The sequence below is a fragment of the Odocoileus virginianus genome, chromosome 6 (genome assembly GCF_023699985.2).
Source record: "Odocoileus virginianus isolate 20LAN1187 ecotype Illinois chromosome 6, Ovbor_1.2, whole genome shotgun sequence".
Lineage (NCBI taxonomy): Eukaryota > Metazoa > Chordata > Mammalia > Artiodactyla > Cervidae > Odocoileus > Odocoileus virginianus.
Genome location: NC_069679.1, coordinates 10533039 through 10677217, shown reverse-complemented (window position 1 = coordinate 10677217; position 144179 = coordinate 10533039). Strand labels below are relative to the sequence as shown.

Sequence of the window (144179 nt, the reverse complement as noted above, 5' to 3'; positions counted from 1 at the left end):
AGCTACCTAACAATGGGTTTTGGCCACTTCCCTGTGCAGGGCTTTGCTCAGAGCCAGCCAGGTGGCTGGACCCTGGGGTCTGCGGAAGGGCACTGCTGATGCTACCGGGAGACCTTGCCCCCACCCACCTCCTCCAGCCGTGGGAACAAAGCAGCTTTCAGGGGGAGGTGTGCGGTTTCACTTTCACAGTTTTCAAACAAGAAGACAAAAAGAGGAAAAACAAAACCACCCGGGAAAGTGGCAGGGGCCCACTTTGTCTGCAGCCTGACGGGTTTTGCGCGGCGGGCACAGCTGGCCTCAAGTATTTATTTATTTCTTAAGTCACTGACTCATGAGTCAGTCGGTTGGCTTGGTGGTAAGACGCAACCCGCTATCAAGGAAATAGCTGATGAACGACATGGCGTGGACACCGTGCCAACACACCGCTCCCAACTTCTGCAAATCCCTTGTTTTCGGGCCAGCACGGGCCAACTGGAGCTGCGGTTCCTCGCGCTGCGCTCCAGGAGCCGCCGCCAAGCGCATCTGAAATCCTCAACAGTTGTCTCATGATTGCTGCTCACCGCCAATGCATGTTTGCTGTAATTACACCGTGTCTAAAGGAGAAGCACAAAAGACTTGTTGATTTTGGATGGGGGCTGACCTGGGCTCCTGGCAGAGTGCGGGCCGCCCCGGTGAGGACGTGACCAGCTGGGGCAAGTGCTGAACCAGGGCCATCGCAGCCCGGCCGCCTCGGCCTCGCCCTGCCACTGCCAGCTGACTCGAGTCGGCTTTCTTTGGAGAATCACCCGAGGGGAACAAAACGAGGAACTGGAGTTCCTATAAAAAGCAGCTCGCTCCTTCCTCCAGCCAAGTCCCCACATGATAATCATCTCTGAAGTGGGCCGCCCCTCCCTCCCAAGCTGCTAACCACGCTCATTGTCTGTCTCTTGTCTCTGCGAGGAAACAGCTTGGCTTCCGAGAGAGGCCTGTCCACCCTGCCCGGGGAGCGGCGGCCATCCCATCTGAGCCCGGCGGCTTCCTGCTTCCCCCACCCAGGCTGTGCTGGGCCGTCGAGAGGTCGGCCAGAATGTGCTGGAAAGGAGCGCGAGCTGGCTTGGAGCTGGGGACCCTGGCAGCAGTTCAGAGGCCGCCGCTCATGTACGTGGTGACATGGACAAACTGCTTACCCTTGTGGGGCCTCACTTTCTCCATCTGTTATTTCGGGAGGTGGGGGATGGGCTCCAAGGTGGCTTCCAAACTCCGTTTAAATGTCTTCCCAGGAAAATGTTAGATGGAACCTTGCTGCAGAAAGCAGAACTGCTGGATGGAGGTGGAGATTGCATCCCACAGCTCCATCCTCCCAGCATCTCTAGCCCAACCCCTCCCAGGCATCCCTTGGGGACCCTGGAGGAACCCCTGGGTACCGTGGAACACAGTTTGAAAACCATGGGCTCTGATCTCAAAGGTCTGTGCCAGCCTTTGGGTTAGAAGAATCTATGCCTGTTGAGGTAAAATCCTAGGGGTTGCCTTTGGCTTTGTCAGTGAACCTGATTCCATCCTGGGATGGGGAGGGGGGATCATTTCAGCAGGAAGACAACAACCCATGGTAACCACAACCACAACAACAACAAGAACAATTTTGCTCCCGCTGAAGTTTCTTGAGCAACTGGCAGGCCGCCACGAATGTACTTAGGCGGAAAATCACCAGAAAAAAATGATATAATCTGACAGATTTTTCACAGGCTTAAATATTCATGAATTAAAGGAATTGGCAGAATTTTCTACATTATTAGCTTTCATCATGGCTGCAGGAGCAGTTGGTATACTGGCTGCTCTTCAAGATCCATTAATCTCGTCCATCATAAGAGCAGCCATTTTAAAATTAGCTATTTTTACTGAGTGATGGTGTGCAGGGGAGACGGGAACGTGGAAATGCTATTCCACTTTAAAGGTCCTCCTGCTCCTCACTTTGAAATCAGCAGGGGAAGCCAAACAGCAGCTCTACAGGAAGGGGGTCAGTGTGACCCCAGGGCTGTGAAAATGGAAGCACAGAGTGGGATGCAGGGCCCCTCTAGTTCCTTGACTAAGCGCAGCAAGCCTTCTGTCTGCTGAACCCAAACTCCAGGCCAGGGACTGGGCAGGGAGTTTAAGACACCTCTCTGGGATGCCGAAACCGAGAGACTCAAATAGGAATTTCTGGGTGAAGATGACATTTTGATAACAGTCTTGCCACCAGATAGCACTCGGGGTGCAGGACTGTAGAATGGCCAAGTAATAATAGTCATCATTTGTAGAATGTGTACTTTAAGCTGGATACTGGGTCCTGGAAGGTATCTATCTACTGGAAGGTACCGGAAGGTACCTACCTTCCAAGTTTTTTGATGCTAGAGTGAGACAGTGCATGGTTATTTTATATATATGTATATAATATATATATAATATATATATATAACAATTGGGGAAATGAATCGAGAGGTCAAGTCAGTTACCTGAGGTCTCAAAGCCAGTGGGAGGCAGTGTCACCATTCAAAGCCAAGCCCGAATGTCCCCAAAGGTAGAGTGTTGTCACTGCTGGCCTATGGCACTGTGGAGGATCATTCCTTCAAACACATCCAGAATCTGCTAGGAGGAAGCTGCTTCTTTCAAAGCATAGAGCAAAGTTTTGGATCAGATCATTCCTACAGAAACTTGAAATTAACAGGTTAATTTCTTCCTCCCTCCCTCCCTTCCTCCTTCCATCCTTCCTTCTCTCCTCCCTTCCTTCCCTCTATCCTTCCCCCTCTTGTTTTAAAATGTAGGTTTTATTATTATTCAGGTATGGTAAAGCCAGCAGATCAGAAGATGACTGCTGTTGAAAAGGTAGTTTATTACTCACAGTTCCCCAGAGGAGGGCAGGCCATGTCACAAGGGGCTATGTGGGGAAGTACCAGGGTAGATCAGGAGGCAGGAGGCAGGGGAAAATGTGGGCGAGAGTCTTTACTGCGGTTTCCAAGGGAAGGAAGAGATGAGGCAAGCTAAGCAGGTTTAGGATTTGCTAGTTAGAATGATTTCAGCAGTGCTCTGGGGTGCAGGGACTGACCCTAATAATCCGGTACCTGGCCCCTGGGGTGAGGAGGGAAAGTAGGTAGTGACCTAAAGACTGAAAGCCTGATAAAGGAGGTAGTTGGGGGGCAGGGTAAGGGGATGGGTGGAATGAGGGACTAGTTGGTTTGCATATGAAGGGTGTGTTTACCATCTCAGAGTTTACTAGCCTTGGGAGCTGCAGACTCTTCAGGGTCAGCAAAGCCCCAGATGTCAAAGCATCAGAAAGTCAGGGGGAGAAAAAGACATGATTAATATACTCACTCTCACTTATCCATCCATCCATCCATCCATCCATCCATCCATCCATCCATCCGACTATCCAGTCATCCATGTGTTTATTGAGTTTCTGCTATGCGGGGTGCTGACTTAGGCACCTCTGTAGGCCTTGCTCCGATTCTTCAGTACGCAGCTGAGATCTGCATGCTCAGGAGAGTCTGTTCCTTGCCTACTAGCCTCATCTCAGAGGCAGAGACTCCGGGAACTGGACCAAGATTTCCTCTGTTCACTTTCTGTATGCAGGTCTGCCTTGTTGCACATGAGCCAGGGCTCAAGGAATTGCAAAGGGGTACTCTGTTTAGGTGCTACCCAAAATATTTAACAATGCAGAGGCAGAGGAGCTAAGTGGATGCACAACCAGATGGATGCCTTTGGTTGAACATCACCTGCCTGGGTGAGACCAGACCCTGCTGTGCTCCTGGGGGTAGGGGTGGGGGTGGGGGAAGGGAGGGGGAGTGCGGGGGTGGGACTGAGGCAGAGTCTGTGCTCCCTGTCTGCCTACATGGGACCGGCAATTGCTCTGGGTCTCAGAATATTTCTTTGTTGCTGAGGAGTGAAAACTGCAGACAGATTGAGTGGGGGAGCTGGTATTTGGGTAGCAGTTCTCACGTTTATCATCAACAATAATGATGATTAGTCATCATAATAATTAATAATTATTTACACTTGTATGGTGCTTATTTGTGGAGTATTTACTCCACGCCAAGTGCTTTTAAAACAGCTTATAATTGTAGCCAAAATTTTCCAAGCTCTGCTGGAGGCCACTCACTTCTGTGCTTAGAACTGTCTGGACATCACCATGGTTAATCCACACATCATCCCTGTAAGGCAAGGATGTAATCTCCCTTTTACAGGTGAGGAAAGAGGTTAAGTCTCAGAGAGGTTAAGTAACCTATCCAGGGCCACACAGTGAGTTAAGTGGAAGAGGTGGGTCTCAATATTCAGTCTATCTGACTTCCTCTCAGGTCTCTCCTGTGCCCAGCCTAACCCTTGGCCCTGTGCATTCTTGTTCCTCGGGGATCAAAGAGAAGGGTCAGGGCCTGGGGTGGTAGGCACAGGTGTTCGGGCTCTGGGGGGCTCCATGACCTGCTCCTGGGTCCTGGCTAAGGAGTCTTTCCCTCCTTTTTTAACCTTTCTATTCTCAATTGCCCATCTTAGATTTATTCTCCCACTTACTTATCCATTCCTCATTCATGACTAAATCTGTTCTCCAGTCCCTCTTCCACGGTTCTTCCCAACTGTGTTCTGTACCTCTGAAGCCACCCACTCCAGATTTCTGGGGACACAGGAAAAATCGTTAACAATCATATATGAGTTCTGGGGCTTTCAACTCATCATCAGAGGTTCAGTGACTGCTGCTGCCAGAGAGGGACCCTTTCCAGGAGGAAAGCAAAGGCAGGTCCAGGGGTGACTTTCTTCTGTAAGCACATTGTTTCTGCTCCCCAATACTGCTGGTCCTCACAACAGTCCTGTGACATGAACAGGAAGGAGGGTGGTACTGCTGGCCCTAGGGGGGAGTTACAGATCTCTGCTCAGTTTCCTCATCTGCAAAATGGGGATAACAACACCAACCAAAATTTTGAACTTGAGCTCAGTTGCTTCAGTTATGTCTGATGCTGTACAACCCTATGAACCCTATGAATGCCATGCCCTCCTCCAGGGGATGTTCCTGTCCCAGGGATCAAACCCGCATCTCCTACACCTCCTGCATTGCAGGAGAGCCACTGGAGAAGCCCCAGTGGTTTTCAGTGAGGCTTAAACATGTCAATGTATTTCCCAGACCACAGCAATCACCGTATAAACAGTGTTGTCATTGTTTTCCATCCTAGCTACGTGACTTTGGATTTACCTTTCTGAGTCCATTTCCTCCTTTTTAAAACAGGGATATAAAAATTGTCTTGGGGTCTTGGGAGGCATTTCACATAAATCACCTTGCACAGTGGGGTTCCCAGGTAACACTAGTGGTAAAGAACCTGCCTGCCAATGCAGGAGACATAAGAGAGACCTGGGTTTGATCCTTGGGTTGGGAAGATCCCCTGGAGGAGGGCATGGCAACCCACTCCAGTGTTCCTGCCTGGAGGACCCCATGGACAGAGAAGTCTGGTGGGCTTCATAGCGTTGCACAGAGTTAGACACAACTGAAGCGACTTTGCACACATGCACGCGTTGCACTGTGCCAGCCTCTCAGTAGGTGCAAAGTTGATCACCATTCTCTTTCCCCCTCTCCTCTTCCCCCATTCACATGTATCACCAGCCCCGAGGCCCAGGGAGGTGCTTTCTGTGGCTGTCACAGCAAGCCAGTGATCAGGCTAGAAATAAAGCCTCAGACTAGACTGGGTTGGCAGAAAATGCCTATCTCTGTTGCTCGGTCTACATTTTGATTGCATTTCGGCTAAATCTGTTTGTCCCCAGTGGTCTTGGCTCTCTCAATCCCTCCTCAATCCGAGTATACCTACCAATTACTTGGCGGAGAAGAGTCCAGCATAGTTCTGAAACACAGGGACATTCGGAGCTTCATGGGTTTCTTACGGCTGGATTATGGTGCAGGCATTAAAATCTTTAGCAAGTGACAAAAGAAAGGCAGTACGGAAATGATAACTATTCTTTCTGAGCTCCGTTAATTCCTGTCTTCAGGCGGGATTGCACCAGGAGGCTGACTCATCCCAGGTGGTGAGGCTTCTGTGGGGGCTCATCTCCCACCGTGTCTGCCTCCCTGTAGAGCCCACCACCCTTTTTCTCCTTCGTGGGGTCCAGATTGTCATTGCAGAAGGGGCCAGATGCAGAACTCTCCAGAGCTAAAGCTCCCCACCCTCTGCCATTGCTTAGCCATATGGCAGAGCACAGCAGCACCGTGGGTGGTGGGTCCCCAGGCCACCCTTCTGCCCAGGGAACCTCGAAGAGCTCAAGCGTCTTTGCACATGAGGCCTGTAGGTGGCAGCAACTCCCGGACCCAAGAAGATAATCTGTGTTGGGGAGAGGGGTTGAGCCTGGAAGCAGGCTTGACTTGGAAGCACCTGGGGATTACAGGTGGAGCCTGGAATCAGTCTGGAAGGCTAATCAAGACAGCATATCAACACTAGGAAGGGCAAGATTAGGAGGAAAGTTGTGAAAGGGTGGCTGTAAACCCGGACTGCCTAGTTTAAATATTTGCTCTGTTGCTTTCTAGCTATGTGACCAAGAGCAAGTTGCTTCCCCTGCTCCCCTGTGCCTCAGTTGCTCCATCTGTAAAATGGGAATCATGGAGTAAGCAACTCAAAGGATTGTTTGAAGGCTAGATTAGAAATTGCTTGTCAAGGTAACTATTCAATAAAGACTAAATCTATGCTGAAAGTCCCCCTCATCAAACAATAAGTAGTGCTGTAGAAAACTACTGTGGCTGCATTGTCTTCTCCGAGCCTGGGTCACCATGCAGTCTGATCAGTGGGAACCATGGGTCCAGAACCCAGGTCACAGGCTGGGTAAGGGAACAGGACCTGAGCGAGCAGCCTGACAGCTCCTTCCTTCCCAGCCCTGCCAGGCTTAATCCTCAGGCACTGAAGTCCTGGGCCTGCAGTGCTGGCTTCTGACGAGGTGGGGGAGGTTGGGGACAGGGAGAAAGGAAGCCGAGGACAGGCTGCTTTCCACACAGTTAGCTCCTGACAGCACCTTTTCATTAAACCATCTCTTTTGAAAGGCTTCTGTCCCCAGCGTAATTGAGGCTTTGGTTCCCTTCACTGCTGTCTGCTTGTTTTCCAAAGAACTGCCTTGGTGCCCCTTGGAGCTTCTGACAGATTTTCAGAGCAACAATTAGGGAATCCAAAGAGTGCGTGTGATGTAGCCTCTGCTCGAATGCCTGGTGTGCCTCAGGCCTTGGGACAGGTCGGACTGGATGGGATCACAGACCTGCCTGCTTAGACCGTAGGGCTCGGTCTCAGGGATCCCAGGAAGTGAGGAGGCTCTTTTCTGAGGGGTCCCCAGCTCCCATCCTGTTTTTACCATTCTTTCGTCTTTCCTTCCTGCCAGTATTCTACCGGCTTTGAACTTAAAGGCCCTAGAAATACATTCATTAGGTAGATAGCACTTCTTATCAAGAAGGCTTTGGGCTCTGTCTGTAAAACAGCCCCGATGCCCAACAACAGAGGAACAGAGGCTCTGGCTGGCCCGTGAGGGTTTCAAAGGCTGCAGATCTGACTCCTAGTCAGTGATTGAATCCCCTTTGCAACCTCCTCTCCAAGTGGTGCTGCCCTCTCTAACCGCGAGTGATGCAGAACTCAGGACCTTCAGAGGCAGCCAGTGATTATCTGTCGAGGTAGCTCGGATTGGTCGGTTGGCGCCAGGGACATGGGGACGAGGCCAGAAGCTGCACCTGTCCAGGGATATTTTTTAAAAATATTTATTTATTTACTGGCTACATCAGGTCTTAATTGTGGCAAGCAGGATCTTCGTTCCGGCGCGCAGACTCTAGTTGAGGTGCACATGCTCAGAAGTTGCGGCGCTCAGGCTTAGTTGCCTTGCAGCATGTGGGATCTTAGTTTCCTGACCAGGGATCGAACCCTCATCCCCTGCATTGCACGGCAGATTCTTAACCACTGGACAGCCAAGGAAGTCCCCAGGGATATTGAAGTAGCACTATTATTCTCCACCAGGTGTGGGCCAGCAGGCAGTGCTGGGGAGAGGGGTGGTGTTGCTGTAAATATGAAAAGCTCAGTTCTGCCCTCCAGGAACCCGAGCAGCTCAGTAGAAACCTGTCTTGGGTCCAGCTCTTTGAGGGAACGGGAGACAGTTTGGGCATAGCATTCGGGCTGCAGGGGGTCATGAACTCTGTATGAGAAAGGGCACTCACACAGCATCCCAGCCCATAATCTAACCTCAGTCCTTACAACCGCCCTGGGAGTTGGGTCTCATCACCTGCATTTCATGGCCGAGAAAAGGGGTGCCCAGGGAGGCTGTGTGCCTTCCCCGGTTTTCAGAGGCCTGGCCCACTTTGTGGCTGTGTGTGGGCTGGCTGAGGCAGGCTGCTCCACCCCGGGGGCTTTTGGCGCTTTCCTCTTGGGCTGCTGCGCCCGGCTTCGGCACCACCATTCGTGTGTGGGGACTGCTTGCGTGTCTGTCTGCTATTAGGCAACAGGACTTCCTGTTTATCTGTCGCCAGGGGCTCTTTCACCACCATTAAGCCTGCCCTCCTGGAGGCCGAGCGTTCTTCTCAATTCTTTCTGCATAATCATTCTCTGGTTTCTTCAGGGATGGGCAGACTCCTGTCACCCAGAGCCATTTCCCCACCTGGGTTCCCTTCAGGGCCCGAGGGGGCCAAGAAGCCCTGAGCCCCTCCCGGGGGACCTCACCCCATGACCTTGTGAGGTTGACTCACTCCCTTCCTGAGGCCAGCCACAGCCCCAGCTGCCGCCTTTGCAGCAGTTATCTTGCCCAAGGGTGCTCAAGTTTCTCTTTCTATCTCAATCCCCTTGTGGACTCAGAATCTTCAAATAGGGGGTAGTGGCATCAGATAGACCCAGAGGTGAACGCCAGCATCTGTTCTTTAGTTGTGTGATCTCGGGCAGGTCACTGCTCCTCTCTGAGCCTCAATTTCTTCAACAGTAAAACAAGAATAAAGACTAAAAAATCAGAAGATAGTTAACACTATGATTTTACTGTCTCTGTATCAGGTATTATATATTTTTTTTCTGAAAAAACAATCTTTGTTTGTCCTTAGGTTTTGGAGAATATGCTGGCTATATTTTCTAGGTCTATATTTTTTCCTTTAGCACTTTTAAAAAATTGGACTATAATTGCTTTACAATGTTGTGTGAGTTTCTGCTGTGGAACAACATGAATCAACCGTTTATATATATATATCCCCACCCTCTTGAGCCTTCCTCCTACACCCCCCCACCCCCTCTTCCACCCATCTAGGTCATCACAGAGCACTTAGAGTCTGTCACAGAGAGTGAAGTAAGTCAGAAAGAGAAAAACAAACATTGTATATTAATGCATATATATGGAATCTAGAAAAATGGTACTGATGAACCTATTTGCAGGGCAGGAATAGAGATGCAGAGATAGAGAATGGACACAGAGGGGAATAGAGAGGTTGAAACGAATTGACAAAGTAGAATTGACATGTATACACTGCCATGTGTAAAACAGGTAGTTAGAGGGAAGCTGCTATATAACGCAGGGAGCTCAGATCAGGCATTGTTCTAAGTACTTTATATACATTCTCTCATTTAGTCACTGTAACAACTGTTTGAAATCATTCATATTTTTTAGCCCCTATATTTTAGACGAGTTAGGTGAGATCACGCAAGCAGTTATGGCAGAGGTGGGGTACAGGAGGAGTCAGACCTACAGTCCTTATAGCTGTGTTATGTCTCAGGGATGCACATGTTTTGTCTAACACATTATGTCTCTTTTCCCACATAAGGAATAAAGGTAATGATGTTTGTCCGTGCCCTGTGCTGAGCTGGGCACGTAATAGATGCTCTTTAAACCTTCCTTGTCCTCCTTGTTTTCTTTGTCCGCTTCTGGCTCCCCCACCCCTTTCTTTCTTGCCCCCCATGTGGACACATTGAGGCTACAGCAACGGGGCCAGCAGGCTGTGTCTGAGGCAGGCTGGTGGGATGAGCCTGCGCCGGGGGCTCTCGCTTCCCGCTGTCCCTCTGCATCGGGGACGGCCAGCAAGCAGTTCAGCCCAGCAGCAGGCACGGGCCCAGTGTCCCTGGAGCTGACACACATCTCTGCTGCCAGGAGAGTAGGAGGCTGTAGCAATTGTCCATGGGAGGCTGTCAGTAGGCCTGGGGTCACAGGGTTCCTCCCACGTGCTCTGGGAAGGTTGTCTGCCTCTGTTTATATCCATTTCCTCACGGACGTGCTGGAGGTTAGAGGTCATGTGGCGTGGCATCTGACTGTAAAGGGGAGAGCTGACATGGTACAGACCCAGCCTCTGGGATCCGCTGGGGAGACTTCCATTACCTCCCACAACCATATAGATAACCAAGGCCTTATGTAGAATTCATATTTTCCTAATCTCTTTCTTTTGGTTTCTCAAACCCTCAACCAGCTCAACCCCAAGGGGCAGCCAGTTACAGTTCCCCACAGACAGACCCAACCCTGCTGGAACTCTGGGGAAGTTTCAAGAACCAGTTTGACCACAAAACCGAGAAGCAGGTCTGTTAGGCCCTATCTGGACAGAGCGGTCATGGTAGCTGTCGGATGGGGATCCAAATTAGTCATGGGAGGAACAGGAGCCAGGCTGGGGGTGGAAGTAAGCCCCGATGGGCTCTGCTCCAGGGCCTGGGATCCAGCTGGGGCAGGAGCAGAGGCGGTGTTGCAATTTCACTGCAAATCAACTGGGCCATCTCTTGTGGGCAGCACTGTGCTTTGCTGCCAACCCTTGTGTTTTTTTTTCATACATATGGAGATGCTATCAGACGGCCCAACCGCCTTTAGCATCAGTGCTGTGAGATGAGGCTGCAGGGAAGTTGTATGATAGGCATTCTTGGCCAAGCCAATGGCTCTGGCAGGGCGGGGTGGAGGGGGCCAAGATGCAGCCAGTGTTTAGACAAGTTGGAAGCAATGGTTGGAGGAGCCCTGAGCCAGAGGTCCCCCTCACCTCGGGTCAGAGTAGGCCTCTGGATCTGCTTTCAAGAGAAGAGGTAAACACTGACCACCACCACCACCATCCCCATTTAAACTGTTGCTGGCTGTGACGCACAGTAGCCAGCTCATCAGCCTGAGGCTGTGACCTCCCATCTGGGGTACACAGTGCCTGGAAAGGCAGTGAGGTGTGGTAGGAAGAACATCAGCTTTGGAATCTGACCAACCTGAAATTAGGTCTCAGCTCTTCCTGAAACACTGGCTGACCTTGGGTGAATCACTTAACTTCTCTGGATCCCATTTTACTCACCTCTGAAAAAAACAAAATAGTAAGAGTTTCTAGTCAGGGTGTTGTGAAAAATAATGATAGTGTGGGAGAAGGGATGGCATACAGTAGGAGCTCAATAAAGGTTAAGCACTCTTCTTCCTCCTCTTAAAAAACCGACTCCTCCCTGCTATTGCAGTGCAAAAACAGCCATAGGTGGTTTGTAAATGAACTGGTGTGCCTGTGCTCCAATAAAACTTTATTTGCAAAAACAGGCTGTGGGCCAGACTTGCCCATCGGCTGCCGCTGACCAACCCTTGGCCTACAGTTTCAAGTCTAAACACACCTGCTTATCTCCCGAGGAACTCCCCCAGGCTTGTTTCACTTTGTCCATTCAATAAGTTTTGTAATTTCTCTCTCAAATCTTCCGCAATCCACTGAACAGGACTCCTTTTGGTCTTTTGCTCATGAAGGGTTAGGCTTCACTCCAAAACTTTGCTTATGCTCTTTCCCCTGTTTTCCCATTTCCTCTCTACCCTTCTACATTCCACCTCCAATCAATCTTACAGGTTGTCCTATAAAATCAAGGGCTCAAATCAAGGTCTCTTAAGTCACATTGGGTGAACATCCCTCAACGACCTTCAAGGCCAAACTCAGGTCACCGTCCACAGTATCACTTCCTTGGCAGGGCTCCCACATCCGTGCCATTGATGCCAGCATGGCCCTCATGTGGACCCCTGGATTGGATTGGTGCCCCAGTTTCAATGATAAGCCCTTGAGGCTTAGTCTTCAGCTTTCCTCCATCCACCGCATGAGAACTTGCACTTTCACTCAGCTTGATATTTTCAGAAGTTCCTGTGTATATGGATCCAGAAAAGCCTCAGGCATTATCTCTGCAAATATTGCCTGTCTCTCTTCTCCTTATTCTTTCCTTCTGGGGCTCCAGTTTGGTTGTAGCTTAACCTCTGCATCATATTTTCCTTGTTTTTTATTTTTTGTCCTCTCTGTTCCATTTTCTGTTTTGTTTTGTTTTGCTCTTCCTGTATAGCTGGGCAATTTCTTTAAATCTCACCTCTAATTCACTGATTCTTTATCTTGTCTTGTATATCCATTGAATTTTTAGTTTCATAGCTTGTATTTTTCTCATTTCCAGAAGTTCTATTTGAGCCTTCGTAAACACCTGCCTGTAAATTTTGGTAGTTTCTTATTCCTTTACCATTTGTCTTTGTTCTGTCCTTTAAGCCTTTAAGTATTTTATACACAGGTATTTTATGATCTATCTTATTATTCTAGTATTTTAAGTCTGTGAAGATCTAAATCTATGTTTTTCAAGCGAGGGCAATTTTTCTCCTTCAAGACATTTGGGAATGTCTGGAGACATTTTGGTTGTCAAAGCTGGTGATATCTGTGTGTGGGGGTGTGTGTGTGTGTGAGTGTGCACACACACTTCTGGCCTTTAGTGGGTGGAGGCCAGGTATTCTACTAAACATGCACAGGATGGCCCTCATAGGAAAGAATGAACTGGTCCCAAATGTCAATAGCTCTGAGGCTGAGAAATCCTGGTTGAAATCTGTGGCTTGTTGTCTCTGCTGACTCTGGTTCATGGTGACTCATTGCTTTGAGTGCGGGTTTTTTTTTTGTTGTTTTTTGTAGTTTGGCAAATCAAAGTGAGAACACTTTACTCTAGAGGATGTGTATTTGCTTCTTCTAACCACCAGGGGGCACTGCCAACCTGGGACTGATTCATTATTCTGGTTTGGGGGTTCTGCATCACATAGGTAGCGTAGATTCAAACCCCAGACTTCCATGAGAACTGGCAATATGAAACTTTGTGTGTTAGACTTGAATGAGCTGGAGCTGACATTCATTTGCTGACTTTGGATTTCTCCACATCAGCTAATGAGTGACAATCTGAGCCTGGACTTAACAAATGTGGCTTGAGTAATACTTCCGTTCAGTCCACCCTCCATCATGTGTGCGTGAATGTGACTATGCCGTAGTATTTTGTCCTACATCATATCCTAGAAGTAAGTAGAAAATTAAAAAAAATTCAAAACCTAGCGTAGGAACAGTAGGTTCCCTAATCTTAATGGAGATTATTTGGCATGACTAAGGCCAGCCTCAGGGACACCAACACATCCCTTAACTTGATGGGATCCACTGTGTGCTCGATGATGAGAGGAGGAATGATATGAAATCCAGGCACATCACGCTGGCATTGTGTTGTCAGAAATCTCTTTTCAAAGTGAAGCTTAGTAAATCATCTATGTGTGTGCTATGTCGCTTCAATTGTAGTGAAGCATCTTATGTCTCCTGCATTGGCAGGCGGATTTTTTTTACCACTAGAGCCACCTGGGGAACCCCAAGTCATCTATGCTTCAATAAAAAAAAAATAAGGTAATGTTTAGAGATCATATTGCAATACAGTCCCTTACCCATAGTTCTACAATCCAGAGAGATCTCAAACATCAAAAGCTGATTTTTCAGATTAGCACAAGCTCATTTGACTGCAGAATCTGACTTGAACTGACCTGTGGTTAACTAGTCTTCATATTCAATATGAATATTCATGCATCTTGCTACAGAAATATTGGGTATGTGCCTGAACATAAGGTACTGCCCCAGATTCTGCTAGATCTCCTATATTCCCCGGTGGCTTAGTGGTAAAGAATCTGCCTGGAATACAGGAGCCACAGAAGATGCGGGTTCGATCCCTGGGTTGGGAAGATCCCCTGGAGGAGGGCCTGCAACCCAGTCTAGTATTCTTGCCTGCACAATCCCATGGACAGAGGAGCCTGGTGAACTATACAGTCCATGGGCTTGCAAAGAGTCAGATATGACTGAAGCGACTTAGCATACGTGCATGCACTATATGAGATACAGATTCTGTCCATTAGCACCAACTAAAATCATAAAATTTCTGATTTCCAAAACACACATGGCTTCCAGGGTCCTATAAGGGTTGGTATCCTATGTGATTAAGTTTCAAGGAAAGGATTTCCTCAACCCCTACTCTCGCAACCACCACACCTGTGAGGATACATTTGAACACACAATTGTTGAATGTTTTCCAGTGCCCATTGGATGACAGTAGGGACTGTATTTCCATGATTAGCATTGCGTGATCATCACAAGGTGAGTGTACAGGGATTTGAGTGGGATATGTTTCTTTGGGGTTCTTTTACCCCTTGGACAATGCTGGACATGTAAAGAGGACAAAATATAAATATTCAATGACTCCTTCATAAATCCTTAGTTAGTGTCAAAGAGTTTGTCAAGAAACCTTTTATGTTTGTTTTTACAATGGCAGCAAGAGTGCAGAAATATACTTTTATTATAAAAATAGTACTCAAAACATACAGTGTAATATAGGAAACATCTCCTTTACCAAACACCCCTGATACTCTTCCCAGGAAATAACCCTGTCAGCACTTAAAGCAAATATTTCCTGTTCCCTCTCTGGATTGTGCTTAGTCACTCATTCATGTCCGACTCTTTGAGACCCCATGGACTGTAGCCTGCCAGGCTCCTTTGTACATGGGATTCTCCAGGCAACAATACTGGAGTGGGTTGCCATGCCCTCCTCCTCCAGGGGATCTCCCCAAGCCAGGAATCGAACCCAGGTCTCTCGCATTACAGGCAGATTCTTTATCAGCTGAGCTACCAGGGATGCCTAAATATATATGTGTAATTATATGCACTGGCTTCCCCAGTGGCTCAGCAATAAAGAATCCACCTGCAATGCGGGAGACCTGTGTTCGATCCCTGGGTTGGGAAGATCCCCTGGAGGAGGAAATGTCCGCTTCAATATTCTTGCCAGGAAAATTCCATGGACAGAGGAGCCTGGCGGGGTGCAGTTCATGGGGTATCAAAGAGTCGGATATGACTAACCATGCATGCATGCATATAATTATTCACTGAGGTGTTTTTTGTATAAGTGGGATTGTGCTATACTGTATATTGTTCTGAATCATGCTTTTGTTCATTTAGTTATACGTCCTTTCATATTGGTACTCATAGAACTTTACTCCCTGGTATAGAAATATTGTGATTTAAAGTAATTCCTTTTTTGGATAGATTTCCAGAAGTTGTAAGGCTAGGTCAAAGGATATGTACATTTCAAATTTTGATAGGCACTAACCAGTTGTCTTTTCATAACCTTCACCAATTTATAGTTCATAAGAGTGATTGTTTCTCTGATTTCTTTTCTTACCAACATTTGATGTTATTAATCTTTTTAACTTCTGCCAACCTGATGGGCAAAAATACAATCCTGTATTTCCCAGCTTCCTCGTGAATCTGAGCATCTCTTCTTCATTTGTTGGCTGAACTTGAATATATCTTTAAAAATAAGTTGTTTGTCTACAGTCTTTGCCCATTAAAAAAAAATAGCACTTACCCCTTTCTTGACTTCCCTGGTGGCTCAGTGGTAAAGAAGCCACCTGCAATGCAGGAGCCGCAGGAACTGAGGGTTCGATCCTTGGGTCAGGAAGATGCCCTGGAGCAGGGCATGGCAACCCACTCCAGAATTCTTGCCTGGAGAATTACACCAACAGAGGAACCTGGCAGGCCATAGACCAAAGAGTCACAAAGAGTCAGACACGAATGAAGTGACTTAGCCCACGCAACCTTTTCTTAGTGACTTCTAAGAACTCTCTATATATCCTTTGTTTAATCCACTGTCGTTTTTAAAAAAGAATCTATTTACTTATTTGTCTACTTTTGGTTGCTCTGGATCTTTGCTGCCTTGCACGGACTTCTCTGGTTTCAGAGAGCAGAGGCTTCGCTTGTTGCGGAGCACAGACTCCAGGCACGTGGGCTTCAGTAGTTGCAGCGTGTGGGCCCAGTAGTTGTGGAGCATAGACTTAGTTGTCCTGAAGCATGTGGGATCTTCCCAGACCAGGGATCGAACTCGTGACCACTGTGTCGGCAGGCCAGTTCTTATCCACTGCACCACCAGGGAAGTCCCCACTGTCTCTTAAATTGAGGTGTATTTTACATACAGTGAAACATGCAGATCTTAAGGGGAGGGTTTGAAGATTGTTGACAAATGTACACACACATAATCATCACTCAAATCATGGCACAAACATCTCCCTGTTTCCGTGAGGTCCCTTTCTGGTCAGGACCCCTCAAGAGCAACTGTCTTACTGATTCCTACCACGAGTCATTAGATTTAACTCTACCTGAGTTTCCTGTAAATAGATCATATTAGCCGGTCAAAAAGTTTGTTTGTATTTTTCTGTAAGATGTTACAGAAAACCTGGACAAACTTTTTGGCCAATCCAATACAAGCAGACACTTTTATGCCTGTCTTCCTTTGCTTAATAAACTATTTTTGAGGTTCACCCATGTTATCTGTAGTTGGTTCCTGTTAATTGCTGAGTGGTAGCCCATTGTCCCATGGGTCGCCCATTGTCCTGGGTAATAAACATACAGGTCATTTCTGGTTTAGGACTACAAAGAATAAAGCTACTATGAACATTTATACACAGGTCTTTGTGTGGACATGTGCTCTCATTTCTCTTGGGTAAATACCCTGGAGTGGAATAACTGGGTCACAGGGTGAGTGTATATTTAAGCTCTATTAGAAACTGCCAAACAGTTTTTCAAAGTGATTGTACCTGATGTGTTTTAAATATATTGCAAACACTTTCGCCATGTCTGCTGCTTGTGTTTTAACATTGATTAGGGTGTCCTTTGTCATAGAGTTATTTTGCGTCTCTATAAAACAACCTCAGTCTTTTATGTATTCTGGGGCTTGTGTCTTATACAGGAAGGCATAATATTAAAAAAATATATATATATTAAAGTTCTTTAGTTTGTTCTTTACCTTTTGCTCTGTATTCTATCTAGAATTTAATATTTTAATATGATATGAGAAATATCTCTATCCTAGCCCAAACCATACAAGGCAGGGATTGTTATCCCATTTTACAGATGAGGAGACAGAGACTCAGAGGCATTATGTGACTAGCTCAAGCCACACAGCTAGCAGGGAGTAGGTCTGAGATTTAGAAGCAACTGTGTCTCCTTTAAATTTGTTTCGTCTCACAGAACTCTTGACTTTCATCTGCACCCTAACATAAATTCTGTAGAAAAGAAGGGGAAGTAATAATGCATATACATGAACACATATGCACACACATATATAAAAAGACACAGGAAGAATAAAACAGTAACTAATAGAGGGGCATGGAAACAGGGTGGAGAAGATTGATGTGGGAGTAAAATTGCTCCAAATATGGTTTTTAATCTAATTTTGTGTTTTTAACCAGGTACATGATTTATTTGTTCATAAAGTTAAATCAAAAATAGGAAAAAAAGAGAAAAAACTCCAAAATTGTTCACAAATGCAAACAAATAAACCTGACTGTAAATTAATTTAAGAGCCTAACTGTACAAAAAAAGAATAATTTCAAGAAACTTGAAAAAAATACCTTGACCATACAGCTGAGGTGAGATATAGTCCACTAAAGAAGTCTTCAGTTTACTTAGTACATTTATTATTAGTAGTGATGATGATACAGTAATTTGGGAAATATTTTATGCATATCATAAAATCAAGTAAATAAATATGTATATTAATGCTGTTAGAAACTAAGTCTGTGTGAGAGAAAAGAGATTCGAATATTAAATTAGCAACAGCAAAAGAGTTAAGAGAAGAAATGGATGGTTAAATTTGAACTGATAATATTATAAACTGATTTCAGTTTCCGCACCTTTGTCCACTGAAAGAGCTTAGAAGCAAGAACTCCAGGAGCAATGAGACCACCCAGTGTCCAGTCTTGATTTCTAAGACCACTAACCACCAAAAGGAACTAAATCTTTCTGGAGAAGCAGTTGATTCCAGATTCGAGGAAAGGAAAGTACAAGGTAAGTTTAGGACATCTTATTGTTCCAAGAAGCAAGTTCAGTTCAGTTGCTCAGTTGTGTCCAGCTCTTACCACCTCATGCACAGCATCACGCCAGGCTTCCCTGTCCATCACCAACTCCCAGAGCTTGTTCAAACTCATGTCCACTGAGTCAGTGATGCTATCCAACTGTCTTATCTTCTGTCGTCCCCTTTTCCTCCTGCCTTCAATCTTTCCCAAGAAGTGAGGACGTGCTTGAAAGTGAAGTCATGTCAGAAAGGTGCAGAAGTAGACTTGAAGGGCTCCCTGTGGCAAAATTTGAGGCTTCTGAGCATCAGGAAGAAAAATCACTATCATCAATGAAACAACTAGAAAATTTGCTTGAAACGTCACATGAAACAGACAGAAAAATCCATGAATTCCGTGTGTGTGTATGTATAAGAGAAAGAGAGAGGGTGAGGGGGAAGAGGGGAACTCTTCTTTTCAAAAGAATGCCAGCTGAGAACTGTAGAAAGAAGGATAAAACTAGAAAGTCACCATTTCACAACCTCAAGTGTAATTCTTGATTTGGGCAGGGATCATTTATGGGTGCTAAAGGCCAGTGAGTGAAGGGTTGTTGGGGAACAGGATATCTGTGCAGCTGCAAAGAGTCTCCCCAGCTTACTTACTGATTAAAAAAAGGAAAAATGACCATTACAACAGGCAACGATGGTGGCCATGCATTTATCCAACTCAAATTTAGCATCATCTATTCATAGTAGGACCACCTGGCATCACAGGCTTCCCGATGTGAGGTGATGTGCATAGGTAACACACCTTACCTATGGAGTATTCTTGCCAACATGTTTAATCTCCAGTCCCAAATCCCAGATCACGGGATCAATAGGGGATAGAAGAATAAGTTAAATGACATCAAGAGAAAACCATCAGGCATATCCATGGTGTGGGCTGTTCTGAAAGACTATAAGATTAGGACTGTTTTTTAAAAAAAGTTAATTAATTTTAACTGGAGGCTAATTACTTTACAATATTGTGGTGGTTTTTGCCAAACATTGATATGAATCAGCCACGGGTGTACATGTGTCCCCCATCCTGAACCCCCTCCCGCCTCCTTCCCCATCCCATCCCTCTGAATAGTCCCAGTTCACCAGCTTTGAGTGCCCTGTTTCATGCATCGAACTTAGACTGGTCATCTATTTCACACATGGTAATATGCATGTTTTAATGCTATTCTCTCAAATCATCCCATCCTTGCCTTCTCCCACAGAGTCCAAAAGTCTGTTCTTTATATCTGTGTCTCTTTTGTTGTCTTGCATATAGGGTTGCCATTACCATTTTTCTAAATTCCATATATATGCATTAATATATACTCTATTGGTGTTTTTCTTTCTGACTTCACTCTGTATAATAAGGTTTGGACTCTTTAAAAAGCCTATGCCATGGAAAAAAGGGGGAAACCCAGGCCATTGTAATGTGAAAGAGACACAATATCCACATGTGATGTGGGAAGCTCCATTCAGTTCAGTTCAGTTCAGTTGCTCAGTCATGTCCGACTCTCTGTGACCCCATGAATCACAGCACACCAGGCCTCCCTGTCCATCACCAACTCCTGGAGTTTATTCAAACTCCTGTCCATCGAGTCAGTGATGCCATCCAGCCATCTCATCCTCTGTCGTCCCCTTCTCCTCCTGCCCCCAATCCCTCCCAGCATCAGGGTCTTTTCCAACGAGTCAACTCTTTGCATGAGGTGGCCAAAGTATTGGAGTTTCAGCTTCAGTGTCAGTCCTTCCAATGAACACCCAGGACTGATCTCCTTTAGGATGGATTAGGTCCTGCTAAAAACAAACCAAAAGAAAAAGTGAAAGTGAAAGTCATTCAGTCATACCTGACTCTTTGCGACCCCATGGCAAGAATACTGGAATGGGAAGCCATTCCCTTCTCCAGGGGATCTTCCTGATCCACAGATTGAACCTGTGTCTTGTGCATTGCAGGCAGATTCTTTACTGTCTGAGCCAATACGGAAGCCCCCCAAACAAACCAAACATCATCTTTCACAGATCATTTGCTTGGTTGGTTGTGAAAACAAACCAACGAATCAAACAAAAGATCTATGAGAGAAGGACTTGGGGCAGTTGGGAAATGTGACTATGGTTGGAAGGTGGAGGTGACATGAAATCACGGTGGGGAGTGGATTTTTTACTATGCACATTGTCCTTGGGAGCTGAGCAACTGAGGAGTAAAGTGTCATGTGGTCCATAATCCATCTTCAAGTATGTACCAGGTCATTTGACAGCCAATGCAAGCATGGCAACAGATTAAAATGGTCCAACAGGGCCAGGACCAGGATGAGGCTGGCAAGATGCCTCAGGGGCAGCCTTGAGGGAGTCATGCCTCTCAAGTTCCACCTGCCCCTGCAGACGCTAGAAGCAAGCCCTTCCTTCAATGCCCCAACAAAACACCTCACTGGCCTCGCTGTAGTCCAGACTCTGTTGCTGAGTCAGGGGTATGGGAAAAGGAGTGCTCATTACATTATTCTTTCAGTCTTCCTGTTTGTTTAGAAATGACAAACCAGTCCAAATGTCCATCCAGGATGAATAGCATATCTATATGGTAGAAGAGGATTTAGCCATAAAAGGAGTGAAGCACTGATGCATGTTATAAGTGGATTAACCTGCAAAACATTATACTAAAAGCAAGAAGTCAGACACCAAAGGCCACACATTGTATGATTCCTTTTATATGATGCCTCCAGAAGACCCATAGAGACAGAAAGCAGACCAGAGGTTCCCAAGGGAGGATGAGGGATTATCTCACAGGTGTGGGACTTTTTATTGGTTGATAAAAAGTTTTGAAAGTAGAGAGAGCTGGTGGTTGCCCAGCATTGTGAATGCACTTAATACCACTGAATTGTACACTCTGGAGTGGTTAATGGTATGTTATGTGAATTTCACCTCAGAAGAATTGATCACAACAAGAAGTTGAGGAGCAGAATGGTCAGAAGTCAGGTATAGGGACTTTTCTGGTGGTTTGGTGGTTAGGACTTGCAGGGAAAGTGGGTTTGATCCCTGGCCCAGTGGCTAAGATCCCACATGCCCTGTGGCCAAAAAACCAAAACATAAAACAGAAACAATATTGTGACAAATTCAATAAAGACTTTTAAAAAAGCAGTTGGGTATAGAAATAATGCCTTTTCAAGAGTGATTACAACTGTACATGTCTGTATACAAAGGATGATCTCTCAAAGTCTTGGCCCATGGTCAGGAGGCGAAAGCAGTGATGAGAATCACTAGGTGATGCGACCTGGCATTGGCAGTCAGGTGACCTGGTGCATTCACTTCCCCTCTTGAACCTGGGTTTTTCGCTGTGAAATAGTCTCTGGGTTTTCCCCAGGTCCCACCACTGCAGCTCCAAGTCTTTGCTTCCCACAGGGTACGTTGGCCACAGGTTGGCCACATGGAGCGGGCCAGCCTCTCCGCACACCTCCCAGGGCACCGGGGCCGGGGGGGTGAGCTTGTAGGGACTTGTTCTCTTGCCTTGGGAACTCATAGGCACCTTTCCTGACCTGACCCCATCCCCCCAGAGCAGGGTTTGTGGGTATCACTGTGGTGCCAAAAGTCCCACAGGTGATGTTGATTCAGCGGGGAGATGTGGTTGATGAAGCAGCTTCTGAGGGTTTGGGCTGAGGCTGTACCCCCACCTTGCTCTCCCTGGGGCCACGGTGTCTCTGGCTCTAGCATTAAGGAGGAGAGCTGTGTGCTGGTGTGCGGGTGTATGGGATAAAAATTAACCACTGAGCCACCAGCATTTTCTGAGCACCAACTCTATGCCGGTCACTGCGCTAAACGCTTTGCTCCCGTCCCGTCATACAGCCCCTAACGGCCCTCTCATATAACAACTGTGGCCAAGCCCATGTCACTAAAAGGAGAGGGTGGGTCACACAGGCTAGGTTAGTTCCCTAGGCATAACCAGCCGGGATTCAGATCTACCAGGTGGGCTCCCAATGCCTGAGCACTCCAGGTGGAGACCCTAAACCCACACGGGCAGTGAACGAGCAGGAAGGGGATTGTTGTCTGTTGAACACCTACTATGTGCCATGCTTCCTGACTTCAGAATCCAAATCTCACCAAATGCGCCCATATGCAGTCTATGCTCAGGACCGTCTTATTGAGGAGGGAACTGAGCTCAGAGAAGGGGCTTGCCTAGACACAGCACAGCCCGGAAGCAGGGCATCAGGACTCCAGAGAGCTCTGCTGGGGGTCCCACTGCTGAGTGCCTTCTTCTCAGCGCTGAGAGTCCCCGTTGGTGTCTTTGGTTTGGGTTTCCCCTTCCACTGGCTTCTCTGAAGAGCATTTCAGCTTCATGGGTAAGAGGAGCAGAAAAGGCTTGTTTCTGTCCAGGAAAAGAGGCAGGGCTGGTTGGTGGCCTATGTGGGCAGCCCAGCAGAGACCTGGCTGGATCTCTGCAAGCTTGAGTCTCCCAGGGCAAACCGGGCAAGGAGTTGGGGACCCCAGCTGCTGTGGGCACTGCCTGCTTGGAGGTACAGCAACCTGGCTTTGGTGCTCCACGGAGGATGGTGGAGATGGAAGTTTCCAGAAGGGAGGACACCCACCACAAGCCAGAAGCATAAATAGTTCTCTGAAGGACTCTAGAGAAAGGACACAGAGATGGACAGAGTTCTCTGGAAACCCTTGTGAGTTCAGGGCAAGAGAGTTAATAGAACTCCCCCACTTCTGCGAAGGACTTCCCAGGTGGCGCTAATGGTAAAGAATCTGCCTGCCGGTGAAGGAGATGTAAGAAACGTGGATTGGATCCCTGGGTGGGGAAGTCCCCCTGGAGGAGGGCATGGCAACCCACTCCAGTATTCTTGCCTGGAGAATCCCATGGACAGAGGAGCCTGGTGGGCTGCAGTCCATGGGGTTGCAAAGAATCAGACATAACTAAAGCGACTTAGCACGCGCGCACACTCTTCTCCGAAGGGTCTCCACCAAACAGGGTTGGGCCAGGTCTGGGCTGAGGAGACAGGGTCATAGCCTTGTTTCGCACTGTCCCTTGTGGGCTGGTGTTGGGCCCTGTCCCGTGAGGAGTCACAAGGTGGGGCCGTGTCTCCTGTGTGTTCTGCAGGGGATCTGGCTGTAGAAAATGCTTCCAGATAACCCTGGCTGCTCCATCTCACTAGGTGTGAACCACTCACTTCCTCTACCGCTCAGAGCAAAACTGGCTAAGTCTGGTTTAAACCAGTTTCAGTCAGCCTTTGCCCACCTCCTGGCCCCCGGGCAAGGCTGGTGTCTGTTCTGAGAGGCTCATGTCTATGCCTCTGGGGGTGAAGCCTCCTCCTGGGGCTGGGCACTGATGTCACCCCAAGGCATGGGAGGGGCCCTGGGGATTCCAGTCCTGGCCCAGAGGACACCATGGGGTGTGGGAGCAAGAACCCAGCAGTGTGTAGCCAGGCCTGAGTGAGGGGTGAGTAATGGCACTGACCTACGGCTGATCAATCCTCCTGCCCTCCTTCTCTGCACAGAGCAGGCTAGGACTTGCCCTGGGGAATTCCTAAGGGGAGAGCTGGCTTCCCATGACCCCCTCTAAGGCTTTGGGGTTCAAACCACTTTGCAGGGCTCAAGCACTTACTTGGGATCCAAGGTATGAGAGTGTGAGGGCCCAAGGAAGTGGGGGCTTTCAGGTAGGAAGAGGACCCCAGGCCTCTAGCCTGGGAGGAAGTTCAGGTTCTAGGATAGCCCTCGGCCGAGGTGGTGGGTTCTGAAGTATTTGCCCCATCAGGGTGCGCCTGCCTGGATCCTTCCCTCCTCCTTCCCATCCATGCATCTAACCCCCTGACCCTCCACCCATCAGCATCAGGTGAGTGCTAAATGCCAGACTCTGACCTAGAGTTTGGGAGTGAAATTAAATTAAGACACAGTGCCTCTCCTCACAGTCTGGAAGAGAGACCAACGGGAAAACAAATGGTCTAGGTGGAGGGGCGTGAAAAGCAGATGGCTGTGTAGGCAAGCCTGGTGGAGGGGCTGGGTCTACCAGGGTTGAATTCTCCCCTGAGGGGCAAAGGAGGTCTTCCCAGGAGAGAAAATATTCCAGCAGTTTCCTGAAGGATCAACCAGGCAGGGAGGAGAGGGGAGAGCATTAAAGGCCAAGGAGCTGGCAGGGGCACAGGCGCTCGGGCCTCCGAGAGCTGAGTGCCTGATGTGCCTGGCAAATGGTCTGGGAGATGACTCCGTCAGTGGGGCAAGGAGTAGCAGGTGGTGCTGGAAAAGTAGGCTGGCCCAGAGTGAGGCCGCCTTGAATGCCGCCGTGAGGAAGGAGGACATGGTCCTGTGACCACAGAGCGTCCGTGGGTTCCTTCTGCAGTGGCTCCGTCTGCACTCAAGAGTGTCTGAGGCAGTGGGCTGTGCTTTCTCTCCGGCTCTCCCTCCCAGGCGTCAGTTCCCTGTGAGTTTATCAGTCTGGCTGCCGCTCAGGCCAGGGTCACGTCTACACTGAGATGGCAAGCTCGTGAGGAGACCCCCATGGCAGGGGGCCTGTGGTCCGAGACATGCGTGGGCTCCCAGCTCGGCCGGAAGGGATGGCCTGAGCTCATCGCTCTTCTTGTCACAGCCCCGCCCCAGCCACGAACAAGTGAGTTCTTCCAAGGAGCTCCATGGTCTCAGCTCGGAGGTGGCCCGCTCGCCCTCCCTGGCCAGAGAGGAGCGGCTTTCGTGCCAGCCCTCCCACTGCCCAGCTTCTTGGCCCAGGGCCATGGCACCCTGTTATCTCCGGCTTTGTGCTGTCACCTTTTGTTACAAAACCTTCGAAGTTCTGCGAATCGGCTCGCCGGTTATCACGCTTCCCACAACCGACTGCCTGAGCCCCGGGGCCTGAACCGCAAGGCGACCGCAGTGCATCAGTGACTTCTGCTCTGGGCCCAGCCTGGGCGCGCGAGGGGGGCGGGTGGTGGCGGGGTGCGGCATGGCCCTTCCCCTCTGCTCCCCCTCGGCCTCCAGCTGGGCTCTCCCCACGCTTCCCTTTCTGTCTTGTCTTCTGAATCTAAGAAACTGAAGTGAAGCCAGACAAGTCCTGGTGAGCCACTGAGGCTGATCCGACATGGGGAGGAGCGCTGAGCAGGCCCCTGGGTGGGAGAGGGGAGCAGGGGGCTGGGGGAGGGGACAGGACCGGCTGCCCACTGAATCAACCTGTTCTTCCCACGGAGCTCCCTCTGGCTTCCAGAAAACAGCTTTAACCAAGGGGCCTCTCAGGAGGGCAGAGGCTGAGGTGTGTGTGTGATGCTTGTGTGTAGAGAGAGAAAGTATATGTGTGCTGAGGAGAGAACCCCGTATGACACAGGAGAATTTATAGAGAGAGAAGATGTGACCATTAGCCTAGGTTTTTCTCCTTCTCTGATCTCCTTCTTCCCAGTGACTGTCATAGAAACTGCTTGATAGTAACCGCTTGCGTGTGCTCTCAGTCGCTTCAGTTGTGTCTGATTCTTTGTGACCCTATGGGCCATAGCCCACCAGGCTCCTCTGTCCATGGGATTCTCCAGGCAAGAACATTGGAATGGGTTGTCGTGTCCTCCTCTGGGGGATTTTTCTGACACAGGGACTGAACCTGCGTCTCATGTCTCCTGCCTTGGTAGGCAGGTTCTTTACCACTAGCACCACCTGGGAAGCCCAGTAACTGCTTAGGACATGTTAATTGAGCAAATAGGGCTTCTCAGGTGATGCTAGTGGTAAAGAACATGCCTGCCAGTGCTGGAGACATAAGAGATGCGAGTTTGATCCCTGTGTGGGGAAGATCTCCTGGAGGAAGCCACAGCGATCACTCCAGTATTCTTGCCTGGAGAACCCCATGGACAGAGGAGACTGGTGGGCTGCAGTTCACGGGGCTGCAAAGAGTCAGACATGACTAAAGGGACTGAGCATGCATGCATGCATTGAACAAAGAAATCAGTCAGGGTCTGACATTTTACTACTTGAAGATACAGTGGGCCCAGCAAGAAGCATGTTAAGGATTCAGGAACCCTTTACCCCTTCTTCCTCTAGGTCCAACCTGTGAGGCTTACCTACCCGAGCCACGGTTCCAAGAAGGCCCAGTCTCAGTACATCGCAGGCCAGCTGAGCACCCAGCATCCTTGGGGAAGGGAGTGTGGTGTCCCTCATGCCTGAACGCAGGAAGCAAAGGGCAGGGGATGGCTCATGGCTGCTCTGCCCCTGCCCAGCTGAGATCCAGCCCAGGATGGGTGGGCTCACCACTCAGAGCAGTAGCCCCTTGGGAAGTCCCCTCCCCAGCTCACTTCTAAGTGGAGGAGGAGGAGCATCCCATTTTCTGTGAGCGGGTGGGGCTGGGGAGGAGGGGGGAAGGTCCTTCTCCTGCAATTTCATCTGTTGAAACCCAAGTGCTCCTCCTTCCATTTGGACCACTGCTATTTTAGGAGAAATGAATCCGATCCAATGAGTGTCTGCTGATCGCCTAGCTGAGACAGAGTAATGGTAATGACCAATGGCTCTTTACAGTTGATGAATATTGTCATCTCCAAGATCATGTATGGGTGTCCCATCAAACCCGTGGAGCAGATAACTATTTCATTCCTGTCTTACAGATGAGGAAAAAAGAAGACTTGCTTAGGGCCACATGGTATGAGGATCAGGTCTGGCCAGATTCCCAACCCAGCCACGCTCTGAGCTCTTGGGCGGAGGAAGAGGAGGAAGTGGGCCAGGAGGTTGAGGGTGGGATCATGACATAGGAATTTGGGGTTGAGGACAGCCACAGCCAGCAGGGGCAGGGATCTGGTTCTTGCCATTTATATGTTCCCAGAAAATGGCACATGTAGGCTAATATACAATTTCAGGAAGCTCAGAGGTGCTCGCATGGGACAGAGATGGGAACCAGAAAGGAAGAAAGGATGGTACTGAAGCCAGTGGGTAACTCAGCTATTCTTGTTCTCCAAGTGTAATTCTTCACTCAGGGTGAAAGCAATTTCTGAATATAAAATAGATAACTAATGAGAATCTACTGTACGGTGTAGGGAATTCTACTCAATGCTTTGTGGTGACCTAAATGGGAAGGAAATCCAAAAAAGAGAGAATATGTGTATTCACATAGCTGATTCACTTTACTGTACAGCAAAAACGAACACAATATTGTAAAGCAATTATGCTCCAATAAAAATTTTTAAAAAAAGAAAGTAGGGCGAAACAATTCTGAATAAATGGGAATTTTCCTCTCAAGCCTAACACAAAACACGTGGGATTCAGGAATACCCTGCTCTTGTTCTTAGCAGCTATGCTATGGCATGTAGTCATAGACAATGATATCCCCAGCAAATGTCCCAGTGACAACTAAATCAAACTAAATCCACTAACGCCGTGACCAACAGCATGGGGTAGAGAGGTGACACCTGTAAACTTCTATTGTGATGTAACACAGAAAGCTACTGTCCAGGTCCCGTAGAGTGCACACACTTGTTGACTTCATACTGTGATTGCAAGAAGAGCCCCCGTTTGCTCTAAAATCTGAAGATACTATAATGTCCACCTGTGTTGTAAATTCAACCTAAAACTAACATACTCTCTTTCATAAGCATTATTTAAGAAGTATCTTTTTATTGTATTGCAATTCAGAAGCATTTTCAAAGGCAATTAGGAAGGTTAATACCTGAGAAACAAAAATGACTAAAAGAAGCTGGAGCAGGTATCCCCTTTTTTTAAAGACAGATTCTCATGGCAAACAGGACCTTTCTGTTGCATGGTGCTGCCTTTGAGGCTGCATCCAGTGCAGTCACTGGAGATGTAGTGACGCCCTCTTGGGGACAGCACAGCTCTGACCTGCACCTGGCCGTGACCTTGGGTAGGGACCCCTTCATTGTAAGCTGGGAACCTGACATGCCCAGAAGCATGGTGACCTGCTCAAGGTCCCCCAGGATTCAAATGCAGGCCCAGGTCACGCTAGAGCCACCATTCTTTCAACTAAGCTGTGTCCTTTGCTGGTAGAAACAGTGAAGTGAACAGCACAGGGCTGCTCGGGCATTAATTAATTGTAACAAAAGTGGGAATTGTTGAACAGAGGACCAGCTGTGCTTTTTTCCCCCCTGCTAGGCTGAGAGATCCAGGGCAGGGCTGAGGCAGATGCCCAGGTCCCTGGTGGGTGTCAGACTGTGAGGCCAGCACCTGTCTCACCGGGCAGCCAGAGAGAGGCTTCCTTGCCCAGTCACCCGTCTCAGGTCTGTCTTTTCACTCCTGCCCTCTGGGCCCAGCTTGGGTCTGGGGAGCCGTGTGGCCTGGGGAAGGGAACACGTGTCCTTTGAGAGCTCACTCTGTGCTGGGGGGGTGCCGTGGCCCGCTTCCATCTGCATAGTAGCTCTGCCCATTCCGAGTCATCAGGTCTGTTGGATGGGTAGGAAGCAGAATTTGTTAGGTGAGAGGCAGTAGGGCTCATAGTTAGAGGCACGGCCTCTGGCCTGAGCTGCTGGAATCCTGACTTTCTACTCAATAGACTAGAGCAAATGAAACTTGGCTTCTCAAAAAAACAGTGTACTCTCTACACGCGGGGATAACAGGGGTAGATAATAGGAGTGTCTCAGTGATTGGGCTTTGGTGAAGATGTACGGGTGATGCTTGAAGCTCTTGGCGCAGTGCACAGCACCCAGGAAGGGCTGATGCTATGCTAGCGAGAATTGCTGTGAGGAGGATGGGCCGGCTTTAGTCCCAGCCCGGCCTCTCTCCATACTGCCCGGGCACCATGTGCTAAATCCCTGCTCTGTGGTTTGTTTACAAGTTGCATGACCTTAGACAGGTCACTTTCCTTAGGACTCAGTTGCTTTTACTGTAGAGTGGGAATACTACTTTATAAGGTGGTTGTTGTAGCTCAAGGGAATTTGAAGTAAAAACATTGACTCAACTGCTAAAAGTAAAATGCAGATGTTTAGCTGATGTTTTATCAAGTGTTGGTCAGTGTGTTGGATTTGTCCTGGTTCTCTTTGGGGTTTAAAGTTGTTGTTCAGTTGCTAAGTCATGCCTGACTCTTAGCGACCTCATGGAGTGTAGCACGCCAGGCTCCTCCACCCTTCACTAATTCTTGGAGTTTGCTCGGATTCATGTCCATTGAATCAGTGATTCTATCTGACCATCTCATCTTCTATTGCTCCCTTCTCCTTTTGCCTTCAATCTTTCCCAGCATCAGAGTCTTGGGATTTAAAGTACAGAATCCTAACCCGTGACTCTCCTGGAGACCAGATAAGGGAAAAGATCAATACCTGATAAATGCACAAGATAGGAACGAAGGGGAGTGGGAAGGGAGCTAACTTTGTATTGACGCCTACTGTATGCCTGCCTAATGATGGGCATTTCAGAGGTGTACTCCAGGTGTCCCAGCCCCCAAGCCTGTAACTAGAAAATCTTGGCTCATTTGCTTTCACTGTCCCCTAGTGCCAGATCTGAGTGTTCTCTGGATATTTCAGGGCCTCGTTATTCACGAAATCCACCACACCCTTCCTCTCCTGCTTGAATCCCCATGTCTGTGCCCACTCCCCCATCCAAGCATGACCCTTGCTCTGTGAGGGGGACACCCACCTTCTTCCACCAGGGCATGGAACACTGGCACACAGACCCTTCCAGGCAGACAGAGGATGGTGCCCATCTCCACCTCCATGGGCTACAGGGCAGCTCTGCTTCCGGTAACCTTACAAAACCTTTTGACTTTTTAAAAGTAATTTTATTTTATTAAAAAACATTTTGGGGGGGGTGTGTGTGCTAGGTCTTTGTTGCTGCAGGCAGGCTTTCCCTAGTTGCGTGGCTATCTAGCTGTGGTGCACAAGCTTCTCGTGGCTGTAGCCTCTTGCTGCAGAGCCCCGGCTCTAGAGTCTGTGGGCTTCAGTAGTTGAGGTTTGTGAGCTCTTGAGCTTGGGCTCAGTAGTTGTGGCACATGGGTTTAGTTGCCCCACAGTAGGTGGGATCTTCCTGGACCAGGGATCAAGCCAGTGTCCCTTATATTGCAAGGCAGATTCTTAACCACTGGACCACCAGGGAAGCCTCACTTTGACTTCTGACTCTCCATCGTCCAGATCTTAGAGCTCAACCCTGTCCCAGTGGCTGGATGAGAAGAGGTCCCATATCACCTCGCTTTTTCTGCTGTCTCCCTAGACCAAGTCCCCAATCCAACATCTCCTTTACTCTCTCTCCTAAAAAATAAAAGTATATGGGCATTATCAGTGGATATAAAAAATAGTAGAGAGCACAGTAGCACTATCGCTTGTCCAAATAGTGTCTGGATTCAGGCATTTCCCAATGCCATGCAGCATCTTTACCAAAATGCTGTGAGATAGATACTATTAACCCACTTTGCAGATGAAGATGCTGAAGCTCAGAGGAAAGAGGTTGGGTCAAGGATGTTCAACTAGTAATTGGCTGAGCTAGGGTTCTGATCCAGGATGTTTGGTACCACCTTGCTTCTGGAAGCTGAAGGGATGACCCTCTGACAGTGTTAGGTTGGGCTGTGGTTGGGTGGCAGGGGTTTCTGGCTTCTTTCTCCCCAGTCACACAAGCATTAGCTGATGCTTCCTAGCCTACTTTCCAAGCTCATCTAATACATCCTTCCCAACCTTGGCTCTAATTATGTCTGCCCTTGAGAAAGCCAAGCAATTCAGCCTCCCTGGAAACTCAGACTCCCTGAGTTTTCCAGTGCATTTCAATATGCAAGAGCCCTGAAGAAAGGTAGCCTGTCTGCTTTCCTTCTCATGATGAGGTGGTTTTCATCTGGGTCTGCAGGAGAATTTCCTCCCACCTTTTCTTTCTACTCCTTCCTTCTTTTTTATTTATCCCCCAGGATTGTAAATGCAAAATGCCCAAGATAACCGCTCCCTTTTTTTTCTTCCCTGCTCTTTGTGTCTTTGAATCTTCAAATCACATGCCACGCCAGCCAGTTTAGCATAAGAAATTAAATTAATTTTCAGGCTTCAGATGTAAGTGCCTTTATTAATAATTTAAAGCACATTTATTTATGCAGTTTGATATGTTTCAGGTTTGGGGAAGCAATTAAGTTTTGCCCAAGTTGCTGATCAGCAGACAGTGTCTTCCACGTCTCCAGCTCCTCTGGAGCAGCTGCAGGGGAGAGTCATGTGAGCAGAGCCTCACCTCTCTGGCCTGCCTACCGCCTCCGTGACCCTCGGACTTTTGAAATGAGAGCACGTTTATTTGCGAGGGCTCATTTTGAGACAGGCCAATTTCTTTCTCAGAATTGCCCTGGGTTGTTAAACTTGACCTTCAGAGGTCCTGGCCACTAAAAGTTTCTCCTCTCAACTAGTTCCTGGGGAGGCTGTCATCCTCTAAAAGTCACTTTTAACTTTTAACCTGGAAAGGGATTTTTTTCATCTATTAAGGGCCAGGCTGCTTGGGAGTTAGATGAGCTGGCTTGGCCACTTAGGACAACTTGTCCCACTGTGTTTCCTTATCTGAAAAATGCCGACATGATATTTACCTTAATAAGAATGCTGTGATGACTGCATAGCGAGATAACATGTATGACAGTACTTAGCTCGTCTCCCCACCTTCCCCTTTTGATGGCCTTGCCCTCTCCATCCCCAGGCCTGTTGCTTGGGTTGTGCCAGCCCCCACCTGTGACCCTCTTCCTTCTCATCTTCATATCTTAACCCCACTCCAAACTTTGTCAAAATACTTTGCTTTCACTTATGCTTGGTACTATCCAAAGAGCTTTTGCATACCTGATTGCATTTTATCATCAGCAAGACTACTTTAAACGGAGATAGAATCTGAGTTTCCAGGAGATGTAATGTTCTCAGTACCCCTGGCTAATCCTCTGAGCCCCATGCATCACAGGCTGTGTGAGATGCTGTGGAATGGGTGTGGGGGCACACTACGATGCCCCAGGTCTGCCTCTAGGATCTCACTAGAGAACCAAGAGAAAGCAGCACCCCAGCTCCCCACTTCTCACCTGGACCCTGCTTTGCTCAGCACGAGCTGCATGTTCAGAAACTGACTAGGAGTCCCAGATGGAGGGTGGCTGGAAGGTCTTGGGCGTGTCTTTCAGTCTTATCAAACAGATCTCAAGCTCAGGTTTTCTTCACCCAGGTCTCCATAGAGTGGGAACTGGACCATCCTCGACTTCCGTGTCTCATCCCCACCTGCAGTGCCTCGCTCAGCCTTGCTGTTGATGTATCATGGAGTGTACCTGCTTCTCTTTTTCTTGCTGTTACCACCTGCCTCTAAAGCATCAGTGTCGCTCATGTGGACCCTGCTACAGTCTCCAGTGGGTCTCCCACCACCACCTCTGCCAAGGTGTACCCTGACTTGCTGGCCCCTTCCTCACTATGCGGACATGTTTGAAAGCGCTAAAGCCTCCCCACTGCCTCAGATCAAGGGCAACTGCCTTATTGTATCCCATGACTCACCACCTGGTATGGGCCTGCCAACAGCCCTGGTAAGCCTGCTCTTTCTGCTTCAGAGTTGCACTAGCCACGCTGGCTTCCTCCATGAAAGAGGGGGAAGCTCACCAGGGTTCTAGAGCTCACCATGAAACCATTCACCTCAGATGAGGACTTGAACCCACATGGCCGGCTCTTGAACCCGGCCAAAACCCACGGTCTCCCAACCCAGTTCACAGACTTGGTTTCAGGACTCAGTGAAACTCAGGTTCTTGATGTCTCATTGCAGAAAGAATTCAGTGAGAGACAAAGTGATAGGAAAGAAGTGGGCCATCTCAGAGGGTGAGTGCGGCCTCGGGAGAAACACACTCCACAGAGTGTGGGCTATTGCAGAAGATGAGAGCGGCCTTGAAATGTGGTGTGGTTGGCTTTTTTAAAAAAATCATTTATTTTTAATTGAAAGAATATTGGTTTGATTTCTGCCGGATATCAATATGAATTAGCCATAGGTGTACGTCTGTCCCCTCCCTCTTGAGTCTCCCTCCTACCTCCCACCATTCCTATCCCTCTAGATTGTTACAGAGCCCCAGTTTGAGATCCCTGAGTCATACGGCAAATTTCCATCCGCTATCGATTTTACATGTGGTAGTGTAGATTCTTCCATACTACTCCTCCGTTCATCTCACCCTCTCCTTCCTCCCCCTATACCCTTGTCCCTAAATCTGTTCTCTATGTCTGTGTCTCTGTTGCATACTCAGTCGCTAAGTTGTATCCAACTCTTTGCAACACCATGGTCTATAGCCTGCCAGGCTCCTCTGTTCATGGAATTTTCCAGGAAAGAATACTGGAGAGCATTGCCATTTCCTACTCCAGGGGATCTTCCCTACCCAGGGTTCAAACCTGAATCTTCTGTGTCTCCTGCATTGACAGGCAGATTCCTTATGACTAAGCCACCTAGTAAGCCCAAAAAGCTCTCATCTGAAATCAATTTAGCAACCAGTCTGTCACGAATGTCAACTCCTGAATGCCTTCTAGTGGGATTGTCTCTGGAACTCCTTGGTTTATGCTCTTGGCAGGAGCTGAGGTGAGTGGGGTGGAGGGGAGGCTGAGGCAGGTTAGGGGAGCATATGGGGAGAACAATGAGGGGAAGCTGCATCTCATATCTGACCTGGGAGGCAGTGTAATTTGGAAATAGTGCTGGGCCAGAGGTCAAGAGAGTTACGTTCCAACACGGGTCTATACTGGCTTCTGGGTCTCTGAGCCACCTCTCAAAGCCTCAGTTTTGTCATCTGTACCCGGGGACAATCCTGAGGGTAATCTCGACCTTCCAGGGTGAGTGAGAAAATCTACCATGCCACACTCAAAAGGGCTTGGCTGGTCTTTTCCTGTAGGTCTTCCTGCCCCCCATCTGCTCCCCAAGGTCAAGTGAGGGGACCAGTTAGGCCAAATGCAATGGAGGACCACCGAGGGACAGGCTGGGTGAGCTTACCTTCCCAGTAAGCCTGTTTAGCACATGTCTCTTATCTGAGGCTCATCTACTTGCCTCTGTTAAGAGGAACGTCTACTCCAAGAGCAGGGAGCCCTCCCGTTGTCCTGCTCACTCACTTCTGTCTCTGCAGTGCCCAGCAGAGTCCCTGGCTTGTCCTAGGCTTGAGATAAATATGTTCTGAAAATGGAAGTGGAGGGAGAGGCAGCCAGGAGCCCTGACAAGTGGAGGGTGGGGTTTACAAGAAGGAGAGAGATGTGACGGGAGGCTGCACCTGGGCTGAGAAGGTTCCGGGCTTGTGCCCCAGGCTGATGCTGACTGTGGAGAAGGATGAGGTTGTGAGAGGCTGGGAGAGGAGACGATGCACAGAGTGCAAGGGCTGTCGAACGTAGACAGGAGCCCCAGACGGGCAGGGTCTGGCGCACACACAGGCTTGGTGCTGACCTGGGTCAGGTGGCGACACCTGCAGCTTCTCCCGGTGCCTTCGGGTAAGTTAGCCAGCCTCTCTGAGTTTCCCGGGAGTAGCGATAGGAAAACTGAAACTGTGTTAGTTCACTTGTGTCTCCTGTCCCCGTCCCTTCTAGAAAAGTCTTCGGAGGGGGTGGCGTGGGCTGTGTGTAGGGTGTGCGGGTAGAGTATCTAGCCTCTGGTTTTCAGGGAAGCAGAGTTTGTGTTTACTGACCCTGGAGTTACCGTCTAATGTACTTTCTAGCAATTCCATATGAACTCTTGGAACCTGATGGGAGAAAGAAAGAGACTGGGGCCTTCTTCTGTGGGAGGGTCAAAGTGGGTAGGAGTGAGGGCCTGGAGAAAGACCAGCAGAGGGACTGAGGAAGGGGCAGAGAGTGGGAGAATCAAAGACAGGCTGGGTCTCTGGTGGGGCTGTGCCCCCGGAAAGGCTGGCCAGAGTCTGGGTCCCAGGCTGGTTCCCCCCCGACCCAGGAGTGGTCATATTATCCTGCCTACCCTGACCTGCCCCCAGCTTCCTATGAATGGAAACCCCACTCACACCCCTCCGAGGCTTCCTGGACTAAAGAGCTCGGCTGTCAACAAGTGAACACCTCCCTGCAAGATGCTTTAGATGCCAGTCAGCCAGGGAACACCTGGCCCCAATGCACCCCTAGTTGGAGTAGAAGGGGTGGACTCACATGTAAAAATCCGTGTGGTGAACACTTGTATGGCTGGTTCTTACTTCTAGGTTTGTTCAAAATGTGGTGCTCAGTCCCTTTTAGCTGTCATCCATAACGATCTTGGCCCTGGGGGCCAGAGTGACCTTGGGCAAGACATGCCACCTTAACTGAGCTTTGGCTGAAGAATGGGGCAAGAGCATCTCTCCATGGAGTCATGTTAGAGAGGAAAGGACATAAATTGTAAAGCATCTAGTTAGACAGAAAATGCAGGAAGAAGTATTTCTCTGTTCCCTTTCTCCCCAGACTCCTGAAGCCTGTTGGGGTGGGGTGCAGGCCCGCTTGCTCCCCTCCTGTGGTTCAGCTCTCACCCACCACAGGCTGGCTCTGCAGGGTCCAGGCGTCCCCAAGTCCTCCCCCTGTCTCGTCTGCCTGGAACAGCAGCCGCCAGGGTGTTGACGTGCCTCTGATGACCTTCCCCTCGAGGAAGCCGAGTGATGGTGTTGCCGACATGTGCTGAGCCGCCCTCTCATCTCAAGCTCATCATCGGCTCCCAAAGGCAGGCACGGGAGGGCCTCCCAGCCAGCTGGGCGGGCTCCAGGCAGCCCACACTGGTTTGCACGGGGGCTGAGCAGGTCGGCCACGGGGACAACTCACTGAGCACTCAGTCTTTCCTGGGCCCTGGGCTGGCTCAAACCGAGAAACAGAAAGTGGCAAAGTTGATGTGGGAGCCCACGAAGCCCAGACACCTCATTGTCGGTGTGGGGAAACTCAGTGCAGAGGACCAGAACTCAGACTGATCTCTTCAACAAAGATGATTCAGATTGACTTGCAGACTGGGCACCACGATGAGGACAGGAACCCAGGCCCTGCCTCTTGTACAGGCTTCCAGGGCAGACGCGGGCATGAGTTTGGATGGCCGTACAGTCTCGTGGTGTGAGTGACTTGGTCTCAGGGTTGAGCCTCTCAGTTCTTTGAGGACCCCCGCAGCCCCCAGTGCCCCACATAGACTTGGGTGTGTGACGGGCCACGGCTGCACACCTAGGGGTTTAGGGTCCCCATGAGACTGTCACCCAGGCCCGCTTCTTGCTCACCTGTCACTCACAATCTCCCTCGGAAAGCACAGACAGTGCTTTGGGTAACTGGATAGACCCCTTGGACACCCCCCAGTAAGCACACGATCAATGCTATTTGGACTGGATTAACCATTGGGCTTCCCTGGTAGCTCAGATGGTGAAGCATCTGCCTGCAATGCAGAAGACCTGGGTTCGATCCCTGGGTCGGGAAGATCCCCTGGGGAAGGAAATGACAACCCACTCCAGTACTCTTGCCTGGAAAATCCTCTGGATGGAGGAACCTGGTAGGCTACACTCCATGGGGCTGCAAAGAGTTGGACACGACTGAGTGACTTCACTTTCTTCTTGCATTTTCCAAGACCTGTGAGCCGTCTGGCTCATTCCCACATTTCCAGTCACTGAAGTCTCTCTGTTGTGTAAGATTTAGGGATCTGGGGAGGCCTGGGGCAATTTGACATCACCTGCTCCCTGAAGCCCTGCCTGTTCCTTCTCAGCAGGTGGAGACGGGTTTCTCCAGGAAGAATACGGGAATCTGCATTGCACAGCCCGCAGCGAGGCTGAGGGTGGGCTACGCCCACAGCTGGGGGATGAGTATATTTCTGGATGGCCCTTCTGCTTACACCATATTTCCAGAAACTAGATCATTTAGATGTTAACTTCCTGCCCTGAACAAAGCACCGTGCTGGAGGAAGTAAGGCTGACCTCAGTGAGTTGTATTTGGGATGGAAGATAAAAGGAGGCCTACCCAAACTGGGGTGTGCTGGTGAATGTCTAATAACTAGCTTTCCATAGGAAAACATGATACCCTATCACAGCATTTGCCAGTTCCCACGGTATGAATGTTTTCACCATAACCACTTTCAAGGTGCCAGTGTGGCATCTTTGGCAGAGATGCAGAGAATCAGGTCTTGAGACTGAGTGGAAGCCAACTCCAGCATACCACTGTCCCAAACTAACCATGGGCATACTTAGATATTTCTCAATATCTCAATACATATACAATATACATATACATATGTATATACATATACAATATGCAAAATACATATGCAACATCTCAGTACAATATATCTCAATACAATTCTATGACCCTCGGACTGGGGAGAAATACCCTCTGACGGAGCTTTCTGGGGAGGCTCCAAGGAGCAATCACTTGGCTTGGGTTTTGAGGAAAGAACGGCTCTCACTAAGAGCAGGGAGCAGAGGTCCTCCAGCCAGAGGGAGCAGCCAGAGCCAGAGAAGTGTCCGACATGTCTGAGGACCTGTGTCCCATGGCACGACCATGGGGACCATAGATCACAGCAGGACTTGTGTCCTCTGCTGAGTAGTTGGGCCTTTATCTTGTCAGCAGTGGGGGAGACAATGGTATATCTTAAGCAGGTGACTGACATCATAAGTTCTGTTTGTTTGTGTTTTTTTAAACCTTGACTTCACCATTTTATTTCTAAAAAAAAAAAAATGTCTGTTTATTATAAAAACAATTCAATAATGCATCAAAGTACAAAAAGACTTTTTGGAACATTAGGTGAATGTCTTCCCAAGATATCTCCATACATATGCACAGAAGAAAGATTAGAATAGTGGACACAGCATAATAAAATGAAAATAAAGGTATAAAAGAGAGAGCATAGGGATTACCTGGTCCCTTTCCTTCTCCTGCTTGTTGTCAGGACGGTGTTGTCAGTGCCAAGTGTGGCACGGTGGCAGCCATCCTGTGACCATGAGGAGAGCTGGCCCATGGCAGCCAATATACTGAGGGTGGTAACAAAGTGGGAAGATGAGGAGAATATGGGTTTTGATGATGTAGGGTAGCTGCTGTCTTTTACATGCAGATCATCATGAGATAACTCTGGTTTTGATATGTGTATGATTTTCCTATCTACCTATATTCTGAATTTTCAAGGCTTAAAACTTGGCTGTAAAGAAGCAAGTCAGTGTGATTGAGTGTCAAGGGCTCAGGCTTTGGAGTCAAACAAAACTGTTTTCCTTATGGAGGAATTGACTGGAGAAGGAAATGGAAACCACTCCAATATTCTTGCCTGGAGAATCCCATGGACAGAGGAGCCTGACAGGCTACAGTTCATGGGGTCGCAAGAGTCAGACATGACATAGTGACTAAACCACCACCAACCATGGAGGAATTGGGCTTCTGGGGCGGCACAGTGGTAAAGAATCTGCATGCCAACGTAGGAGACGCAAGAGATGCGAATCTGATCCTGGGTCAGAAAGATCCCCTGGAGAAGGAAATGGCAACCCACTCCAGTATTCTTGCCTGGGAAATCCCATGGACAGAGGAGCTGGATGGGCTACAGTCCTTGGGGTGCAAAAGAGTGAGACACAATTTGGGGACAAACAATAGCAACACGTAGAGGAATCAATCTCTCAGTGCTTCAATTTTTCTCATCTCTGAAATTGGAATAGTAAACTTGTTTGCAGAAATGTGAGCATGGCATTAGACAACATATGTAAAGTTTCTACCTCTATGCTTAGGAAGCAGGCACTCATGAAATGCTTAAAGAGTATACAAATAGATCTGAGAAAGTGTGGAGATGCCACTGAGTGGAAAAAAACATTTTACCTTGATTCCCTCAGTACTTTCAGCAAAGATAGGTTTGACTATAATTGAGGGATAATAGCTCTGACATGGGCAGATGAGCAAGTTTCTTTATTGCCCTTGGTATCACTTTCCTTAACTGTAAAATGGGTACATTACAAGAGGGTTAAATAAAGTTAATGCCCAAAACACACATGGTAGACTGCTAATTAATACTAGTTTCCTTCTTTCTTTTTCCTCCAACACACAGACGAGTACTCACATATACGTGAGTACAGATACACCCAGACTCACATACATCCAAATACACCCAGACAAATACACACACACACACACACACACACACACACACACACCTTTCTTAGCTCCAGAATCTTTCAGGAGATTTTTATGAGGGTGTGGCTTTAAGGAATCTGTCCCCCTGTCTGTCTGCAAAGCCAGCCTGTTCATCTGATTACTGTCGTGAGTTCTTTATCTTTCACTTGATTTGTTTTCCAAGTGTAGGATCTTTAAACAATGGGCATTGATGCTTAAAGGAAAACTATTTTCTGGGGGAAAAGACACTAAGATGAAATTTTGTATTAGATGCACAGCTAGTAAATAATCTAGCACACAATTAGACATTTAATGCTTTGAGTATAAAACACCACATTTTTGCAGATGAGACAATGATTTGGGCAATCAGAGGGAGTCAGGAGAGAGAAATGAAGGAAGTAACCATTAACTTCCTTTCTATTTCTGGTGGAACTCAGCTTGGCCCTGGAATGTGGGTCTGGGAGGGACCTACCAGACAGGCTGTACCTGGATGCAAGGAGCAGGAACATGAGAGGTGGGCTGCTGGTTGGTCTTCCATCATGCCCAAGCATCGCCATACCAATGCGGACCTTCGTGGACGATTCCTTTAGCTTTCTCTCTCAGTTCCCAATTCCATTCTTTCCTCCTCTGTTCTGTGTAACATCATGACAAGTTTATCCCTTGAAATGTCACTTTCCTGCTGGAAGACGTCCCTCCTTCCCCCTTCCTGCTTGACTTCCCAGAAAAACGAGGCAATCTTTGGACGTGTGTCTCCCGGAATGCAGCTGCCAGTGACATTTCCATCCTTTTCAGAGCTGCCTGATTCTAGAAACCGTCTGGTCCCGGCCTAAACCACAGAGCTGGAGTCTTAACATTCTAAAGGCCAAGTGTGTGCCTGACTTCAAGCCCTAGCCACTCTCTCTGAACACCGTTCTCTCTTCTTCCCCACCAGTCTCTTGTCTTCCTGATTTTTCTTTCTGTTTCACCTTCCTAGGATCCTTGAGCTGAATCCTCAACCCCATGGACTTGTCTTTGACCTGGATGTCCCTCCTAGCAGGTGATTTGGATTTTCCATCTGATCGGGCATTCCTTCCTTCCTTCATCAAACTCTATGGAGCAATCATGGTGGCGTATGCTGGGCTGTGCTCACGAGGCAAAAACAGTGCTGTGATCTGCAAGGGGAGGTCATCAGACAACTCACTTACTGTGTGTGCTGGCGGGGAGTGTTGAGTGGGTGGGGAGAGTGAAGTTGAAGAGGAATAAAATGCTGTCCTTGAACTCTGGCAACTCGCCAGAGGCTGGTCAATAGAATTTTATTCTTAATTGATTTATCAGATTAGCTTTAATGGAACCCAGAGGAAGCTGGAGCAAGTCAGGAAGTGATTACAGCAGAAGAGATTGGACTCAAGGATTCCCTTTGATCTTCAAACAACCCTGAGAAGGAGGGGGTTGTTCCCGTTTCCCAGCCTGGGAAGCAGACTCAGAGAGGCTGGGTGACTCTCCTGAGGTCAGCCAGTGAGTGATGGAGAGGCCGCAGACAGGAGTCCAGGCAGGCCTGGCGGACGTCCTGTGCGTGCCACTGAGCTTGTCCCAACACCAAGGCTTCTGCTGGACAGGCTTGCGGGGACTGTGAGGCACAAAACCCTTCCAGGGGCAGACTGGAGCCTCTCCTTTGCTTTGGACACCGCTTCCTTCTCTCCCTACACAATCTTCCTAGCTCTGCGGCCTCAGCCCCAGGCCAAAGGGGACCTGGTCATCTGAGTGCACACCATCCAGAGCTAATAGGAAAAGGACATTGATTTATGATCCAAAACAGGGAAGGGCGATGCCAGGGAAGAAGCAGGTTGGTGGGGTAGGTGGGTGATAGGGAGAGACCTGCAGAGACTAAGAATCCCTAAGCCTTACTACAGAGCCTGCCCTCTGATTCCTGGGTAGGTGTGGTCTGAAAATCTTCTGTGTAAAACTGAAATGGAATCACAAATGAGGGGAAATCATCTTGGGGCTTGGGTGTGCCTTCTAGGACTGAATTAATTTAAAAATCTATTGATTTTCCCCACTGATTAACAGGCCTGGCACGTGAGAAAGGGCGGCAGACCCGTAGGCAGCTTGAATCGCTGCCCTAGCTCACCAGCATCCCTCTGCTGCATCCCTTGTCACCTCTGAGTCCTGGCAATTTTATAATTGGCCCAATGGGTTATGATTTGAAACCAGAAGAGCCAATTAGCAGAAGTCTCCTTTGACCTCTGGTTTGGGGTGGTAAGAGACAAAGTAATGACTTGAGACAGAGGGAAGGAAAAAAAAAAAAAAAACTAAAAACAAAAATAGAAAATATCAAGAGCAAAGACTTAAATCTTTTTGGTGCTCTGATTAATAACCCTGTCATGCCGATCACAAGCTCTAAACAGCAATGCTGGTTGCAGCTGAATTTTTTATATTTTCTATTAATCTTTAATGATAGCTTGGTCACCTAGTCTCTTTTATCTTGTCAGATAAATGTATGGTTAACAGGATAATGAGATTTCTAAAGCCCCGTTCCAGCTCCCAGCTCTCTGGTGCACGCGGTGACCTCTGACCCCCGGCAGACAGCGGCACCAGGGTGCTGATAATTGGTAGGTGTGCTGGGAATGTATTGGAAGCTGACGGATGGTTTAAACTTTGATTTGAGGTCAGTGAGGTCACAGAGCTCTGGAAGACCAGCCCGGTTTTATTACCAACTGCCTCTGATGGGGATATAATTAGATTTAGCTATTGCTTTATTAATAAGTAATCGCTTCCCCCATCACTGTGGGTGGGCGAACGTTTTCCTTGGATGATTTTCGGACACTAGTCTGGCTTTATTAATAAGAATATATCATGTGTATTTGACCAGGCGCAGACACACATCTGGTTTTCTGGACTTTGGGGGAACTTTATCATTTTTACTCATTTGCAGTGTTGAATAAATCAGCTGTGCTTTGTGAAATCTATCCCTGCCTCGGTGACCTCGTACTCTCTGTTGTTGTAGGGAACCTCTCTTTTGGCCTATTTCTCAATGGCACAAGAATAAAAAATATGTAAATAATTGTATCCAACTGTCCATCTATATGTCCATCCATACATCCTTTCATCTACTCCATCATGTGAACATTTGCTAAATGTTAGTTCCAGTCCCAGGTGAGGGAGACAGGGACTGACAAAGAGTTAAAGACCTAATCCCCCTCTTAAGAGATTTACAGTTCAGTTCAGTCATGCCTGACTCTTTGTGACCCCATGGACTGCAGCATGCCAGGCTTCCCTGTCCATCACCAACTCCCAGAGCTTACTCAAACTCATGTCCATCGAGTCGGTGATGCCATCTAACCATCACATCCTCTGTCATCTCCTTCTTCTCCCACCTTCAATCTTTCCCAGCATCAGAGTCTTTTCCAACCAGTCAGCTCTTCACATCACGTGGCCAAAATGTTGGAGTTTCAGCTTCAGTATCAGCCCTTCCAATGAATATTCAGGACTGATTTCCTTTAGGATGGGCTGGTTTGATCTCCTTGCAGTCCAAGGGACTCTCAAGAGTCTTCTCCAACACCACAGTTCAAAAGCATCAATTCTTCAGTGCTCAGCTTTCTTTTTAGTCCAACTCTCACATCCATACATGACTCCTGGAAAAACTATAGCCTTGACCAGATGGACCTTTGTTGGCAAAGTAATGTCTCTGCTTTGAAATATGCTGTCTAGGTTGGTCATAGATTTTCTTCCAAGTGGCAAGCGTCTTTTAATTTCATGGCTGCAGTCACCATCTACAGTGATTTTGGAACCCAAGAAAATAAAGTCTGTCACTGTTTCCATTGTTTCCCCACCTATTTGCCATGAAGTGATGGGACTGAATGCCATGATCTTTGTTTTCTGAGTCTTTTTGTAGTTTTTTGAAAAGAGATTTACAAGAGGCAGACAACTACATTCCAAAGAATGGTGAGTTAAAAACCATAAGAAAATATTAACAAAATGCTACAGTGCATGAAAAGTATTGAGTGTCAGACCTGACACATTAAAAATACTGACTTTGGTAACAGTTATTAACATTACTTGTATGTTTTAAAGAAGGGCTGGGGCACAGGAAGGGAATAGACTTGAAAGAAGGGCTGATTTCCTGTGAATGTTTTATAATTTTGAGAATTACTCCCATGAATCCCTATAATAGAAAATAGGAATGGGGAGGCTAGGGTGAGAAACAAAATGTAAGAGAAAGAGAATTAAAGAAAGGTCATTCCTTAGTCCTAGACCCTAATTAATTCAATGACTATTTAAGTGTCTAGCAGAGACATCATTTTGCCAACAAAAGTCTGTCTAGTCAAAGCTATAGTGTTTCCGGTAGTCATGTATGGATGTGAGAGTTGGACCATAAAGAAGGCTGAACACCAAATAATTGATGCTTTCAACCTCTGGTGCTGGAGAAAACTCTTGAGAGTCCCTTGAACAGCAAGGAAATCAAACCAGTTAATTCTAAAGGAAATCAACCCTGAATATTTATTGGAAGGACTGATGCTAAAGCCCCAATACTTTGGCTACCTGATGCAAAGAGTCAGCTCACTGGAAAAGACTTTGGTGCTGGCATGTTGAGGGCAGTGAGAGAAGGGGGTGATAGATGATGAGATGGTTGGATGGCATCATCAACTAAACGGACATGAGTTTGAGCAAATTCCTGGAGATAGTGAAGGACAGGGAAGCCTGGTGTGCTGCCGTCCATGGGGCTGCAAAGAGTCAGACAGGACTGAATGACTAAATAACAACGTGTCAGATGCGTCCCGGTAGGACCGTCTTCCACATTCACCCGAAGATAACTTCAGTATAAAGACCGCAATTCTCATGTCAGTACTCTAGGACTACATATGTCATTCTATTCTGAAATCCTGTAATCTTGGTATTTTGGGTGATGAAGCACCTTCAAGTAGGTATTTTTAAAAATCTGATATTTGCTTTGCTGGGCACCTTTCCTCCAGCTGGTAACTCGAGGATTTATCTCCTGCTATCTTAACCTGTACCTCAAGACTTAAACACGGCACTAAAATTTCTAGTTGAACAAAGGAATGCACTTTTAATAAATGATTCTGACCACATCTCTACTATATTTCATCTAATCTAAAACACTGTTATGTTATGTAGCATGAAAAAGAAAAAGCACTGTTCATCTATGCTCCTAATTATACTGTGATATGCTGTGGGCTAGAAGACATATTCTGAGTTCCAAAATGTGAAATGAAACATCTTTTATAATTGACAAAAGGCAGCATTTTAAATCTTCCTGTAATATACTGTGGTTCTAATTCTTATTTCTCAGGTTCTTTAGGAGGGTGGCCATATTTTTGTATGTTCATTGGCCACTTGTCCTCTAGAGCCAGCTGGGCTTGGGTCTATTTCCCAAAGTCTCAGACGGCATCTCTTAAAAAAGAGATAGGTGGAGGTGAAGGGAATTCTCAGCCTGATGCCTCACTTTGCCTGGACAGACCCTGCTGTTTTTTCTTGATCTAGAGGTGGAGTCCCTCTATTCTCTTCCCCTATCTCCTTCCTGGGCCACATCAATTCTCTTAGGGCCTGAGCCTGTCTCCAATAATCACTTATCTTTACTAGAAAACCCTCAAAAGCAGTGGACAGGAAAATCCCACCAGGAAAGACTCAAGCTAAGACCAAGGAACCTCAATCCTGGTCTTAGACTCTCCCAGATGGAGCAGTGTCTAAAGGCAAGTGGTACAAAGCAATGGTAAGTTTGGTAAGAAATTACCATTTGGTGGAAAAGTTGCTAAGCTATTTTCCTCTGAATGTTTCAGCTACTCTTGCTTATTACCTCTCAGTCTTTTTGAGAATTTATTAGGTGGAACTGGAAGGATTTAGTTAGATGAATGATGTATGGGTATTTACTTCATAGACCTCATCTGATATTTATCTAGAGAAATGGTTCCTTTATAAGAGCCCTTCCAATAATTATTTTTGTTGAAAACACGAGAAGCATCAGATACCCTCTTTTCAGTTGTGTTAGTCAGGATGGGCTAGGTTATGCTGCAGTAACAAGCATATAGTTCTCGGTGATTTAACCCAATGAGAGTTCACTGCTCTTATCACTGATGGAATGCCCAGTGTGGGTACTGCCATCAGACGGCTCTGCTGGGCACCTCTCTTCCAAGAGGTGACTCAAGTATCTGCTCCTTTTTGTTTAGCTTAAGAGGGTACCTTAGTGTCCTCAGAGACTTCCTTAGTGGCTCAGATGGTAAAGAATCTGTCTGCAATGCAGGAGACCTGAGCTTAACCCCTCGGTTGGGGAGATCCCCTGGAGAAAGGAATGGCAACCCACTCCAGTATTCTTGCCTGGAGAATTCCATGGACAGAGGAGCCTGGTGGAGTGCAGTCCATAGGGTTGCAAAGAGTCGGACATGACTGAGCGACTAACACTTTAGTGCCATCAAAGTCCTCCTTAGGATCTTCTGCATCCAGCCAGCCAATGAGCAAGGTAGACATAAAAAGGGGAGTTTGTGGAGGCTATAGGAGCCAGGCCTACAAGTGGCAAGTCTCATTTCCACCACATTCCATTTATTAGAGCTAATCACATGGCTCTGCCTAGATGCAGGGGTCATATCCAGGAGGAACGTGAACTGGTTTGGGTGAATATTTACTGTTATCTCTTCCTCATCAAAAAACTCCGCAGCTGGAAAGTGGAATGATGATGCAAACTCAAAATAAGGTCCTCTTTATCCTTGTACCACAGGCCTAGAATCCTCTGTGGTGAAGTGAAATAGCTCAATCATGACTCTTTGCGACCCTATGGACTGTAGCCTACAGCATGTGGGCTTCTTTAGTTGCAGTGCAGGCTTAGTTGTTCAGTGGCATCTGGGATCTGAGTTCCCTGGCTAGGGGTCGAACCTGCATCCCCTGCATTGGAAGACAGATTCTTAACCACTGGCCCACCAGAGAAGCCACCTTCTAAACCTTTCTCAGACTGAAAACAAATCTTTGGCATGGTGGTTAAGAGGGTGGGCTCTGGAACTAGTCTGCTTGCATTTAATTCAAACTGTACCACTTAATACAGTTTAATGCTGGCTCTGTGACCTGGGAAAGCTTCTGAGCTTCTCTGTGCCTCAGTTTCCTCACCTGTGTAATGGGGATAGTAATGGTAGCCACCAGAAAGAGTGCTGCAAGGACTGGTGAGTTGATGTGGTCAATGGAAAGGGCATTTCAGGGCCCTGAGCCTCCCTTGACCACAGGCACTTTGAACCCCTGTTGCCCCCATCTGCACACCCCCATCCCCCCTACCCACACCAATCTCAGCAGAGACAACCAATTCAGATGCAAGCCATCGCCTAAATGAACCAACTTCCAGATCAGTTTATTATCAAAACACAGTATAAATGTTGTTTTTATACTCAATAAACAGTTCCTCAGCTCTGTGAAATGAAATATTCCTTTCATTATGAAACTGAGAAGCCATTTATCCCGCGTCTTAAGTGGTATAAATAGACTACGTGGCAGTCAGCAGAGGGATAATGGCTCTGTTTATTTTCACTAGCTGGGGATGGGCTGACACAGCGTGCACCGGGGGAGTGAGTGCAGCTCCTGGAAGGGGACCCACAAATCCGTCATTCTCGCCAAGAACAAGGTGCCCGGCATCTGTTCTCAGGCTCCGCTTGCCAGGCCCAGGCAGGCGGGGAAATGCTGGGATTCCACCCGGCACCTTGAGGAGTCAGCTCAGAGCTTCAGCTGGAGAAGGGTCCACCCAGGTGGACAGAGCTCTTGGACCGGGCAGCCCTGTGACACCACCCCCCACGCTGCCCAGGATGCCATCTCATGGGTGCGCAGGTACAAACCCTCAAGAGCCTTTACAGATTACAAAGTTTCCTGCTCCCAAGTGACTACAGAAGGACCAGAGGCAGAGCCTGAGAACAGCGTCCAAGGTCAGGCTCTGGCTCTCTCTCTTTCTTCCTAAGCCTATTGAATTTGTTACAATATTGCTTCTGTTTCATGCTTTGTTTTTTTGCCACGTGGGATCTTAGCTCTCTGACCCCAGCACCCCCTGCACTGGGAGGTTAAATCTTAATGACTGGACAGCCAGGGAAGTCCCCAGATTTTATTCATTTATTTTTATAGGCCACACCCTACAGCATGTGGGATCTTAGTTTCACCATCAGGATTGAACCCATCCCCCCTGCTCTGGGAGCGTAGAGTTTTAACCACTCAGCCGCCAGGGAAGTCCTTTAAACTCTGGCTCTCTTAAACCATGAGATACTGAGCAAGTCCTTAACTCTCTGCTCTCCATCCCCTCATTTCTGCAACAGGGGAGGCCTGCCTTGCCTCGTATGTGATTGGATGAGATAGTGCATATATAGGTGTTCAGTTTTGCACAAACATATGCCCTGATTTTTCTGCAGAGAAGACAGAATTCGATAGTGAGAGAGTCAGGGGCTCATGGAGGATTCCAGATCAGATCCAGGTCTCCTGACCCGTGGTCATGAGTGCTTTCTAACAGGGTGCTCCTTGGGTTAAGCGTGGTCTCTGGAAAGGCAGGGCCACTGTCTAAATGCGGACTGCATGACTCCAGGTGGTGGTGGGTGGACAGCTCGTCACTCAGCTAGCGCCCACCAGGGAGGCGACCACATGTCCTGCACAGGTCTCCACGGGCTGAAGACCTCGAATCAGAAGAAATGTGTTTCTAAGCAATAGAAGACCCTTTAGCTCACTGACACTTTAGGATAGATTAATTTTTTCCCCCTTTCTGGCAGAAAATAACAATTAACAGACATGGAATCTGAGACGTGTTTTGTCTGGGGTCTTAGGACAAGAAAGTCCAGGACAGGAGACTCAGCCTGAGTTGAGGACTCTGTGTAATGGGAGTGAGGGGCATTGACCCCGTGAGCACCTAAGACAGGGCAGAGGAGTTGGAAAAACCATCAATGGGAAAAGTTGAGTGTTGATGTCAGATGGAAGCCTTTCTCAGAAGAAAGCCATGTGCGAGTCACTTCAACTCTTTGAGACACACTGTTTTCATCTGTACAATGGGCATAATCATATCTTGTAATTCTGAAGAGCAGAGGCCAGACTGGAAGATGTTTATGGGGCTGCTCCAGCCCCAGAGCCACCTCTGAGCTGTGCTGGCAGCAGACACCATTCGTTCCTCTGCTTTGTCCAGGGGTGGATAGGAAGCACATTTCAGGGTTCTTTCTTACTGGGGTGGCTGGGCTTCCCTGGCAGGGGTGGGTAATGAGTGAGCTAACTGCCGGGGCCAAGACAAGGCCTGGGGCAGGGAGGGGTGGGGGAATTAAATAGAATGGAGGGGCTGGACCCTTTACAGACTGGAGAAGCAAGGTTTCAATTCACTGACCTGAGGGGTATAGCAACTGAGCCCCAAGTCTGGGACTGGTCTGAGGGTCAGGCTGTGTGTGTTTGTATGTATGTGGTGGCAGGAGTACCTAGGTGGTCTAGTCCACCCAAAGGGCCTGGGCTAGAGTTCAGTGAAGGATGCACAAGGTGAGAAATTCTCCAGATGGGGGTCACCTGCTGTCCATGGCATCTGCCAGGACCCAGGCAGGAGACCAAAACTGCTCTAAATATTTCAAGGATATAATGCAAGTAATTGCTTATAAGGGGCTAAAAGGTCAGAGGGCAAATAGAAATGAAGCTTCTTGACCCTGCACCAAGAAGCCGCTCCTGTTCTGGGACCTTTGGCCCACAGCCCTTGTGCAGCCCCACTGCCGTGTTTGGGTGCGGCCACCCAGTGGGAATCCGAGGGTCTGCTCTTCTGCAGATGTGCTGTGCTTAGTCATTCAGTTGTATCTGGCTCTTTGAGAGCCCACTGACGGTAGCCTGCCAGACTCCTCTGTCCGTGAGGATTCTCCAGGCAAGCATACTGGAGTGCATTGCCATGCCCTCATCCAGGGGATCTTCCCAACCCAGGGATCAAACTTAGGTCTCCTGCATTGCAGGTGGGTTCTTAACCTCTGAACCACCAGTCTGCAGATGCTGCTGAAACTGTTTCTGCTGCTGCTGTAGCCCCCAGGGCCACAGCCACCTCTTCCTCGTTCCTGCCTTTCAATCTCCCTCCGGTATTTCCTATTGGCTGAACGTAATGCGAAGCCAGCAGGCAAGGGAGCTTGGGAAATGTAGTTTTCAGGGATAGGGGAGGATTGGAGATTGTAGAGTGGGGCTCTGAGAGACCACATGTACCCGCTATGTTTCAGAACGACCACAGGCAATCGGATAGATAGATGGATGGATACATGATCTGATTTAAAAGTTTACTCTGAAAAAAAAAATAAAAGTTTACTCTGGATTCTTTCAACCACCTTTTGGGGCGGGGGGAGGGTTATCATGTCTATTTCAGGTATGAAGCTCAGAGAGGTTAACTAAAATGCCCAGGATCACACAGCCAGCAAACAGCAGAGCAGATATTTGAACCCGGAACATCTGCTCCTTTTTACTTGGGGGCACTGCTGGTCACTGGGTTCAGTTACGCTGGGGTTTTGAACAGGTGGCCAGTCCCAGCAGGAACCAGTGATTTGGGCAGAAGCCAGGAAAGCAGATGAGGCTTCTAAGTGGGGATTGGGGGTGGGGAGCATCTGAAACTCACGTGGTCCCGGGGGGCCAAGTTTACCAGCAAGTTGCTGGGCACTAGAACAGCAGAGGTGCCCACCCCCCTCCTGGGTGTGGGAAGGCAGTACAATTGCATTCTGGGGCCTATATTTCTTGCTCAGAGTGGCACTGGGGGAGATGGGGACTGACCATTGCCCACTTTTGGGAGGGGAGCTGTGTGACCATAAAAACATGTCAGAGCAGTCTTAGTGCAGTGCAACCTGGGGCATCCATTAGCCCTTTGCTCCTCTGATGTGGAGGAGGTGTAGAGGTCCAGGGGCCGATCACAACTGGATGGAGAGAAAGACCTGGTGACATCCAAGATCTGGGGCCACAAGGTCTCACACCCACAGCCCCTCTGACTTATATGGTGTCAGGGCAATCAGTGTAGCAAGTGCAATGGACCAAAACCCAGAGATCTGGGCTGAAATTCCAGCTGTCACCTCTTCACCGAGAGAGCTTAGGCAGATCAAAGTTCCGTTTTGCTTTGGGGTCTTTGTGATTCTGCCAGGGAAGAACAAGGAGTGGTTGCCAAGAGCCCGTTAAGGAACCTGCAAGACCCTCAGAGGAACGCCATGGCCACTTGGGGGCGGCACTGAGCCCTTTCTTTCTACCTTGAGTCAATGTTTCTGTTCCAGATCACTGCAGTTTCTCCAACAATCCACGTCCCACGATCCGTTTCTCCACATCCCAGCTTCTTCTTTGCTTCCTCATTAGCAAACTTTGTCCTTATAAACATTGAAGGTGCCTTGAGGCTTAAGTGCACACCATCACTGGCAGATGATGAGCCTGGGGACAGGAGAGGGGGTGGGACTTACTTCTTGCCACATAGATGCTACAGATGGTGGAATTTTGGAGTCTGAGACTCCTGACTCCCTCTTCCAGCCAAAGCACCTTGAAAGCACTTTGGTTCTCAGGAAGACTCTTTATTTGGAATAAATAAACATCACCGGGACCATTTGGGAGAAGCAGACTTGACTTCAGCCTCCCAAGAAGTCTCCTCTCCACTCAGCCTCCCACACTTCCTTACCTGCATCCTATCCACCTGTATCAGGTGTCGACTGCCAAAGAAGATTGTGTAAGGAACCACACTAAAACTTGATGACCCAAAATAATGATTGATACAGCTCACGCATGTGTTGGTTAGTCCTGCTAGTCTGCTTGCTCACATGTGTGTACTCTGTTGAAAGAGTATGGGCTGGGGGCTGGCTGGTCCTGGGTGGCCTGGCCTGTGTGTCTGGTGATCATTTAGCTGTCAGCAGGAATGCCTTGCTTTTTCTTCTCTTGGTCTCTCCTCCTCTGGCAGGCTGGCCCAGGCTTGTTCTTGGGGCAGCAGTATTAGAAGGGCACCAAGAGTTGAAGCTGCAAGGTCCCTTTAGGTCTAGGCTTAGAAATGGCTACCCTACTACTGTCACTTCCACCACAAGCTGTTGGCCCAAGCAAGTCATCAGTCAGTCCAGGTATGAAGGATGGGAAGACAGGCTCCACCTCCCGATGGGAGGAGCCTCAGTGTATCATGGCCCCCTTGGCAACCTACCGCACCTTGACAAAAGGAATGCCTTCCCTGTCCTATGGTAGACACTGTGATGGCTTACCTCAATATCCACTCTTTCTCCCTTAATAATGGAATCGTGACATTTATCTGGGCTCAGAATCATGGCTGCCTATCTCAGGCTTCCCTGAAGCTGCGACAGGTTATATAACTAGATTCTGGCCGATGAGATGGTAAGAGAAACTGGCATACATCTTTTGTCCCTTTCTCTTCTTTCATCCTGCTTCATGGATTCTGGATGCAGTGGCTGGAGCATGAGCAGCCATATTAGACCATCCAGTAATGTGCTCAAGATGGCAGAGAAGCAAGGCTGAAAGCACAAATGTCCCTGGTGACTTAAGACCTTTTATGTGAGAGTAAAACAAACTTGTATCTTCTTTAAGCCATTGCTAATTTGATACTTTTGTCACAACTGAACTTGATTCTAATGAATAGACTTTCCTCCATCTACTGATTGTTTTTTACTTTCTTTCTCTTTCTTAATTGTGTTCATCTTACAAAGCCTTCCTTGATCACACTCAAGTCCTCTTCTCCGGATTCTCAGAACACTGCCTGTTTGTATGAGTCCCTGACGTCACTCCACCAATCTGGCCTTGGTCTCTTGGTTCTGTGTTTGACTCATCTTGGTATCTTATATATTATTGCTTTCATTTTATTGTAGACCTGAGGTCTGTAGTCTACTTGATTTTTCAGCTAGGGACTGTAACTTCTTTTCTATTTCCCTCAAATTAATAAATTAACTCAAAAATATTTCTGAAGTACTTGCCATATGTCAAAATCATAGTCCTTGCCATCATGGAACTGAGGTCTAGTGGGAGTAAACAGGCTTTGGACAAATAAACAAATGACTGTATAATTAAAAAGTATGGTAAGTGTGCAAATGCAGAATACCAGGGGCATCAAGTTTAGATCAGGTACTCGGGGAAGGCCTCTTTGAAGAGACGGTGCTTACGGCGCTATTGAACAATGGGAGAAACCAGGCAGATGTTGGAAAGAGAGCTCCTGCCAGAGGGATACCATGTGCAAAGGCCCTGAGGCAAAAAAGAGCTCTGGGTATTGGAGGAGGAGGAGAAAGAAGGTTCCTGTGAATGGAAAGCAAGGGAGGGAATGGAAGGAGAACTCAGAAAGTAAGCCAGATCACACAGGGCTATGGGGGACATGGCCAAGAATCTGGATTTTATTCCATGCACACCATATGGAAACCAGGAGGTTTCAGGCACCAATATGGTCTAGTTGTTAGGATTCAGTTCTCCTGCCTGTAACTGAAAACCCAAGTATCAGCCTGGAGGAAAGCAATCCAGGGTTCACATGCAGGCTCCAGCATGTCGTTAGGGATCCAGACTCTGCTGGCTTTCTGCTCTGCATTCCTTACCACGCGGCCCTATCTGCAAGCCTCTTCCGGGCCTGAGATGGCCGCTGGTTCTCCAATCATGTCAACACGCCAGGCCCAAGGAGGAGGGAGGTGGAGGAGGCCTCCTGGCTGACTCAGTCCCCTGTAAAGAGCTTCCCAGAAGCCCCACAGAGTGGTTTTCATTGATGTCTCATTGGCTACTCTGGGCTGCAGGGAAGTCTGGGAAATGTAGTCTTAAAGTGGTGTGTGTGTAACCACCCTATATAAATTGGAGTTCAGCTAGTAAAAAAGGGAAATGGATGTGTGATAGGTAATGAGAAGTCTTTGCCAGAATTGGGCTCACAGGGGCCTGTTCATTAAAAGCCTATTTGTTCCAATAGCTCTATACAACATGGATGAGTCTCACAGTTATAAGCTTGAGTAAATGAAGCCAGACCTGAAAGATTTCTCTACGATTCCAGGCAAAACCAATCTGTGGTGATCACAGTTAAAAAAAATGGGGGGGTGGCGGGGGGGTTACTCCTGGGGTGTCAGTGACTGGGAGGAGGCATTAGGGAGGGGAGCTTTCTCAGGAGCTAGAAATATTCTAGCTATTGATCTGGGCGGCAGTTATAAGGGGGATAATAATATAAGAATTTAGTGAGGCATCTACTTAACATATATCCTCTTTTCTGCATGTGTTATGCTTCAGTAATTTTTTAGAAAACATGCTCATCCCAAGATTTGTCTGTCTTCTGAATATTAACCAGAACATGTAGATATTTATTTTTGTATTTGCAGCTTTCTGTAAGGCTTTGGTGTCAAAAAGCTTTGCTATGTCCCTTTCCCATGTTCCAGCTCTGAGTCTCTCCTCTGCAAACATTTCTCCAGTCTTCTGAGCTGGGAATGCTACACTCACCTCAGAATCTCCCCAGATCTACATCCCTTGATAGCTTGTCAGACTTTCTCTCTATCTCAAATGAGGCCCACACTCTACTCAGCACTGTGCCTGGCACATGTTTATTGAATAATGGACAACTTTATGATCCATGCACATAAACCTTGCATGTTCCTTGTAACAAAACTTTATTTAGCTCTTTATTTATGGCAGGTTCTATGTGCTGGGGGCTTCCCAGGTGGCGCTAGTGGTACAGAATCCACCTGCCAATGCAGGAGACGCAAGAGATGTGGGTTCGATCCCTGGGTCAGGAAGATCCCCTGGAGGAGGTGACAGCACCCTATCCAAGTATTCTTGCCTGAAAAATTCCTTGGGCAGAAGAAACTGATGGGTTGCAGTTCATAGAACTGCAAAGAGTTGGACATGACTTGGCGCTGAGCACACTCACATATACAGGTCGTGGTATGGCCTTCCTCGTGTTGATATCTGTTCACCTGGGGAGAGTGGGCCTTGGCAGATGCTGGGCTGATGGCCTGCTTCACAAGGCTGAGCAGGCTGGCCACTGGGAAGCCCTCTTCCTCCCTTCTTTCCCACTCCCCTCCTCTTTGCTTCTCGCAACGTGGTCCTGAAATGACATCAAGAGCAGCTGCTTAAGCAATTTTGCCAATTAATGGGTCTCTGAAATTAAACCGCCTACGCAGTCTGGATGAGCCTTCTCCAGGAGGGATTTAGCAATTGTCTTCATGATAATCAGGCTTGACTTGCCTTCACACACATTAATAAAAAAGCGAAGGCGTCGGGAGAGATGCCCTTTCGAGGGGAATATCGACAATATCGTAATGAGGCTTGGGGAGAAGGATGCTGAGGCATGGTGCTGCATGCTCAAAACTGCTGTCCTCTGTGGGCAAGAGCCGGCTCTGGTTGGAAGCAGCTGGGCTTACAGTAAAGCATAGCAATGCTTAGTAGCCAGTCAGGCTGCATTGGTCCAGAGAAAGGAAAGCAAAGGGCAGGAAAAGCTTAGGAAGATCAGTCAGGAAGAACTCCTGGAGGAATAATCTGAGTTGTGGCAGGCAGAGGAACAAGTCAGCTGAGTACCCAGGAACAAAAACACCTAGGATGCTGTCAGCCCTTTCTCCCACACCCTTTGAGACCCAGTGACCTCCTTGTCTTCATTCACAGACATCACCAGTTGACCAGGCATGCCTCCTTCCCCCAAGCCAAAAGTGACCCCAGAATCCTCAACACAGAGGCCTTGACACAGCCCTCCCAGTACCTGCTGCCGGCCAGTTAGATTAGAATCAGAATTGGCATCGACCTGCCGTGCAGCCTAAGAATCTACATCTCCATGTTCCCTTTCAACGTCTCCCAGTCCCCCTCACTCTGTGGTCTTTCTACTATGCAGATTTTCTCCCAGTGGATACTGGACTTTTACAAGGATCAAAGGCTTACGAGAAGTTCTAATGGTGGAAATTCCAGAGTGGAGCATAGAAGCGAGGCTGCATGGCTACCCAGGTCCTTGAAAGCATGGCAACCCACTCCAGTTTTATTGCCTGGAGAATCCTATTGATGGAGGAATCTGATGGACTACAGTCTATAGGGTCACACAGAGTCAGACATGACCAAAGTGACTTAGCACACACACACATGCATGCACAAGAAAAGGAAGCTAACAGCTCTTTAGTATCTGCTAAGTCATCCTGTTTACCCCTTGCATAAGTCCTGGTGGGGAGGTCCTCCATTTTGCACACAGGGATGTGGGGCTTCGGAAGGTTGCACAATTTGCCCAAAGTTACATCGAGTAAGTGGCAAGGTTGGGATTGGAACCCAGACCAGTGTGACCCCCAAGTCTGTGTTTTTTCCATTCAACCAGGCCAAGGAGGGGAAAACCCCCCCCCCCCCCACACCATTCGCCTCCTTTTGGGTTAGCGCCTTCAGATTAGTGCAGGAGAATCCGGTAAAGCAAAGAATATTCTTTGCAGACTGTCTCAGCTGCCTGGGTAGAGGGAGAGAGTGGGGAGAAAAGGCAAAGGAGTGGGGAGAGGGAAATACCAGCAGCATCACCAATTGCATTTGATGATGTCCTGAGCCCTTATCACGCTCCCAGCAGAGTCTGTAGAACATGTGGGCCACCCCCAAGAGCTGAAGAGAACGTCTTGTTCCCTTTGCATTAAAGCAAGTTTCATGCAACTTGTGGTGCGTGGGCTGACCACGGGGGAGACCTTTGCATGCACTGTGTACACAGCTCAACTCTGATTCTTTACATCTGTCGAGGACAGACAGTTTTCAAGGGGCTGGATGAAGACAGGAGCGCCAACCCTCCTGTGGGGAAGCCAGGCCCATTGCACGTCCCCACCAGTGCACACCCATGCCCACCACTAAGCAAAGGGGCCACAGAGGAAGAGTCATCTCCGAAACCTGACCCCTGCCCTCCCTGGGAGCCATCCCCGCTGTGGTGCCCTTGTTTATCAAGACAGGGGTTCTCACTTAAAGAAAAACGGCTGTCCTTTTCCACATCTCCACTGTCATCAGCAATTTGAGAACAGGACATCACATCTCTTATTTCTCTCTCTCTCTCTTAACTCCTAGCAGGGTGATTATTTTGGGTTGGTGGACTCATTTAAACCTTCAAATAATGTAAGGCAGTATAAGATTGTGCTAAACTGGCACTAAATATAGCTTTATAGCATCTATAGCTAAAACTGCATCTTTTTTTTTTTTTAAAGTTTGTTTCCTTCTCTCTGTGTGATTTTTCTGTCCACAGTCATTGTCTAAGGGAAGGTGTTTGGTGTCAGTTCAATTCTGCTTGAGTGGTTTTAAACCAAGAACACACACATGATTCTAACTTACAAAGCCTTGGCCGGGCTCAGATGTAAGGACCACAGGCTCAGAGTTGGGGAGTTTTGTTAGGACAGAGGGCAGGGTAGACTGTCTCCTTCCCACAGCCACAGAAACTGCCTCTTTCCCAGCTTCGCTGGCGCTAATGGAGAGTCTCCTTTCAGTAATTAACATTCACAGCGCAGGTATCATGGGCTGAGGGTGCTCACATGTGTCATCTGGTTTAGTCCTGACCCAACCAGGAAAGTGTTAAGTACTCTTAGAAATGCCATTTTGCAGTTGGAGAAGCTGAGAACATCTGTGTGGAGTCACTCATCAATTTCCTTCCATTTCCCCTGCCCCTGGTGACAATGAAGCCTTCTGGTGGGGTAGTTGCCAGGCCTTGGGGCAGCCAGGTTTAGCCCTATATGCTGGGAGCCTGAGACCTTGGCTTCTTTGCTCATCCCTCTAACAAACTGGTCCCTGCCACCAGCTGTCTACCAGAATTTCATATATTAAGGCCATTGCTCAATCAGAGACTACATCTCCCAGGCTCCCTTTCAAACCATTGGGCCATAAGACTAGTTCTTACCAATGGTGTAGGAGCCTGCCTTCTCTCAGAGGACTCAGAGACTCCTGGAGAAGGTCAGATTCACAAGATGAGTAAAACCTGGATCCCAGAGTCACCATGTGGAGGAGAGCTGCCCATTAACCAGAAACAGCCTTGTGGAGCAAGAGATAAATTTATTTTGTGTTAAGCCCCTAATGATTTCAAGTTTACTTGATACAGTAACTAGCATTTGACCCAACCAAAACATGACCCATGGCCAGAAAAGAACCCAAGATTCCCTACGGATTTGTCCTCACCTGCATTTGTCCAGGGCCTACCTGGTCAAGGAAACTCTGTCCTCAAAAATCCAGTCATGAATTTATAGAATGTCAGTCCCATGAAGGTCTCTGCATAATCTCTATGGAGACTCAGAGAAAGCTGAAACTGGCCTGTCACCACAATTCCACATTGAGTGTTCATAATGTAAGTGTTCATAATGTATGCATTCAGCATACACACTTGCAGACACATGCAGCTCGCACTGCACTGGAACAGAGAGGAAATTACCATGCTTCTTTTCCATTTGAAATTTAATGAATTTATTTTTTGGCTGCATTTTCGTATAGCACGCAGGATATTCATTGCAGCATAGGGACTCATGAGTTGCAATATGCGGGTTCAGTTGCTCTGTGGCATGTGGGATCTTAGTTCCTCGACCAGGGATCAAACCCATGTTCCCTGCATTGGAAGGCGAATTCTTAACCACTGGACCACCAGGGAAGTTCCTGATCATGCTTCTTTATGTACCTGAGGTATGTGTGAGTTTCCTGCATATGAAGTTTCCTCCTTGGCTGAGTCACTCCACTGTGCCTACCTCTCCTGACACCTCCTGAAAGAACCAGGTGGGGCTTGGGTGACAGAGGAGGGGCCGCCCGAGACCCCCGTCAGCAGGCCCTGGCCCCGTCACCGAGGGCCACACCAGCTCCAAGCAGCCGTGGTGATGGGAAAAACCTCAGCTCTGAGACATAAAGACAGAAAACACAACATTTTATTAGTGCTCGAGACGTTTATTTCCTGAGTTAACAACAATCATAAACTCGTTTATGGCTGTGAGTTTCATTGCCTTCCCCAGTGGGGCTCCCACCTGCTGTTTGTTCAGATTCTGCAGGGCTCCTGGGCACAGAGAGGCTGGCCCGGCAGCTGGCATGGGCGGGCACCACCTCCTGGCAGCTGGGAGGGCCCAGACGGGGGTCCCTAGGGTGCTGTACCATCAGCATGGGTCCCACCTTGGTGTGGTGAGGCAGGCTCGCTCCACATGCACGATCGTCACAAGCAGGTGTTGGCTGAGGTTTCTGGGCCCTCACCTGTCTATTGTGCAGATGCAGGTGGCTCTTTCCAATCAAAGAATAAAATGATTCTGCTGACTCAGGTGACTTATCTGGGAGAAACCAACATTTTAATGCCAAAGTATAGGTTTACCTTCACGTAGGGCCAGGACAAGGGTGCAAACTTTCAAGAGGTACTTACTCTTGGGTCTGGCAAGTGTCTCCTTAAATTTGATGTCCTAAGCACCTGGCTTGCCCAGTCCCTCCATTGACAAGCACTGAGGTCTCCTGGGCTTTTTCTTCCAGTTTCCCTTGGAAAAGGGGAATGTCTTTCTTTCCCCTTTTCTCTTCTAGATCTCACTGTGGCAGCTGTTGACGCCCAGTCACCCCCATTCTCAAGAGCCTGGGTTGCATAGGGGGAGAAACGCAGTCCTCATAAACCATGCAGGTCCCTGTGGCCCTTCTTAGGACCAGGAATGGAGAGAGGATGCACAGAGAAAGGAGGCATGGGAGAAAGAGAGGGATTTTGTGAATTTATGAAGATATGACTCACCTTATGTTGTTGTTGTTGTTTTTTAAAAATTCACTCGAAATAACTACCCTCCTGTTAGTGCTAACTTCCTCCTTGATTCTAATTGCTCCTTTGTGCCGCATCCTCTCAGTTCTTAAGCATTTGCTTTGCTTGGTACTTCCTGCATGGAGCTTTAAAAAGTTCTGAAGTTTTGTCTGAGTGAGGGGTGGGTTGAGGCCATAGGGAAGTTGAGGGACTGTCCTGCTGTATTTCCCCACACCAAGGCTTCTCAGAATCCCTTGGAGGGTAGGCTGATCACTGGGGGCATCCCCAGTTTTTGACTCCTTAGGAATGGGGCTAGAGAATTTGCATTTTCAGTGATGCTGATGCTACTGGTCCTGGACTACATCTTAGACCCACAGCCATAAGGTGTTCTGGTAAATGAACTCTGGAATTAGTCAGAACTAAGTTCAAATCTAGTTCTGCTGTTTATCAGCTGTGTGACCTTTAGGAAGTCACTCATAACTCCCTGAGCTCATAATAACAACACACAGAATAATTATGTGCAAATGTGTCCATCTTGTGCCAGATGGGGTGACATGTTCTTTATTTGGCCTCATCCCTTTGAATCCTCACAAGAACACAGGAAGAGGTCAGTGTTTTTAAGAGATCCATTTTATGGAGGCAGGGGTGAGGGCACAGGAGTTAGGAATCGTTGCCAAGTTCACACCATTCAAGAGTGGTCGAGGGACTTCCTTGCTGGCTCAGTGGCTAAGACTCAAAGCTCGTGATGAAAGAGGCAGGGAACTAGATCCCGTGTGCCACAGCTAAGACCTGGCACAGCCGCACACAAAAAAGCCCACAAAAACAAAAAGATATGTCATTAGAAAAAGAAAGAAAAAAGTGATAGAGGCAAGAATTAATGCAGTCTGACCACAGAGGACACAGACAGGGGCATGGATGGTAGGTGACTAGAGTGGTTAGGAGGATTAAATAAGACAATAAAGTACCAGCTCAGGCCTGCCATAGCCTCTCTGCTCACAGAGCATGAGCCCCATCTCCCTAAGAGAAGACCCCTGATGAGGCCGGAGGAGGATGGGGCTCTGCTCACTGACATTTCAGCCTCCTGGTGAATCCAGGAAAGAAAGAAATTGGGAAATGGTAGACTGAGCGTCTAGAGCCAAAGCAGAAGGGAGCAGACATAGCTCTGTTTGCCTCCCAGGGCGGGGAATCGGCGTCTGTTTCTGACACTTGGAGAAGAGAACATTCTATCGTCAAGTCAGGGAAACCGCTGACGGAAACTGCCTGCCCTGTCCAGGTCTCATAGCAACCACTTGCATGAGTTATCTTATGACAGGAGGTCCTGGTAAGGAATGTGGAACTAACAAGCTACCATCAACCAGAACAATTTGAGAAAGGTCAAAGAAGTGAGGAGGCTTCGGTCCATATGTCCTGCCAACCTCCCAGAATCCTTCTCGTTGGAATCCATCTTGACTGAGCACTGCACGCACACCACCGGCAAGAACCTTGAGTCAGAATGATTGGCCAGAGACAATTCAGAAACTAATCCCATCACCATAAAACCCAAGACTTCAAGCCACATAGCAGAGCGATTCCTCTGGCTTCCCTTACCCTCCTCCTCTCCGCCCAGGCGCCCCCTTTCTCGATAAAGTCTCTTGCTTTGTCAGCACGTGTATCTCCTCTGACAATTCATTCCCCAGTGTTAGACAAGAGCCTACTTTCAGGTCCTGGAAGGGGTGCCCTTCCTGCCACAGTCATGACAGAACCTGTAGGTCCTTGTCAGGATGCCCTTGATTGGGCAAGTGTTCTCTGGGTTGGAGGCCTCTCTGCAGCACCTCAGGGTGCCCTTTGAGAACTCTCTTGGGAAATACATGGCCTTTGGAGACCTGTTACCAAGCCCTCCACCTATGTTCTCTGTCCCAGGCAGCTGGCTCTAAAGGATTTTCCACAGCAATCATTGACCCATCAGAACCAGCCCAGATACAGAAAATGTCTCATTGGTTTTGCATCCTGTCTTCTCATCCCAATCTATAATAATACAAAGATCAGGTCATGTGACTCATACCTTTATTATAGCCACTGTTCTGCAAAGCAAGCCCCCCCACACCCACACATCTGGTGCCAGACGGTCTCGTGTAAAGGGGGGCACCCTGGGATAAAACTTCCAAGCAGAGAAGCAGCAAGGTTCTCCCAGCCCCAGAGCCTGGATGACCTCCCGCACAGAGCACGTTCAGGCCAGGCTCACAGGATTGGATGCGCTGGGCAAAGATGCCTGTCTCCATAAGGCTCCACCTTGTTAGGGGAAAAAGGTTCAGAGGGAAGCTTATCAATTTTGTGGAGAAGAGGAGCTGAATCTCCCTGCTGGTCCACTGACTGGAAAATGAGCCTCCAGGTCCACCTAGATGTGCCCCCTAGAGCATCTCCGTTGTCACCGAGATGCCCCCATCCTCCTGCCAATAACCCCCTCCTTAAAAACAGCAAAGCCTTCTCCATTCACCTCCTTGTAAAGGAGGGCTGTGGGCCTCCTAGTACAGGCCTTCTTGTATCCTCCATTTCTTTGATTATGGTAAATAGCCTTCATTCAACCTCCATGACCTTCTCTGAGTTCCAATGGGCAAATTCAAGGAGTTTTTAATTAGGGAAGGGAGAGAATGAGAGACTAGGGAGAAACAGTTAAGAACAGCCTTGGGATAAGATCCTGGTTCCCCATTAACAGATACAGACAACAATATCGTCGAGCTATTTTGCGGGTGGGAATACTTAACAATTAGCAATAGAAGGCTGACCACAGGCATATAGACCCCAGGCCAACTGGACCTGAAGTTTGATGATGCTAACTCCTACTTACCTCATCACCAACCCATCAGAAGAATGCCCACCAGCTGATCACACCCTCTTTGAACAATTACTATAAAGTCTCCAAGTGGGGACACCATCGTTTGGAGGGCATTAACCTGCTGTGGGCCCCCTTTGCCTGGCAAAGTAATAAAGTCATCCTTTTCTACTTTACCCCAAATTCTGTCTTTGAGATTTGATTCAGTATCAGTGTACAGAGAAGGTGAGCTTCAGCATCAGGCACACACCGAAGCTGTCAGAATTTGAGTTCTTGGGGAGCAGGGCGTGTTTTCTATTCCTCCCCCATGCACCCCCCAACTGCTGAAACTTTGTGGAGCAGTAGGGGTTTGGTGAGCATGTGTTGGAGGAAGGAGATGGGCAGACAGTCCCTACAGCATGGGGCATGACTGTCCAACACCCCAGAGTTTTCTGCTTCTCCCATGGTTGCCTTCTTCCTCCTAACTGTCTCCAAGTGTATATTCCAGCGGGTGGTTTTCATCAGAAGAAATTAAAATGAGTTGGTTCGAAAGTGTTGCTGCCCCCTTGGATGCTGTGAGAGTCAGACTCAATGTCAGTATCAACGCAGTGGATCCTGGCTTCACTTAAAGAAAGAAAAGACTGCAGGGATGGATGATGGGTGATGGAAAGGGGGTTTCTCTTAGACGCACACAAAACCCTGTCTCTCACTAACCGTATGACTTGGGCAAGTCATTTATGTTTCCGTTGTCTCATCAGTGAAACAGGGATGAGAATATAGGATGAGATGATGTATTGAAAGCGTGTAACTCAGGTTGGGATTGAACCCACGATCTTTCAGCTGACACCACATACCTGGTCTCAGGACTTAAGCTCAGGTTCTTGATGTCTCATCACAGAAAGAATTCAATGAGAGACAGAGTGATAGGTAAGAAATGGATTTATTTAGAGAGAAACATACTCCACAGAGTGTGGGCCCTCTCAGAAGGCAAGAGGTCCCAAATGATGGTCTGGTTAGTTTTTATGGGCTGAGTAATTTCATAGGCTAATGAGTGGGAGAATTATTTCCAGTTATTTTGGGGAAGGGGTAGAGATTTCTGCGAATTGAGCCACCACCTACTTTGCAGTCTTTATGGGTGACCACAGGGTTTCCCTGGTGGCTCAGATGATAAAGTATCTGTGGGGAGACCCAGGTTCGAACCCTGGGTCAGGAAGACCCCCTGGAGAAGGGAATGGCCACTCACTCCAGCATTCTTCTCTGGAGAATTCCATGCACAGAGGAGCCTGGCAGGCTACAGTCCACGGGGGTCACAGAAGAGTTGGACACAGCTGAGAGACTAACGATTTCACTTCACTTGAAACTGCTGTGGCACCTCGGGGTGTGTCACTTAGCTTGTTGAGGTGTTACAGTGAGTGTACACTGAGGTTCAAGTTCTAGGTGAAGTGGACTTGTCAGCCACTTTGGACCTGTTTGGTCCCAGTTTGAGTCATGCCCTTGGGCTCTGTCATTCTTTCAAAGGCTGTGCCCTACCCGCTTCCCTCCTATTTCAGTACGGCAAAGCTGCTGACCTGGAGCAGATGCACGAGCGGCATTAGCGGGGAGAGCAAACACCTGTAACAGTCGCCTCCCACACTTGAATAGGGCTTTCCAGCTTTCAAAGCAGTTTCTAGTACATCACAGGGCTGAGTGGCAAAGGTCACCAGATACATAAAGAGAGAGGGGGCCTCTGGCCTCTCTGACCATGCGGAATCGTTTCTATGGATCTCTGGGGAGCAGGCAAAGCTGTGCATCTCTGATTCCAGCACAGAAGGGTTCTGATCTGTGCTGTTCTTTTAGTTCTGTTTCAATCAGAAACGGAGATCTAATTAAATGCTGAGTTTTCTTGAACAAGTTGGGAATGCACTTTTCACTGGGAGAGCTCATAGGATTTGCTAGGAATTAGGAAGTTGCTTAACAGGGCACAAAGGAAATATTCCAAAGCACAGTTCTGGTTTTCTCTATTATTTAATCTTTGTGTCTCTTCCTCTCCACCTCTGTGTTCAGCTCTGGGACACACACACAGAGTTCTACAAATATCAAGTGATAAAGACATAATTATTAGAAACAGCCGAATGTGGTCAAGTTCGAGGAAATGCCACGGTCCTCCAGAAGCTTTTTGCACACTGGCCAAGCCGGAGATGCTCTTTTCTGACCTCCAGACTCTGCTCCCACCATGAGTCTCTTGGCACCATAAGCAGTTCTGAGACCCACTGTCAGAGGTGGTGACTTAGGAAGTTAGAGTGGGGCCAGGAATCTGCATCTTAACAAACCTTTCCATTGATGCTAATGCTGGGAGTAGGAGGACCACACCTTTCCAGAGAATTCTAGCCTTTGCCACCCAGGTATTGATGAATGTAGGCAGCACGCCAGCCCCGGTAAATCACTTTTCCCTCCCCCATAACTGAGTCTCTCAGGCTTCACACCTCAGAGGAAGCAGAACGTTTCCTTGACAACAGATGACTAATTTAGAAGTCCCTGTGAACAGGTGGGAGACAGGAAGGGACAAGAGAAGCAACATGGGCAGGTGCCAAGTTGAAACAACAGGCTCTTGGCAGTCCCTGGAGTGCACACTGGTGGGGAGGATTTTTGGGGCTCAGGCAGAGAGACGCCAGCTGAGGGAGCCCACTGTTCCATCTGGAAGGCGGGAGGCCCCAGTGAACTCTCATGGGCAGGCTCTTTAAGTCCGCTCTGAAAGCCTAGTTTTGGAATTAGACTATATTGAAAGACGTTGTGGCCAGAAGGAAAATTTGGTTTCAAGTAACTTGTTTCAATAGGAAATACAAACGGAGAAAGCAGTACCTCGGGCCAGACGCTGGCTAGAGGTGGGGCTCCCAGAAGAAAGACTTGGCAGGCAAAAAAGTCTGGATAGCGCTCACACCTGGCAGGACCTGGCAGGTTCATGACCTCAGTTCTCAGCAAGCTCTTCTCAGGCCACGTGGCCCTGGTCCCAGGACGACTGTGGTTTCCTCCCCCATGTTCCCCTCTGGAGCCTCTGCTCCGGCTTGTTCCAGTTGCTGTCCACGTTCTGTGACCCCACAGTTCATCCTGTGCGTGTTAGTCCATCTATCCAAAGTCTGCCCATTGACCCCAGGCCTGGCTCAAACCCGTCTTTGTGGAATCTAATACTGACAGAATGAGTTGTCTCCCCACAAGTCTCATATCCTTGTGTCTTGGCCTCATGTCACTAACTGAGCTTCTTGTACCTCCCAGGAGAGGACTAGAACCTTCACCAGGTCTTCAAGGAACAGGAACTTAAAGAAGAAATTATTATTTGTCTGCATCAGTCTTAATTGTGGCAGGTGGGGTCTTGTGCTGTGGCTCTCGAGATGCGGTGCGTGGCCTCAGTAGTCACAGCATAGGGGGCTTAGCTGCTCCACGGCATGAGGGGTCTCGGTTCCCCAAACAGGGGTGGAACTCACTTCCCCTGCATTGCAGGGCAGATTCTTCGCCACTGGACCACCAGGGAAGTCCCAAGGAACAGAAAATTCCTGGTGGGGCCTAAGTCAGGGCCTAAGTCATGCTGCTTCCTCAGTTGGGCTTACAGTTGGCACAAAGGTGTCCACCGTGACTGCACATCAGAAACACCTGGGGGGGAGCTTTGAATAATGCTGACACCTGAACCCACCCTGGACCAACTGAAACCAAATCTCTGTGGGGCCACCGCATCGTTGCAAAGGTTCTTGGGTTATTCTGATGCACAGGGAATAATCTGGCATTCAAGGCTCCATAGCATCTGGCCCCAACCTAACCTTCCTTCCTGATCCCCCCTCTTCACCCCATCCCAGACTGAGAACCACTGTAATAGACTGTTCCTCATCCTTAGACATGGAAGGGCAATCAGAGAAGAAAACCAATTCCCCTGCATTCTAAAACTCTAAGAGTTCAGTATCTGGTAGTTTCTGTTGCTCTTGCCTGCTCTCTACTCAGAATGGGGAAAAATAATCCAAGACTCCATGAAGGCTTAAACTAGCCCAAAGCCCAGGGACAACTGCCAGGGATGCAAATATCTAAGTAGCCATGCCTCCCTACCATGTCCTTGACAGGCATCACTAATCAATCATGGCACAGTTTCCCTCTGAATCAGAAGTATCCTCAGAGTGCTTCACCACCCTGTACTCCAGGCAGCTCCAGTGAATTGAATCTGGCATCCCAGTTGAAACCTATTTGTTATCCTTGGTTTAAAGAGGTAATACCATAGGGTAAAAGAGAAGCAGGGTTAGTAAATATTATGTCTTGAGCTTTTTAGATTATACCAAAGAGGCCAACTATAGTCTTCCGTTAAATATCCTTTGAGGTCCTCAGGGCCTAACCTGAAATGATAAAGGCAATTTAGAGTTTCTTTGAAGTGAGTTAATTCATTCATTTTTAAAAATACATTGCATATGGTTTCTCATGGGCTCTCTTGGGTGGCCTGGGGTGAAGAAGGTTGAGTAGAGAGAGCAGGATATCAGATAAGGATATACTTTCAAACAAAATGGACAACATTGTCAAACATTGTCAATTTCCCTACCATGTTCCCTACCATGTTCCCATGAACATGGTCTGGAAGCAGGCCAAATTCTTTCTTCTCTGGATGTATTGGATTCCTCATGGACTTTCTTCTTCAAAGGCCTGACTGCCAACTGTTAAACTTAGCACCACTTTTCAAACTATATTCCAAGTGCCTTTGTGTGTATGTCTCACCTTGGCATTCAAGGCCACATAGCACCTGGGGCTTCCTAAGCTTCCCTCCTGATCTCCCTCTTCACCCCATCCCAGGTTCTGACTCTCTCTCCTGAAGGTGCTCCATGCATTTATCTGAATGTCCTGAAATGTCCTGCCTTCCATTTTTTTCTGAGAACGTCTTGCTATATATTAAGCCACACTCAAATAACATCTCCTGCATGAGGCTCCCATCTCACTTCCTGCCTCTCTCCTCATGTTCTTCCATTTTGCTCTGCTTGTCCTTTCAAGCACTATCCCAGAGAGCAGTTTTAGGATTCTGATTTTACTTAGTCTTACCAGCATTTCTATTTCTTTGATCTCACTGTCTTTCTTTCTGGCTTAGCTGCTCCCCAGAATGTGGGATCTTAGTTCTCTGCATTGCAAGGCAGATTCTTAACCACTGAACCACCAGGGAAGTCCCATCTATATTTTATTTATGAGAAAACTGGTAACTTTGCAGTTCAGTGATTTGACAGAGGTAGTAGAATTAGTAAGTGACAAAGCTGGGAGCAGACACACCCCCACCCCCTGCCATCTCCTGGGTCTTCCCAGGCTCTGATTTTTATTCTGTCCTCCTTTGTCTCCAAGGCAGAATTTCCCCTTGTTTGCTTTCTACATAGGATTTGGAGTAGGATAATACAGATAAGATGGGTAAAGTATCCTCCTGCAATTCAAGAGACATAACTCCAAACCCTGGGTTAGGAAGATCCCCTGGATGAGGAAATGGCAAACCCACTCCAGTATTCTTGCCTGAAAAATCCCATGGACAGAGGAACCTGGTGGGCTACAGTACAAAGGGTTGCAAAAAGTCAAACACAATTGAGCGACTAAACACAGCCATACAATATTGGTTCAAGGTCCATATCACCTATTTAGTTACTACGTTGTTTTAGCAGTAGGGGTAATCTCTTTGGTCTTGTGTTTTCATCTGTCAAGTAGGATTAACATAATACCCACCCTCCTAGTTCACAGAGGAGAGCTCCTCTCTCCATGGGCTGTGAGCCTCCAAGGCTGAGACCTCCTCATACTCATCTTTGTGCCTGTACAGCACCTGGTGGGCACACAAACCCGCAATAAATCCTTGTCATTCAATTACATGAGATTAAATTAAATGAGTCAATAGGTTAGGGAAAAAAATCCAAACACTCCATTTTGGGGTCCAGAATTGATTGTTCCCAGCAGCATCCCTGGAGAGGGTTTTGATCACATTTGCTTGTAACTTGTTTGCTATTTGCTTTGTTTAGCAAATTCCTTCACAGAGAGACAAGGAAGGAGCCCGAGGAAGGAAGGGGAAGGGTGTGGGAAGATGCTGGAATCCGAGAGGGAGCTCAGATTGTTGGTTGAACATATTGCTGTCTGTGTGGAAAATGTTCACAGCAGTTACAACTTTGGATGAATATGTATTAGCGGCAGTGCTGCAATTTGCCGGCGTGTGCCACGCTACACTCGGAGACTTGGCAAGACGGGTAATTATCTCCACATTATGTGCCTTGTCTCTTTCTCTTCTTAATTAAGTAACTAATCTGGTGGAGGAGAGCTCTGTTTGTGTTTGTTTGGCAGGTGCAGCCTCGTGACAGTTGTCTGGAGAAGTTTCTTGGAAATTTATGAGACTTTTCAAAAAACAAACTGCTCGGAGCTGAGCCGACTGCTGGAGCCTGGGGGGATCAGAGTCAGGCTCTGCCTGAGCACAAGGCACTGTGGCAGTTGCTGCTTCTCCTAGACAGCGGGGTTCCTGCTGCGGGGCCCATCAGGCGCTCTGAGATTCCAGGGTGGTGGGCAGTGGGGTGCTCCAAAGGGCAAGGGAGGGAAGTCAGAGGCCAGAATTCAAACATCAGTGTCTTCTCCCTCTACCTTGTTTCCCTCTGGATTTCACCGTTTGAGCAGATTTTCCCTCTCAGCTCTTCCAAGCTCTCTGTAAAGGAATTGATTAAATGAGCTAAGTGCCAACCACTTTCTGAAGACCGACCACACGGCTCATGGACAAATCTGTTGACACAAAGGTGCTTGGGTGGGCTGGATGGGATCCAGAGTGAACCTTCTGGGTCCCTGGCAGATGACCCAGGCCAGTGACCCAGATGTTGAGCCGCCTATTGCTGCAACCTGATGAAAGGCCAAGCGCACAGATCACTACTCTGATGGCTTTTCCAGGCTGTCCAGAAACCAAAGCAGGCTGGCCCAAGAGAGTGAGGGATAGTGCAGCTCTTTTGAGGTTCATGGGTTGATTGCAAGAGGGGAGTGGAAGCGGCCATGCCAGAAATAGTAGGACATTGGGGTTCCAGAAATAACAAATGGGGGAGCTCTCAAGGAATTGCTAGTGGCTACACCGAATTTTACAGTATAAAATTTTTTTTACACTTTTACAGTTTCACAGAACAAACTTGAATGGGTTACAGTGTTGTCAGTTATGAGGAGAGGCCCCTGAACAACACAGGTGTACCACACAGATGCTGGGTGGTACAAGAAGCTGCTCTTCTTGCTTTGACCCTCAAGTTTGTTTTCTTATTTGAGATGGTAGTTTTGCCTTGTGTGTGTTTATGTACCTTCCCAGCACACACACATGCATGCGCACGCGCACACACACACTCCAGTTCAGTGAAATAAGCTGTCAGAGTCCCCTCATGAGAGGTCCATTCCAGGAGGCACTGTGGTACTCTGGGGATAAAATTCTGAGATAACCCCCTAGACAGCTGTCACAGTGGTAGAGAATCTGCCTGCAATGCAGGAGATGTAAGAGACGTGGGTTCAGTCCCTGGGTTAGGAAGATCCCCTGGAGGAGAAAATGGCAACTCGCTCCAGTATTCTTGCCTGGAAAATTCCATGAGCAGAGGAGCCTGGTGGGCTATAGTCCATGGGATCACCAAGAGTCAGAACGACTGAGCATGCACAGGTAGTGTGACATGCCTACATGGCTACTGGACACATGTGTGTGTGTGTGTGTGTGTGTGTGTGTGCGCTAAGTCACTTCAGTTGTGTCAACTCTTTGTGACCCTCTGGGCCGTCGCCCACCAGGCTCCTCTGTCCATGGGATTCTCCAGGCAAGACTACTGGAGTAGGTTGCCATACCCTCCTCCAGGGTATCTTCCCAGTCCTGGGATTGAACCTGAGCTCTCTTAAGTCTCCTGCATTGGTAGGCATGTTCTTTACATCTAGCAGCACCTGGGAAGTCCAGGACTCATAACTCCTCTCGATCAGTCTCTAATCTTAGTACTGCTATGAAGGGGGTTTGCAGATGTAATTAAGATTGCTAATCATTTGGCCTTAAAATAGAGATAATTGGATGGGGCTGACCTAGTCACAGGGGCCCTTTAAAAGTAGAGAGTTTTCTCCAGCTGGTTGCAGAAGAGAAAGTCAGAAATTTGAAGAATGGAAAGGATTCAACGTACCATTTACAGCTTAACAATGAAGGGGCCACAGAGCAAGACACTGGGGTGAGATTTAGAAGCTGAGTGCAGCTCTCCTGTGACAGCCAGACAGAAAGCAGTCTCCTCAGTCCTACCACCACAAGCAACTGAATTCTGCCAACAAGAAAGGGCTTGAAAGCAGACTTTCCCCCAGCACCTCTAGATGAGAACTCAGCCTGACCAATACCTGATTGTGGCCTGTGTCATACCTTGAGCAGAGAACTCAGCCATGCTGTGCCAGACTTCTGACCTACAGAACCCTGAGCGAATATATGCATGCCTTTGGAAGTTATTAGTGCTATGTTTGTGCTAATTTGTTATGCAACAATGGAAAACTGATGTAAGTGTTAGGTCTCCTAACTGGCCTGGGAGAAAAACTGCATAGAGACACTTTGCCATTTCTTTCACAAGCTAGGCATGTGGGGATTCAGACCTTAGTCTAGGTTTTTGCCACAGACTTGCTTAATGATGATCTCAAGAAAAACATGTACCTTCTCTGGGCCCCAATTTCCTCTTCTGTAAAAGCTGGATTGGGACTCCATGGTCCTTAGGGTCTCTTGGAAAACGCTCATTCCGACTGTGATTATAGCCACTGACATAAAAATGCGTGGGGATGACCACCAGGGAGCTGTAGCTTCCTTTGGATGAGATCTCTGGCTTCGGGGTCAGAGCCCTCCTCCCATGAGACTGTTTCTGTTTTGCCATAGTCTGCTCAAACGCTGTTTATGGACCTGCACTGCTTGTAGGGAAAAAGAAGACCCTCCTCTTTTTGCTATTCAGGGTCTAGATAGTCTGGGCCCAGGCTAACCTCTGACCCTAGTCCCGCTGCTCCCTGCTCGCTCTGCATCCTGACTCTTCCCCACTACCGCACATGCTGCCCGCCACTGTTGGTACCTGCATTCATTTTTCTCTCTTCTAATTTCTATGTTCTCTATCTGTGTTAACAAAAAAATTAAGCAAATAGACTTCAAGTAGACTTCCCATTTTCCAAGGGTTAGCTCTGGACTTAACTGCTCCAGGTAACTTTCTTTGCATTTCTGTATGAATAATCTTCTCTTTGAATGGTATTGATAAGAAATTCATCTCAAACTAGCTTGAGAAGAAAAAAATGGAAGCTAGTGATTCATGTCACTGTGAAATCTAAGGTTAGCTTTAGACACAGATGGATCCAGGAAACAATTTGTGTATTTGGAACTTTGCCTCTCCCTATCCATCTCTTTTCTTTGTTTCCTTCTGTATGTCAGGGCTCTTCATATGGGATTAAAAAAAAAAAGGAAAAAGTATGCACTCTCCCCAGCAGCCCCAAGCTTGGTTCTTTATGGCTTCAAATTTAAGAGCAAAATGTATCCGACCCCGCCGCCCCCCTCCCCCCTCCGCAACCCCCCCTTCCCAGCATCTTTATGTGAAAGAACAGAGAAGACTGATTGGTCCTCCATGGATCAGTATCCATCCCGAACCAATCACTGTGCTCATATCAAGAGGTATTTCTCTGATTGGTGAGAGGGGTATTCATCTTGTACCAATCACTGCATTCAAATTGATAGACACTTCTCTGATTGGTCAGAGGAGTGTCTGTCTAAGCCTTGGTTGGAGCAAGGGTGCTGTGACTGATAACCTCACCTTAACCATGTGGACTGGGGGAGGTATGGTCCTTCAAGGAAAAGCAGGATGACCGGAGGAAGTGAGAAAGGGGAGTTGGTTAGAGAGAAACAAGAAATGCCCATCCTATCCATGACTAGTTCTCTGGATTTTCACTAGCTTCCTATCTTTCCATTCATTTGGCTATAATCACACCTTGCCTTCTATAGGAGATGTGTGTATGGCTGATCTGATTATTCACACAATTAATATTTGCAGATAAAATGTAACTAGTTTTTTCCCCCATATCTAACCAGATTTCCCTCCCAATGATGAAGTGTGGGAAAAGATAATTAACTGTTTAATATGATTGAATATAGTTGGCTTTGATCATTTTAAACAGTCTCATTAGGAACATTTTTACTCATGTGAATAAAAATACTTAGCTGTTGTACTTGCTAAGATGGGGTCCAGGTGTATATATAGAGAGGGACTTATAAAATCTTAATAAATCTGTGTGGAGGTGAGGGTTGAGTCCAAGTCCCTAGCAGGAATTTCCTCCATGCTTCCTGCTTTGTCTGCCTGGGGGCATTCATTGCTACAGCCAGTGGCATGGGAAGACCTTGGCTTGGCCTTGGCTTGGCCTTGGCCAGATCCGAAGGACACCCTTGGCTGACTCAGTCTCTCTTTAACTCTCAGGGTATGCAGTCCTGTTGGGGGAGGGTGAGGGAGCGGGACAGACAGATCCGTGTCTAGCCCACTGTCCCTCTAGTCTACTACTTGCTGAGGGATTCACTTCTCCCTGCTGCAGTGGGCCATAATAGTGTGTGTGTGTGTGTGTGTGTGTGTGTGTGTGTGGCAGGGGACATTAGGGGCCTCCACTCATCATAGCTTCTCCCTTCCTGACTCCAAATCTTTGCTGAACCTTAATGGCAAATAGGTCCCAGGATTTGTCCACTCATTAGGGGGATTCTGGGGCAGTTGGTATGCTAGCGGAGGCTAAAAAGGAATTTAGAAATCCTCTTTGAGACAATAGCTTGGCTTACAAAACTATTGCCCCAGTGTATAATCCTATTTTGTGTGTCAATAACTGAAAATTGCCTCAATCTTTCTTTCTGCATCCCTTTTGAAACAAAGGCTAATCTGCTTCCGGGCAGATGGTTCCCTGGGATGGACGGGGAAGGTCACCCTCCAAGCAGGCAAAAGAGGAAGTACATGAAAAATGAAAAGCATCAGCCAAACCACATGTGTGTGTGTGTGTGTGTGTGTGTGTGTGTGTGTGTGTGTGTGTATGCCACTTGTGTCCTCTGCCAAACTGTCTGCTCTAGAAGGCAGGAGCCTGGTGACACCCTTAGCACGCACTGTCATTCACTGGCGTCTGTTTGGTCACTCTAAGTGTCCCCTGGCTGGGGACAACTTTGTTCTGTGAGCAAAACGTGTTTCACTTGATTTTGTAAAGTGCCTTATGCCATTAACCGCATTAAATAAGTCCTTCAGCAGGGAGCTGGGGCTTCCCAGGTGGTGCTAGTGGTAAAGAATCCGCCTGCCAATACAGGGGACGCAAAAGATGCGGGTTTAATCTCTGGCTTGGGAGGATCCCCTGGAGAAGGAAATGGCAAGCCACTCCAGTGTTCTTGCCTGGGAAATCCCAGGACAAGAGGAGCCTGGCGGCTGCAGTCCATGGAGTCACACAACATAGCATACAGCAGGCAGCTCCTGGGTCCCTGCTGTGTGCTAGGCGCTTTAGGGATTGAAGCTGGGAGGTATGCTGTTTGCTGAAACACCTGCAATGCAAACAACCACTGCAAATTGGAGGGACTAGTGGGTAATGGAATGGGTGTTAACAATCTCCTGGAGTTCCTATTTGCCTCCCATGCTGCCCTCCAGGTCCTTTTGGCTGCTGGAAAGTTTCTACAGATCCCCCGTGCTCCAGTTCTTTCATCCTCCCCTGCTGATGTCAAGCATGTAAAGACCTCTGTTTCTTAGAACATCCTTAATGTGTCATTGCTTGACCTGATCTATAAATATTGGTGCCCACAGTGCCAACTCCTTGACACTTGGTGGGGAGGCCACCCTGGCAGTGTGGTTTGGTTGAACATCTGATTTATTTCTTGTGTTACAGATGAGTGAGAATTCTTAATGGAAATAGCTTCTCTGGTGACCCAGGAAATGTGGAGAGGGCAGAAGCTCGCTAAATCCTTTCCTCCTTGATTTTTTTGGCCATAATTGGCCTGCACTTCAATGGCCTACACTCAAAGACAAGTGTGTGTGGGGGTTGATTCTGGCTTTGAGAAGCTCACACAAGCTGAGTGTAAATTTCAGACCCACTGTAGCTAAAATAAGCAAATGAGACTGCAGTAATTTTAGGACAGCCAGTGGACAATTGCAAAGGGGACTAGAAGGATGCTGTTTTTGAAGACAAAGAAGGGTGAAAGTTGGCCAAAGGGCTTTACCAGAGATGACAAAACTGCTGAGTGATTTGGTTCTGGAAATGTTCTCCAGCATTGTGGAATGGGAGGTTCACCAATCCTGAATCCAGGATTCAGGATTAAACTTGAGGCCTGGATCTGCCACTGACTAGCTGTGTGGGCTTGAGAAGGTCAGAGAAGGTCACTATCAGTCTCTGGGTTTTTCTTCCTTGTCAGAACAAGGTAATTGAACTTAACAGTTTCCTAAATTCTTTCCCGATCCAGAAGGACTTGGTTTTGGGTCCAGATGACAAATCCTTGTCTTAACACATTTGTAGAGCTTCATGGTCTTCGAACTTGTTCACTGTAATGGTCTCTTGGGGTCTCCCAGGTGGCGCTAGTGGTACAGAACCCACCTGCCAGCGCAGGAGATGTGAGAGACAAGGGTTTGATCCCTGGGTCGGGAAGATATCCTGGAGGAGGAAATGGCAACCCACTCCAGTATTCTTGCCTGGAGAATCCCACGGACAGAGAATCCTGGTGGGCTACACAGTTCATAGGGTTGCAAAGAATCAGACATGACTGAAGTGACTTAGCATGCATGCAATCATCTCTTGAAGTATTGTGTCATCAACCTTATGCTTATGGAGAGGAAAAGGGCTGTTACTCAGGAGTGAGTGATGGGGTACCTAGGGCTCTGCCTGTTCCTGTGTCTAGTGAGCTCTTTTAAAGGCAATTTCTCGACATGTGATTGGGCTAAAGCATTATGTTGGGACAGGGCCAGATAGCTGACCCATGCTAAGAAAAGAGGAGATGGGATTTTGCAACTAAATCGTGTCCTTGCCTGCTGTTCACTAGCTGTGTGATGTTGTACCAACTTTTCTGAACTCGGCATCCTCATCCAATAAGGAAACTCTCTAGACTCCCTGCCAATACTCACAGGCTATCATGCCATGTGGGAAAGACTAGAGATCTCTTCAAGAAAATTAGAGATACCAAGGGAACATTTCATACAAAGATGGGCACAATAAAGGACAGAAATTGTGTGGACCTAACAGAAGCAGAAGATATTAAGAAGAGGTGGCAGGAATACACAGAAGAACTATTCAGAAAAAATCTTCATGATCCAGATAACCATGATGGTGTGATCACTCACCTAGAGCCAGACCTCCTGGAATGCAAAGTCAAGTGGGCTTTAGGAAGCATCACTACAAACAAAGCTACCTGAGGTGATAAAATTCCAGTTGAGCTATTTCAAATCCTAAAAGATGATGCTGTGAAAGTGCTGCACTCAATATGCCAGCAAATTTGGAAAACAGCAGTGGCCACAGAACTGGAAAAGGTCAGTTTTCATTCCAGTCCCAAAGAAGGGCAATGCCAAAGAATATTCAATCTATCACACTATTGCACTGATCTCACACTCTAGCAAAGTAACGCTCAAAATTTTCCAAAGCGGGCTTCAACTACACATGAACCATGAACTTCCAGATATTCAAGCTGGATTTAGAAAAGGCAGAGGAACCAGAGATCAAATTGCCAACATCCACTGGATCACAGAAAAAGCAAGAGAGTTCCAGAAAAACATCTACTTCTACTTTACTGACTACACCAAAGCCTTTGACTGTGTAGATCACAACAAACTGGAAAATTCTTCAAGAGATGGAACAACGGACCACCTTACCTTCCTCCTGAGAAATCTGTATGCAGGTCAAGAAGCAAAAGTTAGAACCAGACATGGAACAACAGACTGGTTCCAAATCAGGGAAAGGAGTATGTCAAGGCTGTATATTTTCACCCTGCTTATTCAACTTACATGCAGAGTACATCATACGAAATCCCGGGCTGGATGAAGCACAAGCTAGAATTAAGGTTGCTGGGAGAAATATCAATAACCTCAGATATGTAGATGACACCACCCTTATAGAAGAAAGTGAAGAAAAACTAAAGAGCCTCTTGATGAAAGTGAAAGAGGAGAGTGAAAAAATTGGCTTAAAACTCAACATTCAAAAAACTAAGATCATGGCATCTGGTCCCATCACTTCATGGCAAATAGATGGGGAAACAATGGAATCAGTGAGAGACTTTATTTTCTTGGGCTGTAAAATCACTGCAGGTAGTCACTGCAGCTATGAAATTAAAAGATGCTTGCTCCTTGGGAGGAAAGCTGTGACCAACCTAGACAGCATATTAAAAAGCAGAGCCATTACTTTGCTGACAAAGGTCCATCTACTCAAAGCTGTGGTTTTTCCAGTAGTCATGTATTGATGTGAGAGTTGGACTGCAAAGAAAGCTGAGCACTGAAAAATTGATGCTTTTGAAGTGTGGTGTTGGAGAAGACTCTTGAGAGTCCCTTGGACTGCAAGGAGATCCAACCAGTCCATCCTAAAGGAAATTAGTCCTGAATATTCATTGAAAGGACTGATGCTGAAGCTCAAATTCCAATACTTTGGCCACCTGATGTGAAGAACTGATTCATTGGAAAAGAACCTGATGCTGGGAAAGATTGAAGGCAGGAGGAGAAGGGGAGGATAGAGGATGAGATGATTGGATGGCATCACTGACTCGATGGACATGAATTTGAGTAAGCTCCGGAAGTTGGTGATGGACAGGGAAGCCTGGCATGCTGCAGCCCATGGGGTAGCAAAGAGTTGAACACGACTGAGTGACTGAACTGAACTGAACCACGCCGTGATGGTTGTGACAGTACCTCCCTCTTTCTTTTTCTTAATAAAGGAACTAAATAGATAGACACACACACACACAGATAGAGATAGAGATAGATAGATAGATTTCTTTTTTTGTTTGTTGGCTGCAGCACATGGCATGTGGGATCTTAGTTGCTCAACCAGGGATTGAACCCACATCCCCTGCAATGGAAGCACTGGATCTTAACCACTGGGAAGTTCCCAGGGCCTCCCTGTGTAACACAAAGCCTAAAGCCTGAAACTCTCCAGGGCTTGAGTGGATCAAAGACTTCTGAGGGAGACTCGACATCTCCCTGGGCTGCAGAAATCAAAGTGAATCCTGCAGGAAGGGAAAACTGAGTGAAAACAGCTGAGAAATTGTCAGCACAGCCACCCTTTCCCATAGGGAGTCTTCCCTAGGGGGGTTTTAGCTTTGCTTTAATGAGGGCTGCCGTTCCTTTTAGAAACCCACTGGTCAGTCACCTATGAGGTAGGAGAATAGGATGGACTTCAGCACGGTGTACAGAGAGTCAGAATGACAACTTCATCACACACCATGAACTGCTATTCATTTAGCATCTACCAAGTGTCAGCCTGTGCATTGGGAACACTTCCCACGTGGAAGGTGGTGGGTTGATTTTCATTCTTTGGGGTGCCTGATCCCAGATTCCTCTGGGGAAGTCTGGGTGGAAGGCACAGTCATATCTTTAGGAAAGCAAATAGGGCAAAATGCTGCCTCCCTAGTCATCCTGGAATATTTAAGTTTAGATGTGTGGCCCAGATCTCATCAGTCAGATGTTCCTGTCTGGACTCTGAATAATGAGCAAATTATCAAAGACAAAGGGACCATTTGAATGGACTCATGACAGAGTCCAGTGGCTGTGGCTGTGGATCAAGTGCCCTAGGCAGTCTGTCCTTGCAAAGAGCTGATTGAGCCTTTTGCTCTTTGGTCATCTGCATCTACCTTAGTATTTTCTCCCACTTTCCAAGTCTTATTCTTCAGATTCCTGTGAACTCTGAGGGTCCTTTCTGCTTGTGGTAACCAAAGCTGGTATCTGTTGCTTGCAGTTCAGATTCCAGGCTGAAACACTGCTCTTATCCTGTAATTCCTGTAACAACCCTCTGGGGAACCCTATCAATCTATAATTTCTGGTGTCATTGAAGATCTTCGTCTTCATCTTGCTCCAAGCACTGTGATGAGCAGTTCTGAGTGGGTTTTTACCAGCTTGGCTCTGGAGCTCTCACTTCCTACCCTGGGCCTTCTGTGATGCTAAAGCATGAGGCGTCCAGGAAGCCAGTGCGCAGGAAGGCAGCCGTGGAGTGGCCCTTGACCAGCGAGGAGTAGAAGCCACGGGAGGAAGGTTCTCTCTGTCCCTCCCCCAGGGCAAGAGTTGTACAACATACTTCATAAGGCTGCTCAGAAGGTCACCCAGCAGTGGCTGACAATAATATGGGACTATGCAGGATTATATGGGATTCCAGGGCTCCGCAGGTGGCACTGGTGGTAAAGAATTAGCCTGCCAATGTAGGAAACATGACATGGATTTGATCCCTGGGTCAAGAAGATCCCCCAGAGGAGAGCATGGCAACCCACTCCAGTATTCTTGCCTGGAGAATCCCATGGACAGAGGAGCCTGGCAGGCTATGGTCCATGGGATTGCACAGAATTGGACATGACTGAAGAGACTTAGCACAGTATGCATGATATAGGATTCCAGCTTGTTCCGCTGGCTAGTCCTTCTCTCCAGTTCCTTCATTCCTTCCAAAGTCAACGACCTGTGGGCCAGCCTGCTTTCTGGGATCTGCTTGTGGGGGCACTGAGGCTCAGCACTGAGATGCAGAGATATTATACTCAGATGTGGAGCTTATACTCAGCTCGCCCAGAGCATAGAGCCAAGGGTTGAACATGAGATCCTTTGACTCTGCAGTCTTTGCCTTTTTCCTCTCCTTAGCACTTAGTATTAATGTCAGGTCAGGAGTATGTCAGGCTGACCCATTTGAGCTGGTGCCCTGGGATGGGTGGGGAGGAGGACTCTGGTTGGCTCAGGGAAGAGGGTGGTTCTGGGATCCTTGCTGTGAAGCTAACAGCTTCACACTAAAGTTTCTCTTTTGGGTATTTCTGGACGTGTCTTCCTGCCTAAGAAAGTTTATTTTCTGTTTTGCTCTCGGGTTTTTTTTCCCCTTGGTTTTTCTTTGAACCTGACCCTGCTTTGGAGCTACTTACTAGAATGTAAGGCAACAGACCCAGCAGTCTCAAGCCCACCACCAACTTGCTGCTTGACCATAGAGCAAGGTACCTCCTCTAACCCATTTGGCCACTTGAGTGGTTCCCAAGTGCTCATTTGGGTTGGCCATGCCCATCATCTGTGAGGGTGGGGTGGGGGAGTAAGATTCACTAAAAATACAGGTTCCCCATTTCTACCTCCTGGGATTCTGATCCAGCATACCAGGGGCATGCTGGACTTCTGTGTTTTAACTCGTTTCTCACTTTAAGGAAATCATTCATTTATTTGGCTGTATCTGGTCTTAGTTGCAGCATTTGGGCTCTTTGCTGTGGCACGTGGGCTTCTCTCTAGTTGTTGCTGCGTGCGGTCCAGAGCATGCGGGCTCAGTAGTTGTGGCTCTGGGGCTTAGTTGCTCAGAGGCACGCGTTATCTTAGTTCCCTGACCAGGGATCAAACTTGGTCCTGCATTGGAAGGCAGATTCTTAACCACTGGACCATCAGGGGAGTCCCACATTTCTAACATTTTAACAAGTTTCTCTCTCTCTTTCTCTGTCTTGATCTCTCTTTCTCTCTCAATAACTTGATTTGGGAATGATAGGGAATCCTAAGAGGCAATTCCACTCCCAGTAACTCCCCTAGAAACTGTAACAGCTCTGCACCTTCCACCTTTCAGAGCAGGTGCTATCTTTATGTTGCCTAGAGAATTGCCTGGGCAAAGGAGCCTGGCAGGCTGCCGTCCATAGGGTCACACAGAGTCGGACACTACTGAAGCACCTAAGCAGCAGCAGCAAGCATCTCTAGAGAGGCCTCTCTTAAAACACCAGTGAGTCACTCCAGAGGCTGACGTGTCATCACTTAAGCATCCATAACATCACCCAGATTGCTTTCCTGTATCAGGGAGCAAATCATCTTCAGAGATCAGGGTCTGAGGATGTCCGTGGTAAGGAACCCCAGTGCCGGGGTGGTTTTTGAGCCATGAGGGACCATCCCATGAGTACTAAAGACCAGAGTCTGGGTGTTGAAAGGGAGAGGCCAGCATGAAGCGAGGGGAAGGTGGCTCATGACAAGGTTCACTTGCCTCACACGGACCCAGGCTGGGCTGGGATCCAGGAGGATATCAAAGAGGAGGTAGAGAAGGCTGATGCTGAAAACTTAGTTTCTCTGGATCCTGGTGCCTCGTCGAATCTTAGAGACCACTTTGGGCGAAGTAGAAAAGGAGAGCTTTATTGCTTTGCCAGGCAAAGGGGGCCACAGTGGACTCATGCTCTCAAAACCATGTGTTCCCATTTGGGGAAGACAATGAGAATTTTTATAGTAACTGTTCAAAGAGAGCATGATCAGCTCATGGGCATTCTTCTGATGGGTTGGTCATGAGGTAAGTATTAGTCAGCATCATCAAACTTCAGGTCCAACTGGTCTGGCGTCTATATGCTTGTGGTCAGCATATCATTGTTAATCATTAAGTTCTCCCATCTGGAGGGGGTTTCAGTACCTGCAAAATAGCTCAAAGATATTGTCATGTATTGTCATGTATTCCTGATGGGAAGCCAGGACCTTGCCCCAAGGGTGCTCTTGATTGTTTCTCCCTGGTCTTCTGTCCTCTCCCTTTCCTGATTAACAACTGCTTGAATCTGCCCATTGGAATCCGGAGAAGGTCATGGAGGCTGAAAGAAGGCTGTTTCCTATGATCAAAGAAATGGGAGCTACAAAGGCCTTGTGCCCAGGAGCCCCATAGGGCCTGCTGGGTATCCAGGCTGAGGTCTGTCATAGACTACCTCTGGGTTCAAACTCTGGCGTCAGCACTGTGTGACCTTGGGCAAGCTGCTGAGCGTCCCCTTCTTTGAGGACACCTCTGTGTCTCTGTCTCCCTCACCCAGCCATGCACTGGACTGGGTTCCCCATTGGCCTAACTGTTTTGTATGCTCCGACTCCCCTAGCTGATTGGATCAGGTGGTCACCATCCAAACAGATTTCAGGTTCTCTCACCTTGCACTTGTAATTTGGCCTCAGAGACAAAGTCTCTAGGAGGCTAGAAATACTGTGTCTCCCTGGGTATTGTTGGCAGGCAGCTGTGATCTGTGCAGCTACTGTAGGCAGAGAGAGCTGGTTTGCAGAGAGCATGAAGTAGAGACTCAGGGAGAAGCAGAAGAATGAGGGGGGTGAAAGGGGCAGTCCTGAGGGCTGCCAGACTATAGCCCAAGGTTTTCCTGAAGCAGCATCTTGTCTGTGGGGTCTGCGGGGGAGGGCACTCTGTGTTTTTATATAAACCAAATGAGCAAATAACTCACCTTTTTTTTTTTGCTCAGACTTGTCTAATTTCTGTTGCTTGCCATCCAGCCATTCCACCTAGCTATCTGTTACACTGAACACATGTTGAGTACACAGGCCCTACTGAGTGGACGGCATATGTGAGATCTACTTACAGTGATAGGCTCTGTGGTCCTGGCTGAAACTTTGCAGCAGATGTCACCCACCCACGCCCCAGTTGAAACCATGTGGCTCAGATTGGGACATGAATCCGTGGTCTTTTCACTGAGATCACACACCCAGTTTCAGGACTTAATGAAGCTCAGGTTCTTGATGTCTCCTCGCAGAAAGAATTCATTGAGAGAAAAAGAGATAGGTAAGAAGTGGATTTGTTTAGAGGAAAACGCACTCCACAGACAGAGTGTGGACCATCTCCAAAGGTGAGAGTGGCCTCGAAATACAACATGGTTAGTTTCAATGGGCTGGATAATGTCGTAGGCTAATGGATGGGAGGATTATTCCAACTGTTTTGGGGAAGGGGCAGAGATTTCCAGGAGGTGGGCCATCACCCACATTTTGGTCTTGGATGGTTGGCCTTGGAACCGTCACAGCACTGGTGGGTGTGTCATTTAGCTGGCTGCAGTGTTACAATGAGTGTATGATGAGGCTCACTACTGGAAGTTGAATATTCTACCGTCTTGAGCCTAGTTGGTTCTAATCAGTTTTCATCATATCCTATGGCTATGTCATTCTTTTCAAGGCTATGCCCTGCCCCCTTCCCTCCTGTTTCAGGGCCACTCTTCCCAAAGCAACTTTTTCAAAGCATTTCGTACAAGCTTTACCTTGAAGAATGAAAATGGCCCTTCCCCTTCTTCATCAATTTGTCAACTTTCTTAGGAAATTTCATAGGGTCCAAACTACACACATCAGTGCTTCTCTAACACTTCCTGAGATAAATATTAAAATGTAGATCCCGATTCAACAGGTTGGGGCTCCCACATAAGGGCCACACTAGGATTAACAAGGATTTAGATTCCCTCTACTAGGAATTACAAATGAGTGGCAAATTAGAACCCCTGAATCAGCCAGTAGAGTTGAAATCAAGTAACTACTCTAAGGAGGGGCAAGAAACTCACTAGTTTTAATTAGTGAAAAAAAATCTAAATAGAGCATTCTTGCTAGGAAATTCCATTTTATTCTTTCCCACAGTGCATTGGGAATAGTTGGCCTACTCTCCAGGAAAGAAGGAACAGATAAGCAAATGCTATAATTAGCATATCAGTGATTGATAATTAAAAGAGATTTCATAGCTTAGGTGGTAAAAAATTTGCCTTCAATGCAGAAGACCTGAGTTCAATCCCCGTCAGGATGATCCCTTGGAGAAGGGAATGGCTACCCACTCCAGTATTCTTGCCTGGAAAATCCCATGGATAGAGGAGCCTGGTGGGGTACAGTCCATGGGCTCGCAAAGTGTCAGACATGGCTGAGCAACTAACGCTTGACACTTCTAAAGAGTTACTCACTGGAAGGACTGGTGCTGAAGCTGAAACTCCAATACTTTGGCCACCTGACAAGAAGAACCAACTCATTGGAAAAGACCCTGATGATGGGAAATATTGAGAGCAAGAGGAGAAGGGGGAGACAGAGGGTGAGATGGTTGAGTTTGCACAAACTCCAGGAGATAGTGAAGGACAGGGAAGCCTGGCATGCTGCAGTCCACCGGGTCGCAGAGTTGGACACGACTTATGGACTAAACAGCAACAAAAGAGTTGGAGGATATTTGAGCAGTTTTTTCTCTTCCTCTCAGATCCACCTTCTTTCGACTCACTTATATTTATCATGTGAGTAGAGTCTCTTTGACAAAACAGAGTGACATGAAGCTTCCACATATCCCTAACATGAGGTTCACAAGCCTTTCAGTCATGCAGCCCTATTGACAGTACCAACCTCACTACCGAAGACATTGCTTTTGTTTTATTTTTCCCTTTCAAGAAACTGATATCTTAGGGCCTCACATCCATCTTAGTTTAAACAAATGTTTTGATTACATCCAAGCGAGAGCCCAACAAAAGCTGTTGGGACTGAACTGAAGCAACCGCTATTAGTTTTAGACAATTTGTTCTAATATTGTCTGGAATCATTCGTTTATACACCCATACAGATTTGATTACTTTACTTGTTCCATTAATCTTTATTTGTTTAATCATCTGTTTAATCTGTTTAATCATTGGTTTAAGTGGAAAGATTACATGAAGATGTTTAGCGTTGGCTCATAGAGGCATTCTGACATGGAGCCCAGCATTCCTTTTCGACTATTTATGACGTTCTTTTATGGGGTTTCATGAGCTACTTTAAAGCCTGTAGGATGCTTCGGGGAATTCAATAATTTAGTAGTTCTTCACCACTGAACATGATATATTTTTTTAAAACGTTATTTAAGTAGGCAGTATTTGTGGAATAATTTGACTTCCACTCTGGGCTTGTTGGTCCTCCTCTCCCAACCAAATGCAATATTTAAGTTGGCATAGAGACCACTCTTGAAGAAATTAGGGAAGGTCTGGGAGACTGGGCGTGTTCTCAAAGTTGAGGGAATGATTTTTTATTTTAGGTTTGTTTGCTCTGAGAATCCAAGTTAGTTCTTGCTTGAAAGTGTAAAGCAGTTCCCGAGATCTGATACCATACTGTAACTGTCAGGGATGCTTGGTCCCTACCATCTCCCTCTATGTTGGGGGTGTCTGTCAGATGTGGAGGCACTACCTCCTACTGGAACTCCCCATGTGAGTGTTGTCAAAATGAATGGTTTTCTTTGAATTGGATCCATTTAATAAGACGGCCACCACTTCCTACAGGAACAGCATTTTTTTAGATTTAAAAAAAGTTGTATTGGAATATAGTTAATTTAGAAGGCTGTGTTTGTTCATTTCAGGTGTACATCAAAGTGAATCAGTTACACATATCCACATATCCAGTTGTTATATTTTCTTTTTTCTTTTTTTAAAATTAATTTTTATCAGAGTATAGCTGGTTTATAGCCCTGTGTTAGTTCCTATTGTACAGCAAAGCGAATCAGTTGTAGGGATACATATAGCTCCTCTTTTCTGGATTGCCTTCCCATTTAGATCACCACAGAGCGTTGCATAGAGTTCCCTGTGAGATTCAGCAAGTTCTTATTATCTAGTTTATGCATGCATACGTGCTCAGTCGATTCAGTCGTGTCTCTTTGATATCCCATGGACCATAGCCCACCAGGCTCCTCTTTCCATGGGATTTTCCCAGCAAGAATACTGGAGTGGGTTTCCATTTCCTCCTCCAAGGGATCTTCCCAACCCAGGGACTGAACCCAAGTCTCCTGTGTCTCCTGCATTACAGGTGGATTCTTTACCACTTGAGCTATTGGGGAAGCCCTATTTATTTTATACATAGAATCAATGCTGTATACACAGTGACAGTTTTTTGTTATACACCAGTTTGGCTTGAGGATGGGAGGTGAGCATGATGGGCAAGCTTTGTGCATTGTGATCACCACAATAGGCGTTACTTCAACAAGAGTCAGTGAACATCTCTGGTAAGGGGGAGTCTCCTGGCAGGAATGATCGCACTGCAGACAGTGTTATAGGCACAGCTTGTCTCCTTCTGGAGACAGAGACCCTTGCTCCCAGAGGAGAGGACTGCCCACCTCCAGACCTTGCCCTCCATCCCATCTTCACCAAATGCTGCCATCTTCCTAGACCCAGCTTATGTTTCACCTCCTTTCTTGGGTTCCAAAACCATGCACAGAGCATGTGGGAGCAGAATTGAGATTGGAACTTACTTTTCTAAAATTCTGTTGGAAAAGAGCACCTTACCCCACTCCATAATGTTCTGAACTTTGGGTCCCTCGTGATAAGAAGGCGACAGGAGAATAAAAATGATGCTGCTCTGTGCTGCGGTTGCCAACTGAATTAAGTACATCATTTCATGCTTTCCAAGTACGTTGATTTTATGCCCCTCAAACCTTGCTGGAATATAGCTGGGTTGTGAGCCTGATCATTTGTATTCTTGAATAGAATGAATCTCATGGGATCTCCAACTCTCACCCAGGATCCCTTCAGATATGATTCTCGGGACAGCGTATGTGTGTGTGTGTGTGTGCGCGCGCGTGCGCATGTGCATTAGTTGCTCAGTCATGTCCGACTCTTTGAGATCCCATGGACTATAGCCTGCCAGGCTCCACTGTCCATGGAATTCTCCAGGCAAGAATACTGGAGTGGGTAACCATTCCCTTCTCCAGGGGATCGTCCCAATCCAGGGACTAAACCTGGGTCTCCTGCATTGCAGGCAGATTCTTTACCATCTGAGCCACCGGCATGGCAACCAACATACCCGAACATATCTGGATTCACGTCTTCTCTCTCACAGGGCACATGACCTTTAGCAACTTCTTTAACATTCTGAGCCCGGTTTCTGATCATAACAATGAGGACAGTAATGGTCTTTACCTCACAGGTGGCTATGAGCACAAAATGACAGAACAAGGGTCAGTGACCGGCCAGCTTAGCCTGGTGCCTGGAGAGAGTGGGCACCGGGGTCTGCTGTGGGGTGGGGGCCCCCACAAGGGCCTCTTTGGAAGGGAAAGCAGGTTGCCAGAGGGGACAGGCTCCAAGAGAGGAGAAGGCACTTGTCTTCTGCGTGTCTTTCTCTCTGTCCCGACATCATCAGGAGGGTTGGAGCTATGCTGTTTGTTTTCTCCAGCTGAATCAGTGCCAGCCCCCAATGCAAGTGCCTTGTTCTTTCTCTGAGGGACGCCTTCCTCCCGAGTTCCTCTGTTGAACCTACAGCCTGAGGCTCCTCTTTGATTGGCCTTAAGCGTCCTAGACCCTGGGAAGCCCCTACTTACACTTCTGAAGGAATCGCTTCTTTAAATAAAATCCTGGATGGTATTTGAAAGAGATATTTTCATTAACAGTTTTCCTCCTGGGCCTCCAGATTTCAGTGTCTGTAAACCACCAGTGTCTGAAATGACTTACTCACTCTTGCCTTTGTGGTGGAACTTCCCTGATGCTCCCTTTCATCCTCTTTTCTCTGCATTCCCAGAAGAGCTCCCCAAGAAGGTTCGGATGAGTCTGGGGGAAGCTGGCAGCCAGTCTAGCTCAGGACCCCATTCCCAATGGGGCATCTTCAATCTATTGCAGACATCACGCAGCGGTATGATTACTAGAGCTGCCCGGTTAAGTCATAGCTCTTTGACTGAGGACGGGCCCTCCACTCTCTGAAGGATCTGCCCTCTCTTCCATCACTTTGGGCTTAGTGCTCAGGGAGAAGTGTGAGAAGCGGGGACAACTGTTCAGTCAGCCAGTGTCGCTGACTTAATCCTGGTGCACCATGGTGTGAGCTGTGGTGATCAGATACAGCCTGTGTCCACAGGAATATAGGAGGAAAGGAGTTCTCTAGACGTAGAGATCCCACCTCCCATCACTACAACCAGCAGGGACTCATTACCCTAGTTAAGGATCATTTTTAGCTAACATCCTTTCTTCTAGATCCTGGACTTGGTACCAGGCTTTGGAGAAGAGAAATACCAGATTCTGGTGGCTCCTGATATATAAGGAAAGGAGGAACAGGTGATGCCAGGATAACATCCTGAGGTCCTGATGAGTGTGGGAATTGGGAGACAATGAGAGGAACTCAAGAAAGAAATCAAGGTGAACTTGGAAGTCTTGTCCCGCTTGTCCAAGGTCATCTTGGTGCTATCCTTGGCGTCCTGGCCACACTTCGCAGATACGGGGGTGGAGTGGTGTGACTGTGAGGCCAGACATCCTACAGTTGAACTCTTTGATTTCCATAGTCACAAGGAGGGACCATGACTTCACCTTTGCATCCTAGTCTTTCTTCTTGCTCTTTCACCTGAGACAACATTTTGCAGAGGTTAGGCACATCATAAAGGTGAGATAGACTGAGACTTGATATAGGTAGTAGAAGTGATGAATATTGAATATTTACTGAATGTCCACTGTGTGCCAGACACTATGCTAAGTACTGGGGGTCCAAAGTGGCCCAGCTGGACCCAAATTCATAGGGCTGTTGGAAAGATTCAGTGAGGGAATGTGCATCAAAAAATACTGCTGATGCCGTAAAATTGATCCAGAGCATGGAGGGTTTGGCAGACAGGCCAAACTTCCTTAGACTGTGTACTTTCAAGAGCAGAGATGAGTCATGAAGTCATTTGGAACCAAAAAGGGGATGAACTGATTTTGTTTTTGAAATTTCTCATTATAAAAATGTATCAATTTCATCAAAAAATGATGAGGTATATTAGAGTATGGGTTCCGTGGATCTCAAGAAACACTGTTTTATAAATCTTGTGAATATTGGTAAATCTAGTGGATGAGAACTGATGAATGTTATTTTATGTGTTTTTAATTATAAGTAAGGTTGAGCATCTTTTCACATTTCATTTGTAATTTATTGACTTGTTTTCATTTGTTGGTTCACATACACTTCCAGATGATCTACTGGGATTAAACCTAACTTTCCTCTTGTAGTTAATTAGTTATTTTTTGGCTGCACTGGATTTTCCTTGCTGCCTGTGGGCTTTCTCTAGTTGCAGAGAATGGGAGCTATTCTTTGTTGAACTGCACAGGTTTCTCACTGAGGTGACTTCTCTTGTTGTGAAGCACAGGTTCTAGGTGTGTGGGCTTCAGTAGTTGTGGCATATGGGCTTAGTTACGCCAAAGCATGTGGAATCTTCCTGGATCAGGGATGGAACCTGTGTCCCCTATATTGGCAGGTAGATTTTTAACCACTGTGCTTCAAGAGATCTTTTTATTTTAAGAAAAATAGTTCTTACTATCCACTACATGTATTATAATTGTATTTCCAGGTTTACTAATTTTTTTTTTACAAAATTATAAATTTTTTACAAAATTGTTTTTATTGAGGTATACATTTCATCAATAAAATTCATACATTCTGATTTAAATATAAAAGCTGTCGACTTTGACAAAAGTCTGTACCCACATTACCATTATGGCCAAGACAATAAAACATTTCCATTTTCCCCCAAATTTTCTTGTACCCTTTTACTGTCAATCTCCCCTCACCACTTACCCCTTAAAATAATCATCACAATAATTATTTTAGTCTGTTCTAAAACTTCATATGTAAGAAATAATAAGTCTATATTTTTCTGCATGCAACTTCTGCTTAGCATAATGTCCATGAGATTTACCCACATTGCTGTGTTTATTAGGAGGTTTTTTTAAATTATTAAGGTTGTGTCCCATTGCATGGTAATATCTCAATTTATTGCACTACTTACCTGTTAATGGATAGGTGGATTGTCTTCAGTTTGGGGCTACCCCAAATAAAGCTGCTATGAACATGCTTGTATAAAATCTTTATGTGGACATATGTTTTCACTACTCTTGGGTAAATATATAGTGTTCAATTGACTGGATTATATAATAAATGTATGTTTAGCTTTATGAGCAACTGACACTCTGTTCCAAAGTGATTGTCTTGGCAATTCCACCAGCAGTGGGTGAGAGTTCTACTTGGTCCATGTTCTTGCCAGGACTTGGTATTGTCAGTCTTTTCTGTTTTAGACATTTTAGGGATATAAAGTGCTGTCTCCTTGTGGTTATAATTTGTGTTTGCTATCACTAATGAGGATGAGCCTTTTTTATGTGCTTATTATTTTGATGTGTTTATATGAGTTTTCAGACATCTTCTTTGGTAAAGGATCTCTTAAATATGAGCTCATTTTAAATTAGGTTGTCTTTTATTATTGAGTCATAAGTGTTCTTTTTGCATTCTAGACGCAAATTCTTTGTCTATTTTCATATTGCACATATTTTTCCCATTCTTTATTGCTCCCTTTAATTTCTAAACCTTTGTTCATTATTATCTAATAGAACTTTGCAACAGGTTGCAAAGATTTTCTCCTGTGTTCTTTTCTAGAACTTCCAAATTTTTCCTCTTAGGTTGAGGTTTAGGATAGATTGTGCGTTAACTTTTGGTTTTGATGTATCTTTTTTTCTTTTGTGCCAACCCAATACATGAATGGAAATTTTGCTCGGGCATAAAATTGACAGGTTATTTTCCCATTTCCAAACTCTGTAGATATTTTTACATTGTTTTCTGGCATACAATATTTCTGTGAAGAATTAAGTCATTTGACTTTGCTTCTTAGATGTGATTTATATTTTCACCCTGAATAAACTTGAGATTTTGATATTACTTTTATCATTTTAGTAACTTCATCAAGATATGCTGTGGTATGATTTGTTCTGCATTTTTTCTGCTTTAAAGTACAGATGTAATTTTTCAAGAAGGCAACCCTCCTACACTGTTTTTGGGAATGTAAATTGGTACAGCCACTATGGAGAAAGGGGTGGAGGGTCCTTAAAAAACTAAAAATAGAGCTACCATATGATTCTAGAATCCCACTCTTGGGCATATATCCAGAGAAAAACATGATCTGAAAGGATACATGCACCCCAGTGTTCATTGCAACACTGCTTACAACAGCCAAGACATGCAATCACCCTAAATATTCATCGACACAGGAATGGATAAATAAGATGTAGAACACATATACAATGAAATATTACTCAGCCATTACAAGGAATGAAATAGCGCCCATAGTAACAACATGGATGAACCTGCTGCTGCTGCTGCTAAGTGGCTTCAGTCGTGTCCGACTCTGTGCCACCCCATAGACGGCAGCCCACCAGGCTCCCCCATCCCTGAGATTCTCCAGGCAACAACACTGGAGTGGGTTGCCATTTCCTCCTCCAATGCATGAAAGTGAAAAGTGAAAGTGACGTCGCTCAGTCGTGTCCGACTCGTAGCGACCCCATGGACCGCAGCCCACCAGGCTCCTCCGTCCATGGGATTTTCCAGGCAAGAGTACTGGAGTGGGGTGCCATTGCCTTCTCCAATGGTTGAACCTAGGGAGCATCATACTGAGTGAAGTAAGTCAGAGAGTGAAGGAGAAATACTGTATGGCATCCCTTATATGTGCAATCTAAAAAGAAATGATACAAATGAATTTACTTACACAACAGAAAGAGACTCACAGACCATAAACTTATGGTTGCTGGGGGTGGTGGGGGGAGAGATAGTTAGGGAGTTTGGGAAGGTCATGCACACACTGCTATATTCAAAATGGATAACCAGCAAGGACCTACTGTATATATAGCACAGGGAACTCTGCTCAATATTATGTGACAGCCTGAATGGGAGCAGGGTTTGGGGGAAAATGGATACATATATCTGTATGGCTACATCCCTTCACAGTTCACCTGAAACTATCATAACATTGTCAATCAGCTATACCCCAATACAAAATAAAAAGTTAAAAAAGTATAGACATAAGTTTTAATTTCAGGAAAGTTTTCTTCTAAAATTTTGTGAAATGTTTTTCTGGTTTTCTTTTTGCTATTTTATTTTTTTATTATTTTTAATTTATTTTTTCATTTAACTAAGAAGGAAGAGATTTTGTGACTTTCACATTTACTATGCAATATTCCTTAGGAGGCTAAGAAACTAATTTTGGAAAATAATAAATCCTTCCCTGGAATAAAGGAGTTCCCCAAAGAATGTAAATTGGAAATAAAAGTAGATGTATGCCCTATACTCACATAAGCACACACACATGCCTGAGATGTTTACACTGAAGTGCTAAGTGCTTATGTGCCTCTATGTGTCTCACTTATATGCATTTTTGTTTTCTTTTTGGCATGTTTCCACATTTCTATTTTGTCTACAATGAGCATGTATTGCTTTAGTAATAACTCACAGCACTCCAGAGCAGAGTTCTGAGAGCAGAAAGGATGAACCTCATTCAAAAGCTCATTTATGAAACACTTCCTGGGCACCAACTTCTCTTCAATCAGGAATCTAATACTTTTCCTCCATTCAGGCTGGAATGGTTATTCCAAAGTGAAAATTTGGCTGCTTGTGTAAACAAGCTCTCCAAAATGAGGGAAGTGTCCCTTACCTAAATGTCCTGGAGGCTTGGGCCCTGGGCAGTCTCCCATGGATTAGGGGGCCAGATTTGGCCTGCAGATGTGCTTTGATTGACCAATGAAGTGGTTACTCATTTTATTTTTAATTTCTGAGCCTTTAAATGGGGTAATGGGACATTGCTCCCCAGTTTTCATAACCTCTCTCTAGGGCGCCCCAAGCCCATTCCACTCACTCACTTATGCAGCCTGGCTGGTCCCCGAAGGCATTTGAGTTTGTGACCTTCTGGTTTAGGAGGTGATAGATGAGTATCCAACAGGTACCTAAACAAGCTCTTATTAATTTTTCTTTATCCGTATTTGTGTACTTACATTCTAAGTCAGAAAGAGGAGATAAAGGTTAATATACACAGCATATACATTTGGCCCTGAGTTCCCCAGTGGCTAAAGCAAAGAAGGCCACCCAATCAGTTTTACAATTCATGCTGGCACTAAGTCTAAAATTAAGCTACTCGCTCAGGAGAAACAAGGCTTTACTTTGAAATTAAGCCTATAAGATGAAAACTGCCTTTGTATACGCCTAGATTTGGGAGCTCAGAATCCTAAAATGATCCCAGTAGAAGCTGTACAAATACATTAAATGCAGAATGTATATCCAGCAAGCTTGATGTCTACACAAGCTAATTGAGAGGGAAAACGATTTTGAGTGTATCATATAAGAATTTAGTACATCTTTCTTCCCACATTATAGATAGCATTGCTATTTTCTAAGTAAAAACTGAAATATTTCATCTGTGCATGCAAATTAGCCTGGACTCTGTGCCCAGGGATAAAATGAATAGGATCATAAATATATATTTAAAGTAATTCATTCTACTTCTTTTATTTATTTTTTTCTGCCTAGGTTAGTGGGCATTGTATAAATGGTTGTGTGTGGAATCAGATACAGATGATCTGAGAGGGTAGAATCAGGGAAACTGTTTTAGTAGTCTAGTCAACAATGGTCCATCTAGTCAAGGCTATGGTTTTTCCAGTGGTCATGTATGGATGTGAGAGTTGGACGATAAAGTTGAGTGCTGAAGAATTGATGCTTTTGAACTGTGGTGTTGGAGAAGACTCTTGAGAGTCCCTTGGACTGCAAGGAGATCCAACCAGTCCATCCTAAAGGAAATCAGTCCTGAATATTCATTGGAAGGACTGATGCTGAAGCCGAAACTCCAATATTTGGCTACCTGATGCAAAGAACTGACTCATTTGAAAAGACCCTGATGCAGGGAAAGACTGAAGGCGGGAGGAGAAGGGGATGACAGAGGATAAGATGGTTGGATGGCATCACTGACTTAATGGACTTGAGTTTTCATAAGCTCCGGGAGTTGGTGATGGACAGGGAAACCTGGCGTGCTATAGTCCATGGGCTCTCAGAGAGTCGGACACGACTGAGCAACTGAACTGAACTGAACTGAACTGATTCTAGTATTGTCATTTCCCAGTGTTTCTCAATCTCAGCTGCTCCCTGGAAACACCTGGAAATCTTTTAACAAACACCAGTGTCTGGGTCTCATCTCAGGATCAACTGAATCTAAATTTCTAGGGATCACATTTTTTTTGTGAAATTTTTTTTTTTTTTGGCTGCACCGCCCAGCATATGAGATGATAATTCCCTAACCCGGGATCAAATCTGTATACTCCATGCACTGGAATCGTGGAGTCTTGACCACTGGACTGCCAGGGAAGTCCCAAGGGAACCATTTTTTTGTTCACAAGGTCTTCTGGAGATTCTAAAGTGCAGCCAGGGTTACACTTTGAACTCTGATCTCTCTGGGCCTGTGATTCTCAAATGGGAGTGAGGGAGAGTCACCTAGCAAGCTGGTTAAATACAGATTCCCATGTCTCATCTCCTTCTTGAGATTTACATTTGATAAGCCTTTGGAGTGAGGCCAGTGTTGAGAAAAGTCTTTCTTTCTTCCTACCTAGCATCACAGAATATGTACATGATGTGTGACCGAGATGCATGGCCTTACGGATTTTAGTTTCCTGCCCAGAGATGGAACACGTGCCCCTTGGGAGGAACGGGAAGCACAGAGTCTTAACCACTGAGCTGCCAGGGAAGTCCCTGATGTGTCTTAAAATATGGACTCACACCAAGAGTAAAATAATTAGTAAAAATAGTATCAGAAACTAGAAGGCAAAAGAATTACAGTAGAAACCTGAGGGAATGATTGATCATTACTACTGAACACAAAATTTGACTGCTTTTCCTGCAGCCAGGACCTCTGCCCCTGCATCCCTTGAGACATCACCCTTACTATTGAACTTAGCCAACCTTGAGCTTCCATACTTGTTCAGTGGGGGTGGTACTGCATGATACACAGGGATGGGGTTCCTCTATCGCCATTAAACGGAATTTCTGGGGTGGGGGGAGGGGCGCCTGGACATTTCAAAAAGAGCCTGGGGTGAGTGTGGGAGATCTCGGCTCTCTTGCTCATCCCACATAAGCTGCTAAGCCAGGAGCTTCGCTTCTAATGCAAACCTCCAAGCTGCTTCTTGCCAATGCTTAACAATCCATTTCACACAGGAGGTTAAAGTACACTTCCGTCTCGGGCAGGCATTTCCCACAATCCAAGAGATGGGGGCGGGAAATGTCTGCCGATAGCACTGGGTGTCTAAATGAGGGAGACAGTTGGGGCGGAAGGAGCAATGGCAGACACCCCGGTCCCTCCGCCTGCTTCCTCAGCCAGCCAGCCTAGCTGCCCACCGCCCAGTTGGAGGATGAATTTTCATGTGACGTCTGTGTTTTCACTCGGAGGGACCCGATAGGAGCGGCTGCAATATTTCACTAGCTCCTCTGTTTGTCGGCCCCACTAATCATCAGCCTCAATCACTGGTGCGATATTTTATGAATTAATAAAAATGATCATGGGCCGTCCAGGGGGACCCGGGAAGAGATGCGTGCTGTAGAATTTTAATGAGCACCGTGGGGAATTTCAACCTTTTCTCGACTTTTATTTTTTATCTTCCCTTTTCTCTCCCACACCCCCTCCCTGAATTTTTTTCTGCTCCCCCAACCCCTTTTAGCAAAATCATAGCTTGAGCTGCTTTAAATCACTGTCACGCAAATGAGGTATTTTCCCTCCGCCTGTTGTTTGGCCCACAACAGTGCCATCCTAGGCTGCAAAAGCGACCCGTGCACCTGCTCTCGGCCCTAATTGAGCAGATGATCTGCCGATTTGTCATGCTTAGCCCGGGCCCGCTTCCTGGTATCCCTCCTCCAGACCCCAGCCTTGGCTTGCCTTGAACAATGGGCAGATACAAGGCTGTGTGTGTGTGTGTGTGTGTGTGTGTGTGTGTTATGACAGATCTTGTACTCATTATTGAATAATTCATAGTTGCGTTAATGTCTTCAGATACCATCTCTCACTTTTCTCACTCTTTCTCTCTCTCATCTGGCTCGCTTGGGAAAACTTGATTATGCCTGCCGCTCTGACGACAGAATATACAGATAAAAGATAATTGCTTGGCTTGACTCCTCCATTGATATGAAAATAAGATTTAAATTATTCACTCTGGTTTAAAGGTTAGTTGAAGGTTATTACAGGGGATGAAGGGAAAAAAAAAATCACTCTTCATAACGTTCGGGGTGGAGATAAGACAGGTTTGAAAGGGCCTAATTTGCACTGTAGGCAGAAGCGCCTTGTTGTGAATAAACTGAGTCCCTCCAGAGATTTTAATCTTGGAGAAGTCAATTATTTATAAGCAAATTATGGCTGGCTTTTCTTATATAAAAATGCTCTGTGTCATAAATAAGGAAGAGGTGGAATCTGTTTTCTCAGTGCTGGGTTTTTCTTGATCTTCAAGCCCTGGCCTTGTTTGTGACGGGAATTTCATGAGATGCCCCGATTAGGCAGGTGGGCTGCCTGGATTGGGGCTCTTCTTATTAGATGATAATGGTGATGCTGGGAAACATTGAGGGCATGAGGAGAAGGGGGCCACAGAGAACGAGATGGTTGGATGGCATCATTGACTCAATGGACATGCGTTTGAGCAAACCCTGGGAGAGAGTAAAGCACAGGGAAGCATGGCGTGCTGCAGTCCATGGGGTCGCAAAGAGTAAATGCAATAGACTGAGCAACAACGAGGGTGACAGTCTTTTAACAATTTGGCTTTGAGGCCTCTGCACCTGGCGGGGAGGCTGGGAGGACAGGGGGCTGAGGCTGCAAAGCTGGCCTGCACGTGGCCCCCTCCTCATCCATCTAGTGGGTGATAACACAGGGGGTCATTACAGGTCTATGTAGGAGAGCATTTCAGGGCTGCTTCTCCCCACAGAGGCAAAGCCCTTGCCAAAGGGCCGCCCATGTTTCTGGAAGTTGGGGACTGTTTTAGAAAGTGTCCAGGGGTCTCCTCCTTGTTGATTATGGGTGGCTGTTTCTGTCAAAATAAAGAGTTGAAGAAGAGAGATCTCTTGTCTACTGGGCGTTCTGTGCCTACTGGTAGGCACCCTGGCCCAGTATTGCCCAAGGATATGCTTGAATTGGGGCTTCCCAGGTGGTGCTAGTGGTAAAGAACCCACCTGCCAATGCAGGAGACGTAAGAGGTGCGAGTTCAATCCCTGGGTCGGGAAGATCCCTTGGAGGAGGGCATAGCGACCCACTGCAGTATTTCTTGCCTGGAGAATCCCATGGACAGAGGAGCCTGGTGGGCTACAGTCCGTGAGGTGGCAAAGAGTCGAACATGACTAAAGTGACTTAGCATGCTCTTGCGTGCTTGAATTGTCCCTGGAGAAGGAACTTGCTTCTGGGCCTCCTCTCAGAATTTCCTCTTACTGTGCCTCTCTTCATACCTTCAAGTTGGGTACCATCCACATCAACCCCACAACCTCCGAGACTGGTCCAGAAAACTATGTGCCCTCAGAAAGCAAGGCTGCTGTCCTGACCTGGGGCTCGGCTTCCCACGGTGATAGAGGTGGTACCAAGGCCACACCAGGGGAAGGGGTGGGCTGGGAGAGGTGGACAGGCTCCTCTGACAGGCTTCAGGGAGATTTCAGTTGGCTGCGACCTGTCCAGATGATGCTGAAGCTGCCAGCCTGAGGTGATTCTCCATGAGAGTCCCGTCTAGAAGGGAGCCAGCACCCCCCCAACATGGCCCTCCCTTGCCAGGTTTCAGGGAAGGTGGGGGAGCAGCCAGGGCTTGCTGAGGTGCCAGCCTGGGATTGAAGGGGCTCACCAGCCTGGCTCAGGGGCAGCATGGGGAGGAAAGGACAGCAGGCAGCTGCGGTGTGGGCAACTCGAAGCTGCTGAGGCACCGGAGCCACTTCTCAGCAGCTTAGATTCAGGAGGCTTGTGAATGAAGTTCTTTTTTTTTCTCATTTGTTATTTTATTGAAGGATAACTGCTTTACAGAATTTTGTTTTTTTCTATCAAACCTCAACATGAATCAGCCATAGGCACACATATATCCGCTCCCTTTTGAACCTCCCTCCCATCTCCCTCCCCATCTCACCCCTCTAGGTTGACACAGAGCCCCTGTTTGAGTTTCCTGAGCCATACAGCAAATTTCCATTGGCTATCTGTTTTACACACGGTAATGTAAGTTTCCATGGTACTCTCTCCATACATTTTACCCTCTCCTCCCCATCCCCCATGTCCACAAGTCTATTCTCTATTTCTGTTTCTCTATTGCTGTCCTGTAAATAAATTCTTCAGAACCATTTTTCTAGATTCCATATATGTGTGTTGGAATATGATGTTTCTCTTTCTCTTTCTGACTCACTTCAATCTGTATAATAGGTTCTAGGTTCATGTACCTCATCAGAACTGCTGAGTTCCTTTTTATAGTTGAGTAATATTCCATTGTGTATATGTACCACAACTTCTTTATTCATTTGTCTGTCGATGGGCATCTAGGTTGCTTCCATGTTCTAGCTGTTGTAAATAGTGCTGCAATGAACAATGGGATCTTTTTCAATTTTGGTTTCCTTGGGGTATATGCCTAGGAGTGGGATTTTTGGGTCATATGGTGGTTTTATTCCTAGTATTTTAAGGAATCTCCATACCATCTTCCATAGTGGCTATATCAATCTACATTCCCACCAACTGTTCAAGAGCATTTCCTTTTATCCATACCCTTTCCAGCATTTATTGTTTGTAGACTTTTTGATGATGGCCATTCTGACCAGTGTGAGCTGATATCTCATTGTGTGTTTTGATTTGCATTTCTCTAATAATGAACGATGTTGAGCATATTTTCATGTGTTTGTTAGCCATCTGTATGTCTTCTTTGGAGAAATGTTTGTTTAGGTCTTTTCCCCACATTTTGATTGGGTTGTTTGTTTTCCTGGTGTTGAGTTGTATGAGCTGCTTGTATATTTTGGAAATTAATCCTTTGTCAGTTGTTTCATTTGGTATTATTTTCTCCCATTGCTTATAGTTTCCTTTGCTGTGCAAAAGCTTTTAGGTTTAATCAGGTCCCACTTGTTTACTTTTGTTTTTATTTCCATTATTCCAGGAAGTGGGTCATAGAGGATCTTGCTTTGATTTATGTCATCGAGTGTTCTGCCAATGTTTTCCTCTAAGATGAAGTTCTTTCTTCCCTGCTCAACCTAGAGACAAGGCCCTACAAAGTTCTGCAAGCAAAACTAATTGTGTGTGTGTGTGTGTGCGCGCGTGTGTATTCTAAAGTAAAATGCACACATTGGAGTACATTTTGTACCGATTCCTCACTGAGGCCCAGAGAGGTCAAATGACTTGCCCAAAGTCACACAGCAAACAAATGGCAGCACTTAAACCCAAACCCAGTTCTCCTGCTACCAGCTAATGCTTTTTTGTGTGTGTTGTGGCACACAGTATCTTATCTTTAGTTGCAGCAGATGGAATCTAGTTCCCCGACCAGGGATTCAATCTGGGCCCCCTGCGTTCGGATCATGGAGTCTTAGCCATTGGTCCATCAAGGAAGTCCCCCAGCTAACACTTTTTAAGTTTTTTTTTTTCCCCATCTCAAGTCTGAGGTCCAGAAAAAAGTGAATGTTTCTTCTCATCTTACAGCCTAGTCTTCCATCGAGATGGGTCAAGGACTGGACATAGTTCTTTATCTAGACATAGGTCTCTTGGGTCCCTTTGAGCTCTAAATTCTCTGGATACAAATTTAGCAAAATATTCCTCAGGGAATCTCCTCAAGGGCAGACACCCTAGCACTAAAAGAAGAGGAACATTAGTTGTGTATTTACACTGATCAAGACATGCTCCAGGCCTTGCAGAGGTGTGGCTGACGGGATTCTCAAAGATCTCATCAGACTGCAGGAGCAAACCGTTCAAGCAGAATTAAAGTGAAATGAGCAAGTGACCCTCAAGTCAGTCAGAGTCTGTGTGAAGCTGGGAGGTCAGTGATGGAGGGGAGGCAGGAGCTCTGGGCTGAGGGACCAGAAGGAGACAAACAGGCAGGTCCAGCTTCTGCGAGGATGACAGGCAGAGCTGGGCAGGAGGGCGGTGGAAGGTGTGAGGAATGATGTGCAGCTCCTCTTCCCAGGTGAGAGGAGGAGCAAAGCCTGCAGGTGATGAGGGTGCTAAGCAAGGAGAGCAGCCACGTGATGAAGGGCGCGTGTTGGGAAGCCAGAAGACAAGGCCTTAATGGGGGATTTACGGAGGGCTTCATGCTCTGTGGAGGCCCTGCTGGTCTAGGAGCAGAAGGACGATGTGTTGAAAGCTGTGTTTAAGGGGAAAGAAGAGGCTGGCATAGGAAATTTAAGAGGAGGAGCTTGATGTAATCCAACCACGAGTCAGGCAATGGGATGGGTGAAGTTTTGCAAAGATAAGATGATAGGATTTGCAGAAGAAACAAAAGGTGAAAAAAGTGCCAACAGGAGTACAAAAGAACCATGGTGGCCAGGTAGGAGCAGGCGAGCTTTGGGAGGGAAAACACAAGGCACTTAACTCAGGAACACATGGGGAAATTCTACGGGTCATCCGTGATAGAGGACCAGAAGTAAGCTGGGCCAGGCCGGTCCTCTTGTCCCCACCCACAGGTTCTGGGAGGGGATGTGGCTTGATGAGACGGTTACTGGCTGTTGAGCCAGCGCCAGGGCTCTGGTGCTCCTTCCAGTGGACCCCACTGCCTCTTAGGAGCACTTCTGTGGCAGGGAGGTAAAAGGAAACAGAATACACTCCAGTGGGTTGGCCCTGGCCCCGCTTTCCAGCTCAGGGCAGGAAGGTTAAAGCTATTCGCTCACATAAGGTCTGAAGGGTTATCCAAGTTTTGCTTAAGGGGAGTTAGTTGCAGCATGCCACATAGGATTTTAATTATTTCAAATCTCTGGGCTCTGGGAGGCCCCCTGGAGAGGTCTGGAACTGAGGCCACTCCACCAGCATGAGAGATTGATTGCTTGAGCAGGACTGCTAGGTTAATGAGTCTGAGGTCGCTGCAGGAGATGGGTATCCATCCGATCGGTGGATATTAAAACCATCCTAATCATTTTTGCAAGCTGCCTCCCTAATGCGATCAGGGGATGCTTCTGGGTTTAAGTTCTCATTACCCATTTCCACCCACAGGTAACAGGTCCCGCTCATTCACCACGGGCAATTGCCTGCCCCATTACGTGTGAAAATCAGAGGGCGGCCAGGCTGTTGGGAGAGCAAAGGAGCCCATTTTCCCCTCTTCTGAAAATCACAGTAAAGTAACCCTTCCTGGGAGACTCTGGGCCCTTGTGGATATGAGTACCAGGCAAGGGCGCAGTGCACCAGTGTCGGACTTTACACCGCAGATGTTGAAATGTGAGCATGCTCACTCACTCTCTCCTCGGGGCCAGGGCCCAGGATCTGCATCTCAGGGCTGCAATAGGCCTTCCTCCTGTCATAACCCCGCCCCTCTGGACAGGAAGCGGTTGAATTCCACCATTTTTTTTCATCCATCACGTCCCAGGCCTTCAGGTGGAATAATCACACACATCCCCTGGGCCTTGCACACAGAGAAGATCCTAACGCTGTGATGGGCTGGTTTCTGACCACACACGGCCTCTGTTCCCGCCTCTCTGCGCAATTTCCTTTCCTCTGAAACCAGGTTGAAGAGGCCAGAGACCACGTTTGCATCCCTTAGCTATTGCGCCGGCTGTCCCAAATGCGACCACAGCCCTAAACACGTGCGATTTCTCACAGCTTCTGCGGGTCAGCGATCCTGGAACTTGGTGGTTAGTGGAGGGGGAGTGAGAATTAGTACAATGAAGTCGACGTGAAGTGCTGTGTTTGACATGTGTGGGCCACGTAGCGTTCGCTTTCCTGATAACGTTGAAATCGTATGCAACAGAGCTAGGCGTGCGGGTGACTCAGGATAGTGATATTCAGGAGCCCCCGCGCTGGGTGGCTCTGCCCCAGGCCTCTCCTGAGGCGGCTGTGGGGATGTCCGCAGGGCTGCTGAACACTTGACTGAGCTGTAGGATTCATTTCCAAGAAGGCTGTCTTCCACGGCTGGTGAGGGGATGCTGGCTGTTGGCTGGGGCCTCAGTTTCTTGCCCCAGGGGCCACTCCATAGGGTAGCTTCAGGGTCTTTATGGTGTGGGGACTGGCTTCCTCCACAAAGAGTGATCCCAGGGGGCAAGGCAAAAACCACTGTTTTTGCCTCGTGGTTTTTGCCTTGTGGTCCAATGTCCCTGGCGGTCCAGTGGTTAAGACTTCACCTTCCAATTCAGGGGCTGTGGGTTCATTCCCTGGCTGGGGAGCTAAGATCCTGTATCAGTTCAGTTCAGTTGCTCAGCCATGTTGGACTCTTTACGACCCCATGAAACGCAGCATGCCAGGCCTCCCTGTCTATCACCAGTTCCTGGAGTTTACCCAAACTCATGTCCATTGAGTCAGTGATGCCATCCAACCATCTCATCCTCTGTCGTCCCCTTCTCCTCCTGCCTTCAGTCTTTCCCTGCATCAGGGTCTTTTCCAATGAGTCAGCTCTTCACATCAGGAGGCCAAAGTATTGGAGTTTCAGCTTCAGCATCAGTCCTTCCAATGAATATTCAGGACTGATCTCCTTTAGGGTGAACTGGTTGGATCTCCTTGCAGTCCAAGGGACTCTCAAGAGTCTTCTCCAGCACCCAGTTCAAAGCCATCAATTCTTCTGCGCTCAGCTTTCTTTATATCCAACTCTCACATCCATACATGACCACTGGAAAAACCATAGCCTTGACTAGATGGACATATGTTGACAAAGTAATGTCTCTGCTTTTCAATATGCTGTCTAGGTTGGTCATAACTTTCCTTCCAAGGAGTAAGTGTCTTTTAATTTCATGGCTGCAGTCGCCATCTGCGTGATTTTGGAGCCCAGAAAAATAGTCAGCCACTGTTTCCACTGTTTCCCCATCTAATTGCCATGAAGTGATGGGACCAGATGCCGTGATCTTAGTTTTCTGAATGTTGAGTTTTAAGCCAACTTTTTCACTCTCCTCTTTCACTTTCATCAAGAGGCTCTTTAGTTCTTCTTCACTTTCTGCCATAAGGGTGGTGTCATCTGCATATCTGAGGTTATTGATATTTCTTCTGGCAATCTTGATTCCAGCTTGTGCTTCATCCAGCCCAGCGTTTCTCATGCAGCCAAAAAGCCAAAACATAAAACAGAAGCAATATTGTAACAAATTCAATAAAGACTTTAACAAGGGTCCATATCAAAAAAAAAAAAAAAAAAAAGGGAGGGGCGGAGAAGAAGAAGCAGGAAAGTCTGAGTGATCTAGCCTTGGAAGTCATACCCCATCTGTTCTGAAAACTCAGAGGGTTACAAAGGTCTGCTATTCAACCTGCGAGGGGTACCTGCAGGCCTTGAGGACTACTTTGAGGGCTGGTTACTGCAACATCTGGTAATTCCATGCCCTTTTCTAGGGCCTCACTTGTGTCAGGGTCTCCATAAAGGGAGCAGAAGTTACCCCTACCAGGCTTATTTAATCTTTACATCAGTCACCAGGCAAGTTTTACTTCCCAGAGAAAGAAGTAGCCTCAGGAAAGACTTTGTTCAAGATACAGGGTCATGGGAGCTCCTTAGCTAGGATTAGAACTCAAGCCTCTGTTTTAGAAGTTCACACACCTTCTGCTTTACTAAGCTGCTTACCTTACATTAAAAATGATTCTTCCTGAGACTTCCTTGGTGGTTCAGTGGTTAAGCCTTTTTGCTTCCAATCCAGGGAGCCTGGATTCAATTCCCCATCAGGGAACTATATCCCCTATGCCACAACGAAGGCTCCCACATGCCCCAATGAAGATGCTGCAACCACATAAATTTTTTTTTAAATTTGTTTCTTCTCTAATAATAATTCTGTGATATAATAGAGTGGGTGGTATTATGCCCACTTTAGGGATGAGGAAACTGAGACCCCAAGAATTTCATGGTGTCATGGCAGCTGAAAGCAGGGCTGGCACTAAAGTTCAGCACTCCTGTCTTCAAGTCTAATGCTCTGTTCACCAAAAATCCTGCCTCTCTGTGCAGTGATTGGAGGCCTGAGTGTCTCTGGTCCTCTCTGCTATGCATAGGGACAGGGAGGCTGGGGCGCAGGGCTTAGGCAGGAGCTCTGGGCTGGAGAAAGCCCTGAGGGAGAAGAGGAGGCTGCGTGCTCTCCATGGCACAGAGGGTGGGTGAACAGACAGGATGGGGTGGGAGTGAGTCTTCATGTTAGCCCAGCTCAGTAGTGAGGGAGGCTGGGGTTGGGGTGGGGACATCCCAGCCCTGAGTTGTGGCCCTGACCCACAGTTAACAGGAGCTCACATGTGGTTGGTCCCATTCATACTAGTCACCCCTAGGTTCTGTTTCACCCTTCAGGCTTTCAATCCCATAATTTAAAGGGACCATAATTATTCCCTAATAAAAGCCCAGGAGAAGGTAAGGTGGGTGGCCTTATACCCACTTTGCAAATGAGGAAATTGAGGTCCAGAGACAGATCTCTTTCCTTCCAGCCCTGTTCACTAAACTGCCCTGTACCCCTTCCCTACACCCTGTTCCCTCTGATTTTTCTCTGCAATGCTTACCACCCCTGACATTCTATTTTTCTTATTAATCTGGCCTCCATTCAGTCACCAACATGTGAGGGCAGGATGTCCGTCTGTTTTGTTCCCTGCAGTGACGGGCACTTAGGAGCTCTTCGCTGCATGCTCACCGACTACCCCTGGGGGGTGCCACCCTTAATGCCATTTCACAGGTGAGGAGACGGTGGCTCAGAGAGACCACGTAACCACACGAGGCTGGACAGTGAGTGAAAGATCGGGAAGCACATCCCGCCTCTGCCCCTGCAGAATCCCTTACACGTGACTAGGGAAGGGAAAGAAAGTCTTTCCCTCCGCACTCACAGTAAGGGGTAGGGGTGGGGCTCAAGGAGCGCCTCCTTGCCTTGGGGATGCACTTACACCTTCCCAGACTCTCTCCATTTCCTCCTCTCCATCCTCAGAAGATGCTAGCTCACATCAAACATGCCCCAGGAAGCCTGCAACTCAATCCCAGGGCATCAGACCTGGGAATGATGATGGGCTCATAGTCCTTTCTTTCGTTGTATGGATGGGTAAACTGAGGCCAGGGAGGGGAAGAGGCTTCTTTCTCAGTGTGCTTCTGGAAACACAGCACTTCAAAGGGCTGGGCATGCACTTCCACACGCGTTCCCCCAAATCCCGGATGCCCAGACGTCAGTCAGCGCGTCCTCACAGGCCCAAGTCCATCCCTTCCGGTACGCTTTGTACCCACTTGCTCTCCCACCACTGTCATGGGAGCAAAATCCCACTGCTAGGAAACAGTGACAGACTTTATTTTCTTGGGCTCCAAAATCACTGTGGACAGTGACTGCCCCCACAAAATTAAAAGACCCTTGCTCCTTGGAAGAAAGCTGTGACAAACCTAGACAAGTGTGTTAAAAAGCAGAGACATCACTTTGCTGACAAAGGTCTGTATAGTAAAAAAGTCATGGTTTTTCCAGTAATCATGTACAGATGTGAGAGTTGGACCCTAAAGAAGGCTAAGCACCAAGGAATTAATGCCTTGCCAGGGAGCCCCTCCTGCTAGCCAGGAGGAGAGGAGTCTGTGCAAGGGAGAAGGGCTGAGGCTGTAAACCCTCAATCCTTTGGGATTTGCTGATTCCCTGGGACTTGATAAATCTTCCCAGAGGATCTGGGAGGGAAATGGAAAAGTCCTGAGGCCTGGTTCTTGAGTGGATCCCGAGGAGCAGGGAGAGATTGGGGTTCTTGGTCTTGGCAGTCAAGGAGGTAGCAGGAGGGCAGAGGTTAGTAACCATGGCTTCGGTTTAGTGGAGGAGCTTGTGGCAGCCATGAGTATTTATTCTCCACCCAAGCTTCTGGTGACATGTTGACATCTCTATTTTATAGATGAGGCAACTGAGGCCCAGGAAGCTCAAGTCACTCTCCCTTGCAGGTGACAGGGCAGGGTCCAGACCCTGGGTGGAAGGTGATCAAGCTCAAAAAGCCGGTGCTTTTTCCAGGATGCTGCACACAGATCTGGGATCACCACGACTCACCATTTCCCTTGTCCATCAATCAGGGGAGATGCTCTTAGCTTTGACCTCTGGATTCCTACAACCCAGGGTTGTGACAGAACAGACTGGCGTGGCAGGCTGGCTAATTGTGCAGGCCCGCGGGGAGTAATGGGAGCACATGGACACGCCTGCACTCAGGTGTGCACTCACAAGCACATATCAGCCTACACGTGTACATACACACAAGTAGGTGTAGGTCCTTGGCCTTGTTTATGCCCTGGGCTACCAGTGTGCACACACATATGCACTTGTATCAGCCCACAGGCTCAACTCCATGGAGGTTTTGGTCTCCCAGGAGCCTGGAGATATTCCCAGGGAGAGCCCATTCTGTGGTTGCTAGGAGGAAAGAGGAAGGCGGGGCTCCTTCTCCCTCCTGGATGCATCCCCACAATGCCCGCCCCGTTGATGTGTTCTTGTGCCTCTCTGTCTCGCTCCCTCTGAGTTTCCATTTCTCTTAGTCACCACAGGCTTCTCTGGTTGGCTTGGAAGGGCACCGGGGAGAGGGGAGGGAGGCGGGGGGCGCGGGAGGGGCCCTGGTTTCTGGGCCCACTCGGCTCCACGCCCCACACTGGGCCAGGCTCCGGAGCTGCCCAGCAGTGTTCTCGTTGGAAACAGCATCGCTTGACTGTTGCTATTGATTATGGCAAGATTGTGTGTGGCTAAGAGCTCCTCGGAGCCAACTGGTATATTAAGCAATCATTTCTATAGCAGATGACACAACTCCCCCGGCATCGGTTTGTCCTAATGGGCTTGGTATTACTCATGTGCTAATTGATTGGGCACGGAGGGAAGAAAAACTAAATTCACTTGTGAGGCGATTTTATGGCAGAGCTCATAACAGAGGTAATTTGCTGAAAATGTTCAGTCCCGCTTCGGTTATGTAAGATCATCTGTGTTCCTGTGTTTTATCTCCTCCGCGCCCGGCTGGGGGAGCTGGCCTGGCTGGTTGAATGAGGGAGGTAGACTCCCCCGGGGAACGGGCGCTGCCAACCTGAGGCCGCCCTTGGGGAGCGCTGACAATTAGTGCCTTGTGCACAACCTTCTTGCCTCGGGGGTGGCTTTCAAAATATCTCAGCTTCTCCTGTTGGAAAAAAAAAAAAGATTCCGTCTAAGGGCAAAATAGTTATTTTCGGATCAGCCATCTAGTGTTACAAAGCTCTTGTTCAGAAAGGGAAGGGATGAAGGGGGAGTGATGATGATTATTTTATTTTAGAGAAAGAATATTTTGCCTGGAAGAGGGAGGGATGGGGAGTTTGAAGAGGCGGGAAGGGCCCCCCTCTTCCTCCTTCCCCCTCCCTTTTTTCGCCCTCCCTCCCTCCCCCCAACCCGTTCCCTCTTTTTCTCTCCTATTCTCCGTCCTCCCCATCCCTCCCTGAAGCAGCCTGTCTTGCCATTGACCTCTGGAGGAGTCTTGGCCTCTGTCCAAGTCTCTGCTGGGCCATCCTAGTGCTATGCTGCCATCCTGGATGGGCAGAACCAGTCCTTCCAATTCTGTCTGCAGCGATGCTCAGATTACCGTGACTGTTTTTCCAGGTGCGTGCAGATGGGTGAGCTGCCTGGGCTGTGACTGTCCACCTTGTTGGGCTGGGTTCTGTGCTCAAGGAGTGTTTGGGGTCCCCCAGGGCAGGGAGGTCTTCTGAAGCTCTGGGGTGCTTCCTCACAGCTCTGAACCACGTTTTCAGAAGTGAGGCAGGGCTGCTTAGGGCCATCCGTAGGCCTTCCTCCACCCTGGGGTGTGTATAGGATGGGGAGGGAGATACAGTGTGCCGGTCTTGCTGAAAGAGTGAATATTGACTGTAAGTAACTTCAGCTTGAGTCCACGGCTGTGGCTCTTCCCTTAGACTATGATTAGGGGTCCCTCCAGTGATTGATGGGCTTCCCAGGTGGCGCTAGTGGTAGAGAACCCACCTGCCAATGGAGGAGATGTAAGAGATGGGGGTTCTATCCCTGGGACGGGAAGATCCCCTGGAGGAGGGCATAAAAACCCTCTCTAGTATTCTTGTCTGGGGAATCTCATGGACGGAGGAGACTGGGAGGCTACAGTCCATAGGGTTGCAAAGAGCTGGGCACGACTGAAGCTGCATAGTATGCCAGTGATTGACAAGCTCCAGTTGGAGCAGCCAGGCTGTATGATCCAAGGAAGAAACCAAGAGGCTGTGTCCTTTGGTTTATCTGAGGCTGGCCTTTGGATCCTGGACATCCCCAGCTGACCCCAGGCTGTTTAGGAGGTTTCACTGGAGATGAGTGGATGTGGGACTTGACCAAACTCGACTGCCTCCTGGGCAGTGGTCCTCCAACTTCTGCCCAACTCTTTCTAGACCTGGTAGCAGCCCCAAGGCAGCTCATTTCATCTCGGATGGGTCTGACCCTGCACAGAGCCTGGGAATTTTGAGCCTCATCTGTCTGCTTCCTAACTATGGGATAAAATCCTGCAGATTGGTCCTGCCCCCACCTCATCTCATAGATGAGAAATTCAAGTCCTGAGAGGGGAGGAGCTTGCCCAGTCCACGGGGGAGCACCAGAACTAGAGCTTGGTTCCCCTGAGCTCATGAGTCCAGTGAGGCTTGAGCTCATCCTCCCTTGTCTCTAGCCCCTCAGCAGGCGCCTCTGTTCCCTGGGCCCACCTGATCCCAGCAACACCCCCAGTATCACATCAGCCCCCAGCAACTGCTGGCCTGACAGTGTTCTTAAAATCCCATCCCAGACTCTGCTCCAGAGAGGACTCCCACCTTAGACTGTGCTACATGTGACCCTGGGCAAGTCAGTGAGCCTCTCTGAGCTCCAGTCTCCTTTCCTAAATGGGCTGATAAACCGTAGCTAACATCTATGAAAGTGAAAGTGTATTTGCTCAGTCGCGTCCGATTCTTCGCCACCCTGTGGACCATAGCCTGACAGGCTCCTCTGTCCATTGAATTCTCCAGGCAAGAATCCTGGAGTGGGCTGCCATTTTCTTCTCCGGGGGATTTTTCTAATCCAGGAACTGAATGGGTCTCCTGCATTGCAGGCAGATTCTTGACCATCTGAGCCACCAGGGAAGCCCTTACATCTACTGAGTACTTACTATTGGCCAGAAAGACTGTTTAGAACTATCTTGGTGAATCTCTTTTATTTTAATCCTTATGATAATTCTGTGTGGTAGAGAAAATTGTGATTCCATTTTTCCTTCCAGCGTATCGAGATATAACTGACATACAGCCCTGTTTACATTTAAGGTGTACAGCATAATGACTAGACTTGCATATATCATGAAATGATTACAACAGTAAGTTTAGTGAACATGCCTCATCTCATCTATATAAAAAAATTAAAGAAATAGAAAAAATGATTTTTTCCTTGTGATAAGAAATCTTAGGATTTACTCTTTTAACTTTCATCTATAATGTATAGCAGTGCCAATTATGTTTATCATGTTGTACATTATATCCCCAGTACTTATCTTGTAACTGGAAGCTTGTACCTTTTGACTGTCTTCATCCAATTCTGCCTGCCCCCATGCCTCTGTGGCCCCACTTTTCAGATACGGAAACTGAGGCTCTATAACAGTTAGCAGCATTGGTATGAAACTCAAGCAGTTTGACTGCAGGGTGGCGCTCCCAACCACTAAGTCATAATCTGCCTCTTGGCATAGTCGCAACACTTAGAGGGGTTCCAGATACTTAAGTTCTTTGCAAAGTGTATTAAGGGGTGATCTCCATGAAGCCTTACTGCAGAGATTCTTACCCCTTTTCTATGGGAGGTCTCAGGGAGGTTCCAGGGCTCTTTAAGAGTCTCTTGTGGGACTTTCCTGGTGGTTTAGTGGCTAAGGCTCCAAGCTCCCAATGCAGACGGCTGGAGTTCAATCCCTGTGCAGGGAACTAGGTCCCACATGCTGCAACTAAGAGTTTGCATGCCACAACTAAACATCCTGCATGCTGCAACGAAGACCTAAGATCCTGTGTGTCACAACTAAAACTCAGTAGATAAATAAATATTTTTCAGAAAAGGATCTCTTGCAGGGTGTGGGGTCTTCCCAGATAGATGCAGCTATGTTCACATATAAAGAATTTTGCCGAGTATCTCAGGGTCGGGGTGATGGTGTCCCTGACCTAAAATTAAGAGACTCATTCTTAGGTGCACGGATGCCTGATTAAAGTCTCTTACTCTAGCCAGGGTCTTCCAGGGTTTTCTACCCTCTGAGTGGGGAGGTGGGAAGGGTGAAAGACAGTTCAGGCCTTGGGGATGAGGAGCAAGGATGAGGCTGTTTCAGATCTCAGACCTCTGGGGTGGGCAGGAGGAGGGTTTCTCCGGGACTCCAATGTCGATGTGACTGGCAGGCTGAGCAGGCCCAGGCAGGGCTTAGCTCTCCTCCGGGCATTTTGGCACCGGCCCGGGTTGGTCTGGGGGGAGCCACAGGGTGGAGATGACAGGCAAACAGCATATCCCAGGATTTCCAGATTGGAATGTGGGGGCAGGTGGGGGAAGGCCTTGATTTTATCTGTGTCTGGATTTCCCCATTCCTAATTATCCTGTGATAATTAATAGGTCTAGAACATTTGCCTTGGAGCCAAGCTAGGTGAGTAGTGAACATGGGAACAGAGGGGTCTGATTGCTTAACTCAGAGTGGGGAGGGTGCAGTCTTATGAGAAAGGAGGCCACTTTCTGTGTGGGCTGGTTGTGGGACCTCTGGGAAGGCCCTGTTCCCAAATGAAGATGATCACTTTGCCCCTGTCTGTCTGAAATTCTACCGTCACAGCTATATTATCTAGGTCTAGAGAGATATTCAGTTATTTGGAGTAAGTGCAAATAGCCCTGAGTGACGAACATAGTGGGCTTTATTGGAGACCACTGTAAGACAAGGGAAGTTCCCATGGAGGAAAGGTTGCGGAAAACAGTAGAGATGGGGTCAATGGCATGAGCTTGGGGATCAGGAAGACCTGGATTCCAGTCTAGATCTTGCTACTTTCTTCTGTAACCTCGGCAAGTCCCCTTGAGCTCTCTGAAAGTCCCTGGGTAGGTGAAGCTATAGTAATGCTACCCACTGCATATGACTGTTGGGAGGGTTAAATGAAATGATGCTTATTAGGGCTCAGCCAGAGCCTGGATGGGAAGATGCAATCTCTGCATGGCAGCTATGCTTATTTGGGGACAAGGAGGGTCTGAGGGATGTCTGGGGACACAGAAGACCTACCTGGCTGACTCTCTAGTGGGGGGCAGCTTTGCTCCCAAGCTGGTTCACCTGTCAACTTGGGCACAGTGGGTAGATTTCCTCCCTGAGGTGCTCAGGCAGGTGTAAGGTCTGGAGATCAGCTGACTCTTGCGTTCCAGGTCCCGTGGTCAGTTTCCCCTGCTGGGAGAGAGAGAGAGGTCTGTGGAGGGGCCTAGAGGTGGTGACGGAGGCGGGGCATGAAGGGAGCGGGGTAAGGATGAAGAGAGGGAAGAAGAGCTGAGACAGAGGTAGCTGGGGGAAGGGGACAGGGTGGGGCTGTGGTTATGGCCCCAGGCTGTGCAGCAGGGTCTGGGCAGAAAGAAGAGTAAAATTAATGGCCCATGGAACTGAATTTAAATAGTGGACGGTACAAGACCAGATAGTGTCTCCTTTCTACTTGCCATCCTTTTGCTAAGACTGTATGTGCTCTGAGGGTCGGCTTTGTTTTGCTCTCACTACTGTATTCCCAGTAAAGAATCTTCCTGCAATGCAGGAGACCTAGGTTCGATCCCTGGGTTTGAAAGATCCCCTGGAGAAGGGAATGGCAACCCACTCCAGTATTCTTTGTCTGGAGAATCCCATGGACAGAGGAACCTGGCAGACTACAGTCCATGGGATCACAAAGAGTCAGACACAACTGAGTGACTAACACTTTCACTGTATTCCCAACACCTGGAGCAAGCTCTAGGGGGCAGTGTGCTTAATAAGTATTTCCTGAATGAATGTGTCTGTGTGTTTGTGTATAGATGCACACATGTGCTCACAGGGAGAAAGACCCACCCACCACCCCCCAGAAAGCAGGAGGTGCCCCAAACTCACTCCTGGGCCCCTGTCATTCTCTGGATGCCGCTGAGGCCTGCACCCAGCGCCTGCCACCCGCCCACGAGAGGCTGGGTCCCTGGGTCTGGAGGCCAGTGGTGTAGGCGGCCATATGGTGGGGGAAGAACCCCTTCCTCCTCCTGGTCCTCCTCCGGCTCCAGGCTGGGCATCGTGCTGCCTCACACCGTGCTGCCTCACACCGTGCTGCCTCTCTGCGCTGTGGCTCCCCCTGCTCAGGGTCCTTCTCTTAAAGGACATGGGCCCCCGCTGGGCAGACCGGCCTCCCTTTGACAAACTTGCCTTTGCTCAGTCACTTCATCCCAGGCCCACTGGAGAGGGTCAGCCTGGAGCAGGTGTTGTTGGGACTCACCTGGGGCCCCTCACCCTTCTGGGGAGGTGGGTCCCCTCCCTCTCCCTCTCTTCCCATCACTGCCCCGTGTGGTCTGAGGAACAATGCACAGTTGCACTGCCTCTTCACCACACCCCATTGGCCATGTCTGGAGGGCCAAAGACCAAACCCCCAGGCAGCTACAGACAGCCCGAGTTTATTGACTCAGCAGTGCCTTTTGCTACAGGTTCCAGCCCCACCTTGGCTCCGTGCAGACTGGTGTTTGTTCAGTCACTAGATTTACATCCTGCACCTGTAGCCCTCTTGGGATCTCCTGACTTCAGGGAACTGTTTCTGTACCTTTGAATCCTCTGAGTGCAGCTGGGGTTGGCCCTCCTGGCTGGCTGGGGCTCACCCTTCTGCATGGAGACTCTGGAATTGGAATCTGATTCAGAGCTGGGAAGGCCTCCCTGCCCTACAGAGACCAAGAGGCTTCGCCCCAGCATCATTCTCATCTTTAGCCAGCTGTGCAAGTTTGGGACATTTATGGGGAAGCCATCGCCCTCAGCTCCCAAGCTGTTCCCTCTTTCCTGCTGTTCTTCCCAGCCTGCTGGTGGCTCTCTGCACCTGTGGGGCCAGGTTTCCGATCCCAACCTCCCTCCCACCCAAACCCAGCTGGCGTTTGCCCAACTCCTGAAGGCAGGAGCTAATGGTGGGAAAGTGCTCCGTGAACAGCTGCTGGATGGGTTTTCAAGAGTGTTGCTACCCCGCAGAGGTGCGAGGCAATAATGCCTGCCAGGCCCTACTCCTCACTCGGTCCTCCTAATTCCATTTCCGTAGGGGCTGTCACTGCTTGTCTGTAAAAGAGAGTCACTAATAGTGGAGGTTTAGGGTGTCGAGGGCAGGAGAGGCTGTCTTTGGGAAGCTGGAGGAAACTACTGCACCCTTCTCCGATAGATTAGGAACACAGAGACCAGACGTGGTTTGTCCACTGACCAGCCATGTGATGCTGGGCAGGTCCTCCCTTCCTGGACCCAGGGCCTTTGAGGTGGTGCCTGCCGCTCCCGGCTTCCTGTGACTGGCTTCTCCATCACAGGCCAGGTCTCATCTGGTGGATAAGGCTGGAGGACACCAGGCTTTGGCCCAAGTGGGCTGGGACAATGAGCAAGCCTCCAGATATGCCTGCCCTAAAAGGGGGCAATCATGAGAGGCGTAGTGGACTTTGAGTGTGCATGAGTGCCCTGGCGGGAAAAGGGTGCTGCCTCAAATATAAGGGGGCAGGAGCCTAGGAAGGGGCCCCTGGGACCCCCAGCCAAGGGCCCAGTGGGACAGAGCTAGGCACTGAAAGCCTGTCCCAGGAGCGTGCTGAGACGTGGAGACTAGTGGCACCCAGTGTGATCTGGAGTATTGCCTGGGCAGTGGGCGCTGTTGTTTGGATCAGTTTCTGCCCCAACCTCCCAAGAACCTCAGAGGAGGCTCTTTCTCCCTCTTTCTGCCAACCTGAACCTCTTCTCAGGCTTTCTTCTTCTGGAATACCCTCCCCCACATCTTTGTAGGAGCAAATAGGACCCTCTTTCATCACTTCAAAGAGCTTCTCTTGGATGTATCGTTCAGCCGGAAGGAGCCTGTCCCTGTTTCTCTGCATCCTTACTTAATTCTGCCCTGGAGCTGTTCTGTGCCCAGGTTGGGAGCCCCCTGAACCAGGGTCTGTGTCTCAACTCACGTCCCCTTTGAGCCCACAGCTCTGCTTTGTACCCAGCAGGCACTTAACAGCTGCTTGAGTGCCCCAATGACAGGAGGTTAGTGGTGTGACAGTCTTATAAGCAGAGGGTGCCCAGAGGGCTTCATCTCTGGGGTTTCTGGGACCCTGCAATTTTCCTTGGCATCTTAAAAGCTCTGGAACTGACCCTAGGGGAGCAACGCAAAGCAGGACAGCTGAGTTCCCATGGTGACTTGGATCCTGCCAATGACCTGCAAGGGAGGGCAGTCTGGGTACATGTTGTTTTACAGATGAGGGGGCTGAGGCCCTGGGAGTTTAAGCACTTAGCCCTCCTGTGGCGGAATGGGTGTAGGAACCCAGGCTTTTGACCTTTTCAGATCAGGGAACAGTAATGAGCAAATCCATGCCTGGACTTGGAAAGGGTGGTACCTCTGGAGTCAGAGGGCCATTTTATAAGAGCTTCCTATTAAGGCCTTGGTTGTTGTGTTGTTTAACAAGGAAAAATAAAGGCTAGAAAGCCAAGTGACCCACGATCCACTACCCAAATAATCCTGTGACTTTTTTTCAAAAAGGAAGTCATTCATTTCAAAATGGTATAAAGTAAAAAAAAAATCTCCTCACTGCTACTCTAGTCTCTCTCCTAGATAACCTCTGTCAACAGGCTATTCTAAAAAAAAAAAAAAAGTATGCATACCACCCTCAATATTTCTATCTGTGCATAATATATCATACTTAATTACTTACACAAAGAGGATTGTCCAATACCCATTGTGCTAAGCATTGCAATCCTCATGTGTCTGAGTTTCTAGCATTCAGAACAGACTTTTTTGGTCAATGGCTGCATAGAGTCCATTGTATAATGTTCTGATGTTATTTGATCCCTGCTGAGAGATTGTGTCCAGCTTTTCCTTTGTCAAATAAGGCAGCAAAATATCCTAAAATTTTGCCATATATCTTGGCATACCTCTGTGAATCTAAAGGAGTGACTATTAAAGTAAAACTCTGACTTTTGATTATGGTTTTTGACCCTGGAAAATATGTAGCTGTGTCCCTGAATAATAATCAGTAACACATACAGTACTTACTATGTGCTAGACACTGTCTAGACCCTTACTTGTCTAGTTCATTTAATTTTCACAGCAAGTCTAGGAAGTAGGTACTAGTATTATCTCCCTTTGACAGAAAAGGAAACTGAGGCACAGAGAAGTGAAATGACTTGCCTAAGGTCACATAACTAGTGTATGAGTTTGCTCTGGCTGCCATAACAAAGTACCACAGCGTGATGGCTTACCCAAAAGAAATTATTACAGCTCTGGGGCTAGAAGTCTGACTCAAGGTTTCAGCAAGGCTGTTTCTTACTTTTTAAAAAAAAAATTTTTTTTTTTTTTTAATTTGGCTGCACTGGGTCTTAGTTGAAGCACACAGAATCTTTAATATTTGTTGCTGCACATAGGATCTTTAGTTGCAGCATGCTAATTTCTTAGTTGCAGAATGCGGGATCTAGTTCTTTGACCAGGAATAGAACCCAGGCCCCCTGCATTGGGAATGTGAATTCTTAGCCACTGGACCACCACAGGAGTCCCAAGGCTATTTCTTCTGAGACCTTTCTCTTGATGGCTTGCAGATGGCTGTCTTCTCCGGTGTTTTCATGAAATCTTCCCTTCATGCCTGTGTCCTAATTTCTTCTTGCTATTTCCTGCTCCTATCAGATGAAGGCTCACTCTAATGATCTCATTTTGCCTTAATTACCTTTTTAAACACCCTATCTCCAAATACAGCCACATTCTTAGGATGTTAACATGAGAATTTGGGGTGGGGGCCACACCCGAGCTTGGAACAGCTAATAAGAGGCAGAGCCAGGACTTAAGCCCAGTCCTCTGTCTCACAGTCACATTCTAGACTGGTCCACTGTGACATCTGTACAACCAGCCAGGGGTGAGCAGGCCATTGTCTGTGGCCCTGGCCATTGGAGTGACCCTGATTCCAGACAGAGGAGATCGCCCCAGGGAATACTCTCAGGCCCTGGAGGAGCGGGCCTCCTACTGGCTCCAGCTGTGGGAGGTTTCAGCTCAGGTGACTGATGAGACCAGTGATGTGGATCAGGAAAACAGGGCACCCTGGGTGGGAAGCCCAGGGTGGGGTTAGCAGAAACAGCTGCATGTAGCAGAAGGTGGGTAGTTGAAGAGTGGGAAACAAACTAGGTGACAGATCTGTGTGCAAGGATGAAAGCAGGGGGCCCCAACACCCCCGGCCATGGGCTGGTACCGGCCTGGCCTGTTAAGAATTGGCTGCACGGCCAGAGGTGAGCTTTGGGTAAGCCAAGCTTCATCTGTATTTACATCCATTCCCCATTGCTCGCATGCCCCCTTACCCCCACCTGGACCCCCCGTCTTTGGAAAAACTGTCTTCCACGAAACCAGTCTCTGGTGCCAAAAATATTGAGGATCACTGGGTTAAAGGGCCGGTTAAAGGTTGCCATCAGGAAGGGCAAGCAAGGTATCAGAGGCCTTGGTGTCTAAGAAATAAACATGGCCTTGGTTTGTTTTTAACAGTTTTAGTGAGATATCATTCACATATCATACAATTTACCCATTTAAAGAGTACGATTCAATGGTTTTAGCATATTCACAACCATTTGCAACCATCAGCATCATCAGTTGTAGAACATTTCCGTCACCCTCCACCAAAGAAGCCTATACCTATTAGTAGTCACTCCCCATTCCTCCCAACAGCCCCTCCCCCACCCTGCAGCAGCTACAAATCTACTTATCCATTATTTCTTCCCAATTTTCCAGTTCTCAAAAAAAGCAGTGCTGGTTCCTTGGTCTAACACATTCCTCCCAAAACACAAACAAAATCCCCTAATAAGCAGACAGACAATCTCAATTCTGTACACGCAACACACATACCAATAAGGTACTGAATGAGGCCATGTTCCATAATACAACTTGGGTTCCATAACACAACAAGTGAAACCTCTTTCACTTGCAGCAGATTTAGGGTGAAAGTTGGGTTTTGTCCCTTACAAGCTGTGTACCTTTGGAGGAGTGAATGTCCCTCTCTGAGCCTCCCATCCTCCACTCAGCAGTGGGGATACTGCTGCCTGGCTCATGGGTTGGAGGATTCAATGAGATGGTTAATGCCAAGAACCCAGCACAGTGCCTGGCACATGGCAGCATTTGGTGAGTGTTCTTTTCTTTCTCTCTCCCTCTTACCTTTTACTCTGGCTCAGGTTCCACCTTTGGGCTCTTTCCCCATCTGTGCCACCATCTTGGATGCTGACAATTGCTCCAGAATTGGCACATGGCTAACACCTGGGGAGCTGGGGGCCTATCCCCTGTTTAACTCACACGTATTCATTCTTCCTTCCTTGGAATGTCCTTGGTCCACCTGGCTCCTGGATGGGTCAGCATCCCTCGAGACCACTGGGCACTTGCAGTGCTTCATCACCCTCCACTGATGCCCACTAGCAGGCAGACGGCTGTTCTTTTGCTCTCCCACAGGCTTCACTAATGAATAATGAAGAAGCCCTCAGACCCCAGCCTGCTCCCTCCTGGCTCCCAGCCTCTGATATATTTGATCTTAGATGGCATAATTTTTCACCTAAATGTGAATGTATTTGCGAATTGATAGAAAATAGTTCTCGCTCTGGTGATATAATATAGGGCTGCCTCATCCTGGCCGCTATTTTGATTGTGACTTAAATGGATGAGGCCATCAATAATTATTTTATTGAACAGGCACATAAAAAATGATGCTGGGCCAGAGTAATTTCCCTGACAAAGCCGGCAGCTGCGTGGTGGGCAGCCTACCTTTGCAGTGTTGAGCTTGCTGAGAGATGCTGCAGGGGCTGTTTCCTCATCCACTGGTCCCCTTCTCTGGGTTTTCCTGGGAGCCCTGGTTGGCGGGTTGGAGGAGTCAGGGCTGACCTTCAGACAGCTGGGGAAAGGGAGCAAGTCAGACCCTTTCCACAGTGCCGTGGACTTCCCACTGCCCTCCCTGCATCTCTCCTCACCCAGTGCAGAAGGAGATGGTGCAAGGTGACACCCTTTTGAGGCAGGAGGAGAGTGAGCCTCTGAGGGATTTAAGGGCTTCAGCTCTACACCCGCCCCCCACCAGCTATGGCACCTCCCAACTCCTAAGGAGGGAATCATCCAGAGGTAGCACATCAATGAAACCTCTTTCACTTGACTCCGCTCTCTCCAGTTGTAGTTTTTGGAGAGCAGGGTCATAAGCTTCCCCAAGAAACCAGATTTCCCAAGATGCACACCTCAGAGGGGAGGGTTACTAGGGTAAAGGCTGCGGGAGGAAAGATGTGGACATGAGCCCCAGAACCCAGGCGCCCTGAGCATCTCCTCTGTCCTGGATGAGCCTGGGCACACTACGTCCTCTGCACATGTTCTCAGCGCCAGCCTTTGCCACCTCTCCTGGGCTGAGCCTGTGTTACGTGCTGCAGAATGGCGTCAGAAGAGTCCGCAGTCCAGGTGGGGCTCTGCCTGTGTCTGGGACAACACAGTCTTGCCCAAACTTCAGTTTTTTGTACTGCATCACCATTTTTAGCTTTATCCCAGGTGGCTCAGCGGTAAAGAATCTGCCTGCCAATGCAAGGAGATGTAAGAGACATGGGTTCAATCCCTGGGTTGGGAAGATCCCCTGGAGAAGGGAATGGAAACTCATCCCAGTATTCTTGCCTGGAGAATCCCTTGGACAGAGGAGCCTGGTGGGCTACAGTCCATGGGGTCACATGACTAAAGAGTTGGACATGACTGAAGAACTTGAGCGCGTACCAACACCTGTACTATTGTTTATTTAATACGATTACTTATACAGGCACATCTTGGAGATATCAAGCCCTTGATTCCAGACCCTTGCAATAAGACAAATATCACAGTAAAGGGAGTCATGTGAGTTTTCAGTTTCCTGGCAGTGCACACAAAAGTTATGTTTATACCATAATGAAATCTATTAAGTGTGCAACAGCGTCATGTCTAAATATGTATATACTTCAAAAAATACTTGCAGGGCTTCCTGGGCAGTCCAGTGGTTAAGGCTCTGACCTTCCAATGCAGGGGGCATAGGTTCCATTCCTGGTTGGGAAATTAACATCCCACATGTCACCATGGTTAGACCAAAAAGCCCAAATAAACAGTTTAAAAAAAACAAATGAATAAAAAGTACTTGATTGTGGGAGACTCTGCAGAACAAGCACCAAGACTCACTCCCAGCATCCTTTGTGCAGTGGTTTTGCGATGACTTGGTGTGTGGGGTCAAGGGGCAGGGCGGAGAGGCTAGGACCAGGCTCCATGCCGGGGGCTGAATCCAAGGGTGCTGAGGGGCCAAAGCCATGGTCTTCTGTGCTTGTGGGCAAGGCCTCCCTGGAGGAGTGGCTGGAGGGTAGACTCAGGCTGCCACAGCCTGGAGTGGCAAGTCTAGGATGCCTGCAGGCACCGGCACCTTCTCCTGGCCAGCCCACACCCTAACAGTGCTCTTCATCCTCACCAGTGTGCTGGACCACGGGACTCTGCTGGAAGAGATGCCACTGGACACAGACTGCAACATCAAGAGAGGTACTGTGGCCAGCATTGTGGTTTTCTTATGTTTTGGCATCACACAAGCTAAAGGTGGTCCAGTTTCCAGACCTCATCTAGCTTACTGGAGGCTTGGCTCTGCATTTGTGTGGTCTATGAGCTGTTTCTCCTCTTCATTCTCTTCCACACACCACAGTCAGGCTCAGAACCATCCCATTGCCCACCTCCTTGGGTGCCCGCTCCAGGCCCTAACCCCGGCAACCGCCATCTGTTCTCCTTGCAACGTCAGGGTTCTGTCTCTTGGAGAATCTCCTGTGAATGGAGTTGTACAGTGCATGAACTTTGATGCCTCTGCAATTCATCTGAGCTCTGTGATGCCAATGCCTGCTCCCTTTCTATCGTGAGTGGTGTTCCTGGTGGATGTACCACCGACTGTCCATTGACAGTGTTGAAAGACATTGGTGTTGTATCTCGTTTGGGGCGAATATTTGTGGAGCTGTTCTGAGCCTTCTGGTAGAAACTGTGGTGTGGAGCTGAACTTTCATTTCTTGAGGGTAAATATCGCGGAGGGATTGACGCGTCACATGTCAAGCGTCTGTCCCCCTTTCTGAGGCACTGCCGTCTGCGTCCCAGAGTGGCTGTTGTCCCGCCAGCTCTCTTTCAGAGCTCCTGCCATCTCTCATCCCTGTCAGTACTTGCCGTTGTCAGAATATTTTATTTTAGCCAGTGTCTTATTATGAGTTTGATTGCATTTCTAGAATGGCTCATGATGTCGATCAACTTCTTGTGCATTTAGGAGCCATGAAGCCAACATCTTCTTTGGTGAAACGGGGTGTTTTTCTTTTCTTTTTTTTTTTTACAGTTAAAAAAATCAGGTGGCTTGTTTTTGTATTGTTGAGTTATGACAACTTTTTATATGGTCCTGGCACAAAGCCCTTTGTTGGATACAATTAGCAAATTCCTTCTCTAGGTCTGTAGCCGGTCCATTGTTCTTTGGTGGCCCCATTGTTATATCCTTTTTTGTGTGTGCTTTTGATGTTATGTCTGAGATTTCTTTGTCTAACATCAGTTTCTTCTTTCTCCCGTATTTTCTTCTAAAACCTGCATAGTTTTATAGTTTACGTTTAGATCACTCATTCATGTTGAGTTTTTTTTTTTTTACATTTTATTTTGGAATAGTTATTGATTCACAAGAAATTGTACAGGTAGGTTTTGTGTTCCTTCACCCAGTTCCCCGATATTTTGCATAAATGTCAGACAGTATTACATCTCAAACTAAACAGCAACTATGCTTCAATTTTAAAAATATATGTAGGGCAATATGAAACTAGAAAATGGATACCGATGCGTCCACAGAGCTTATCACAGTTCAGTTTTATACGCATGTGTGCACATACATGTGTGTATAGAATTCTATGCAGTTTTTTAAGTTTTATTGCAGTGCATTTGATTAAAAGTTTTTAAAATTATAATTAAAAAATAACATAAAATTCACCATCTCAACCATTTTTAAGTGCACGCAGCTCAGTGGCATGAAGCACATTCACATGGTGTGTTACCTTCCCCACCACCCATCCCTAGAACTTGCCCATCTGCCCAAACTGACACTGTCCCCATTAAATACGAACTCCCCAGCCCCCTTTCCCAGCCTCTGGCACCCACTGTCTTAATACCTGTCCCTGTGAATCTGATTCCTCTAGGAACCTCATGTGAATGGCATCAAATAGTGTTTGCCCTTCTGTGACTAGGTTTTTTCAGTGAGCATAGGGTCCCCAGTGTTCATCCACATTGCAGCCTGTCAGAATTCCCTTCCTTTTTAAGGCTGAGTAATGACCCACCGTGTGAATGGCCCACACTTTGTGCATCCATTCATCATGGAGACGCCCTTGGGTTGTTTCTACCTTTTGGTGACTGTGAGCAATGCTGCCGTGAACACAGGTGTGCAAGTATCTGTTCCAGTCCCTGCTTTCCTCCCTTTGAGGATACACCTGGAGTTACTGAATCATTCTGTTTCACCTTTAGAGGAGCTGCCAGGCTGTCTCCACAACAGCTGTACTCATTTCACATCCCCACCAACAGCATACACGGTTCCAGTTTCTTCATATTCTCCATGTTCTCTCCAGCACTGGTTATTTTACCTTTTTTTCATTTTTGTATGAAGTGGTAAAGTGGCATTGCATGTGGTTTTGATTTGCATTTCCTTGTTGCTAGTGATGCTGAGGATCTTTGCGTGTTTGTGTTGGACATTTGTATGTCTTCTTGAGAGATCAGCTTTTGTTCTGATTGATTATTTTGTCATCCATATTTTATTTTACTTATTTAAAATAAACTTTTGAATTTTAAAACAGAAAAAAGTACTTGATACTAAAAAAATCATCTAATGTTAACCATCATCTGAGTCTTCAGTGAGTTATAATCTTTTTGTTATAGTGACATCAAATATCACAGATCAAAAAAATCACAGATCACCATCACAAATACAATGAAAATTTTGAAATATTACAAGAGTTTAAAAAATATGACCCAGAGACATAAAACGAACAAACGGTGTTGGAAAAATGGCACTAATAAACTTGCTCAATTCAGAGTTGCTATACATCATCAATTTGTCACACACACACACACACACACACACACAATATCTGCAAAGTGCAATATTAAATAAAACAAGCTGTGCCTATACCAACTAACGCCTGTAACTTAGCTCCATCCTGGACAATAATTTCATTAAACACTGTTTGATGTATTCAATCTATTTTTCTGATGCACACCAAAAATAAAAGTACAGATCAAATAAAATCATATGCATCCAGGTAACCATAAGAACCACCTGGTAAATACTAGGGGTCTGTGAGCCTGGGTGAGCTATGCTCTGCAGAAGCAGAGGTGAGCGGGGAGGGGGCAATGGGTGAGAAATCCATCTTACCCCTCTGTACACCAGTAGAGCATGAGGCCTTCAGGAACGTGCACCTGACCCTGGGCTTTGATGGGAGGGCAAGCGTTGTCATGGGTGGGACAGTCTGTGTCAAGAGTGTCTGCAGGGACCTACCCATCCCAGGGCCTGGGAATGTGAGGACCCTCTGCACACAGCCCTGTGCCTCCCCTCAATCTCTGGTGGCCCCACGCTGACCCCATTTATTCTTTCTGTGGCTGTAATCTGCTTTCTTTCTGAACTAAAACCATCCCCTCCCTGCTGTACAGAATGGAGCCCAGCCCTTTCCCGACTCCCAGCTCAGATCTGGGACAACAAACACACTCTTGGGGTTTGAGGGTTTGTACGGCTAATCTGCGCAGGGAAGGGGCCAGAGGGGACAGAAAGAACAAACTGGGAGCAGGGACTCCATGGGGAGAAGATCCCAGAAATCTTAGTGTCCCTGACTCCAGCCTGAAATCCCTGCTGGTCTCTAGTTTCATTCCCCTGGGGAAGGGGCTCATCAGGCCTCCTGGCTCTCCCCACCCCCTGACAGGCTCACTCCTTCCTCCATTCCCTGCAGACCCCTTTTCCCCAGAGGCCTCACCTCAAAAAGCAGAAACAGCCCAGACTGGGACCGCACGCTGAGCTAGAAGTTGCTGACCTGAGTGGACATTTGCTTGGGCATGACCAAATGCTTGCATCCTGAATGATTTTCCCAGAGACCAGTGGGCTTCTTGAGGCTACTGGTTCCTCTAGAACATGAGTTAAAGTCCAGGGCCTGCAGGGGCACACAGGCAGGACAGGAGGGAGGGGTCAGGGATGCGGCCTATAGGAGGGACATTCTCATCTGAAGACACAGGGTTTGAATGAAAGAAACAAAACCTGATTGGGCTAAAGAAAACACTTGGGTGGGCTGCATTCAGCCTTGTCCAGAGTCGCCTTCTGGTTACTTCCCAATTACGGCTCCTTTTCCCGCTTCTCCTGCCTTTGCCCATCTTTCTTCCCCCGTTTCCCCCTCTTTTCTTTCTCTCATGGCCCTTCTCTTTCTCTCCATCTATTTTCCTCTCTCTCCCTCTTGCTGTCCTTTCTTGCTTCCCCACTGCCCTCGGCTCTCTCCTCTGGGGAGCAGGCCAGCTCCCTGGGGCCGCTGTCGCTGATAATCATGATGGTCCCACAGGGGACCAGTAACTGCCAGGATCTGCTATCCCATTCAGAGCAAAAGTGGCAGTGACAGAGCCCTGTCACCATCCTCAAGCCTCTGCCTTGGATTTCCTGCTTCTCCAAGGACAGGAGCTCTGGGGTAGGGGTATCTACAGAAGCACAGAGCCCTGGGCCCAAGGGAGGTGGATGAGAGCATCCCGGGCTGGTGCCTGGGAGAGGGGCAGGGCCCTGTTCTAAGAACTTGTGCACACGCTAATGATTTCATCCTCACTGCAGCCCTAGGAGATAGATCCTATCATCATCCCCAGTTTTCACATGCGGAACTAAAGGGTATAGAGAGATGAGATGACTTGCCCAAGGTCACACAGCCAGCACTGGACCCAGCTGGCACCTGAACCCAGGTGTGTTGACTCCAAAACACATGCTCCTAACCTCCATGCTTCTCTACCCCTCTCATTCTGATTCTCCGAACCAGCCGGAAGAGTTGGGGCCACAAACGCTCCTTCACCCACCCCACCCCAGAAAAGGACACATCAGTCAGCAGGGACATCAGTGTCCAGGGCTGGAGAATCAGGGTTCTGCCCTCTGTCCAAGAGGAAAGCCCTGTCCACAGAGGATGAGACTTTCAGACCTGGTGTTTCCTGAATTTGTTAGATGTTTCCCGATAGGAAATATAAGGTTTGAAAACCCAGGGTGTCTGAAGACTGGAGGGGCCAGAGAGGTGGTGTTTTGCAGAGCTGATGCTCTCAAACTGGGGGCTACAGTGGAATCTCCTGGAGGAAATTAAAACAAGAGCTGGACTCACTCCCTGCCCCACCAGAGTTTGGGGGTCCCCAAGGAGGGGCAGGGTTTGAGAATTTGCATTTCTAACAGATTCTTAGGTGGTGATACTGTGGCTGGTTTGGGAACCCCACTTTGAGATCCGTTGCCTCAGAGAAAGAGGAAGCGAGGTTACCAGAGACAGACATTTCCGTCTTCGCTGGAGACCAAAGCAGACAGGGGAAGTCGGGGGTCCCTCCCGGCGCCTGGCAGTGCTGACACACCCCGTCCTTTGTTTCAGGTCCCCAGCCATGGGGAATAGCATTCATTTAAGCAGGGCCCGCGCCCCTTGGAAAGCACCTCTGTACAGATCTATCAGGGTTTTATTAACCGTTTTACTGTCAGAGTTTCAAAATCAATCAAAGTGTTGCCCTCCGGAGACTCACTGGGGTTTGAGGGCTGGGGCTCCTGGACTACATGCAGCATGAAGTGGAGAGGGGGGAGGTCAACCTGCAGTTGGGGTGGCCGAGAACAGGCAGTGGTGACTGGGTCCTTCCCCGGCTGGGTGAAGGGTGGCTTTGCCCTGTCTCTGAACCGAAGCTTCAAGCCCAGACCAGAACGAACTGCACCTACTTGTTGATCTTTGAACCAAAGCCAAATATGAATTTCTCTTATGAGCCACTTTTCAAAGCTATGTTCAAAACAAAGCAGAGAGGGGGAATGAAAGACCCTTAGCAAACCAGTGTGAATTGGAAGGGAATCTCTAATTCCCTGAACTGTTAAGCTAAAACAAACCTGGGACATCAAAAGCCTTTAAACCTGACATTAGTCAATATTTCTGTTGGTCTGGCTCCCTGGCTCAGCAGAAGCTAAACCCGGTGTGACTCTCTGAGCTCAGGGGAGAGCTAGGGTCTTTTATTGACTGAGCCCTTCCAGGGAAGCCCTGTCCTGTGTCCTGCAGTGAGGGAGGCTGCACTGCCCACCCCCAACCCCATCTCCCTGCCTAACGTGGGAGACACACCTACTCTGGTCCGTTTCCTCGGTACCGAGGATGGGAACACAGCCCTGGCCTGCAGCTAAGTCTGGGGATCCCAGCCTCTCTGATCCCTGCAGAGGGACCCCAGACAGTCTTGCAGCAACCCTGAACTGCACCCTGCTTCCCCCCACAGAGGGAAGGAAAAAGGTTGCTCCAAATCTGGGGGCAGACTCAGAGGACCAGGGGACTTCCACTGCCTTCACAGGCCTGCAGGGCGCCAGCCACGCCTAAGAGCACGTGTGAAAGAGGGAGGCAAGGGGGTGAGAAAAGCAGGTGGACGGGGAAGTACAGGACTAACTGTGTGATTTCTGACACCTTGCCCCCAGCCAGGCCAGCTAACTCTGGTGTCTACTGTTTCCTGACCCTTGAGTGTCACCAAAACGCACCCTTCTGGCTTGAAAGCTGCATCTGCTTGAGCCCTGCTCCTTGTAGTCATCCTTGTTCAAATGTGGTCTCTCTCCCTTTCCCCCACCCTTTCTCCCCCCTCGCCTTCTTCTTTTTTTATCTTTTTTCTGTTTCCCTTTTCCTTTCACGTGCACCTGTGTCCACCTGCCTGTCTCCTGAGAAGTCTCTGCTCAAAGGTGGAACGGACCCTTGACTTCTATGTTGATTAGGAAGTGCTGCTGAGGAATATTATTTAGCCATAAAAAGGAATGAAGCAGACATATGCTACATCATGGATGAACCTCAGAAACCTGATGCTAAGTGAAAGAAGCCAGGCACAAAAGGTCATATACTGTATAATTCCATCTAGATGAACTGTCCAAAAAAGGCAAGGCTGTAGAGACAGAAAGTGGTTGCCAGAGATTGGGCAGGGCGGATGGGGGAGGAAATGGGGAGGGACTGCTTAATCGGGGTTTCCTTTGGAGCTGATGAAAATGTTCTGGGATTGGAGAGAGGCGATGGTTGCACAACTCTGGGGATGCGCTTAACACACTGATTCGCACATTTACGTTAGCAGGAGAATCCAGTTGCTCTTTCAGGCCTTGCTTTGACCCCTTGGGTCCTGGAGGGTTTGCAGCCTCGGAGTTTGTGAAAGAGGTTACGGTGTGTGATGGTCAGAGCATAGGCCAGCCTACAGGCTTCTAAACCATGCCCTGCCATGTCTAGTTGTGTGAGCTTAAGCAAGTCTCTTAACCTCTCTGTTTCTCTCTTTCCTCCTCTGCAAAGATGGGAAGATAATAATTTTTAAAATAATTACTATAAAATAACCTCATAAGGTTATTGTAGAGTTATGTGCTTAAATGTAGTCAGCCCTCAATGCATGTTAGCTCTTATTATCACCTTATGAATGTGCAAAGTTTCTGGGTAGGAGATTCTGCCACTAGTCTGTCTGCCAGGGTCTCAGTGTAAAAAGAGAATCAGTTAGTATAGCTTTTAGGCCCTCTCCAGCCCTAACACTAGAATAACTGGAGCCAAATATCCCTGGCGTACAAGAGAAAAAGCAAAAGATGAAATAGCTAGAACATGCTGGGACAGACCACATCAAATGTTGCATTTAATCATCCCAATAACAGTGAGAGAATTTCCTCCCTTTCATGGCTAAGGATTAGTGTTTTTATCTCTTTCTTTAGTCACATTAGTATTTTTTGTTCAGTGGTTAGATAAATGTATCGGAGGATACATTTCCATTTTATTTTTATTTTGTAAAAAGGGCATTGCTCCTGGATCTGGGTTCCTGTGTCTCTGTAAGAAAGGATTCCTGAGGTGCTCAGAATGGTCCTCCAGTGGGATTAGGATACAGTAACACAGAGAGTAGAACTAAAACCCACTTCCTAACCCAAGACTAAGGCAAAACAAGTTCAATGATTTTTTTCCCTTGTTCCAAATCAATGGGAGTTAATATGGAGTCAGGCCCCTGGGGACCACCTAGGACAACCGTGAGCCCCTAGTGATCAGCTGGAGAAACGGGTTTGCCACAGAGCCCTCATTCATTTCTCAAAGCCATATTATCCAATATAAAAGAAGGCAGGACTTAGGAAGCAAAGACCTTTGTCATAGCAAGGTTGAGATGGAAGGAAAAGGAAACAAACAGATACATACTTTGCTTAGACTTCAGATCAGACACTGCACTGGGTGTTTCCACATGTAGGAAACAGTGCAGGAGAAAAGGCAGAGTGATAAACAGAAGATGAACCCAAACCTAGGCTGGATCATAAATCAGTAAAGGGCTCATGGAACAGGCATAACCCCGACGGGTTGACAGATGATTCTGTTTGACCGAGCGGGAGGTCACTGGTGGCCTTCAAGTTCTCTCCTGGGCCCTGAAACTGTCAACACGAGAGTGTCAGCAGCTGGATGGAGGCAGACACAGGAAGAGGTTGGGCACACAGCTGGAAGGGACAGTGACGACCCAGGTGTTTCAGAGCCATTCCGCACTCTCAGACGAGACAGGACTTGATCAAAGTCACACCACTGGCAGGTGGCAGAGCCAGCCCCAGGGCTATCTTTTCCACTGGCCCGTGCAGCCCAATTTAGGATTCATGCGATGCTGTAGGCCTTGCCAGCGGCCACTCTAGCAGGACAGAGCATAACAGGGATGAATGCAACACCTTCCATTTCAGGTTCAGAAAAATCAATCGCCTAAGTACAGGATGCGGGAGGTTGGCTTGCAGCCGTCTTATGTAAAAGACCTGGGCTGGGGTGAGGAGGGGGATGGGATGGCTTCTGTTGACCACAAGATCAATAGAAGCCTGTGGCATGATCCAGCTGCCCACAGAGAAGTCTGCCTCTTACATGGACAGCTTGGGCAGAGGCAATGCACCCAGAGCCTGGGGACTGATGACCTGACAGTCCTCTGTGCTTGTGGGCCGCTTTCTGAGATGTGTTTATTTCGAGGTGTCACAGATTAAAGGACATATCAGGGTTGGCAGACTACAGAGAGGAGAGGGGCTGAGCTGGTGAAGGGCCTGGGGAGCCTGTCAAAGACCTTACTGAAGAAGATGAAGACCCTTAGCTGGGGGAAAAAAGGGGTGGGGGAGAAAAGTAAAGGCCATGAGCCAGGCCTTCCATTTACAAGGAGGTTGTCATGGGGTAAAGATCGTCGGGGTGACCCCAGAGGACAGAACTGGGACTTCAACTAGCAGGGGGTGTGTTGTGGTTACCAGCTGTGTCCTTAGAATGTCAGGAAGTCAAAAGATGTCCCCTGAAAAAAGGGGCCAGAGTCAAATAAGAGTAGAAAATATATACATGTTATATCAACACCCCTCTTGGTGATTCAAAGGCATCTTAGCATTTAGACATATAGATATATGTTTGATATATTACATGGGACAAATCTAAAGGTATAAGAGGATTGGATTGTCCTTTGCCTGAGTCCCCAGGAGCAGAGTGGGGAACAGAGGACTTCCAGGCTCTTAATCAGGAACTGCGATCCTGAGACATGATGCACAGGGGCAAAAATGTCCAGACTAAAGTGTGTAGCTAGGATTGGAATTGCTGGCTCATGGGTAGTTGCATTTTTAGGGAATAAAAAAGTACAACTTCATCCATTTAAAAAATGAGTTGTTGATCTTTTTATTGATTGTAGGGGCTCTTTAAGTGTGGGAGAAATTATACTTTGTGATTTGGACATATAAGCATTTAAATTTTCAGAAGAATCCCACAGTAAATGCAACCTGTATCACTAAGTGCTTCCCTACCTAAATGACCATAAGCCCTTTTTCTTCCTTGACAATCTCAGAGGACTAGCTTGGGAAAGGCTGGTATAAGGCGGTGGGCATCTGGACCTGGTTATCAAGATGTGGACATCTGGGCAACTGTCAACAGTATGACAAGGCCCCTCGCCTCTGCCCAGGGGACCTTGACGCTCTCAGGAGCTGAGCCTTGTGAGAAGCCTTCTGTGCGGGCATCTCTTTTATAATTTAAGGCACTCATTCTTATTGTGCATCCATCAATGTCGGGCCTTGTGTGAGCCTGTCCCATCCATCTCTCCATTCCCAAAACCCTATAAGCAAGACTCAAGCAGAGAGCTTTCTCAAAGGGAGACAAACTGCTATCTGATTTCAAAGCAGTTACACAATGTGCCAGTGGACTTGTTTAGAACAGACATCCAAGACCCAATCCCCCAGGAAGTGAGACGCTGACCTTGTCCCTCTCTCCTCAGGTCAGTTCTTGTCTGTTTCTGTCCTCCAGCTCGTGGCCTGTGGGACCTGGTGGGCTGGTTGTTTTGACACCCACCTGCTTGCTGTCTCAGTTCTGGGGTGGCAGGTTTGTGCCTTTCCCCTTGGGTTCCTGGCACTTGGCAAACAATCAGTGACCAGGTCAGTGCTGGTGGTAATAGTGAACGTGTAGTGAGTATGTGCTTTCTGCCATAAGGGTTCCCATCTGTTAAGTGAAGAAGAACTAAAGAGCCTCTTGATGAAAGTGAAAGAGGAAAGTGAAAAAGTTGGCTTAAAACTCAACATTCAGAAAACTAAGATCATGGCATCCGGTCCCATCACTTCATGGCAAATAGATGGGGAAACAATGGAAACAGAGACAGACTATTTTCCTGGGCTCCAAAATCACTGCAGATGGTGACTGCAGCCATGAAATTAAAAGACACTTGCTCCTTGGAAGAAAAGCTATGATCAACCTAGACAGCATAGTAAAAAGCAGAGACATTATTTTGCCAACAAAGGTCCGTCTAGTCAAAGCTATGGTTTTTCCAGTAGTCATGTATGGATGTGAGAGTTGAACTATAAAGAAAGCTGAGCACTGAAGAACTGATGCTTTTGAACTGTGGTGTTGGAGAAGACTCTTGAGAGTCCCTTGGACTGCAAGGAGATGCAACCAGTCCATCCTAAAGGAAATCAGTCCTGAATATTCGTTGGAAGGACTGATGCTGAATCTGAAACTCCAATACTTTGACCACCTGATACGAAGAACTGACTTTTAAGGGTCATTTGAAAAGACCCTGATACTGGGAAAGATTGAAAGCAATAGGAAAGGGGACAACAAGGATGAGTTGATTGGATGGCATCACTGACTTGATGGACAGGAGTTTGAATAAATTCCGGGAGTTGATGAACAGGGAAGCCTGGTGTGCTGCAGTCCATGGGGTCACAGTCAGACATGACTGAGCAACTGAACAGAACTGATTGAGTACCCACCTTAGACCGGCTCTATGCTAAGGACTTTCCGAGGATCCCATTTCACTGTTCATAGTAACTCTTTGTAGGTGCTATTACCACCACCCCCATTTTGCAGATGAAGAAATTGAGGCCAAGGGAATTTTGATCATTTGTCTAAGGTCACATAGCCCCTGTGTGGTGGAGACCTAATTTGAACTCTGAAGCCAGGGCTCTTAGCTGCCTTGCACTTCACACCTGATGGATGAGCCAGGAGGTCCCAGCCTACCAGATGCCACATACAGAGGAACTGCCTCTCTGTGTCAATGCAGGAGCCCAGGAAGCTTTAACTCAACACTGCAGGGAAGCCTGTGGGACCAGGCGGCCCCGGGTTGGGGAGGACCCCGGTCTCATCTTCTACCTCTTCCCTGCTCCCCTGCTGCCAGTTGGGGTCACAGGCAGCCCAGGGCCTCCTCAAGTCCCAGCAAGGAAACAGCTCCGTCCTGGTTTGCAGCATTGGCAATTGCTCTGGGCAAGCTGCAAGCAAACAGCTGTGACTTCAGTCCCCACGGCTCCCCCGCCCCCATTACCTGTGTCAACACTTTTATTTTTAAAGCGGCAGAGCCAACGTGGGGACTGGGGGTGGCCGATGAGGAGGGGGGGGAGCCGGGGCCTTATCAGCACTGGGGTCCTTGCATATGTAACACCGTCATATAATTAACAGTGAAGATCATTTACATTGTCGCTTAGCTAATTTTCATAATGTTTTCTTTATTATCAGAGGAAGAAATTAACCCAAGAATTTATTTACATAGCAGCCTCAAACAGTAACAGCTTGCTAATTGCCTGTTAGGTGATTAATAAGCTTACAGCAGATGCTAATGCGTCGTGGGCTCCCCGTTTCAAAGGTGCTCTTGCTGCACGCTTGTGTTTTTGGCAGCTTAATTAGTGCAATAATTATGTACTTGTTGCTCCTTCTTTCGAGCAAATACTGTCAAATGCTTAAAAGATTAAAGTGAATTATATCCTGAGAACTCACAGTGCTTAAGGATGCCCGTTCTTGCTAACTTCTCTGCTGGTTCAAAAATAGAAGAGAATAAATGAGAGGGGTTCTAAACTGTTGGTGGGGAGACCTGTGGACCTGAGTCAGTTGCATTATGGTCCTGGCCTTGCCCCTAGAACCCTGCCTCAGTTTCCCATCTGTAAAAGGAAGGACACATCATTGGCTGGGGGAGGGGGAGGGGAAACTAGCATCTGATAGATGCAAGCAGTTAGATGCGTTGGGTAGCTCTTAGTTTGGTCCTGATTAGAACAAATCAATTGTAAAAAGGCTTCTTTGGGGGATTTCCCTGGCAGTCCACTGGTTAAGACTTCACGTTCCAGTGCAAGGTGTGCAGGTATGATCCCGGGTCAAGGGGCTAAGATAGGGACCAAAAATGCCAAAATGTTAAAAAACAAAACAAAACAGGAGCAATATTGTAATAAATTCAATAAAGACTTTAAAAAGGGTCCACATCCAAAACATCTTTTAAAAAAAAGCATCTTTGAGCTAATCGGAGAAGGTTGCAATAGATGACCTCCAGAGGTCAATGTTGACTTTCATAGGTGAAACAATGGCATAATGATTATGTGAAAGAAAAATAGTCTTGTCCGTTAGATAAGCATACTGAAGTGTTTAGTGCTGAAACACGATGTCCGTAATACGCTTTAAAATATTCCAGCCCCCTCCTGAATATAGTAGGTCTATAGATTAAATAAGATTACAAAATGTGGATCCACACTAAAACTGGATGGTGGGTACACTTGGGACCAACAGAATTGCTTTCTCTACTTTTGTACATGTTTGAAAATGTGCGTACTAGACAAGTTAAAACATATGGAGAGGGTGGGGGTGCTATTCAGACATGGGCTTTAGAATCCAACTAACTCCGTTCAAGTCCAGCTCAACCAGGTGCTAGGTGTGTGGCCTTGGACCAGAACCTATCCTTCCTGTGCCTCAGTTTCCTCATCTGTGATATGGGGATATACTTGTTGCTAGTATTTACCCAGACAATGCATGCCAGGTACCTGAGAAGCTTCTTTTTGTCGTTCTTCTTATGATGCTGCAGCCCCATCTGAGTCGCTCAGGACAAAGCCTAGCACCTCAGTCTCTCCAAGGCTGGAAATCACAATGCTGGGGCTTAGCCCTCTTTACCTCAGTTCTGCTTCTAGCCAGACTTCTGGGCGCCTCTGTCCTGGAGTGGTGGGATGCTGAACTTGCCCTGTGGCTAATTGTCTGAATTTCAGCTGGTGCTGATATTTTCATCCCCTCCCAGCCCCAGAAGCTGCACCTTACCTGTAGTACCTGCCCCTGCATCTCTGTCCTACATGTTGAGGCTCAGGTGCTTTAAGGCTCCAGCATCCCAGAGTCATTCCCGTTTTCCTGGTGGGGACCTGCCTACTGTTGATATGTCTTGGGCAGGCCATTGACCCCTTGTATGCCTTGGGTATGGGCTCAGTTTTCCCATTTGTAAAATGAGGTGTTGGAGACATTCTCTAAATGCCCAGCAATGACTGCAGAACATACGGAGTCTCTGCCGTCCTAGTGCCCTGAGTAGTCCGTGACCCAGAGCAGGATCTCAGTAAAGGTTTGGATATTGATAGGATGAATGAACAAATTGATGAGAGATGCCAGCCTCCCTCCCTGTCCCTGCACTGGACTATGGTGTACTCCGTAGCCCCCCACTCAACAATCCAGATCCACACCCCAAACGCCTCTTAAATACCACCTGAGGGGCGACTGCCCAGAGTCTGAGCCTCAGCAAGTTTGGTCCAACCTCGAAGGTGAATTTAATCACAGCATCACACTCACTGCCCTCTGCCCCCATCCAGTCCCCATGCCCACCCAGATCTGAGTGCACCCTCTAACAAAGTATCTGCAGCTCTCTGAGGCTAAAGAAGCAAGATTTTGCATGATGTGGGGGAAGAAGCCAGGGAGACCCAGGGAGCCTCAACACTGTTACCCAGTACGTGAGTTAAGTTCAGTCCCTTCTGCAGGAAGCCCCCGGTGGTTTCCTGGGGCTTACCAGGGCCCTGGTGTTTGTTTCCTACACTTGGACGAGGAAATGTGAGCAGCTTGGCTTGTTTTGTTTTTTCATCACCTGAATAATATGTAACTGGATTATAAATCGGTGTGAGCAGAAACCACCCTTTCTTTTTTCTGTGCTGACCCAGCCCCATCTCAGAGTCGAGCAGAGAGGTCTGCACACCCAAACGTTTCAGAGGAGCAAGGATTCCAGAGTCCAGACTCCTTAGACTCTCATTTAGAGAGGAAGAAAGGCCCAGGAAGGTCCAATGAGTTGGGCAAGGCCTGCACAAGTTCTGGCTCTGACCACCCCTGGATCATCTTTCCTTACCCTCTGGCCTGCTGCCTGTGTGACTGTGAACTGGGTGTAGTGAGGGTGGCGCTGATCACAGGAGCTGAGGCAGGGAGGCCTTGGCCCGTGTGGCCTCCATCCCAAGGGGCTTCAGGGGCTTAAGCAGAGCCAGATTGAGCCAGACAATGAGGGGTTTCTGGACAAGAGACTTGCAACACTAAAATTGAAAAAGCCTCATGAAAATCAGAATGGGCTGACCACTCTACAATGCTGGCTTTCGAGGATGCCTCGGGACCCTTGTCTGGGGTGCTCTCCTGCCTACCTAGCTGTTGGCTGAGTAAGTCCCGGGCATGGGGCAACTGGCTATGTTGGGCCAAGCAGTTTCTTCCTCTCTAGAATTTGATGCTTGAGTGGAGGGAAAACAACACTGACGGTGAGTTCTTTTAAAGGCAGAGCCCAGAACAAGGAGTCCACCAGCCCTGACTGCTGTGGTCTTCAGGGCAGCCCTGGGTATGGTCTTCCTGAGGCCAGGAGCTCAGGTGTCCTTTGATTCTTTGATTCCAGAGTTTCCCAGCAAATCCAGTTTCTGCCTTTCTCACCTCCTTGGCTTGATCGCATTCCCCTCCCCTGATACACCCTGGTATTCTATCAGTATCTCTCATTTTGGGCACTTCCCAGAGTGCCCCGTTTTCATTCATTCGTCTGACTTTTTCGTGATTGCTAGTCTGTAGGTGCAGAAGACAGAGACCTGGTCTGTGTTTTGTTACCACCCATGGCTGGAACATAACACAGTGCTTGCCACATAGGAATCAAAACAGCTGTTTTGTGTTTTTTTCTCAAGCACTTACCATGTGCCAATAGAATAGGGGAAGGAGACTAAATACATGCCTGAATTGGTCAGAGTTCTGTGCAGGCACCCAAGTGGACCTTGAGTAATGAATGCCTTTCTTCAAAGGAACAGCTCAGGGCCTCCCTCTCTGTGTTCATTCATTTACTTTTATTTCACATAGTGAGTATAAATGCCAATGATGAGGGAATGTGAAATACAGCCCTTGACCTACAGCAGTAGTCCTCAAACTTTAGAGCATCAGAGGTGCCTGGAGCCCTTGTTAGAGCCCAGATTCCTGGGCCCTGACCTATTGTTTCTGATTCATCAGGATGGGGCGGACCCAGAACAAGTGCTTCCTAGTGAGTTGCCAGGTGATGCTCATGCCTCGTAGGGACTGGGGATCACTCAGGACCACTGCCCTTTTGGAACTAAAAACCCCTCTGGAGATAGAGTTCTCAAGGAGTTGACATTTACATGCATGACAGAGAACAGAAGTATGTTAGGTTTTGGTCTTCTTGGTATCTATTCCCCATTTTGATAACAACACCCGGATTTCCTTTTGAACATCTTTACCTTCTGGATCCAACCATCCCTAAAGCCAGTCACCTTTAGGCCTGTCAAAAAGGCCCCAAAGTTACATAAGTCAATAAATCCCCGTTTGAGCATAGCCCATATTTTGGGGTGAGGGTTTTGACATATAATAGAAAGTTTCCCATTCGATACAAAGTGTGCTAGGAGTTTTGAAGTGTGTCATCCTTTTCTGGGTCAGGAAGCTTTACGGAAAGAAAAGTGGGAGGAATCAGCCTTCTAGGTATATAGTTGGGACACTGGACGATATGGCAGAAATGTGTGATGGGGAAGCGTAAGGTACAGAGGTCATGGCAGAGACCAGTAGGCTGGCCCTCAGGACCCAGTGAGAAGCCTCTAGAAGAGTTGAGCCCAGGAAGACGGGGGGTATGTCGCCACCCGGATGGGTAAGCGCCTTGCCTTCTGCAATCCCCTTTCCTAGAAGAGGTCACCCTCGATGCCAAAGGTTCCCAGAGCCTGCTACTTCCTTGGATTCAGACTTCCTGCCCAGACGGGGCAGCTGGGATGAGGTCATGGCTGGGGAGAGTCTTTTATCCTCTTGCTAAGCTTCTTCTTTCAGTAGCAATTGCTGTCTTGCTTAATCTCAAAATTATCTGATTGTCACAGTCGAGTTTTTCACATTAGGCAGGGAGCCAACAAGTTACTTAACCTATAATTGCCCTTTAATGAAGCCCATCTTCAAAACTGAATTGTCAAAGAGAAACTTGTAAACACACAGCGAGGTCCAAGACCGAGCTGGCCCTAGACGTCGCAGCCCGGCCCTTGACTCCTCTCTGGCGTCAGCCACATTTGTCTGAGTTCTAGGGGCTTTATCGCCTGCTGCCACCCAGAGCAGAGAGGAATCTGGTGCTTGCAACAGTTGGCAGAGCAGGTCAAGGTTTTTAAAAGCAAGCTTAGGGGGCTTGGTTTGAGTGCACGCATTCACCTTGGCCGAGGGCCCCCTTCTCCCCAAAGTTAAGAGAGGTAAATTTTATGGCTGATTTCTTGACTTGAACTTCACAAAACCTATGCAACATCTGTCTGGGGTGGAACCACACAATGGTAGACGTGCAGCTGGTGGAAGGTCCTTGTGATAGAAAGAGTCGGTGAGGGAGGCTGACATCAGAGAGAAGTGCTTTTCATAGCAGCTGTCTGGGTTGGACCTGCACCGTGTATATAGTCAGGTGTCCACCCTCTGGCAGCTTCCAGTGCATCTTAGAACATCAGAAGTGAAGTGCCATTGTCAAGCTTACTCAGTCACTTTATTTTACTTTCATTTTCATCCAGGGCAAACCTAGACAGGGAGAGAAATATTTACAGAACACCTACTATGTGTCTGGTATCATGTTAGGCACTTTACATCTCATTTAATTTTCAGAACAACACGAGAAGCTAGGTCATATCATCCTTATTTTGTAGATGAAGAAGGTGAGACCCAGATAGTTTAGGTAACTTGACTGATATCACACAGTGTGTGCATATGGGAGGTAGGTTCTGAACTCAGGTTTATTTAATGCCAAGGCCAGTTAAGAGTCGTTCAACACCTTGATGGCTCCCTACTCATAATGCTTATAATACTAACCTAAAGCCAATGAGGGGTGCAGATAAGAAGGGCTGTGGATTCATGAATAAACTACAGTGCTGCCTGGGATTTGCTTAAGAACAGTACATTTCTTTGAGGGAGATAGATAGGAATATAGGTGAAAAGATTGGCTGTGAGATGATAGGTATTAGAACAGGGTCCATAGGGGTTCATTATACAATTTTGTCTGAATTTGAAATTTGCTATTACAAAAAAGTTTTAAAGTCACAGCACTTTCTCCAGAAGTCAGTGCCCCTTCCCGGAACCCAAAGCCCATACCTATGTCTGTTACTGCCCTGCACCTACCATGTCACACTAGAGTCACCCTTGAAATTTTCTGTGTTCTTCCAAGTCTGTGACTCCATGAGGATAAGAGCAGTGTTTATCTGGCTCACCTAAGAAATGTTTTTAGAATGAATATATGAAAATGAATTGAGAGATTGGGACTGACGTGTGTATACACTATTAGGTGTGAAGTCAATAACTAGTGAGAACCTACTGTGTAGCACAGGGAACTCTACTTAATGCTACGTGGTGACCCTAATGGGAAGGAAATCCAAAGAAGGGGATATGTGTATGCATAGGGTTGATTCACTTTGCTATACAGCAGAAATTAATACAACATTGCAAAACAACTATACTCCAATAAAAATTTCATTAAAAAATGAATCTGGTACACAGTAGGCGTACAGCAAACATTGGTCAGTTGAATGAAAAATCCAAAAAACTCGGCCCTGAGGCTGGCTGAGTTGTGATGAGCCAAAAGTTCACAGAGAGGGCATGCTAGGTGGGGACAGGCTTGAGCAAAGGCACAGGCAGCCGGCAAGCCAAGTTCAGAGGTGAGGGAAGGAGGAAGTCCAGCCACAGCCAAAATAATAGTCGTCCATGAGGATACATTGCCCATGCAAGCTGGCGTGTCCACTTCTTATTAACTTATATTCCACAGATGTAGCACTGACCGTGTATTTTTTATCTTAGCACCACAGCAGGGTCAGTCCCCGCTGCGGCTGTGAAAAGTGAGGCTCTCAATTCCAGTCTCAGCTCATTAATTGAAGAAAGTTGGCCAGCATGTGCCGGGCGGAAGGCAGCTCCAAACGGATGTCGACACATTTTTGAGGACTCAAAGCAAACAAAGGAAATCAATTAAGGGGACAGCCTGGGGTTCCAGCTGGGAATCTGAATCCTACTGCCTTTCCTAAGAGTCCCCAGCTAAAGAAAGAAAGATGGTACTGATGAACCCATTTGCAGGGCAGCAGTGGAGACACAGACATAGAGAAAAGATTTGTGGACACAGTTGGGGAAGGAGAGGGTGGGATGAATGGAGAGAGCAGCACTGAAACATCTACATGACCATACGTAAAATAGATAGCCAGTGGGGACTGGCTGGATGATGCAGAGAGCTCAAGTTCGGTGCTCTGTGACAACCTCAAGGGGTAGGATGTGCTGGGAGGTGACAGGGAATGGGCGTATATGTACCTATGTCTCATTCATGTTGGTATATGGCAGAAACAAACACAATATTGTAAAGCAATTATCCTCCAATTAAAAATAAATTTTAAAAAAGCAAAAAGAAAGCATTCATCCACAGGCCACCCTAAAAGTAAGTGCCATGTGGAAACGGAGACCCGAAAAGGCCAGGACAGGAGGCTGGATGGTTTGGTATAGGGTTGTCTGGCAGGGGCAGAGTTTGCATCCTGAGGCTTCACAGGCTACGTGGTGTTTGGTCTCCCGCCAGCCTTCCTGATGAAAACCACACTCCATAACTGGCTTAGGTTGAAGCCTGCCAGACTTAGGATACCTTCAAAGGCCTTGCTTGCACAGATGGACTTATTCCACCAAATGCCGGCTGCATGCATGATGATGACAGCAGCAGTGGAAATGTATGCAGTTCATGTGGTTTACCAGGAGGCTTTTGCATCCCTGAGCTCATCTCACCCTCCCCGCAACTCCAGCACAGAGAGTGGAGTGGAGAGCAGGGTCAGAAACTGAACTCCGAGGAGAGGTGTGAAGTTCCCAACATGGCACGGCGGGGAGGTAGTGAAGCCAAGAAGCTTCCCTCTGATTTGCCCCTAGGGTCCTTGCCGTGGGCTCTATACTGGGGCTAGGTGAGGGCCCAGGCTCAGCCCTCCCCCCAGAGCTCATGGTCTGCCTGGCACTTGCCATCATGGATGGTCAAATGAGGCCAGGAGGATCCCTGTGTGGTCCTGTTGCCCGCTAGAAATAGTGATGGCTCCCATTGTCTCCTGGGAATTTCAAAGATTTCTGCCTTCTGGGCCTGTCCCTACCTATAATTCTTCAAGTTATTCTGTGTCTCTGGAATATTAATTGGCCTGGGAGCACTGAAGCAAGGAAGGCAAAATGAACATAAATGTGTCTGGGATAGTAATTCTTTGTGTCATAGCACTCTGAATTTCTCAAAGGGCCTTCGCATTTGTTGTCTAATATGCAGCAAGCAGCAACCCTGTGAGCTGTCTAGGATGATCATGATCATTTTCTTCCCTAAAGAGGAGCGATGGAGGGTGCAGAGAAGTTCTATTTTGGCCGACGTCTCATTGTCTGCCCTTTTCACTTTCTGAAGTTTGAAAATATTAAGCCCATCTTTACCTTTAGTTTTGCCTCCCTGATAGCTCAGTTGGTAAAGAATCTGCCTGCAATGCTGGAGACCCCAGTTCGATTCCTGGGTCGGGAAGATCCTCTGGAGAAGGGATAGGCTACCCACTCCAGTGTTCTTGGGCTTCCCTTGTGGTTCAGTTGGTAAAGAATCCACCTGCAACGTGGGAGACCTGGGTTCAATCCCTAGGTTGGGAAGATCCCCTGGACAAGGGAAAGGCTACCCACTCCAGTATTCTGGCCTGGAGAATTCCAAGGACTGTATAGTCCATCGGGTCTCAAAGACTGAGTGACTTCCACATCTTTAGTTTTAAAATGGGAATCTTGGAGTGGGTGATTGGGAGGAATTCCTCTCCCAATTTTTGAGAAATTGATTTTATTTTAAAGTAGAAGTTATTGCAAAAGTTTAAACACCTTATTTAACATTTTTTTTTTGTTTTGCTCCTTTTGTTTTTCAGTCTCATTTCTGAAAACGTGAGCTTGGGGAACTTTTTTCCCCTCCTTTGAAGGTTGGTGCAAACGTAATTGAGGTTTTGCATTGTTAAACTTTGCTGTTTGATATTGGAATATATTCTTAAAGAAATATGGCTATGCTATACATAATTTTAGTGTCCATTTCTCAATTTATATATTTTTTCCTAATGACATTATTTGCTGTTTATTTTATGTTTATTTTAGACTATAGATGAAAAGCGAATTCAAGCAATTTTCTTGCTCAAATTCAAAATGGGTCATAAAGCCACAGAGACAACTCACAACATCAACAACGCATTTGGCCCAGGAACTAATAATGAACGTACAGTACAGCAGTGGTTCAAGAAGTTTTGCAACAGAGATGGGAGCCTTGAAGATGAGGAGCATAGTGGCTAGCCGTTGCAAATTGATAACGACCGACTGAGAGCCATCCTCAGTCACTGAAGCTGATCCTCTTATAACTACAGTAGAAATTGTCACAGAACTCAACATCAACCATTCTATGGTCATTCAGCATTCGAAGCAAATTGGAAAAGTGAAAAAGTTTGATAAGTAGGTGCCTCATGAGCTGACCAAAAATCAAAAAAATTGTTTTGAAGTGTCGTCTTACTCTATGCAACAAAAATGAACCATTTCTTTATCAGATTGTGACCTGTGATGAAAAGTGGATTTTATGATAACTGGTGATGACTAGTTCAGTGGCTGAACTGAGAAGCTCCAAAGCACTTCCTAAAGCCAAACTTGTACCAAAAAAGGTTCATGGTCACTGTCAGTCTGATCCATTACAGCTTTCTGAATTCCAGTGAAATCATTACGTCTGAGAAGTATACTCAGCAAATCAATGAGATGCACCAAAAACTGCGATGTCTGCGGCTGGCATTTGTCAACAAAAAGGGCCCAATTCTTCTCCATGACAAAGCCCAACTGCACATCGCACAACCAACGCTTCAAAAGTTGAACGAATTGGGCTACAAAGTTTTGCCTCATCTGCCATATTCACTTGGCCTCTCACCAACCAACTACCACTTCTTCAAACATCTCGACAACTTCCTCAACCAGCAAAAGGCAGAAAATGCTTTCCAAGAGTTCGTCAAATCCTAAAGCGTGGATTCTTATGCTACAGGAATTAACAAACTTATTTCACATTGGCAGCAATATGTTGATTGTAATGGTTCCTATTTTCATTAATAAAGATGTGTTAGAGCTTAGTCATAATGATTTGAAATTCACAGTCCAAAACCACAATTTGGAAAATGCAATTACTTTTTTTTAACCAACCTTAATAAATATTAGATCTCCTGATTTTGCAGAGGTGGGGTGTGGGGTGGGAGTGGCATGGAGCCCAGGGGGTTTTGAGAATGCTCCTCTGTCTTCCTTAGTGTCTTCTCAGAAGTCCGGAAGGTGGCCCTTACAAGGGACATGATGCTCTCCAAGTTCACAATTACTATTCACATCTATCTTTCGTCTTATAGCCAGTTGTTAATCTGCCTGTTTTCCCCACCGGACTGTGAGTTCCCTAAGTAGATAAGAAGGGGAAGGATCTTACTTAGGGCTTAAGGGGGAAAAAAAAATTCTGGAAAAAGTGCAATCGAGGGGAGGGTGAGCGTAGTTCACCAGAGCTGGGGCCTGTTCAGATTTCACAGCAGCAAGCCAGGGAGAAGGGAAGAAGCCTTGAACAAAAACAGGGACCAGGAGGAGATAGACTCCTGGGTTTTACAGCATGTGGGATCTGTGTGAGTCTCTATAAGGCATGAGGACAGAGTCCAGGACTAGCTCTTATATTCTGAGAAGATGAACACTCAGGAAGATGGGTGGTAGGGCCTTTTTAAAAAAAAAAAAAAGTATTTTTATTTGGCTGTGTGAAGTCTTAGTTGTGGCACATGGGATCTAGTTACCTGGCCAGGGATCAAACCTAGGCCCCCTGTATCGGGAATGAGGAGTCCCAGTGGTAGGACTGTGATCAGAGCTAGGGAACACAAGAGAACATGGATCATGGATGGAGGGCACCGTAATGGTTCTAGACATATTGAGTCTAAGATCCCAGGGGGTCTGGACTACAGAGGTAGAACTGTGCAGGTGATACTTGAAGCTGCTGTGAAATCTCTGGTCCTCTGAGCCTGCCTGTGGGCTGGGCCTCCGCTTCTAAGACATAATGCTTGGCTTTCTGGTGTCCTCATAATTTCTTGACCTCATAGTTTCTCATGTTCCTTTTTGCTCTCCACCTGAAGCCTGCAGTGAGGCTCCCTGAGGCTACATGAATCTCATTCAATAGCTCCTTCTGAAGCATCAAAAGTTACCTACCACCAAGATACAGTAAGAGGAGCCAGCAAACCTGACCTGAGACTTGGCTCAGAGTTCTTCTATTCTTCTCTGGGCATCGCTTTCCCCAACTTTAATAGTTAAGTGGTTCATTTCCTGTGCTGGTAATGTCAGAGTAGCTGTGTTGGACTAACTCTCTCACAGAATGTAGTTTTAATGTATGAATAAAATGTACAAACAAGTATTTGAAAGCATTGGAAGGCTGCCAGAACCAGGCAGAAACTGGAGCTAGATTGGTCCTTGGAAGAAGACAGCTCTATTGGGTGATTCATGTTTATATGACTCTTCCCCCGAGTGCACTATACCCCTACCTGCATGACCTGGGGTAGCCAGGACTCATGTGGAAAACCAAAGTATTTCTGATCTTTGGTGTCAGAGTTCAAGTCTACCAGAGTAACTGGAACCTGGGAGAGAAATCCTGGAAAGGGGAGAAGAGGAGAGCCCCCAAATCTGCATGTCAACTGCCCTCAACTTTTTGACTGAGCCCTGAATTGTAAATGCATGAGGGTGACACCAAGGAGCTCAGTGGAAGGCCTTCCCTGGTGGTCCAGTGGTTAGGAGTTTGCCTTCCAATGTCGGGGACAAAGGTTCGATCCCTGGCCAGGGAGCTAAGGTCACACATGCCTTGGAGCAGCTAAGCCCGTGTGCCTCAATTACTGAGCCCTCACGCTGTAATTTAGACCCAATGCAGCCAAAAAATAATTTTTTTTTTTTTTAAAAGAAGCCCAGTGGAAACACTAACCAGGAGGTTGGAAAAACTGAGTAGAGATTTCAGCTGTGGCCTAGCTACAGATTTGAGTTTCACCAAGTTAGCAGAATAAAATCTGTGTCTCAGAATCAAAGAATTCACCCTAAAACTAAGGTAAAGCAATTATTACATGCCTGAAGAAAGTACAAACTCAAACCTCTACAAGTTTAAAGTGATTATCCAGTAACTTAACACCGACAGCCATAACAAATTTCAACATTTTTCAGAAGATAATAGAATCCAGAGTTTCTACAATATCTTACCCACAATGTCTGCTATAAATTAAAGAGTTAGTAAGAGGGTGTTATGAACAACATTATTACTATCAAAATTCACAACCTAGGTGAAATAGGCAAATTATTTGAAAAACACAACTTACCAATTGACACACAAAAAATATAGAAAGTTAACTAGTTCTGTTAAAGAGAGTGACAATCGCAAGACATCCCCCAGTTCCAGTTTCTGATGGTTGCACTCAAATGTCATTAGATATTTTAGGAAAAAATAGTTTGATCTTATACAAATTCTTTCAGAAAACTAAGGTAGACAGAACACTCCTAGCTCATTTTATGTGGCTAGCTAATCCTGATACCAAAATTGAGAGACATAAAAAAAAGAACATTACAGACTTTAAAGACTGAATGTTTGTGTCCTCTCAAAATTCAAACATTGAAATCCTAACCCCAAATGTGATGGTATTTGGAGGTGGGGCCTTTGGGAGGGCATGGAACTCTCATGAATGGAATTAGTCACCAGTAAAAGAGACCCCCAAAGCTCTTTCTATCATGTGGGGACACAGAGAGAGGACAGCTGCCACCTAGGAAGAAGGAAATAGGCTCTCACCAGACACAAATCTGTCAGTGCTCTAATCTTGGACTTTCCAGTCTCTAGGAGTATGAGAAATAAATGTTTGTTGTTTAAGCCACTCAGACTATGATATTTTTGTTATAGCACCCTCAGTGGACTATACAGGCCAATATCCTCTATAAACACAGATACAAAACTCCTTAATAAGATATTTACAAACTGAAGCTAGCAACATGTAAAAAAAGTAATACATCATGGCCAATTGGGGTTCATCTCAGGAATGCAAAGTTGATTTAATATTTGAAAAACCAAACATTGTAATTCACTATATTAATAGAATAAAGGAGAAAATTTATATAATCATAGATCCAAAACAGCATTTGAAAAAATTGAACATCTACGCATAATAAAAAATTCTCAGCAAACTAGGAATAGAGTATGACTACTTCAATTTCTTGCAGGGTATCTATAAAAAACTAAGCCCTACCATAAATGTAACCAATCTAAATGTTAGATGCTTCCCCCTAAGATGGGGATAAGGCTCTATCCACTACTGTTCAGTGTTGTTCTGGAGATCCCGGATAACGAAATAAGATTGAACAACAACAGCAAAATAGAGTCATCAAAATATGAATAAAAGAATTAAAATTTTCTTTACAGACAATATGATTTTTTATGTAGAAAATCCTAAGGAACATACAAACAACTCCTAATAAGTTAATTTAGCAAGATCATAGGACACAAGCTCTAAATACAAAAATCTATTGCATTTCTATATACTAGCAGCAAAAAATTAAAAAATTCAATTTTAAGTGCTCTTTTACATTAATACCTCAATATGAAAAATACTTAGGAATAAGTTTAACAAAATATGAATAATATTTGTCATGAAAATGACAAAATACACTGATGGGCATTTTTTAAACTGTACAAATGAAGAGAGATTCCATGTTAATGAATTGAAAGACTCAATATTGTTAAGATGCCAATTCTCTCCAACTTTAAAGTAATCCCAATTACAATCTCAACAGATGTTTTTGTAGCAAATGACAAGAAAGAACTTATTAGAATTTATATGGAAAAGCAAAGATATAGAACAGTCAAAACAATATTGAAAAAGAAAGACAAATTTAGAGAACTTACACTGCCTGATTCAACACTTAAAGCTACATAGTCAAGAGAGTGTGGCATTGGCACAAGCAAAGATATAAATTTAACAGACTAGAAAGGCCAGAAATATATATATATATATATATATATACGCACACAATGAATTGACTTTCAACCAAGGTGTTGAAGCAATTTCATGGGACAAAGAAAGTCTTTGCAACACTATTAAATAACTGGATGTACATGGTGAAAATGGACTTCTATCTCTCACCACAGACAAACATAATTTGAGCTATACTACGGACATCAAGGCATATGATAAAACTATAAAGTTTTTAGAAGAAAATCTAGGAGAAACTCTTTGGGACCTTGGGGCATATGAATGGCCAATACATAGAGCAAGCTGTGGTGAACATCATTAGTTATCGGGGAAATGCTAATGAAGACCACGATGAGCCATTATTATACAAACACAAGAGTGACTAATAAAAAAAAAACAGCAACACAAAGTGTTGGTGAGGATGAAGAGCAATTGGAGCCCTCATACATTTCTGGTTGAGAGGGTCAGTGGTACAAACCACTTCAATTATAAATTTCTTCTAAATTTAAATATTTGACTCCTTATGATCCAGCAGTTCCACTCCTTGGTATTTATCTAAAAGAAATGAAAACATATGTCCACACCATGTCTTGTACATGGATGCTTGTTGCAACTTTATCCACAATAGTGTCAAACTGGAAATGAGAGAAATATTCATAAACGGAGACACTGGGCAAATAAATAGTGGTGTGTTCGCATGCTGGGATAAGAGTCAGAGGAAACTGGACTCAAATACTGATGCCAAAAACAGTGGAGCTGAACATCACAGACATGAATTTCAGTGAAGAAACAATGCACAAGAGAACAAATATAAGGAGATTCCTTCGGTATAAAATTCTAAGATTGTCAGAATTCAGGTATAGTTGTAGAAATCAGAAGAGTGGTACCTTTGGGGTGGGTATGACTGTAAGGGACACAAAGTAACTTCCTGGGGCGATGGAAATGTTCTATAATGCCACTGATACAGTTGTTGTTTAGCCACTCAGTCGTATCAGACTCTTTGCAATCCCATGGACTGCAGCACACCAGGCTTCCCTGTACTTCGCTATCTCCCAGAGTTTGCTCAAATTCTTGTCCATTAAGTTGGTGATGTCAGCCAACCATCTCATCCTCTGTCACCCCTTTCTTCTC

General features: G+C 47.2%; 2 long non-coding RNA genes across 4 annotated transcripts; one reads left to right on the top strand and one right to left on the bottom strand.

Annotated features, from left to right (window-relative positions):
- Positions 1–326: 326 nt before the first annotated feature.
- On the bottom strand, positions 327–2617 carry LOC139035472 (uncharacterized). The gene is made up of 3 exons (XR_011488069.1): positions 2469–2617; positions 1167–1281; positions 327–593 (listed from the first exon to the last, which is right to left on the bottom strand). It is a non-coding gene; the product is annotated as an uncharacterized lncRNA (long non-coding RNA).
- A 20678-nt stretch (positions 2618–23295) lies between these two features.
- LOC139035563 (uncharacterized) lies at positions 23296–139172 on the top strand. Of its 3 annotated transcripts, XR_011488164.1 has the most exons (4): positions 23296–23490; positions 117600–117664; positions 137949–137999; positions 138169–139172. It is a non-coding gene; the product is annotated as an uncharacterized lncRNA (long non-coding RNA). The 3 variants fall into 3 exon arrangements; XR_011488162.1 differs by lacking the exon at positions 137949–137999; XR_011488163.1 differs by lacking the exons at positions 117600–117664; positions 137949–137999; positions 138169–139172 and adding an exon at positions 39921–41892.
- The last annotated feature ends 5007 nt before the right edge of the window (positions 139173–144179 follow it).